Source organism: Plecotus auritus (assembly GCF_963455305.1).
Source record: "Plecotus auritus genome assembly, chromosome: 6".
Classification (NCBI taxonomy): domain Eukaryota; kingdom Metazoa; phylum Chordata; class Mammalia; order Chiroptera; family Vespertilionidae; genus Plecotus; species Plecotus auritus.
Window position 1 is genome coordinate 4060501 of NC_137773.1, and position 131314 is coordinate 4191814.

General features: G+C 51.0%; 1 protein-coding gene across 3 annotated transcripts; it reads right to left on the reverse strand.

Annotated features, from left to right (window-relative positions):
* Nucleotides 1-5524: 5524 nt before the first annotated feature.
* Nucleotides 5525-77971, reverse strand: CPLX2 (complexin 2). Of its 3 annotated transcripts, none has more exons than XM_080671743.1 (4): nt 77723-77971; nt 10792-10909; nt 10476-10651; nt 5525-9717 (listed from the first exon to the last, which is right to left on the reverse strand). In XM_080671743.1, the coding sequence occupies exons 2-4, from the start codon at nt 10820-10822 to the stop codon at nt 9520-9522; spliced, it is 405 nt and encodes a 134-aa protein (XP_080527869.1). In that variant the 5' UTR covers nt 10823-10909; nt 77723-77971; the 3' UTR covers nt 5525-9519. The 3 variants fall into 3 exon arrangements, with proteins under 3 accessions (XP_080527869.1, XP_080527868.1, XP_080527870.1); XM_080671742.1 differs by lacking the exon at nt 77723-77971 and adding an exon at nt 18687-18957; XM_080671744.1 differs by lacking the exon at nt 77723-77971 and adding an exon at nt 18407-18610.
* Nucleotides 77972-131314: the final 53343 nt, after the last annotated feature.

Genomic DNA, 131314 nt, shown 5'->3' on the forward strand with positions numbered 1-131314 from the left:
ACTAGCACGCCCCCAACTTTGCTGCTCATTTGAACCACGCAGAGAGCTTGTAAGAATACCGTCGTCCAGAGTACACCCCTAACCAATTGAATCAGAATGTCTGGGGGCCCAAAGCAGGCATCAGCATTTTTTAAAGGTCCCCAGGTTATTTTACTTGCTGCAAAGTTTGAGAGCCACTCACTGCCCCGGACCACTCGAAGCATGGGGCACATGCTGCTTGGTGAGGACACGCACAGCAGCCCACACACACAGGAGGAGCGAGCCGGCTGCAGCGAGGCCTGGCTCTGGGTGGTGGGATGGAGACTTTTTGTCCTAAGTCTCTATCACACTCTCCGGACACCTGCCAAGGAGGTGATTACTTTGCTCTCACAGAATGGATTTTGGCCATGAGCCAAGAAGAGCTCTTGCTTCTCAGCTAACCAATGGCAAATCAATTTGAGGTCTCTGCTGGAGCTGCTGATTAGGGCTGGTGGCCAGGGAGCCTCTGGCTGTCAGGGCCATGGTGTGGCTCTACTGGGCCTGTGGGAGGAAGTGGCAGCCTTGGACTCCAAGAGCCCAGCCTTCTCTTGGGGGGCAGAGGTGATGTAAGTGGGGCTGCTGTCCACGTGTGCGAGTACAATCTCTGTTTATTTAGAGTAGTAATATTAATAGTGTTATTCATCATTTATTGAGAATTTGCTGTGTACGGGGCACTTTAATACATTTATTGCAATAACTAGGCAGTACAGGTATTATTATCTCTGTCTGGGGACCCTGAGAGGTAAAATAATGTGCTCAAGGTCAAGTGGCTTTAACATAACAAGCCAGACTTGGGACCAGGTCTGTTTGGAAAAAATCCAGATGTTTGCTCATGATGCTCAGTGGTGTGTTGGTGTGCATATCTGGATCTGAGTTCCTGTGACCATGCCGCGTTCAGGTCTGAAAGGCAGTGCTAGCCAGTGTTTGGCCATGGGGAGGCCCCTGGAGAAGAGCTTGCTGAAGACACAAAGGAATGGATGAATGAAGGAGTGTAGTAGGGGCTGAACAAAGATCTGTAGGTGGGCTGAGCTATGCATTTTGAGGTAGGTGGCCTCCTAGATGGTCCCCACCCCGCAATGATCTTCCATGCTGGTGTTCATGCCCACTGTATTCTCCCACAGTGCACCAGAGCTGGTCTATGTGGACAACAGAATACTGTAGAAGTGATGGTGTGTGACTTCTGAGGCTAGGTCATGAAAGGCTTTGCAGCTTCCACCTTGCTCTCTTGCCAAAAATGTGACCAAACCATTGTCGAAGTGGATCCTCCAGCCCCAGACAAGCCTTCTGATGAGACTGTGGCCCCAGCTGACATCTTGATTGCAACTTCATGAGAGCCCCCAATCCAGAACTACTCCAGAATTCCTGACCCTCAGAAACTGGGAAATAAAGATTTATTAGATTAAGCCACTAAGTTTTAGGATTTTTATGCAGTGACAGATAACTAATACACATTTCTGAGTCTCTTTTGAGCTGAAGAGAGCTTCCTGGAAGAGACAGTTCCATCTCCTCCTCCTCATTTGTGACCCTTGCGGCCTTTTACAATGAGAAGACGAGACAGATCTGGTTTTAAATCCAGGCTTCCCAATTCACTGTTTGGATGACTTGAGGATTTTGATGGAAATGAATTCTTCTTCTTATCCTTTTCACGTCTTCTCCCGCCTTTCTTCTACTCATCTTATTTGTCTTCATCAGTCTTGCCATCGTAATTGTCGCACCTCATCGTGGTAGCTGTCATTTTTTAAGCACCTGCTGCATGCCAGGCACTGTAGGGGATCTACAGGTGTGATGAGGGATTTTAGTTAATTCCCTCACTGCCCCTGGTGGCGCTGGTGGAGTTAGGTATGGCTATACTCACTGTTTTTATTTATTTATTTATTTATTTATTTATTTATTTATTTATTTATTTATTTTTAAAGATAAGGAAACCGAGGTTCTGAGCAGTTGTGTCATCTGCCCAAGACAAGGCAGAGAGAATCTGGATTTAAGCTAGGTTTGTTAAAACACTGAAGCATATTCTCCTTCCTATGGTACACCTCTACTTCCGAGCCTCGGCGCGCTCACGTGTAAAATGGGCACAATGCTGACCTCACAGATGAGCAGAGGCAGTACCTTTAAAGCAACCAGCCCTGTGGATGGCATGTAACAGGGGCTTAGTAAGTGGAGACTCCCTTGCCTTCCCTCCTTGCCCTCTTCACCCCCCACCCTCCATGAACTTTAAGATGGGCTGTTTGACCCTCGTGCAGACAGGGTCATGCCAAGTGCCTCTCACTGTGAGAACACTGGGGAGTGGATGTGGCTGAGAGCTGGAGACCACTGGAGTTCAAGCTGATGGTAACACCGGCTCTGGCCCCGCCCACTGAACCTGTCTACTGTGCCATCTCTGTGCTTGGAGCGGGGAAGTGCCCTGCGGGAGCTCACGCAGAGAGGAAGGGCTGGAGCCGGTCTTCAGTCCCGGAGAAGCCTGTGTGTAGAGGTGGCTCCAGCTGGAGGATCCCAGCTGAGAAAACCTTGTCCTTGGGGGGTATCGAATCATGTCTCAGATCAGGCAAGAAGCCCCAATTAATTACAAGTGCTAAGTGAGTGGCTGGAAGCAGGATTTTGCAGTCAATTAAAGGTGTGCCGGAGGAGGCTTCTTTAACCGCCTGCCGCCTGGTAGCTTGTGGTGTAGGCCAGTGGTCGGCAAACTCATTAGTCAACGGAGCCAAATATCAATAGTACAACGATTGAAATTTCTTTGGAGAGCCACATTTTTTAAACTTAAACTATATAGGTAGGTACATTGTTATTAACTTAATTAGGGTACTCCTAAGCTGGCCTTTGCTAAAAACTCAAGGGGCCAAAGAGCCGCATGTGGCTCGCAAGCCGCAGTTTGCCGACCACTGTAGGAGAGAGCTGGGACCGGTTTAACTGTAACAAGCTCCCACCCTGTGGGGAATGCAAGCAGGGAGTGCTGTCTACCAGAGATGCACCGGAGGGGTTCCGGGGACATGGGAGGATGAATGTGACTTGGGAACTCCTTCCCGTCCCAGGCTTCTTGATGTCCAGTGCTTGGGACATGGTCAGGGCTGCGGGGGTGGGGGTAGGGGGGGGGAACATAAAGTATGGTTTGTGCTTCTCCTGTCCTCCAGCCTGGAGAGCATACTGCCCACTGCACTCTCCTCAGAAGCCCCAAACCCAGCTCATTGTTCCCCCCAGACCTGTCTCCCACTAGCACTCCAGGTCATGGAGAATGGAGCAACCACGATGGACACACAGGCATTGGCCTAGACCCCTATTGCTGTCCCCCACATCCAGTCCTCAAGTCCTGCCAATTTGCCCTCCTATGTCCCTCTAACCCAGCCTTGGGCAAACTACGGCCCGCGGGCCGGATCCGGCTGTTCTATCCGGTTCTCCCCTCCGCTCCTTTACTTTGAATTTATATTAGTTCACACAAACACTCCATCCATGCTTTTGTTCCGGCCCTCCGGTCCAGTTTAAGAACCCATTGTGGCCCTCGAGTCAAAAAGTTTGCCCACCCCTACACCTGCTTACTTCTCCCTGTCCCATTGCCACTGCCTGAGGTCAGGCCTCAACGTCTCCAACCTCGACTTTGTGCCAGCTCATCCCTGGGCTCCTGGTTTCCTCAGCTAACTCCCAGTTCATCTTCCTCAATCTGCACATCTGATCACGTCATACCTCTGCTCAAGATCCTTCACTGGCTCCCCATTGCCTGCAGGGCAAGTGCACGCTCCATGCGCTGGCCCCCTGGTTGACATCCCAGGCTTTCACCAAGAACTCACTGAGTCCCTGCAGTCAGCCCCTGCTTCTCCATTCACATTGGACCACCTTTGTCTCCTCCGGGCCTTTGTTCCTGCCAGCGCCTCTCTGCCTGGGCTGCCCTCCTTCTCCTCAGGTTGAATCTTCTCACTGCACACTGAACTCTCCCGACTCAGAGTCCAGGGGACCTGCTACGGAGACCACTCTCCCAGGGTCATGGGAAGACCTGGGAACAGGCAGGAGTGGTGATGTTAGGGCATAGAAGAGGGGGAGGGGTCAGGTTCTACCTCCACACCCCCACTGTCCAGTAGGTGCAGAGAGCTAAAGGCAAAGTGACTGGCCACCAAGTAAATGACACGGAGATTGATTGCTTGGGCCCCTAGTCAGCATTGGGGTTCTGGGATGTCAATCAGGGTGCCAGAGGATGTTGGACACTGTAGGATAGACTTCTGGTGGGTGCTGGGAGGCACTGGGGCACTAGCCAGTCCTCCCCTGATAGGACCCCCAAGTTAGCAAGAGAGACAGACATGTGCAGTGGCATAAGTTACAGTAGCATTTGCAAAGTGCCACTCCTTAAATGCTTGACACGCTGTGCTAAGAGTGTGGGTGCAGGACCCCATTTACCTCTCACAACTGTGGAAAGCAGAACAGTTACTGTTACCCCTTTTACTCATGAACAAACACCCAGAGGGGTTACGTGGCTTGTTCAAGACCACTCTGCCAGGGCACCCAGCCGCGATGCTCTGCACTGTGTGAGCACAGCAGCAGACTCCACGGTGGGCAGCTGGCCGGGGGCTGTGTCAGGGTGGGCCTCACTCAGGAGGTGACATCTGAGCTGGGTCTTGAGACTTTAGAGAAGTGCACCAGGGAGGGCAAGGGGAGCATTCATTCCAGGCAGAAGGGACGGAGTATGTAAACAGGAAACAGCATGGTATGTGTGGGCATGCTTGGAGCACAGAGTTGGGTATGGGTCTGACCTGGCAGGTTGGGGCCGTAGCACATCGGGCCATTTTGACAACCTTGATGTTATCCTATAGGCCATGATGGGTGTTGGGAAGAGGAGTGATGTGGTTATGTTTGTGTTGTTTTTGGTCAGTTTTCTAGGCCGGGCGGGTGGTGGGGATAGGAGGAGTGGGAGGGAAGAGGCAGTGTCTGGGAGACCAGTGTGTAGGAATGGGAGGTGCCCAGCCAGGAAGTGAAAAGATGAGGCCTGTAAGGCAGGGTGATGGTGGAGGGCTGCGAGGGTTAGAGGGGGTTCTGGTCTGGTCCTGATTCCTCAGCAAAGCCTGGGAAATGTCTGTGTCCAGGAGCAATGCTGAGTGACGTCCTTTCTGTGTCCCCAGCCTCCTGCTGCTGGCAGAGGGGGAACTCCATCCATGTTGGTGGGATGACCAATGACAGACCTGTTCATCCATGTGACTTGGCTCTGTGCCGGATGCCACACCCGAGGAGCTTGGAGTGGCCAGAGATGGGGTGTGGGTGTTGTGACCAGGCTGGACCACCAGCCCCTGAGGTTGTACAGTGGCTTTGAAGGGCAGGAGGTGAGTGGCTCTGAATCTCCGAGGCCATCCCTGACTGTGGTCTTGGTTGATTTCTGAGGTCATTTCCACAGTGTCTCAGCCAGAAGCGAGGCTAAAACTGATGTTTTTCTGTGGCCTCTTGAGCTCTATGGGTCAGCCCCCCTCATGCCAGCGGGTCCCCATGTAGCCTTATTGGTGCCGATGGACAGAAGAGATCAGACAGACCTAGAGCTGCTGTACAAGGTCTTTTCTTTGTTGTCATGGTTGGGTTGGTACATGTTAGCATCTGCGTCATACAAAGGGGGAGCAACAGCCATGGCTTTTGGTCAGGTTCAGGGGGGCATAAGGGGTGCCCCTCCCCTCCCCCAGGCACTGACACATTTAAAGGAAGCAGAGCAACAAAGACACAGCACAGATATGGGAAAAGGATACCCCCGCGCGAGCAGGATGGTCATCCTCACCAGGGCCTCATTAGGACCCCCAGGACCAGCACGAGCACCTCCCATCTCTTCACCATGAAGAGGAGTGGAGAGGGGAGCAGGGGACACGTGGTGGGAGGCAAATCGTTAGGCCTGGGAGACGTCTCCTCATCTGAGCCAATTGGACCCCAGCCCCCTTGTGCAGTCAAGGGCCTGTGGGATCCTAGAAGGATGGAGCAACTGGGTGGTGGGGACAGCAACCCTGCCAGCTGGGTGCCGGGGGCTCTTGGGGCTTGGGGTCTGTCTCATTGCACTCTGACCACCAACTTTTGGGTGGCTTCTTTGCCCACATGAGGGCCCTGGACTGAAATACTTTTGTTCTCTGTCTCTCTTGCCCCTTCTTTCCCCTTTTATCTGTCTGTCTGCCTGCCTGCCTGTCTATCCATCCATCCATGCATCAATCTATCTATCACACACACACCTGGGAGGGTCTCTTGACTTCCTGCTTGTGTTTGGAGGAGACCCCATATGGCTTTGCTGGTAAGAACACCCTCCAGGACCTTCTGGACTGGAGTGGAGGATGCCACGTCCTTGCCTGTCTCAGGTGCCTAACATGGCAAATCCAGAGAGGCCCGGTCCCTTCTCTCTGGCGGTGGCCTTCCTTGGGAAGTACCCGTACCCACCTCGGGCAGTGCGCACTCCCCTGCATCTTGTTCTGTTCTCACCATTTATAACGATTGCTCTTCCTATATCCCTAGCTGGGGGATGTCTGCTATGTATATTGTGTGTGTGCTGAATTCTGGGGCCTCTCCCTCCCCACCCGGCCTCCCAAGTCTGTCACATGCACGTTGCCCTATTTGTTGCGACACACTCATCCCCTCCCATCCTGTGGGACACACACGTCTCCTGCCCCAGGCACATCATGTGATTATCCCTGCCCTGCTACAGCCCTCCACACGTATTTTGTCTCCTCACGAGTGTGCTGCTCATTGGCTGCTCTCCAGAGTCAAGTCTGTCAGGAATGATAGTCATCCTGTTCTCCTGGACCTGAGAGTGGTCACCTGGCAGTCGGGAGAGCCAGGTGTGCCCCAGGCTGAAAGTCTTTCCTTGCTCCCACCTCCCAAAGACCTCCAGGCCTGCTGCTGGGACCAGGCTCTCGGAGTCTGGAGAGTCTAAGCCAGCCAGCCAGCCTGGAGGGCACTCTCCTGTGGGAAAAGCCCTGAGCCCACTCTGGGGGTGCAGAGGGCTTCAGGGACCACCAGGATGCCCTCTGAGGCTCTGGGGTCCCTCAGGCTCACCTGAAGCTCCCAGGCCTCGGTCTCCACTGTCCATTTAGCATGACCTGTGCCCTGGCCCCACCTTCAAGACCAGTGGGTCCCTGTCAAGGGGGAGACCTTTTTGAACACTTGGGATCCACCCTGTGTCCAGTGGGTCTCACACACAGGGTGTGTGGAGGCCTAGGGCTCCTGGACTGGGCCCTGCCTATCTCTGCTCCAGGACCCCAGGGCTCAGAGAATGACCATCCTGCCCAGGATAATAGACAAACTCAGACAAGCAGACAATAGGGGTGCAAGGTGGCTCCCCATCACAGACACAGGCACAGATACAGAGACAGGCCCCGTGGGGGGGCAGGACGTGGGCACAGGGAAGGGGCGGGGGTGAGGGAGAAGGGCAGATCCAGGGAGCTGGAGCTGCTGAGGCCCTGCTCCCCGAGAAGGGACAGACCAGGGTACTTTTCTGGTTCCCTAAACATATGGATTATTTTGTCTCATCTCTAAAGTATTGCAGTCTAACTGATATGGCTTTAACTATTGGAAACGGACAGAGAAGACACATGTCTCTCTCTGAAATAAAAGCATAAATCCACTAAAATGGAAAACCTGCAGAATGCAAACTGGGGCCAATGGGGCAGGGGCATCAGGGGCAGGCAAGTCGCCCCCTCCCTAGCCCCAGCTTTGGGGGTAGGCCCTGGCTGGGGCCCAGCATGGCTTCTTGGGGCACTGCCTGGATCTGTCCCAGTGGACTTGTGAAGACCTCAGGCAGGAACCCCCCAAGGGTGGAAGGACTCTAGGCCAAGGACAAGGTCTCCTGTTGGATGTGGCTATTTGTGACCAATGGTTTTGGGGCCAAGAGGAGGCGTCTTAAGCATATTTTTTCTCTCCAAGAGCTCGTTCTGCATACACCTGCCTTTTCAGAGCCACATACATGCATATAACAGTCTTAGCACATCTAACAACTCCCTTATACACATTTCTACAACATCTAACACATGCCCCTCATTCCTAACACACATGATGCTTTGAAAACACATGCAAATACAAGTTCACACATGCAAGCTTTCCCACACATGTAAGATGGCTAGTACACACACAGGGCACAATATCAACTCATACATACCACCTCAAATAAACACACATACACAGGCTGCCTAACATACACAATCTCTGACACAGGGACATGACTAACACACTCACAATCTCAAGACACACACACTCTCTCTCTCACTCTCTTTCTCCCTCTCTCTCTCTCTCTCTCTCTCTCTCTCTCTCTCTCTCTCTCTCACCATACACCTATATGTACAGTCTCTGGACACATAATTGCTGATGCAGTCTCTGCCACGCATACCGATGCATGCATGGACACACAATTTCCTCTCTCATTGCTCCATGGTCCTCAGTTCTCACAAAACTGACTGAGCAAGAGGCCTTGACCTTTGTGGTGGGAGGGATAAACACCAGTCTCCCACATCCCAGAGGAGAGTTTGTTCTTGGCCGATGAGATGAATGGACAGATGCCTTCTGTCAAGTGGGGACTGGCTTATCCCCAAAGGCTTGGGGCTTTAGCCAGGAGGGGTCCTCCAGGGGACCATGGGGTCCTGGAAGCACATAGACAGGACAGGGTGGTGGGAATGAGGGGTGAATAGGAATGGGGACAGCTTGGCTGCACCAATGGGGGGGTGTCCCATGGCATGGGCCATCGCTGCCCAATGGCTCCAAGTGTTTTCTGGGGGGCCTGGGCAGCCCCTTGTCTGGGCAAGCTGGGCCCAGACTGGCAGTGGGCCCCCCAGATCTAAGTGGAGGGTGGGGGGAATAAGGAGCTACCCTACCCTGGGCCCCTCCACAGATGAGTTAAAGTCCAAAGAGGATCCATTTGGAGGGACTGGCTTTGTAGGGGCTCTACCTTTTCAGGTGGCGGTTGGGGCAGGGGTACACCCAGGGGTACTCCTGGGTGTCACCAGGGGGAGTGAAGAAGGAGAGCCTCAGCCTCCTTCCCAGAATACAGAGGCCTCTTAGGCTGGGCCCTCACAGGGCAGGCTTACCCTGACTCCCTTCCTCAGAACGAGACAACCCAGAACCCCTGCCCTGACCTGGAGCCCACTGGGGGTCAGAGGCCAAAGGTCAGCATGCTGGGCAGGGCTGGAATGTGTCATTACTTTGGCTGGCTGGGGACAGTGGTCCTCCTGGCAGTGGGGTGCATGAAGGAATGTATGGGGGTTACCACACTAGCATGGACCTTAGGCTTCTAGAAGGGGGCCCCAGTGCCTCCCACACTGGATATAATGCCCCTGCTGGGGAATAGCTGTCTTCCCTTTTTCAAGAAACTTGGGTGTGAGGTGGGGGTTGGATACCCTGGGATGAAGGGTGTATGAGGGAGTGCTAAGGAGATGAGCCCCTAGCCAGGGACAGGTGGGCAGAGGCCAACTGAGGTTTTCCCTGTCAGAACTGAGACTTAACTGAATCAAAAGAAAAGAAAGAACCGAAAAAAAAAATAGTAACAAGTGGAGTGGGGATGGGCAGGAGGGCTGGTTACTTCTTGAACATGTCCTGCAGTGGCCCGGGCAGGTATTTGAGCACCGTGTCCAGGATGCTCTCCTCCTCCTCTTCCTCCTCGTCCCCGCAGCCCGCAGGGATGGCCTTCTTGGGCCGCGTCAGGCTCCCCTCGCAGGGCTGCTCCAGGGCTGCCTTCTCCTCAGCCTCCTTCTCTTCCTTCTTCTTCAGCCCGTACTGGGGGTAGGGGGAGGGCAGACATGAGCATGAACAGGGCAAGGAGAGAGCTGATCTCATGCAGACTCAGCTGGGGCAACTCATGAGAACTCCCCCAGCCTCAGTCTTCTCATCTATAAAATGGGGCTAAGGACACCTTCTTGTAGAATTATGTCTGTCCCCAGAAGTGGAGAGGCGGTGTGTGGGGTTTCCTTTAAAATCAATACCTGCTCATAATGCCTTCTCTGCTCTTTTGAAATCCCCCAAGATCTGAAATCTGAAAGTTCTCCCATATGTTTGGACCCGAATTTTGGTGACAAACCTTGACTTCAACTGATGGGAGGCTACTTATAATCTTGATTTATTGCAGTGGTGTGGCCAGACATGTATTAATCTGTTTGGCATAGGGTGGCAGCTGCAGACACACTGGGAGTGATACCTAAGAGTAACAGGTGCTCAGGGCACTATGGTACTTTCAAAAAATCCCCAAATTCTGGATTCTAAACATATTTGGTCTCAAGGGATTTGAATAGGAGATTGCAGACCCATAGCAGCAACATTAGGGAGCACTTCCTATGTGCATCATCATTTGTAATCACCATAGATCCTTGTTGGGGTGTTCCTGTAACACCCATTTTTCTGATGACAATATTGAAGCTCAGAGAGAACTAGGCCTAAGGTCAGAGCTGGGATTCGGGGGAACTTGAGGCCAGGGTTTGGGGACCCGTTGTTCCCCTGTGCCTCCTATACTCCAGGGTGGGCATGCGGATGGTGCTGACCTTGTCTCGGATCTGCTGCCGGACCTTCTCACGCTCCGCCTCCATGCGCGCATGCTTAGCCTTGCGCTCCTCCTCCTGCTGCCGCAGCGCCTCCTGCCGCTCCTCTTCCTTCTTCTGTGCATCTGGGTCCTTCTCCTCCTCGCCCCCCAGCATTTTCCCCATGTCCTTGGTGGCCCCTACAGGGGAGGGGTTGGGAAGGGAGAAGATGAGGTCAGGGGTGCTCAGAGCTGGGATAGCGGTGCCTGGTGCCCTGAGGGCCTCTCCCATCTGGGTTCAGACCCTGGTTGAGGGGGAGGGTACAGGGCTTGGGCCTCACCTCCGAGGGCCTGCTTCATGACGAAGTCCATGCCTGTGACTCCGGTTAGCGTGCCCTAGCCTACAGCTGAATTGGCATGCAGTGCTCCTGGCAGGCCGGGCTGGGGAGATTTGCCAACCTGCAAAAGAGGAGTTGGGAGTTAGATGGGAGAGACCTCTGCACAGGCAGGTTGCTGGAGTTAGACAGACGGTGGTCTCATCCAGGTTCATAGGCACCATGGACACCATCAATCTGAGGCCAAGACGCAATGTCCTTGAACCTTAGGGAAAGGTGCTATTTCTTGAGCACTTGCTATATACCAGGCACAGATATGCTGCCAAATGGCTCAGATCCCTATTTTATTATATATATAAAATTAATTTAAATTAATTTCAGAGAGGAAGGGAGAGGGAGAGAGATAGAAACATCAATGATGAGACAGAATCATTGATTGGCTGCCTCTTGCATGCCCCCCACTGGGGATCTAGCCCACAACCCAAGCATGTGCCCTTGACTGGAATCAAACCCAGGACCCTTCAGTCCATAGGCCAACGCTCTATCCACTGAGCCAAACCAGCAAGGGCAGTTTCAAAATATATTTTTATTGATTTCAGAGAGGAAGGGAAAGGGAGAGAGAGATAGAAACATCAATGATGAAAGAGAATCATTGATCATCTGCCTCCTGCACGCCCTGAACTGGGGATTGAGCCTGCAACCTGGGCCTGTGCCCTTGACCGGAATCGAACCTGGGACCCTTAAGTCCGCAGGCCGATACTCTTTCCACTGAACCAAACTGGTTAGGGCTAGATCCCTATTTTAAAACCATCTTGACTATATTGCTTGAATTTGATTGTAGTCAGGAGTCTTAGAAAGAGCCTCTTATTTGAATGCAGGCAGAGCAAGGTTCTAATGCCACCCTAATTGCTTATTTGCTATGTGTCTTTCAGGCAAGTTACGGAACCTCTTTGAGCCCGTTTCCTCCTCTATAAGATAGGAATGGCAGTGCCTTCTTTTCCAGAGCTACTGTGGAGACCAGAGAATTCCAGCCTGGGCCACTGGATTGACCCCTAGATGGAATGAGAGTGTGCTCAGGGCCCCACAAGTCAGGGCAGGCGAGGAAGTGAAAACAGCTAGCTTGAATGAACATATCCAGACTTCTGAAACTAGGCAGATGGAGAAATACATTATTTTTATTGTAGCATACATGCAAATTTGTTGTTTATAGCTTAATATTTATTTTTGGTTTGAATTACACATAGGGGGTTAGAGACATGGTACTCTTCTTGGGGCTTAGAGCCTTTAAAGTACCAAGCATGGGGCCTTATAAGCACTCAGCTTATGTTAGTCCTCCTTCCCTCTCCCTAAATCACTGACTTCCAGTTTTATTATATTTTTTAATTGTTATTATTTGGCCTCAGAAGATTTTCTTCAAATAAAAGCTTAATGAGAATCTCAATATGCAAAATATGTAAAAGTGGAACTATTCCAATGGTGGGGGCAGGGGTAGAGAGCCTGGAGCCCCCCTCCACCCTTGGCCTCCTTTGTACCCTGTTTCCTCCACATCCCTAAGAATTTGAACACCAGCGCTCTAACTCCTAGAGGTTTCCTTTTTATTATTTTACCCATTTAGTATCCCTGGTGCTTTCATAGGCAAAGCCACCAGAAATCCCCTTTTGGGTGTGGATGGGACATCCGTGAGCTGTCCAAAGTGTGATGTGGCTTGATGGTCAACTGAGGCCAGAATGACTCCCCAAGGCCTTTCATCCCACACAGCCCTGGAGTCTTTGTGTTTTGCTAGAGGGAAAAAGGGGTCCTGTGAAATGGTGGCAGAGACACCAGACCAGATACTGCAACCAGGTGGAGTTCAAGGTCACTTGGTTTTCGGTTGATGATGGATTTCCCTCATTTCTTTCAAAACGAGAAAACATATTGTCAGACTGAGATCTTTCCTATAAAATGGGGCCCGAGAGTCTATTTGAGATGTCTACACAATCAGACCACCTGATAAGTTGGTTGTTTTTGAGGAAGGGAAATCATGATGGAGCAGGAAAAATCCCCACGGGCTTTGGCATCAGACACACCGGCTCCAGTACTGACTGGATCCCCGGGAAAGCTTCACTGTGTTCCCTACAAAACAGGGTATATTAAGGCTACCCTTCCACTGTTTGAAGGAGAAGACAAGAAACTGGCCAAGTGCCTGGTGCGTAGGAACTCACTAACATTAGCCCTTGCTGACTGCATGTGGACGAGGACACACCCAGACGCACCAGCACTTGTAGGAAATGCAAGAGAACCCACCCTGACCCAACGTTCTGAGTTTGAAGATCGCTCAGCTCAGTCTATCACGGTGGTTTCATTTGGCTCAAAACATTGTAAAGAGACTGCATTTCTAAGAACAGGGAGAAACACACAACTTAAACATTGAGTGGTTCCAGGAACCATTGGGTTCCTCCTCCTGTGTTTACATGCTGCTCAAGGAATTGCAGGTGGTGGTGGAAGACACGGACGCTAATTCGAGATGTTTCAAATTGGTTGGCAGGGCACCTGGGCTTCAGTTCCAGCCTCCTCCATAAATGGCTGCGTTGGCACGTCTCTCGGGACCAGGTGATCCTTCTGAGCCCTTTCCCGGGCACTTCTGTTCTGAAGTATTTGCACTGCTGGCCACTCCACCGTATCCTTAAACCCCTCTCCTCTCTTGGTTCTGTTATTCTCTCCCCCCCACCCCCGCCATCTCCTACTGCTCTCTCTCCTCTACTTCTCTATTTCCCTTCCACTTCTGTCCCCTCTTCTCCATCTCTGTCCTTTGCTGTCTCCTCTTCTTCCTCTTGTGTCTTCAATGAAGATGTTCGCAGGACTCTGAATTTAGCCTTTTTCCTCTCTCACCTTCCCCTAAGGAAAAATGGTCCTTTCCGGGGGCTTTAATAATCTCTGATACTGATGCTACCTGGACGTTTTTTCTGGGCACTGCTCAGACTCAACATGCTATCTTTCTACACCAAACCATCTCCCTCTCCAGACTCCTCTGTTTCCATTCATTCATTCATTCATTCATTCATTCAGCAAACACTGATTACCACCCCTCACCCCCAGTATGCAGTGTGTTCACTCAAGGGCTGAGTCTTCTCCATGCTATGTCCATATTGCTCTAGGTGCACCCTTCTCCAGGACCGCTGGGAGTACTTAACCAGGCTCCTTGGGTCCTCCCCAGAACTCTGTTGCCCACTCCCAGTATGGTCCTCTCAGCTCTTTTTTAAAAAAATGTCTTTATTGATTAAGGTGTTACATACGTGTCCTTATTCCCCCATTACCCCCATCCCCCCCCCCCCCTCATGCCCTCACCCCCCTGTTGTCTATGTCCATTGTTTAGGCTTCTATGCATGCATACAAGTCTTTTGGTTGATCTCTCCCCCTTACCCCCACCCTCCCCTACCTTCCCTCTGAGGTTTGATGGTCTGATTGATGTTTCTTTGTCTCTGGATCTGTTTTTGTTCATCAGTTTCTGTTGTTCATTATATTCCACAAATGAGTGAGATCATGTGATATTTATCTTTCTCCAACTGACTTATTTCACTTAGCATAACGCTCTCCCAGCTCTTAAGCAGTGTCTTGTTCACCCTGTCAAGACTTTCCTAACCAATGTCTCAAGGCCCAATGTCCTCTTATTCCATCCTGCTCAGCAGGTGACCTTCCTCCACACTTCATGTAATGCAGGGGAAGGCTCTGTGAGCTCTGGGGTCAGGCATACCTGACAGGGATCCTCAATCTGCTACTTTTTAGCTGTGTGATAATGAGTAATTGACTTAACATCTCTGAGTCTCAGTCTTCGTTATAAAGTGAGGATTAGAATACCACTTTGAAAGGTTAGAACAAACCTAGGGAATGTGTTTGGCACATGACGGGGGCTCAGTAAATGGTGGCTGTTATCATTATCAAAATGATTAATGCCAGCTGGTGTGAGCTCCTGTGACGTCCCCTCCTCCTCGCTCCTGAGGAAGAGGACCGCTCCTTCCCTGGGAAGCCAGCCCATGGGCCTTCACTCCAAACTGCTCTCTTTGCACCTCCTCCTCGATGCATTCATCACTCCCTGTTCCTCACCTCTCTGGCCTCTCTCCTTAGGTCTTTATCCCCTCCTCCTCCAACTCTTGCCCTGACCCCATCTTTTTCTTAATCTCTGCCCTCTCACTTCATGGCGAGAGTCTTTACCTGGTGTCTCTGCTTCTTCACCTCCCAGTTAAGCCCTACAGCTCTGTGAGATAGGGGATTTGCTGCTTCTGCAGTGCCACCCAAACCGCCCTACTCAGATTCGCCGGAGGCTGCCTAACCGTCAGACCCAGGAGTGTTCTCACAGCCCTGGTCCTCCTCCGTCCCTGAGAAGCATCAGATGCTGGAGATGACCCCTACCTGCCCATGTCCCCCAGGTTTTTCCTGCCTTCTTGAACCTCCGGAGTTCCATGACACAGCACTCTGTGGTCTTCTTATCAGACAGGTCCTCTCTCTCTCCTTTCCTGGCTCATGTCCTTTAAAACAGCAATTTTCAACCCCTCACTTCCTGGCTACATAAACTAATTGCTAAAATTCTGGGCACTTCAAAAAAATATTTTGTTGCCAATCTGACAAAAAATAGGTATAATTTTGATTCACTCACATCAGATGGCTATTGTGTTGGCTGTTGTCATTTTTCGTTTCACAATCTAAGGGAAAAGAGGTCAGTGCCCCTGACTAAATAGGCAGGTATTGCATGTTTTAAAAATTCTTGCAGCTCACCAGTGTGCCGTGGCATGCTGGTTGAAAAAAGCCGCTTTAAAATGTAGCTGTTCATTAGGCAATCTCTCCTCCTTTCCCCTCCTACTGCCCCTCCCTCCCCCACGATTTCCTTTGGGAATCTCACCTACTTTTATTGGTGTATGTCCTTTTATAGCCACAGATTGATCCCCCCCGCCATCTCACCCTCCTCCCTTCACCCACTCTCCTCAAACCTGCACATTTCACTCTCAGCTGGATATTGTCACATGGATAATCTCAATTTATCCTGTCCAGGGAGCAATCTTATCCTTGCCTCCCCCACCCAACTATCTTCTCCTCCAGCACGCTTGGTTACACTTGCCTCAACGGAAAACTCCAGACTCAGCGACTTCTTCATTTATTCACTCACACACTCACTCACACTATAAATATTCTCTGAGCACCTGCTCTCTGCCAGGCATTGTTCTGGGTGCTGAGGCTGTGGCAGGGCACGAGGGAGTCCAGCCTTTGCTGTCACAGCATTCAGCTGGCTGGGGAGGCAGACACTGGACAAAGACCACACAAGGAATTGGTGAGTTACAAATGGGTGGGGTGCTGAGGGAGAAGTCTGGAGACTGTAGCTTACAATCTGTGTTCACACCCTCCTTTCTCCTGTGGCTGCTATAATGCCTTGGTTGGGGCCTCAAGACTCTGGATTTGCGCATACATTTAAACTGTCTCTCCTCCAGCTCTCATCCATCCTCCACATGGCCGTCCGATTAATCTTCCTAAAGGGCAGATCTGCTCATGCACACACACCCTGCCATGGCTCCACACGACCTTGTTAAACCGGTCAGAGTCCTTGTGCTGACCTTCAATTCCCGCACAACCTAGCACCTGCCAGCTTTGCCATTCGTTTCCCACACCTTGCATGTGGCTCTGCCTCAGCTGTGCCCCAACACAGACTATGCTTTCTAAACCCTGGGGCATTTGTGCATGCTGTTTCCACAGCCATGAAACCTCTTAACCGCATCTCTGCCAGTTCAAATCCTGGCTCCACTACTTATCAATGACCTTTAGCAAGTGATTGAATCTTTCCTCATCTGTAAAATGGAGACAATAACACCTATGCCCAAGGCATGTTGTGAACATTAAAGGAGACAATGCAGATAAAATGCTCAGCCCAGTGTTTGGCACGTAGTAGGTGTTCAGTGCATATTGGCTGTCATCACCATTATTATCACCACTGTCAGTAGCAGCAGCAGCAGCAGCAGCAGCATTAATTTTCAAAGATGCCTCTACCTGTCACTCCTTCCATGAAATTTCCTGGCTCTCCTCAATGAGATATGATGGTATCTTCCCCTGTACTTGCTAGGGCAGCCTTGACTACCTCCAGCTCGTGCTCTCTGTCCAGTTAGTGTCTTTCTCTTCCCGGTCCCTCTGGGCTCCTCCCTGTATCTTGTGCATTTTTCCAATCCCAGTGTCTGCAGCATCTCCTGGTTCGTGGTGGAGCCAGCTGGATTGAATTTAATGTTCTGTGTCAGCAAGTATGCGAGGATGTACGCGCTCGAGGTATGATCTGCATTCTGACTCTGAACTTAGGCAGCGTGTGTGTACGCGTGGGCGTGTGCAGGCGTGTGTGTGTAGAGATTTGCCATATGCCTGTAGGAGTGCTGAGGTCCAGCGGGTTGTGTGCAGTTGAGGATTTTGTCTAGACCGCCAGGAGGCGCTCCTCAGCGGTTCTGCGGGGAGCTTTGGTTTATCCCGCTGCTGGAAGGGTGGTTGTGGTGGGGATGCTGGCCGGGGGAGGGGAGGCAGAGCAGGGGATGGGGAAGGGCAGCTGCAGCACCCGGTTTCCTTGCCTTCAGCATGCCCTGGACCCAGGACACATCTTCAGCTTCTCCCTGACTCCCTCCCAGTGGGTCCCAGCCGGTCCCAGCCCATCCCAGCCCAGCCCAGCCTGAAGGCTGCTGAGGCACCTCCTCAGGCTCTGCCTTCTGAGCCCCGGCCCTGTTTAGGAACTGGGCTCCTGCCACCTGACCAGTAGATGCGAGGCACCTGCAGTGTGTGTCCTTGTAGTAGTTTTTCTGTTTTTTGTTTGTTTGTTTTTTAATGGCTCAAGTCTGGGCTATATTCACTGCAACTCAATCCAACACTCATTTGCTTTTTTGCCTCCCTCAGCTAACAGGGGTTGTCGGTCTATCCCCACCCCACCCCAAGCCCCAGGAAGGAAGCACTGGGGGAGGGGAAGGACAGTGGAGAATGGAGGGGGGTAGGGCATCTGCTCCGGGGGAAGAGTAGAAGTGGCTGGGGCTTTGAGCCCCCCAGAAGAGAGAACAGGAACCCTGGCGCCCCTCTCACAGACCAACATAGCCAGCACCTCTGCCCAGCTCTCCATAGGCCACTGAGAGCGCCCCTCCCCCAACACATAGCTCCAACCTCAAGACCCAGCCAGGTCTCAAACTTTGCCATGGGAGGGGGCAGAGTGGGGCAGGCGACAGCATAAAAGAGATTCTTCCTAATGACCCTAGGCGGCTTGCTGTGCTGCCCAAACCTGCGCGCCTCCTCTGAGAACAAATAGTCCCTTTGGTCCCCCACCCCCAAACGGTGTTTAGGCTCTCCCCTCCTCTTTGGTCTGTCTGCTCCCCTCCCGCCGCCCTCTGACTCACTCCGGGAGCCCGAACTGTACCCCACGGGGGCGGCTTCCTCTGGGGGGAAGAGGGCCTTGGCAGGCTCTCGGCTAAGTAGCTTGGATCGAGATCCCCACCCCCACCCCAGCTCGAAGTTGTTCTCTGGATTCAGACTTGAGTGAGTCTCCCATTGCCCTCGGGGCGGTCCTGACTCCCCAGGAGCTGGGCTGTTTGGAGCTTCTGCCCGGGGCGGGGGCTCCCGGGGTCGGGAAGGGGACCCATACCTTTTCCCAGTTTATGCCGCTTCACTCCCTTTCAGCCTGCTCGCTCCCCCCTCGCAGGGAGCTGTCCGTTCAGTACCACGGCCAGCGGCCAGCGTGCCCCGGGAAGGTGCTCGCTACTGCCGTGCAGCCTCCCAATCCTGCCCCCGAGCAGTCTTGGGGTGCTGTACCCCCAAAGCAATAATCCTCAGCCTCCCGGGTTGCCCTGCGGCCTCGAGAGGAGAGCCGGGACCCTGTTGCCCACAGCCCAGCTCCGCCCTCCCGGCCCATGGCCAGCACCGACCTGGCGGTCCCTGCTACCGTCTGAGCCACTGCAGGGCTCCGGCTGGACTCAGCGAGGCGGTTGCTTCTGCTATTCCAGCTCCCGCCGCTTCGCAGCCTCGTGCAACTCCGCCTGGCGAGCTGGGGCCGCTGCTGCTGCCAGAGACGCCCTCCAATCAGGCCCCTCAGCCAGGCCCTGACGTGCTACCGCTCCCCTTTCAGATGGGAAATTCAAATCTCTCTCCCTCTCTCTCCTCTCATCCTCTCTTTCTCTTTCCCTCCCCCCTCTCTTCTTCCTCCCTCTCCCTTTCCCATTTCCCCTGCTTTCCCCCTCTCTCTTCTCCCTCCACTCCCCTTTGTTCTCTACCTTTGCCTGCCCTCCTCTCCCTGCCAATCCCCCCACTGCCACCTGTCCTGGCCACATGTCTTAGGACCACAAACTGGCTGCTTCAATGCCCTGAGGGGCAGTGGACGCAAGGGGATGGAGGAAGGGTTCTTTATAGCAGCGCTCACAGGCCACCTGTGCAGGAAAGCCCTCCTTGACTCCGCCAGGTGGAATCGGGCACACTCTCCTCATGGTTCCCACCACCCTGAGATACACCCCGGTTTCAGGGGCCCCTGTTCCTCTGTTTGCATGCCTCTTTCCTACAGGACAGGGTTGCCACCAGATCATCCCTGCAGCCTCTCAGCATAGTGTCCCACTACATGGCACTCAATGAACATGGCTGAATACTGGCCAGGTCCCCTTAGGGCCGAGGAGCCCTCCACGTGGACCCTGAGGTTGAAGACAGCTGCAGCATTGCAGTTGACCTTGGGCAAGCCTAGGCCTTCTAGATCTGCTATCCTGTGAAGAATAAGGAATCCTCTGGGAAACTTTATCCTGGAAGGCCGTTTCCTTCTCTCCTACTCCCAGGAAAGAAAAGGGAACTCCGGGTGGCAGGGCAACATCTGCCCCACCCTTGGCCTTTCCTCCTCCTCTCCCACTCTTCGTTTGTTGGTTTGTTTTACTATGTCTCCTAATGAGCCTTTCCATTCCACCTGCCATCCTTTGGCTCTAAAATGAGTCCTTTAATCCAGCCGGATGTGTAGGAAAATGGCCTCGGAGAGGGGGCCTTGGCCCAGGACTTTAAAAGATTTGCAAGAGATTACACATCAGGCAGGGTCATGCCAGAGTGAGATGACTTCTGCTTCTGTAAGGGGATGGCTTCCTTCCAAGAAGGCAGCAGCAAGAGCTGCAGAGGATTGGACCTGGGAGAGGAAGGAGGCATGCTTTTGTTCCAGTGAGGGGGGGGGGACTGTTCCTCTGTATATGTTCACAGCAGAGGCCTCAAAGTAGGGAACCCCATCCCCACAAGTCAGAGGCCATTGGTAAACCCCCTTCCTCACCCGCAGGGTCTCTTCTGAAGCTCATCTCTGTTCTCCCCTTACAGGCTGTGGGCTGGTATAGGGCAGGTCCTTCCTTTAGGTTTGAGTGCCCTGTTTAGCACCATGTTGGGCCATTGGCAAACTCATTCTTGATTTTTCTTCCCTTTCCTGTGGCAGACACTAATGGAGGGGGGCTGAGGGGAGAGTGTTTGGTTAGAATAACTTAGATTTGGCACTAGTGCCCGAGGGGAGTTCTGGGCAGGGAGATCTGACATCCTGCCATTTCAGGAGCCACAGTCCTCCCTCCTTCCTTCTTTCTCTCTGTTCTTCTAGAATGGGATCTGGCTGGGAGCCTGTAGTTACAATTGGGGTTTTTCCACAACAAACATTGCCTTTGACATGGATGTCCACCAAGCTGGGCTAAAAACCCAACTTAACTTTCAGAAAAATAAGGAGCCCAGTTCTGGACACCGCAATTTAAGATAGAATTTGATAAGGTCAAGGCTGTTTAGAAGAGAAGGGGTGGTTTGGTGTGGGCATCTGGGCCGGTCCAAGGAGGGAAGGTTGAAAGATCTGAGGATGTCTCCCCTGAAGGAGAGCGTACTAAAGGGGGCGGGAGGGTTAGCCCTCCCAGGGCTGGCAGGTCTTGCTCCAGCACAAATGGTACCTGGCCAAGTAGGTGCTAAGGGTATGCTTGTTGGATGAACACGTGACCATTGAAAAGGAAGAAGAGTACTATTGTTTGTGCTGGTGCTGAAGACAGAATCGGGGCAATGGGGGAAAGGCAAAGGGAGCAGACAGACGCTCTAAGAGGAAGACCGGCTTCCAATTGTAGCTGTCCAGCCGTAGTACGAGGTGCCTCATGCGAGGTGGTGAGTTCCCCAGCCCTGGAAGATGGCAGCTGGGTGACAGGTGACAGCTAAAACCCCCTTTGAACCCAAGCTTCTATGAGTCTATTAAAACTGCATGAGCTGACATGAATCATATCTAGCTGCAGAAAATCTTACTGATGAATGGAAGGACAGCCAGTCAAGTTTTGCTGGCTTCATCCCTATTGAATGATTAGGGGGAAATCATGACACATTAGCTATTGGTGCTTCCTGTCAAGGAAAGATGGTGGAGAGATGAGTACTTGCTCCTTGTTCAGTGTTACCAGTTTGGACACCGTCCCCAAACGCTCTGTTATCACTGCAGGAAAGCTGCTAAATATTATAAGCAGTTCCTAGTGATTATAATACTACGAATCAGAGCAACCAGCTGGGCCCCCCATATATCTCAGGAATTCACTTTGGTGCTTTGCATAAATCACATCTCTCCTTTAGTTCACACAAACCCCTATTTTCAAGAAGGCCCAGGGTAATACAGTGAGTCTTGGGCAGAGCCAGGATGCCAGCCCGGGCCTGCCTGTCACCACACCCTGGGGTCCTTCCACCACACGGGGCTGCTTCTCTTCTGACACATCCCACAGCCTATGGAAATGTAACTTTTGCTCTGCAGATATTTTTTTACATTGACATTTACAGTCTTTCCTATCTCCAGTTTCTCACTAAAAAAAAAAAAAAAAGAAAGAAAGAAAAAAATTCACACCCAGATCAGGGTCCTCATGTCATGTGGGTTGTCAGCATTTTCTTCAATCTCCTGCATCTTTATCCAGCCAGCTGCCAGTCACCTCCCCCACTCTGGCCTCCGGTCCTTACAGAGCCTGCTCTCCGGACAGCTTCTAAGAGTCACCCGGTAAAATATGGATATGGCTCTGCTTAAGGTGGCTTACCCTGGCTGCTGCTGCTGCTGAATTTCTTCTTTTATTTATGAGCTCTCTGGGCTGGGGCAGGGGGCCAGATTTGAACAGATTTTTAAAATGATATGTACATGCCTTGAATGTTCACTAGGCAGCCAATCAAGAGAGCTAATGTCAGTACTTTGTGTGGGGATCGAGGAACAGTGTGTGACGAACGACAACTGTCACAGACCGTAAATGTGGTGATCAGTGAGAATGGCGCTCGTCCAAAGGTCGGCCGGTTTCTTCCTGCAACTGCTTCAGTCCAAAGGGCCCTCTGGATGCCACGCAGGAGGCCAGGAGGCATCTAGGAAGCGCTGGCTGCCAGCCCTGACCTGGAGCCTACTGGCTGGGCCCACCTCAGCTGGTGGGTGCAGGGAGACATCTGACAGCTCCCAGTGCCAGCTCCACATCCTGCTATTCTAGTGTGAGCCTGAAAGGGCAGAGTTGCTCTTGGTTTGATGGGTGGCCATGTGCCCCAGACAGAAACAGAGCTGTGGGGGTGGTGCACAGGGAAGGGCCCTAGGCCACCTGGCTTATCCGATGAGTGGCCCCCCCTCTTGTCACCGATAATGGCCAGAGTGCCATCATTGTCAGGGTGTGTGGTTAGGGTCCCAGTCATTCTCACAGCATGGAGGCAGTGGTGCACATGTGTGTGTGCCCACCAGGGTGGGACCATGCAGGGAGTGATGGAACCATGGGAGAGGGCACTAGGTGCCAGCAGGGCAGGTGTGGGCCTGCGCCATGTGAGTCAGCATGTGGTGGTGGCGTGTCCCTCCTGATGGGAATGACGCTGCTGGAAGTATATTGTCTGTGGTAGTGTGCAGCTAAGCAGGTCATTGTTACAGTGGACTATGTCAGTGGTGTTGGGCAATGGCTTGGGTGTAAGGCAAGGGTACCACATACAGTGTACACGCTGTGCAGTGTACAACCACAGAGGGTGGCATTTACATCGACTGTGCCAGACGCAAAGGCTCTGGGGACATGACACCATTTCTGTGTAATGGTGTATGTCTAACTGTTGCTGACAACCATAGATGACGCAGGTGATATAGGATGTTACCGTTAGTATGAAATGGTGACCCCACTGGGGTAAGTGTGCAGATGTGTGTCACAATGGGCTGGCACATATATCATTGCCATTATGTGGGGCAGCAGGGGTGTCTGTGTGCAGCCAGGAGTGTGTCATCACCTGTGTGTAGGCATGTAGGCTACGTGTGTCAGGGAGAGGGACTGACCCGTCCTCTTCCATTCTCCCCCTGCCACACAGGCCTATGACAACCCAACCTGCTAGCTCCTGCCCTACTTGGCAAGCTGCAGAAATCTTGGATTCTCTATTCTCTACTTTTGTTTCTCAGAAAAGGGTCCCAAGTTCCCATCTGAACCCTGACTCACAGGTGGCGCATGGGATGTGTGTGTGTGTGGGAACTTCCTGAGGAGCTTCTCTCAATCCCAGAGCCCTGCCGCAGCCGTAGCCGCCCACCAGTTCCTCAGAGGTCCCCTGCCACCCCTCATCCTGTCCTCAGGCTCCCAGATCCAGGCCCTCATTAGCATGTCAAAGCAGTCCTCTGCCAGCCTACTCAGAGTACCCCAGGATGTCCCCACACATTCAGCTCCCTCTTCTCCTGAGCTTTCCTGAACCATACACTTTCATGTCTGCCCCCCAGTTTGTAGTTCCTCTACCACCCAGCTCTACAAGGGTGTGTTGGTAATAAATCCTTCCCTCTTTGCCTCTGGTTCTTTTTCAAGAGCTCTCTGCTGTCTCCCTTCCTCTAACCTCAGCTCTTCCAACTCGCTGGGATGTGGTTGGACCTCCCTGTCCATCAGGAATTCTTCTTGATGACTCCAGATGCTCACGTCACCCCAGAGCCAGCCGGTGCACCCCGCCAAGCCATCTCATTTGAGTCTTAGTGCTGGATGTGCTCAGGCACAATGGATGCAGCATCAGAATTTGCTCTGTGCCCTCAGGAGGGTCCCCTTCCAGATGTCCCTTGACCCTGATGGCACTTGGTCCCTTTTCCTCTCTCCTTGTGAAACCCATGCTCAGAAAGAGGCTGTACACCTCAGCATCCTCTCCTTAGGCACCTGGAAACAGAATAACAGAGTTCCAGAACACTAGGATCTGAAGCAAAAGGCCATTTTATAATCACACGTAGAATCACAGAATTTACAACAACAGGCTTTCTAACCACTGTTTGTCCAAGAGCGGCCCACTCCTGCTCAGAACCACGGGGGTGGTGACTTGTTAGAGAAATGGCAGATTCTTGGGTCTCATTCCACATGGACTGAACCAAAATCTCTGAGATGGAGCCCAGGAATTTGCACCAGGCCCCCAGGTATTTCTGATGCACCCACTAGTTGAAAACCCTTGGGTCAATAGAATCTGAGAACCATATGGTTCTGGGCCCAAGTCTTATAGAAAAAAAAAAAAGCAAATCATGGAATCATAAACTATATTAGGATTAGTAGAAGCTTACATTCAATGACACACATTCACTCACAACTTTAGATTCTTAAATTCTGTGAATCTTCTCGTCCAGAATTGTAGAGCTGGAAGTGTCCCTGGAGGGTGATTTTGTTCCTGGTCTGGGAGAAATTTCCCTTTTTAGCCTTGCCGCTCCTGTGGGAATGGAAGACACTTTTCCCTGTCCCTTGCAGGGCTGCCTCCAAGGTATCACCCACATTTGTGAAGATAAATGTTCTTTCCATCTTGGTGCAAAGGCAGCTGGCAGAGCCCCTGTATTCATGGAGCAAGTGAGCCGGAAATGACTTCTCGTTTGCAGTTAGGGCCAGGACACACTGGCTCACAAGACCGATCTCCCTCTTTGATAAACTGAATATGAGGGGCATCATTGCTGTTCCACTAAAGCAGGCGTATCTGAGGAACACGGACAACAGAGGCTAATAAGCTCTGGAGCTTCTGCTCAAGGAAATGAAAGAGAGCGAGCGAGCGAGCGTGTGCCTAGGGACAGCAGAACTTGATCTTGAAGATTGATGGGTGGGCGTGTGTGTGTGTGTGTGTGTGTGTGTGTGTGTGTGTGTGTGTGTGTCGGTGTGGGGAGGAGTGGAGTGAAGGGAGGAGAGGAGAGATGCACAAAAAGTCAGCAAATGAAAAGGTACCTTTTTAGTCATCTAATCCAGTGCCCTCAATTTACAGATAGGAAAACAGAGGCACAGAAAGGGGACGGGACTTTCTCAACATGACACAAGTTAATGAAACTCCTAACTCCTGGGAAAATATCCCTTTCCAATTATAACACAGTTTACAGCGCCACACTCCTCAAAACACCTCCAGCAGCCCAAGCATTGTTACAGGTGTCAGCCCTTTCAGCTGCACGGCAGCCTGGTGGGGTAGGTGTTTTTCACTCAATTATTGATTTATCAGACGTGTGTGGAGGGCCTATGACACGCCAGACACTCTCCCAGGCAGACAGAGATGTACGAGAAGTTTCGAAGTTACTCGTTCCCCTCTTTATTCTGCAGCGAGAGATGCAAATACTCTATAGAGAGACAGCACATGGACCAGTTCAGACACTGAAGAAGATCCTTTCCCTTCAGAGCCTCTGTCTGGAAGCTCAGAAGGGGGCGGAGGAGAGATGCCCACAAACAGTGGACGATAATACAACACGCTAAGCGCTGTTTCGTGAGGACGCAGCTCTGAGGAGGGGAGGCAAATACACACAGCTTGCAAGACAGATGGGACTGGAAGCCCAAAGCAGGGGAGGGACAGGGTGGCTGGCTCCGGGGCTGCCCGAGTCATCTTAGAGGTGCCGTGGAGGAGGCCACAGAGAGACATGGGTTACATCTCAGCAGCCCTCTGCCCCTTCCAGATGGCACCACTCTTCTCCGAGACCCAGTTTCCTCCTCAGCAAAATGTGGGGGATGGCCCTGACCTCCCAGGGTGATTGTGAGGCTCAGATAAAGCAATGTTAGGGAGACAGCAGCACCGTCTCGGCGAATGTTAGTTCTCTTTCCCTCCCACACCTGAGCAAGGCGAGGATTTCTCTGGAGTCCGGGGCAGTGTGACTATTAGACAAAGCCTCTTTCTACGATCTTCTTGGTCAAAGGACTCTGCCTCGTGATTTTCCTGAGTTTCAGTTGGAATTAGAAAGAAAGGAATTTGAAGCTGAGAGGAAAATGGGGAGATGTTCCCTCTTCTCCTTCGCCCTTCCTTGGAAATGCAGGTACTGGGATATTGTGTTCCCAGGTGGAAACCGCCTGAGGAAGTCAGGAGGGGCTAGGACTTGAGGCTGAAGAACAGGAGCAATTTCCCAGCCAAGGTCTAAAAACAGCTGCTCTGTGCTCCAGTTGTTTCTTTCTGGCAGGAAAACAAAGTAAAAAGGCCCCACCTTTTATCTGGCAAACAAACAAGGGGTTGGCGGGGGCGAGGGAAGATGAAGCCAGGGGAAGGCTTGAAGGACTGAAGAGGAAGGACTTTTCATTTACCGAGCCTCTCACTGCTGTAGGGGATTCACAGTCTTTATTTGATTGATCCCCACACCAGGGGCTTCATTACCTTAAATGTCATCACTTCAACTTTATATTCAGACAGGGATAGTCAGACTCAGAGAGGTTAATTAAACACCTTGTTCAGGGTAACAGGTGAGAAACAGTGGTATCAGCATTTGAACATGGTGCTGTCTACAGGTGGCCACATTTTTAGAGGGGGATTTGGTGGGTTTCTGGAAGCTGATCCTGGGTCTGCAGCTTCTGGCAACTGGCCCCAGAGTTTGGGTGACTCTGCTAGGGGCACCTATAAGGGAACCTTGCCACAAGCTGATGCTTAACAGGGTTGGGTGGTCTAGGTCTGAAGGTGATCAAAAGTGATAGGGGCAGGCCCAGGCCAGTTGCTCAGTGGTTAGAGCGTTGGCCTGTGGACCAAAGGGTTGTGGGTTTGATTCCTGTTCAAGGGCACATACCTCGATTGCGGGTTAATTCCCCGGCCCAGGTCAGGGCATGTGTGGGAGGCAACCAATCGATGTGTCTCTCTCACATTGATGTTTCTCTATCTCTCCCCCCTCCTCCTCCCTCCTTTCCACTTTGTCTGAAAATCAGTGGAAAAAATACTTGGGTGAGGATTTAAAAAAAGTGATGGGGCAGTAGGTCAGGACTATGTCCTAAGGATTTAAATAAGAAGTCTCCTCTGTAGCAGCCCTGTGCTCACTTCTGCTCTGTTTGGCTCAGCCTGGCTTTTAACACCAACCATCTAACCATTGTTTCTGCTGCTCCTGCCTTTGGATTGGCTTCCAGAGCTGTAGGAGAATTACAGCTTTCTAAAACACGGTCTGATGTATCATCCCCTTCTTAAACCACGTGGTGGTCACAGCTTATTTTGCCAGCTAGCACTCACCTCTCCCTTGTGTGGCATCAACTTTAGAGAAACCAACCTTTGAATTTCCCTTGAACACATGGGTGGATCACATGACCTGGGCTAAGCCAATCAGCATGCGGTCCCCCTTGGCCCCTGGATTAGTTCAGGGAGAGGCACAGGACTCAAATCAGACCAGTCAGGGCCAGAGAGACTCAATTCTGGAACTTCTGCTTCAGCTAAGAGAAGTGGACTCTCCTTTTAGCACCACTGTGACGTGAAGTGGGGTTCCCAGGAGCTGCCACATGGAGCCTCAGAATGGAAACCAGCTCGAGCCTGCAGAGCCAAGAAGAGGAGCGAGAGAGCCCCCAGCCTGATGACATTGTTTATACCTTGGATCAAGCTGTGCCCACAGCTCTGCCAGGCCTTGTCATTCTTATGTGCCAATAACCAACCCTTCCCTTTTGTTCTTGTTAAAGCCGCTTTACATTTTTCCTTTTACTTGCAACCAAAGGATCTTAACTGACACAAAACCCTTTACTTGCCTCCTTTAAACCCTTTAATTGTCTCCCCGTCGCCTTCAGGGGAAAGTTCGGACCCTTTGAGCTGGCCTTAGGACCCTGCACAGTCAGACCCTGGCCACTCTCTCCAGTGCCTTCACTGGCCATCTGTGCTCCATGTTGCTCCAGGACACAGTGTCAACTGGCATTTCTGAGCCTTTGCCCATGCTGTTTGCTCCTGGAGGAATGGCCTTGTCTGCTCTGCTCACTTGACAAGCTTTTACTTTGACCACCAGCGTTCGGCTAAAGCAGGGGTGGGCAAACTTTTTGACTCGAGGGCCACAATGGGTTCTTAAACTGGACCAGAGGGCCGGAACAAAAGCATGGATGGAATGTTTGTGTGAACTAATATAAATTCAAAGTAAAGGAGCGGAGGGGAGAGCAAGAGAACCGGATAGAACAGCCGGACACGGCCCGCGGGCCGTAGTTTGCCCACGGCTGGAAAGGAACCTCTTCTGGGAAATAGGCTGAGCCAGGAGTGGCCTCTGTGCTCCCACCCGGACCTCGTCCTCAAAGCACCAAGGAGACCAAACTTGACACTTGTCTGACTTGCTCTCCAGATTTTGAGCTCTTCGAGGATGGGGACTCACTGAGGATGAGGCTGAGAGGCGTCCTTTACTCACATACGAACTGTGCATCTACTACATGCCGGGGACTCCTCTAGGTGCTGGGGTTACCACAGTGAAGAAAGAGACTAATTCCTGTCTGGTCTGGTAGGGGAAGCAGACGCTGCTCCAGTAAACACACCTGGGGCCGGGCCCTTTCAGAAGATGGCTGTGACATAAAACGAGGGGATGCCTGCTTCATGTCTCTGGGCTCCAGGCCTAGAGGAAGGCCAGGCTCCATGCAGGCCCACAGGAAGTGGCCTTTGAATGAATGAGCAGGAACATCCCTGGACACCCTGCTGCCCTCAGCCTTCCTTTATGAATGTCACTCTGGACTCTACCAGAACCTCTTTGTTAGCGACTTATCCCCCATGTCCAGCCTACACCCCTCTTGGGGGAGTCATAGTTATATAAATGACATTTGTGTGTGTGAGAGACTCACCTTTCCCGATGGGAACTGAACAAAACAGCATTCTCTTTGACTTCATGGGGCAGCTCTGTCCCCGTCTCGGTCCAGCACCAGGAAGCGGTGTGCTCTTTCGCCTGACTTTGATCAAGGCTCCCCTGGCCGTCATCTTTCCACTCCTCACTCTCTGTCTCCCTCCACAGGCCTGTTGTCAGCCCTTTGATCATCTCTGTGACTCTCCTCTGGGCTTTGTCTGGCTCCATTAAGACGATGAAGCTTCTTCCTGCTTGTGTCACTCCTCTGCTCAAAAGCCTTCAATGACTCACCATTGCCTATGGCATCAAGTCCAGACCCATAGGGGCCTCCCTAGATCCAGCTTTTGTCTCCTGTGCCAGCCTGTCCGGCAGGACCAACTCTTCTCTTACAGAGCACTCGCTGCTACAGAGCACTCGGCACCTTTGCTGTTCATTTTAGTCCTTTATTAATTTGCACCTTTTTAGTTCCTCCCACTGGATCGTAAGCTGCTTGAGGGCAAGGACTGTGTCTTGCTCAACCTTAAATCCCTAACATCAAACCGAGGGCCTTCCCCACTGTGAGTGCTCAACGAGTATTTCCAGAGGTAAAATCCATGCATGGCATTGCCTTACTTACTTGGGTTGAAATGGCTTGTCCTGGCCCATGGGCCTTAAGGTGCCCATCTCAGGGTGAGACTTGCAGACCTAGGCTCTTGCTGGGCCAAAGACCACATAATAGTGCTGCCATCTTTGTTTAAATCTTAACAAATCTTTTTTTTTGTATTCTTGGTCCATCCATATAACCCCATGATTTCCTTCCATGCTTTAGTCGCACCACTGTGGCATTTTGTCACTGGGATGTTTTTGGTGTCATTTGCTGTGGTGACATGCTTTTTTGGTATGTTTGGTATCTCTGGAGTCCCTGTCCTCCCCCTCTCCCAGGTTTTACGGTCTGGGTAGGGCTGACTTCACGCTCTATTTCTGTGGTGGGCATTGCCATAGCCAGCCAATTAGAGCACTATTAGCTTTGGCCCCTGTGATGGGCACAGGGAGGAAAAAAAAAACCGACACAAGCTAAGCCAATGAGAGTCAGCCCTGGGACTTAGCTGGAACCAATGGGAAAAGGCTTCCCATTTCTATGGGATTTGTCAGACTGGCAGAATGCGGGCCTGAGCAGCTGGACTGTTTTGCCACCACCCGGGGAGAGCCTGCCCCAGGATGATGCCATCACAGAGAAGAACAGAGTCAAGAGGAAAAAGGGAGACATTCATGATGGCAGCGTTCGAGTGCCTCAGTCTTAATGTGCCTTTAAGGCTCATCTGCCCATGTACCTTTCTGTTATGTGACCAATAAATGCCACCATTCCCCTTAAGTTGTTTTGAATGAGGTATCTGTGTCTGCTACCTGGAATCGGTATCTTTGGAGCTGCGTGTCCCCCTCCTTCAGAAAATGTCTAATCAAGCAGGCCCTGGCCCTGGAAGGACCCCCGGTTAATCATTTCTCATTCCAGGAAGTTGCTGATCACTGTTCTCTGTCTCTAGGCTGCCTCCTGTACTTCGTGGCCCCATGGTCACGTCGACTTGAGAGAAGGAGCTCACGCTGTGGATCCTTGCTCGAAGCTTTGCCAAAGCTCAAACTCCACACCCACAGATCCCAGTTCCTATATCCACATCCCCTCAAAACTGCACGTGTTTTTTGGCCAATAGCTCTGCAATTTCACCCTTGAGTGGCATCCCATTCTTGGGCTGGTGCCATCCGTGCCTGGCGATTTGTCTGCATCTCGTTTGTCAACTGGAGTTGGAACATTTGTCTGCCGGAGCAGTGCCTTTGGCGCCCCTACTTCCAAAGGACAATCTGGTAGCAGGAATTTCCCTGAGGAACTCCTCCATTAAAGCTGAGGCCGAGGCTTCCTCAGATGTTCCGGATCTCTCACTCTCCTCTCCGCTCTCTCACAGAGCTGTGATCATCAAGCATCTCGCCGGTCCTTCATCTCACCTCTTTCAATTCAATGGATTTGAAAGACCTCTGGTTTTTGGACCCACAGGCCTTCTCAAGGTGACTTTCAGAGTGTCTCTAGAGTGTATCATTTTAGGCCTCACTGCTTCAAATGGGCTTCCAGATTCTAACTCATCAGTTTTAAAAGATTTTCCAAAAGATGCCTTTTCCCTTACAACAGCTTCTCAGACATTCCTTTCGTTATGTTGTTTTGTTTCTCATGGTAATGTTCAGAACTGGGCTGTGGTTGGAAGAAGGAGGAGGTTCTGTGTTACCTTGTGAGGGCACCATCTCAGCATGACTTCCAGGTCACTGTGTAGGAAGAGAGAGCTGGAGTGTCACAGAGGTCCCCATAGCATCAGCTGGGAGGTGACCTTCTCGGCTAGCTTCATTTTGCTCCTCCAGATCCACACTCCCCTCCCCATCCTCCTTTGTGGCCAGGAGGCTGGCCCAGATGCCCAATCAACAGGCTCCCTTTGTCCTCAGGCTTCTGGTTGTGTTCTGTCAATGGGAGGTGCTAGCAGGGATTGGAGGCAGGAAGAGACCAAGATCAGAGTGCCCCTCAGCCAAAGGCCACCACTCCTATCCTGTGGTCCTTCCCAAACATCTGTCCTCTGCAGACTGGGCAGCCACTTCCTCCTTTTATTATGTTGTTAGGTTTATAGGTAGAAACGGCTCCCCACCAATGCTGACCCTCCACGATCAGAGAGGTGGGCGGTTCAGGGCCTATGAGTCCTTGTCAGAATGGTGAGAGGCCTGGATGTTACTGAACTGGGATGGGGGCCATCCATTGGGAGGTTTTATGTAGCAAGCCAGACCTGCAAAGAGTCCCTGGTTGAATTCTCCTGTCTCCAGTCCCAAGTTCTCTGACCTCATTTGCAAATTTCTTCAGCAAATTGCCATTTTTGGAGAACTGAGAGCCTTCATGAAGGATCCAAGCATGTTCCTCCTTCACTTCTGGGGAAACCGAGGCCCACAGTTCTTGAGGTCTGTCCCACCCATCTCCCTCTGAGGGAGACCACAGCCACCCTGCCTCCCACCCCAGAACCTGCTGTGCTGCAGGTGTGGTGTGGCCATGCGCACGAGCTGTTTCCACTGTTTCCGAGCTTGGGCTCCATCTCCTGGGAGGCTGGCATCCTCATCGCCATCTGTAGATGAGGAAACCGAGGTCCCAGCATCTCCCACTCCCTCTTCACCTCAGGATGTTTCCCGCTGTCATGCGACAACCCACACGGCATCCTGTAAATAACTGCATGTTCCCAACACCTCTCCTCCTCCTCCTTGGAAACCTGCTCTCTCGTTGGACTCGCTTCGGGTTGTTAAGTTCCCGGCTTGGCTCCGCGAGGAGCGTGGCAGGAGCTGCCGTGCGGCCCCAGCTCCGTGGTTCACTAACTGGGTGACCTTAGGTCACTTCACCTTTCTGAGGCTCAGGTCTCACCCAACTGCTCTCCTTGCTTCTACTCTCACCCCCTTTAATCCCCACACTTTGGGGAGATGCCTTCCCTGGCTATACCTTTAGACTAAGTCTGTTTCCCGGTAGGCATTTTATGGCACAACGTACTTTTTCTTCTTAGCTCGATTGAACTTCAACAATAATTTTTTCCAGGTTTATCTCCTCCTCTGGGTGGGAGTCCCACGGGGGCAGAGATGACGTCTGTTTGGCCACTGTTGCAGCGCCAATGTCTGGCACAGCGCCTGGCCCAGCTATGGGCAAACTACGGCCCACGGGCCAGATCCGGCCCGTTCGGCTGTTCTATCCGGTTCTCTTGCTCTCCCCTCCGCTCCTTTACTTTGAATTTATATTAGTTCACACAAACACTCCATCCATGCTTTTGTTCCGGCCCTCCGGTCCAGTTTAAGAACCCATTGTGGCCCTCGAGTCAAAAAGTTTGCCCACCCCTGGGCCCTGGCCTGTGGTGGGCACCTGGTGAATGTTTGCTGAATAAATGAATCGTGCCATTCTTTCGCTCCCCCTGTGGCCTGGATCTGTGCACACTTGCTTGACTGCAGGACTGTGGTATTCTGACACTGCACAGTTTGCTCCTACTCTGCTGTTGGTAGGGTGCCTGTGACCTTGGACACTTCCTTGTCTTTGTGTCCATATAGATGGTTTTCCTTACTAGACAGCGAGGTCTTTGAAGACAGAGGCAGTGTCTCCCACCATCATCTGCTGAGTCATAGCAATAGCAACAACAATACAAGGAATACTGCTAATAATGAGTCCTTCCTATCTGCCAGGCACAACTCTAAGGCTTGGCAGGCATTGCCTCATTGGGTCCTTAATCAACTATCAACTGCCTGTGCACGTACTGTTATGGCCCCATTACACTTAAGGACAAACTGAGGCTCAGAGAAGAGTATGGGGCTGTTTTGTCTCTCCAGTTTGACTGGGGGCTCTATCTCATGCAATCAGAGCAGAACCAGTTTTTCCCGGTGACTTGAGTGGGGGCGCTGTCAGGCTGGGTTGGAAGGCAGTAAATGAAGCAGGATGGCCGATGGGGAGCTAACAGGCTGACCCAGCAGAGGGAGGCCTGGTTGTGCTCTGTTGAAAGGAAAAGAGACTTCAATCTGACAATCAAAGGAGGGATGAGCAGTGAGGAGAAAGGAGGGAGCTTAGGGCAAGAGCGTGGGGTTGGGGGAGACCTCAGGGTGATGGAGAAAAGGTGCCAGGCATGAAACTGGAGAGCCTGGGTCCCTACCCTGGCCCCAGCTCTTCCTGGCTATGTGACCTGGGGTAAGGCACTGCACCTCTCTGAGCCCACTTTGCAGGGCTGATGATGCCAGCCTTGACACACCTAAAAATTGCTTAGCCAGTGTCTGACACAGCGTAACGGCACCGTGCACGGGGCACAGGCCAGTAGCCAGGGCTGCTGTAAGTTCTTCACCTGCATGAACTCAGGCGATGACCCTGGGAATGGGGCTCCATGATGACCCTGCTCTGCAGAGAGGGAAGTTGGGTTAGCCACTTGCTCAAGGTCATTTACGAGTTACCTGGGATCTGAGCCCTGGCTGCGTGGCACCAGAATCTCCGTGCTACCAACCTGACCTTCTCAAAAGGTTTGAACTTCGGTATCATTACCAGCGAGAGAAGGAGCCAGTGCGGACATTGGCTTACTTTGTACTATCGTCTTTTAGGATTCCAAATTTCTGTTTTCCTGGCTTACCCTTGAGGGACAATTCCCCCTTTCCCCAGCACATCTCAGGATTCTGGTCAGCAAACCTGTGGTGGCCTGTGCTGGCCGGGGGCCCAGAGATGAACAAAACCCCGGGGCCCAGCCATTCAGCAGGAGCGGGCATTGGAGCTGGGTTTCTCAGGTCCCCTCAGCGCCTTCTGGTGCTGCCGTGTGGGCTGGTGTCAGGCCTGGCCCAGGGGTAGGAGCCAGCACGTGCCACCCTCACTCTCTGCAGCAGCACCTCTGTGGGTTTGCCACATTTAATACCACCTCTGCTATTTACTTAACACTGTCCTCTAATTTCACTCACTTGCAAAAATAAAAGCATTGTGTTCATTTAAAAAAGGAACCTCATCGTACCACTTTACACCGTGAACCAGCGTCACTTGCTAAGAGAGGGTAACAATGCATAGAGATGCAGTGAAAAGGAAATGCTAGCTGATGTCCAGCTCTGTCCAGGCCGGCTCTGGCCCAGTCTGAGCCTAGCCCTGTCGTCCTGTCCGGGACCCACTGGCACCAGCTGGAGACGCTCTCATGGGCACCCCTGAAGCATTGGAAGAGAACCTAAAACGGGGAACACATTCCTCCGTGTTCGGCTTGCTATTGCTGAACCACCTACCGTCACTGAGCCCTGAGGCTCCCTCCCACTCTGGAAAAGCCAGCAGCCTCCTGACCCGCCCACCCTGCCTGCTCTGGGGCCAGCCTCACTCTCCCTCCCGCCTGGGCCCTCCTTGGCCTCAGCTCCTCCAGCACCAGGAAAGCCAGGGCCTTGGAGCGGAGCTGCCGAGTGCAGGACCCCAGGTTGAAATGGTTAACCTGGTAGCCAAAGGGAAGGTGCTTTGTCCTTCCGATCCTCAGTCTCCCCATCTAGGAAAGGGGAATGGCATTTCCTATTGCCAGGGCTGTGGGGAAGATGAAAATGCGATGCTCTGTCAGGGACTTTGCATGGTGCCTGCCTGGCACAGGGAGAAGGGACTTGGGGCACATGCCTTCCTGCCCTTGGATCCTGATCTGGTCAAAGTTAGAAACTGTGTGCCACCACCTGTGCTCCACTCCATGTCCTCTCTCAGGCTCTTTCTCTTCACCTGGACAGTCTGGCTTGGACGCAGACGTCTCTTCCATCCCCTCCAGGATCAACTAACCTGTCTGAGCCTCAGTTTGCTCATCTTTAAAATGGAAGCAATAGCAACTATCTCTCCACATTGCTGTATAGGTCAGAAAGTACTTTGGTAAAGTTTCGTACAGATTTTTTTTTTATGATGTGTAGCCCTCCATATGGAAGGGTTATTGGAGCCTTCCTGGGCTCAGGCTGCCCGCTCCCGGGGGAAATTATCTGAGTGCGAGGCCACGTGGGAGACTTCCTGAGTTCACGACAGGCTGCGTGCTGATGTCTGTGTGGCTGAGGGGAGCACCGTGGGCTCCAGCGGAGGCAGCTTCTGTGTACAGCTGGAGCCGTCGTCGCTCAGCCCCCTCGTGGGAAGGAGAAACGCCGTGCAGAAATAGCCCGTCCCAGGGGCTGCCCAAGAGAGGGCTTATTTTGACTCAGGATGTTGCAGAAGCTGTGGCAGGCTTGTCAAAATACATCTGCCTCCTCTCAGGCGGCCCACAGAGCCTCAGACTCATGCCAGGACCTGAGCTCGGCTGCCAGATGTGTACATCTGGGCCCTGGCCCCTGGGAGCTGAGTACAGTCCCAGCTCTGATGCCAGTAGTAACCGCCTCCCAAGCATCAGAGGGCAAAGACTAGGTACCCTATGCCGGGGGCATCAAGGAGCCCACCTTGGTGTCAAGGCTTATTTGTCTCTGTGGCCCCTCTGGCTGCACAGGGCGTGGCAAGGTCTGGCAGGGATGAGGGAGTGTCCACAGCCGTTTCTCCGTGGACCCTGCAGAGGAGGCAGCAGTGGGGGTCATTACACCCATTTACAGTGGGAAAAACGGAGGTCCAGGCCACGAGGGGACCTCTTGTGATGAGATCTTAGTTTTGCTGAACCCTCCTCTGCACTTTGAGTGGCTGTGGCCTCTGTCTGGATGCCCTTCCTCCTCTTACAACTGATCACGACCCAGGACACATGTCACCTCCCCCGGCTAGAGTCGTCCCTGCCTCCCTGGGACTTTGTGCAGGCTTCTTGAGGCCCTCATTCCCCTGCCGGTGACTTGGCATAGCTGCTTGTCTCTAAGAAGGCAGTTACTCTGAGGCGCTACCCAGGGGGGACCTGGCAGATGTTTACTGATGGCCTTGGGGTGCTTCATGGAGGGGCTCCCCAACTCAAACCACAAGGTCAGCTGAGTGCTCAGTCAGGGAAGAGAGGGTATGGGACCTCTCCCAGGCTCCTAACAGAGAGCATCCTCAGGAAGATGAGGATACAGGCTCACGGCTCCAGAGTGGTACAGCCGCCTGCCCAGCCCATGACATTCTGAACTGGCTTCTTTCATCTCCACTAGAACTGCCATAGGTGGTGGCTCTGCCATCTCCCTGGTTCCTCAAGCTTAAAGCCCTGGTCAGTGTGGATGTCACCCCATGCCATTCCCCCGCCCCTCCCTCCCTCCCTCCCTCCCTCCCTCCCTCCCTCCCTCCCTCCCTCCCTCCCTCCTTCCCTTCCTTCCTCCCTTCCTCCCTCCCTCCCTCCCTTCCTCCCTCCCTCCCTCCCTCCCTCCCTCCCTCCCTCCCTCCCTTCCTCCATCCCCAATGCTTGGGCTATACCAGCTCCTCCTTGCAGCAGCCTCCTCCTCCCACCTCCCCACGTCCACCTGTTCCCTTGGCCCTGTCTTCATTACATCCTTGCATGAGGCTGACTCAGATCCTCTGTGAGCTCAGATCGGACGATGCAACTCTGACCCTGCTCAAAACAGTCCCCTCCTTTCTCTGCTGGCATCTTTCAAAGTGCATGGTGCAGGCGTTCTGTGAATAAGGGGCCCTTGGTCAGTGAACGGGGATTGCTGGGATAAATGCAGTCAAACAGATTTTCCTCTGCAGGAATTTTTAGGGCCTTTAATGTGCTCTTGGGGGTTGTGAGTCTCAGAGAGGTGACACAGCGTGCGGCATTTCCAGAACTTACTCGATCATGGAACCTTTACGCGCGGAACACCAAGGGAAGGGGTGTTCTGAGGAACACACCGTGGGAAATGCCGGTGTGTTGGCCAGAGCCTAACCTCCTTATCCTGGAGGACAAGGTCCTGTACAGGGCGGCCCGAGCCAACCTTTCCAGCTGCTGCTCTGGCCATTCCACTAACGTCCAGAAAGTTCCAGCCAAAAAGAAACTCCAGCTGCTCCCTGTGCCCGCTGCGGCTCTCTGCCTCTGCCTGCCGCCCACTCACCCTCCTGCCAGACGCGCTGCCTTTGTGCATCCAAGGCCGCCTTCCTCAAGGCCCGGCCCAAATGTCACTCCTCCCCAAGCCTTTCTGAGTGATGATGGCATGGGGGGGGCCCCTCGGCCCCCTCCTGCCCCACAACCACAAATCTGGCAGACGTGAGGTCATTCTGAAGGTGACATCATTATAGGGAAGTTTTTGCATCCACTCTATTTTGCTAAAAAATAATCATTTGCAAACTTGAGTATTTCACTCGGCATCAGTGCCGCCCCTCCCTCATGGTGCATCGCTGACGTATCTGGACTCAGCGTTGGTGGCCCTGGCCCACCGCATAGACTGTTTCCCAAGGAGTTCCCATAGACAGCGCCCAGAGCCCGAATAGACAGACATGCTCAGAGTCACATGGGTGCTCCCACAAAAGGGATAGTCCATTAGGATTCAGGAGGGGACCGGTGTTTACTGGGAGCCCACCAGTAAACGCAGGGCACGGTACTTGGTGCTTTAGAAACGTCCTGTAACCTGATGGCCACAGCTCCGAGGAACTGAGCCTTGGAGCGCGGCGGGACCTGCTTGAACGCACCAAAGCTGGGAAGTGATAACGCCAGGCCTCAGCTGAGTCCAGGGTCAAACCTGGCTCCTCCTGTTAGGACCCCACTTAAGACTCAGAGGACTTCTGCTGGAGCCTCGCCCATCTCTGACAAGGGGCCTCCCATGCTCGGGTGAACCTCAGCTCGTGTCAGCTGCCCCTCCAGGCTGGGAGCCCCTCAAGGTCCAGTCTTACTTGTCTTTGCACCTCCGACATCTAGCCTGGGATTGGCTGCATGCATGAGGCTGTGTGCATGACGTGAGGGATAAGTGTCCCTTCCTAGGCCCGAGGAAGATTCTGAGCCTTTGCGGGAAGAGTCCCAGGGAGATAGGGACTGAGGTCCAGGGCTTTGAAACTACCATCCTGCCTCCCTGTGAATCAGCAGCTCCGTTCCTCTCTTCTCGCTCCAGGGTGGCTGGCCTGCCAGACAACTCAGAACATCACTTTGAGCTGCAGACCCTCCACGGGAGGTGGCTGGTGACAACGGACAGGTTGGCACTACCCAGACACGCAAACTGACTTGTTCTCTGCTGACACCCTCTGAAACGTGCATGGTGCTACAGCACCCACAGCAACACCAGTTGGCATTAAATCACACACCAACACAGAATCCCCGTGGCAGGGATTCTGCAGAAACACAAATTAGATCACGCACACCTCTGTTTAAAACCCTCTGTCAGCTTGGATAAAACCACTGCACTTAGAAGGAAATCCAAAGTCATTTCCTGAGTTCCCAAGTGCCACCTCTTTGTACCTGCTGTTCCCTCTGCCTAGAACGCTTTCCCCCGCATCCGTACTTGGCTGGCTCCACGCTGTATTCACTTTTGGGCTTGGCGGTCCCCTCTTCAAAGAAACCATCCCTCTTTTAATCTGTTTAAGTGACTATGCCAATTCCTTATCTCATTACTCTGGGTAATGGTCTTCACAGCACTTACCATGGTCTGAAATGATTTCTCTCTCTTTTTAAAAAAAATATATATTTTATTGATTTTTTACAGAGAGGAAGGGAGAGAGATAGAGAGTTAGAAACATCAATGAGAGAGAAACATCGATCAGCTGCCTCCTGCACACCTCCCACTGGGGATGTGCCCGCAACCCAGGTACATGCCCTTGACCGGAATCGAACCTGGGACCTTTCAGTCCGCAGGCCGACGCTCTATCCACTGAGCCAAACCGGTTAGGGCTGATGATTTCTCTTATTTGTTTATTTTTGTTTGTGTGCTTATTGCTTGTCTCTACATCGAGAATAAAATCTCTAGGAGCCTCGTACTTCCTGCTGTGTTCCTCCACCTCCACCCCTCACAATACCCACTGAGGCACAAAGAGGACAACCCAGAGACCTGCTTCCCGAGTAGAAAGACAGCAAAGTGGGTTCGAACGCAGGGGCCAAGGTCAGGTTCAAATCTCAGCCCTACCACTTACTGGCAGATGACACCCCCACTTTATAGATGAGGAAACTGAGGCAGGAGGAGGTTAAGTAACCTGCTCAAGGCACACAAAGTGCTCACTGTGGCCCTGGGGTAGGGTCATGGGCCCCAGTAGCTAAGGATTCAGTGGGGCGGGGGGCGGGGGTAGAAGCTGGTTAGTGTGAGGAGTTTGAAGCCAGTGTCCTTACCCTGTGGCTCTCCCCCCCCCACTTAGAGTCACCACCTCTGTCACCCACCAAACACCTTGTCACTAGGCCACCCCCATGACAGACCCTCTGCACCCAGCTGGACTTCCTGCTGTAGTTTGGTTTCACCTGTGGCACCCACTCCCCCCCCACCCCGCCCCAGATCTGAGCAGTGTCACCCCATTGAAAGAACACAGATAAAATCCTATTTCCTGACAGTGGCCAGGGTCCCTGCAGCCCTCCCAGGTCTTACTCCTCCTGTGCCTCCCTGCCCTCCGTTAGTCACGTTAGTCACGCTGAGCTGCCTGCAGTTTCCCGAAAACACCCCATTTGCTCCTGTCTCTGTGCTGGGTACCGCCCACTCCCTTTGCCTGGAGCACCTTTGCCTCCTCTTGTCCCTGGCAAGACTCAGCTCAGCACCACGTGGTCTGGGCTGCTTACTGTCCCCAGTGGGTGTATCAGTCCCATCCTGTTCTTGGCCCCTCGTTGTACCTCAGCCTGGGATACTCCTCCCTCTTTCCTGCTCACCCCAGTAGCCGGCCACCCTGTGCTCCCCACCCCCGGTCCGAGCAGGTACAGCGGCCTCTGGGAAGCCTTCCTGAGCTCCTCAAGTGTTTGCCTCCATCACAGCACTTCCTGAGCCGGCACCTTCCCGCCTTCACCGCCAGCCTGTGGGCTGCAGAGCCTGGCACAAAGCAAGCATCGGAGACTGTCTGTTCTGTGAATAAGCAGGGATTATCACCCCGGTGAGGCAGGTGCCAGGAGGGGTCTGGGAGCACCGGGGGCCAGAAAGCTCATGACAGCGAGAAGGCCGGAGCCTCCCAGGGCACTGCCAACCACAGGGATTGGGGGCCCAGGCAGGGCCGGCAGCACTCCTTCTCCAAAGTGATTGCCTGTGGCCTTCTCTTCACCCTGGTCACTTGCAGGCCTGGGAAGATGGGGTCAACCATCGCCATTGGTACCAAGTGATGGGCTTGTCTGTGATCTGGACAAATTGTGCTCCTGCCTCTCCCAGGCTAGAGGGGCTCGGCTGAGCCAGGCCCCCCACTCTCTCTAACCCTGAGCTGGACCAAGTGAAGCAGAGGATGTCCCTCTGAGGGATAGAGTTCTGGGGACTGTCCCATTTCCTCTGGAGCATTTGTGACTCTGCACAGAGGGGCCCTGGCCTCAATGTCCTATAGCCCTGGTCTGAGTCCACATCCCAGCTCCCCAGCCTTAGCTCCCGCTCTGAGCTGGACAGATGTGGCCAAGGGGCTGACGCAGCTCCCTGGAGCATGCTATTGGCCCTGGGGCCATGGACCCTTCTGGGTAGGGAAAGAGGAGGCCTGGGACCCAGTCCCTGCTTCTCAGATCGCCTCAGAGGAGGGCTGGGAGAGGGGGCCTCCTTTGTAAGCGTTTTCCAGGCATACATGCTGCTCACACTCCTCCACACAGCATCTCCAACCCAACCTGGACTGTGTTGCCAGAAGAATCTTCCCAAAATACTCCTCTCATCATATCACTCCCCTGCTCAGAAACTTCCTGCAGTGGCCTCATGTTGCCTGGAATGAGCCCAGCCTCTTCGCTGGCCCTGACGCCCTCCACAGCCCCTGTCTCTCTGTCTGTGTCCTTGGAGCCATCGCCTCAGTGATGCATCTTGATGCCCTCTGAGATAAGAGATACTCTCCCTCCGTTATATTTGGATCTCAGAGAGGTTGACCGGTTTGTTCAAGGTGTCCCAGCTGGGATCTAGCTGTGCCCGGACACCTCCCGGGCCTGAGCTCAGCTAGGTCTGCAGTGGCGCTATCCCTGCTGCTCCGAGACCTGCTGCTGGCAGGCGGCAGATCATCCCAGCAGCCCTGGAGGGAATCGGTGCAAAAGCAACCTTTTCAGACAGAGAGGCATGGGGTAGTGGGATCCAGAAAGGCTCGAGGCAGCAGAGGCTTTTAGAGCAGCCGGTAAAGAGCGTGGCAGACCTGGTGTAAGTCCCAGCTCTGCCACCTACCAGCTGTGAGGCAGGTCTCTATCCCTCTGAGTCCCTGAGTGTCTTGATGGGTTTGCTGGGAGAATACAGCAGGTTTCAATGAATATCCAGCATCTAAAAATCCCTTTCTTTCTCTTTGGAGCGGGAAGATTTCCTTTGCAGGTGAGGGAGCTGAGTCTTAGAGGAGGAAAGTGACTTGCCCAGCATCACACAGCCAGAGGGGAGTGGGGCGGGCTGGGGCCTGGGTCCCTCTGCTGCTCCTCACCCAGCCCTCGGCCTCTTTCCACCACCACAGGCTGAGCACGGTGTTCCGTCGCCCCGGGAACCCACAGGCATGGAGAACTGAGGTGCTCTGCTTGTCCTGTGGAGTGAGGACTGGGATTCTAGGGGCACCGAATTGCCAGTGTGGGGCTCTGTGCCCACCCTGGGGAGGCCTGGCCAGGCACCTGGCTGAAGTGTGCGTGTGCATGGCCCACAGTGTATGGCTGGCCGCAAGCCACGCTCCAAAGTGAAGGAAGGACAGAGCCTAGGGAGCCACAGGGGAGCTCACCCCCTGACCAAAGCCTGACCCCAGAGATTCCAGGAGGAAAAGCGGGGCAAGGAGGCCGGTCACCTGTGCTACTCAGACTGCTGAGGATGACGTCACAAATGACTCCCCTCTCCTGGGACCAGGACCACCCATCCCTGGTTCCCTCGCAGTCCAGGAGCCCCGAGATTTCTAGCCTTAGAAAACCAAAGGCTTGGGTGCAAGTCATGCCTCTCTTATCTGACAGCCAGGTTACCTCGGGCACATTGTCCCCATCAATCCCACAAATATCCCCAGGGCCAGGCCCTATGGACCACTACCAATGAGATCCCCCTCCCTTCGGAGACTCATAGTCGATGAGGGACAACAAACAATAACCTAAGCAAACAAAAGACAAGATGATCGTAGATGGTAAGACATGCACCGAGGTACATAACACAGGGTGAGGTTTTGGGGAGATGGGACATGGGGAGGGTTTACTCTAGAGCAGCCTTGGGCAAACTACGGGCCGCAGGCCGGATCCGGCTGTTCTATCCGGTTCTCTTGCTCTCCCCTCCGCTCCTTTTCTTTGAATTTATATTAGTTCACACAAACACTCCATCCATGCTTTTGTTCCGGCCCTCCGGTCCAGTTTAAGAACCCATTGTGGCCCTCGAGTCAAAAAGTTTGCCCACCCTGGTCTAGAGGGAGTAGTCCTTGTGAGGAGGCAACACTGCACGATGGGGTAATTTTCCAAGGAGGGGGAAGGAGGTGCAAAGGCCCTGGGGCAAGAAGGAACTTGGTGCTTCAGAGCACTAGGCAGAAGGCTAATATGGCTGGGGCTCGGGGAGCAGGAGGAGGGTTGGGGGAATGAGCCAGGAGAGGCCAGCAGCGGCCAGATCACATAGGGCCTTGGGGGTCCCAGAGAGGACTGGAGTTTTAGTCTGAGACCAGTGGGTCCTGTAGGATTGTAAACAGCAGAGAGACCGGTGGACAAGTTTGATGGCCTTTTAAGAAGACTCCTCTGGCGGCTGTGCGAGGACAGATTAGGGGAGGGGGCTGAAAGTGGGAAGGTGGTTAGAAGGCTCTTCCTGGCCCCTGTGAGAGACGATGGTGGTGTGGACTAGACAGCGGAGATACAGGGAAGTGTCCTGTCTCCTAACACCTCGGAGCCTGAGCTCTGTGGTCTGGAAAAGGGGTCTCCTGAATAGAGTGCAGCCCAGAGACTCACTCCCCAGCCCCTGCCGTTGACAGACACCCCATGTGGTCCTCCCCAGTGCCCCACACCAGCTGGCCCCTTCCTCCCTCTGCAGCTGCACTTTTCTGCTCTCTCACCCTTTTTAAGTCCTTCACTGGATTTCAGCCGCACCTGGTTTTGTTCTGTCCCTCCCTCCAGGTGTGACAAGTTCTTTCCAGCCTCAGGGCCCCTGCATTTGCTGTTCTCTCTGCCTGGGCGGCTCATTCAGATGGCAAGACAAATGCAGGCCCTCCCCACCCCCCCCCCCCCCCACCTCGGAGAGCCTAGCTCGGACTTCCTATCCAACAAGCTGCCCTCCTCGTCGCATTTGAACATTTCTCTATTTTTTCCATGGCACTTACTGTCCTTGGGCATCATTTGTCTCCTGGTTGACTGATTCCTCACCGGACAGAAGCCCTGTGAGAGCTGGCCTCTAGGACCCCAGGGCCTAGTCAGAGCTGCAGCTCAATGAAGGTTTATTGAACGAATGAATGACCAATTCTGTGAGATAGACACTCCATTTCCCGACGAAGAAACAGAAGCTTCTTGCCTCTCTGGGCACCCCCCATTTCTATCAGTGTCCCCTCCCAATTCAAAACTGTGACACAGCCATGGGCTAGTCCTCCTTGCCCCTCTGACCTCTGGCTGCTGTCAGTAACTGCCATTGGACAGAGCTTTCCGTCTGCCACATGCTCCCCAGATAGCATTTCGTATAACCCACACCTCCGTTTTAACAGGCTCATTCACTTTGTCCTACAGATAAGAAAACCGAGGTCAGGAGAGATGCTGGGTGTGCCCTAGGCCGGGAGGGTCCTTTTTGGAGTGGGTACACAGATCCTCTGTCCTCACATCTTCGCCACACCAGGCAAGCCCTCAAAAGATGCAGGGGAACAGAGAGGGCCATGGAGAGGTCTCAGGGGTGGAGGGTAGCTGGGGCCTCCTCAGAGCTTGCACTCAGACAAGCCCTCTTTATCACTGGTTGCCCAGCCCCAAGGCTTGGAGCAAGAGGGGCGATATGCATAATTTTGAAGGGTCACTGCTTAGCTCCCACAGAACTGACCCTGGATCCTACAGAGCCAGCCACCTGCTCCCTGCTCCCTCTTTAACCCTTTGCTGGTGAGGAGTGGCCGCCTCTCCCCTGAAGACTTCCCTAGTCCTTTAAGTGATGGAGTTAGGTGAGGACTTGGGTTCCCTTGCTCAGGAGCCCCTCTGCAGGGGAAAGTCTGAGCACCAGGGCGTAGTGAGTGTGCTGCAGTATGTGTGTGTATACGTGTGTGTGTGTGTGTGTGTGTGTGTGTGTGTGCGCGCGCGTGCGTACAAACACACTTGGATGTGCATGTATGGGTGTACATGACTCTATGAGAATGTGTGTAATATTACACAATATACATTTTACATGTATGCATGCATGTGTGTGTGTGTGTGTGAGAGAGGGGGGGGCAGGAAAGAGAGGGAGACAGAGGGCTCAAGTACACAGTGTGCTCCTGGGGCCACTGTGCACAGCTCTGGCCAATGCTTTGAGGAAGGTCTGGCAATCACAGTGATGCATCTGAGCTTGGCGTGTTTCCCTCTTCTTCCTCGCAGGAAGGCAGAGATGGAGAGGGAAGCTTGGAGGAGGCTGTGAGCCAGGGCCAGCCTGCTGTAATCTGACCAGCTGACCCTATCCAGCTGACTCAGAGCCTGCCAGTCTGACACTGGGTCGCTGATGCTGTCTGCCTGGCCAACTGACCCTCCCGGACGCTGGCTGGCTGACCCTGTGAGGCTGAGTGACTCATCTTGCTTCCTGGCCTATTCTCTGGGAAGCCGGCTTCAGTCAGAGCTCAGTCCTAGCTCAGCCCTGACTCCTGATTCCCCGGATGTGACAGCAGAAAGGGTCTTCGGACCTTTACACTCATCGCTTCCTTGGGGCCGTTGGCTCTCACTTCTGGGGCCTCTGCTCTTCCTTCACTCAGTTTTCTCCTCTGTGAAATGGTGTCACAAGTCAGAGGTGTAGTGAGAGCATCTTAGAAGGCAGAGCAGGCAGATGCAGCAACACCCAGCGGTACAGGCCTGCTCCGGGGCCATTGCAGAGCCATCGTGCACTGCCGGTGGGAAGGCAGGGCCTGTGAGGCAGGCCAGCAGGTGGGAGGGAGAAAGTAGGGGAATGGGGAGCACTGACCACAGGGCTATCCTCCCACAGGCGCTGTTTGAAGAGATGTCAGGTCAGGAGGATTCAGGGTGGCCTCCGTGAACTCAGGAGGAAGGCAGTCAGGATGTGGGGGCTGTTTGTTACAGCAGCTAGAGGGGAACATAGGGAAAGAGCATGGAGTTTGGAGTCAGGCTTGACTCAGATCTCTGTGACCTTGGGGAGGTCACGTTCCCTCTCTTGGTTTCCTTTCCTGTAAGATGAGATAATAATAGCTTCTTGGATGTATTGTTGGGAGCATTGACTCACTGAGTAGGAGCATGTGTTGGAAGGTGTCTAGCTGCAGCACATAGTAGGTGCTCAATAAATATGAACATTGCTAGTGGTAGAAAAATGGGATGACCTAGGGCTCTAGGAGACTTGCTGTCCTGATTGATATGTGGCCCTGTGGCCCCTCCTGCAAGGCAGCTCCAGCATCGCCCCCTCCGGGCAGCCTGCTCTGCCACTTCCTCCTGTGGGCTCCCGGTGCGCCCCTCCTCCGCTGCACTTTCTGTTGGATGGTTTCAATGTTTGTATTTCTGTCTCCTCCGAGTCCTGGAGGGGAGGGGCTCTGGGAGGAATGCTTGTGGCTGATTGAATGGTGCCAGCCTGTCTGCTGCACTGAGCCCTGAGCACTGGGAGGGTATGGTCAGGGGAAGATGGTCAACGTTTATTCCGTCTTTACCAGATGTTCTTTATATCATTTCTTACTGAAACCTTGTAAGATAGGTATCATGCCCCATTTTGCTGATGAGGAAATTGAGGCTGACAAGATGCTAGTTCAAAGTCACTCACAGCTGGGCAGGAGGAGCTGCGTTCCCACCCAATCACTGTGCCATTCTGGTTTGGGGCAGAGAAGGGAGACCCCTGCCCTGGTTCCCATGCCCACATGTCTGAAAGCCATTCAGAGGACGCCTCTGCAGCTGAGGCCTTGATCCTCTGGAGCCTACAGGCGGAGGAGGCTGGGGGGCCCTGGAATCGGGGGTCAGTGCTTTCCTTGGTTCTACCTTAAAACATATCTGGTACGGCCTTTCTGGTTAGAGAGTTTTCAGTTCAAATCCCAGCTCTGCCATCTGCTGTGAGGGAGGCTGCGGAAGTACCCGCTTTCCCCGGCCCTGGTCTCCTCTGTCAGAGTGTGGTGTCGACTGGAGATGCCCCCCGTGTGCCCAATGCAGAGGGGATTCTTTGAGCTGAATGTGCCCTGGCCGGTTTGGTTCAGTGGACAGAGCGTCAGCCTGTGGACTGAAGGGTCCTGGGTTTGATTCCTGATCAGGGCACATGCCCAGGTTGTGGGCTCAATCCCCAGTAGGGGGCATGCAGGCAGCAGCCGATCAGTGATTCTCTCTCATCATTGTTTCTATCTCTTTCTCTCTCTCTGAAATCAATAAAAAATATATTTAAAAAAGAAAGAAAGAAAGAAGTCTTGTCAAACCAAGGTGCGATCCCTCTTACCCGCATGTAACTAGGGGTATTTCCTGGACACCATTGCAAGAGTCTCCTGGCTTCCTGGCCAAGCTTGTCCTTTTCTCTGGCACCAACTAACGCAGAAGAGGTGAGACCCTCCAGGCCCGCTGCGTGACTCAGAACAACCACCCTCCTTGGCATGGGATAACATGGCTTGCATGGAATTTCTCGACTTTGCCCTGTGGTGAACTGGGCTGCTTTTTCATCCTCCGTGGATGGCTAGACATTAAGTTCTCAGACTAAAAAGAGAGGTATATGCTATTTTAAAATGAACGAGTTACACAGAATTTTTGCAGCCACAGTCTTGATAAACTATGGTGTGCCTTTGTTTGGCAGATCTTAGGACCTCAGGCAGGGTCCACCTGGCTAAAGTTGGATATTGCGACCCAGCTCTGGTCTGCCTTGTTAAATACCCAGGAGGAAAGGTTCAGATAAAAACAAATGCTTAGGAAGTGCCGCCACTGAGCCAGGAAGGCATTGTATTCGTCTCCATGTGGTCTCCTGTTCCCTGGTCAGATGGAAACCCCGTTTTATAGGTGAAGTGCCCGTCCCGTTCAGGGTCGCTTGCTATTAAACGATAGAACCAGGACTTAGGTCTTGGTCTCCTCCTCCAGTTGTCTCCACAAAGACAGTTATTTTGCAACCTCTTTTAAATAAACGGAGTCCTATTTTCAGATGAATTTGTTGTGGAAGCCAAACGGGTAAGAAGGTTAGAACGAGACAGCACTGTCTGAAGTGGTACTGGTGGGCCTGGAGACCCTGGAGTGGGGTCCCTCTCTTCCCTGAGGTGGGCCCCAAGCCCTGCTGTGGAATCTTGGGGCTTCAAAGAACAGCGCTGGAAAAGCACGCGGTCCCAGCCCAGATTTGCGGCTTTGGTTCGGGACAGCGTGTAAAGGTAACTGACAAAAGAGGGGCGATGTGAATGTGCTAGGAACAACGGACTCCTACCGGGGAATGGAAGGGTGGGAAGCTACTGGTGTCTCGGATTTGCCAGGATAGGTTTAGATGCCCTCACCGCAACAAGATTCCCGGACCCAAGGTTCTGTCCACGGAGGCCATTTCTTCCACTTTGGGACCATATCTCTGCTTTCTAGATGAACATTGCAAGAAACAGGAGCCACTTTATCAACCTGAAGCATTTTTGAAGTGTATCGTGTTTTAAAAAAGACGATTACAAATTGTTTCCCAACAACCTCTCTAATTAGCTGTAATTCTCTTGCTTATTTGTTCATTTTCTGAGTATTTCTGTCTCTCCAGTGTAGACTGTGAGGCATTAGGGAGCAGGAGCCTTGTCTGTCATGTTCAGTGTGGGCCTGGCCAGTGGCTGGCACGTGGTGTGCACTCAGTAAACATGGGTCAACGACCAGTCAAACCAACAGGGAAATTATTTCCACGGAAACCGAGGCTCAGAGAGGTTAAGGGGCTGCCACACTGAGGCAGCTGGTAGACAAGGCACAGTTTCGATCTAGCTTCCGGCTTTGTTGTTAGCTGTGGAGCAATATTGAATGGGATGAATTTACTGACTCCACCCCCATCCTGCTCATAAGAGATGGAGAGCGACCAGGTTCTTGCCCATTAAGTCCCGATTCCCCCCTCTAGCCTCCTAGCCCAGGTCCCATCTGTCTGTCTGTAGAATGGGACACAAAGACAGGATCTCTCCGGGGCCTGGGGAGGATTAACCAGCAATTAGTGTGCAAAACATTTTCCAGGCAATTGTTAAGTATTATTAGTATTTAAATTCGGTTTCATCTTGCCTTGCATCCTGACAAAAGGGAACAGATGGCCCTGGCTCCAGGTGGAGAGGGGTGGGGAGGGGAGCGGCCGCTCTGTGCCAGGCAGGAAGTTTTCAAGCTCCAGGCTTCCAATTAGCCCCTGCCTGATGTGGGGCCCAGCGTAGCAGGGAAGTCTCTCTCGTACAAGCTGAGTGAAGGTCACGGGAGAGCATGGCTTAGGGTCTGAACTCCCTTTCCCAGCTGGGTGACCTTGACCCGGTCTTGGCTCCTCTCAAAGCCTCAGATCAATGAGATCTGCCTTTCAGGGTTGGAGTGGGCAGTGAGTGAGACCCAACGTGAGCAAGCCCTGGCTCTGGTGCCCAGGCCATGGCAGGTGCTCAGTGAACCGGACTTTATTCTCTCTAAAGGAAACCCAAGCTCAGGTCTGGTTTCTTCTAGAGAGGTTTTCTGAGAATTGGAAATACCCTGGGACGTGAAACCTTGCAGGTCTGAACACAAGCTATGGCCCCACTACTGTGCGATCTCCTGAGTCTGGACTTCATGTTCCTTCCCTGCATGACACTGGCACCTGCTCAGAGACGATGGCTTTGCAAACTGTCAAGGGCGGTACCAACGGGAACGATAACTACCATTTCCCTCCTGTTTTCTGCCCCGGGTCTCTGTCATTTCATCTGTGGAAGAAGGACTTGGGCAAAGTCAGTGTATAACCCACCTGGCTGAACCCCAGTTCCGGGCTTCATCCTTGCCTCTCCTCCCGCCCCCCATTCGGTTAGGAGTCCAGAACTCAGAACGAGAGAAGTGCAGCCAACAAGGCTGCTCCATGTGCAGACCTGTGGGCAGTGAACTTTCTACCTCCACAGTGCCCCGTGCCAGACCTAATGCGGTGAGCCCTGCTCCCAGATCGTCTGTGGATTGTGGGCCAATCCTGGGGCAGGGAAATGATGCGGTGTGAGACGCCAATCAGGTGTGTGTGGGTGCATCCTGTCCCAGCAGCTGGTTTCCTCCCCCAGACCGCACTGTCTCCACCTGTCAGGTGGGGGAGGCATCCCCAAGGCTATGCGTCATAGTGTCTCTAGGAACAGAAGGTGCTTCACACCTGTGGGTTTTCTGGGCTGCTTGGCGCAGGCATTGGGAACCTCAGGATGTGCATGCGACAGAAATCGCCTGAGCGTGCAGAGGCTGGTGCGAATGTGTGAGGGGAGGCATTTAGAAGAGGAAGAAGCTACAGGGTTATCTAGGTCACCAAGGCTCAGAGAGGGGCAGGGCCTTATCCAATGCCACACAGTGAGTCTGAGCTAGAACTGCAGCCTAGCTCAGGAATCTCCTGGTGAGGAGGAGCTGAGGTCATCTGTCCAACTTCCACCCGAGAGTCCCTTCTTACACGCTGCCAGGGACAAAGAGCTGTTTGAATATGGGAACATGTTCATTTTGTAATAACTCTGGTCCTTAGGTATGTCTCTTTCACACTGAGCTAAAAATCTATTTCCAATTTTCAGTCTCTGCTCTCAGGACCAACATGTATTGCTTCCACAGGTAGACCCTTGACCTTAGAGATCACATACCTGGAGTCTTTTATTCTCCAGACTCCAATTTTGCAGTTCCTTGTCCTAATAGGACAGATCTCAGACTCTCACCCTCTTAGTTGGCGAATGGACCATCATACCTGCTCAGGACTTAGACCCATATTTCCCAAGAACAAATCATGAAAACTCCAGAGGCTGCCTCAATGTGAATGTTCAGTAAATGCAATAATCATGTATTTTTTAGTGAAGACAAAATGAACTCAGAAGTAAAGGGAATTTTAAAGTACTTTTCCTGTGAGTCAGCTAATCTGAAAGCAAATAAAAACATCGAAGTTCCAGGGGAAAAATGTAATGAAATGCATTTTTTGGAGGGTAAGTCTGACTCTACTAAGTTAACAGATAATTTATACCTAAAATAGGCTCTACTGACTGAAATCCTTGGCGTATTTCTGTCACTAATGGCAGGCAGAGCTGGCCAGAGCACACAGGAGGCCAATAAGTGCGTGAATTAATAGTTTCAGTTGGTGGTTATTTTGAATGTGCAAAAGGTCAAGTGCATCTCCCCACTTATTCATCTCTTGGACCTGGAGGTGTGGTGAGCAGGCCTGGTTATAAGACCATGATATGAATACTAGATGCGAGAAGGAATGATGGCCACTCTGGATAGCCCCAGGCTGCAGAGCAAAGGTGATCAAGAGGATAGCTGGTGGTTTTGCCTTCCAACCATCATTACCTTTTTTTTAATAATAGCACCCCAATTTCTTTTGTGGGACTCGCTCTTCCCACAATCTCCTTCCATGTGGTTTAGATGGGGCTGAGCCCTCAGCTTGGGGCTCCAGTAACAGGGCACATGACAGGGGTTGACCAAGTAGTGCAGTTCATCCCTCTGGCTACAGTGATTGGTTCAGGGACTCAAGACAAGGCAATGAGACTCAGTTCTGGGACTTTTGCTGGTGCTGTTGAGCAGCTGCTTTTGCGGTGGGTTGCTATGTTAGTGGGATCTAACTCTGGAGCTGCAGGAGCCCCCATGCGAATAGAACCTCCCTGAACATGAAACTAACAGGATAGCAGAGCCAAGACTTGGGAAACTGAGGTCTTCTTTCATCATTGAGCTTCCCTGACCCAGCTGTGCTGGAAACCAGTCACCCATTGAATGTCTCATCACATATGTGAATAAATTCCCCCTTTTGCTAAAGTTACTTTGAGCTGAGTTTCTTACACTTGCAACTGAAAGTGTGTTGACCAGTGTGGGAGTACAGGAGGTAAACTTCTTCTCCAGTCTTGAAGGAGATAGCTTCCCTGGGGACCTGGGTAAGCCTGGACATCAGTGGGTCTTCTCTCCCCACCCCAAGCCAGATAGAGGGACAGGTAGGGTCCCCAAACCAGGGTACCATCCTGAGCGATACCTACCTCTCTCATCCATACATCCAATCAACTACCAATTCTGATCCACTCACCCTCCATAAACCTCTCCCGCCTAGTTCCTGGCCCCTCTGATTTTTGCATGGACTATACTCCTGCTTCCGGACATCTGCCTCCAGTTCTGTCCTTGTGAATCTGTTTCTACAAACAGGGAGATCTTTCTTGAACCCTAGCCTGACCACAGACACTTGTGCCATAACTCCCTACGGCCAAAGCCTAAACTCCATTCCCCCTGGCAATGACATTCAAGACCTTTCACCATCTGACCCAATCTTGCCATCCCTTGCATTAGGACAAATCTAGAATCTTCCTTAAAATGCTTTCTCACAGTCCTATCTTTCCATCTGGACCTCTGTCTGAAATTGCCTTTTCTCCCAAGGCTTAGCATAAAGGTTCATCTTCTGTGAAGCCTCCCCACGCTTCCCTCTCCACTCAGTCAGCCCTCCCCTCCCACAGCACCCTGCACGTCCCTCTACCACAGTCCCCAAACCATCCCAGACTGGGAGCTCTTTGAGGGCAGGGCCAGGCCCTGGCCCCTATCCCCGAATCCTTAACACCCAGCCCAGCCTGGCACAGAGGTTTGCCTCACAGACCTCTGATAGGTCGCATTGTGCCAAAGGAACTGCTTAGTGCTCCTGCCCACATCCCAAGTTTGTTACACTTATTAAAAACCTCTGCCAGGGGAGGGTGGTGGTGGAAGAGAATCAATTATTCAGACCTCCACCTTGTTAGGGGAGCAGGCGTGGCAAGTCCACGAGGCCACCCTCTTTACCTTCTGGGAGCTGAGGTTCCCACCCCACCTTCCTTATGTGCCTTGGGAGATAAATGGGATTTCTCAGAGGGTGGTGGGAATTTTCAAGCTTTTTTTTTTTTTTTTTTTTTTTGACCCAGTGCCAACAAAAGCAGATGTGGAAGCACATGGTGATGACCAAGAGAGCATTCACGCTAGAGGGAGAGAGCCTCACCCACAAGAGAGCCCTTAGGATTACTGGACCGGGGGAAGATAGTCCCTTTAATTGATAACAGAGGGGAGCAGGGCAGTGCTTCCCCAATCCATAGCTCAGGAGCTCCCCAGAGACGTAAGCAGTCGGTTCTCTCACCTGGCTTCTGCCAGCTTGGATGGAGGATTTTTAACAAGGAAAGGGAAGAAGGGAGGAAGAGGACCCATCTCCAGCACCGTGCCCCCAGCTCTGTGCTGGGGGCTTGAATCTCATCATCTCTTCTTGCCCGTCTCGAACACTCAAGGAACAAGATGCTATCCTGGGTGAGGGGAGGGAAGCTCAGATGGGTAAAATCATGAGCCAGATCCACACAGCTGGTAAGTGGTGAGCAGAACTCGAAATCTGGTTTAGATGGCCCTCCTTGCCATCATCCCAGCCTGACCAGCGAGGTAGAAAAAGCATGAGTTTTACGGTTAGTGGCCAAACCTGCTGGAATCCTGATCATTCACTTTTCTGCCAAGTGGATTATGGAGCCCAGGGAGCCCTTTGATACTCATTTTGCTCATATGCATAAGGGGATGAAAGTCCCACCTCTGAGGGCTGGTGTGTGAGAACAAAGCGGGAGGAAGCATCTACTGGGTCTGGTGCAAGGTGGGAGTGCAAAGGCATTCCTGGCTACAATGACTTTTTTTTCCCTGCATTGATTTATTGATTTCGGAGAGGAAGGGAAAGGAAGAGGGGGAGATAGAAATATCAATGATGAGAGAGAATAGTTGATCGGCTGCCTCCTGCACACCCCACACTGGGGATTGAGCCTGCAACCTGGGCATGTGCCCTGACTGGAAATTGAACTGTGACCTCCTGGTTCATAGGTGACACTCAACCACTGATCCATGCTGGCCGAGCTCCTGCCTTGCTCTTGACTTTATGTCTCTCGGATGACCTATTTCATTGCCGAATTCTAAGTCAGTTGAAACTAGAGAGGATCCCACTGATCCTGTGACCTCGGGCAAGTCCATTCACCCTTCTGGGCCTCAGTTTTCCGCTCTGTGAGATGAGAGTGCTGGGCAGGGTCCCTGGTCCCCAGCCTGGGGTTCTTGTACCTGTGGGGTTTTCTAAGATAGTTACGGATGGGCGGGCTAGGAGAGGCAGCATCTTGGGCCTGGCTGACATTGTTGTCATATTTCTTCCCTTTGGACTGGCCTGGTATCACCTCATGTTTTATCTCTTGCCAGTGAAAGCTCTGACTGGCAGTTAAGTGTCTTTGATGAATAAAAATGGGGAAAATAAATGAATCATCATTTTAATGCAGTGTGTTTGGGAAACAGAATCTACAAAAACTCAAATCCACTGGGGCCCAGGGAGGAAAAAAGGTGTCCTTGACCGTGAAAGGTTGGGACCCCTCGGGTGTATGTCCAAGAGCCCTCCAGTTGTGGACAGAGGACCTGTGTGGCCGGGGGCCTCTGGGTGTTGCTGCTAGGGATGGGAGGCCTGGTCCCTTTTTTTTTTTTTTTTAAATATATTTTTATTGATTTTTTACAGAGAGGAAGGAAGAGGGACAGAGAGTTAGAAACATCGATGAGAGAGAAACATCGATCAGCTGCCTCCTGCACACCTCCCACTGGGGATGTGCCCGCAACCAAGTTACATGCCCTTGACCGGAATCGAACCCGGGACCTTCCAGTCCGCAGGCTGACGCTCTATCCACTGAGCCAAACCGGTTTTGGCGGCCTGGTCCCTTTAAGCCTCCTCTCCCCCTCACCAAGCCCCAGGCCTCTGCGGAGGAGGACATCCATTATTGAAAGCACATTTCAATACCTATTCACTTTCCTCCTCCTCCTGTGGGTGGCAATCACAGTTTACATAATCTGTCTCTCTGTCCTCCCAGGCAGATGCTCCCTTCTGGCTGAGTGGTTTGAGGAGTGGGAGGGAGGGGAGAAGGGACAGGCATTAACTCCATGCTGCCACCTCAAGCGGTGGCCAGGTTGCCTTGGGATGAGGGAATGAGGGCCGGCTTTGAGATCACCCAGCCCTGGGTTCAAGCGTCACGATGTGATGTGTGACTTGGGTGCTCCACTTTGCCCTTTCCCCGATGATCTTGATTATTGGTTCTGGGGCCTCCATTGTCATCTCCAAGCTAATAGCTCCCAAATCTCTGTTTCCAGCCCAGACCTCTCTGCTGAACTCCAGGCCCATCTGTCAGAGGCTTGAGGGACAGCTCTGTTCATAGATAGCCTAGACTTAGCATATCCCAAACTGACCTTTATCAGTTTTCTCTCTGTCTGTTTGTCCTTTCATTTATTTAGCATCCATCTATCCATCCAGCCAAACACCCATCCATCTAAACATCCAACCCTATACCCATTATTTACCCATCTAAGTGTTTACAAAGTGTTCAGCATTTGTCAGCATTGGAGGCACAGCAACACACAAGACAGTCACTGTGTTTGCCCTCCCAGTACAGCATCGTGCTGTGAAGGAGACAGGTCAATAGAAATCATAATACATGTGATGAGTGTGATGATAAGGGAAGTGTAAGGTGCTGCACTTCTTTCGGTAACAGCGTAACAGCACATCTTCAGGAGGACCTACTCCTTTCCCACGCATGGTCCTTATGGATTAGGTGGGAGGGTGACATCATCGCCAGCTCCAGGGGTGAGTGGGTGGCTCTAGGGAGAGGATAGGGATCAGTCCACTGAGATCCAATGCCAGACCCTTTCTGGAACCATTGGGAATGGGGTGTCCTATTTCCATTGGAGATGCTTAGCTGGGGGACAGGTGGCTGCTGCGTTGCCACTGCCAAGGGGGAGAGCCCACCTGACAGTGATGCCGACTAGAGGACAGCAGAGCGGAGCTGTGCAGAAGGAAAGTCCGCCATCATGTGGACTCCTGAGTCCGCATGTGTCTGACACCAGCCACGTCAGACTTTTCTTTTCTCCTTTAAGCCATTTAAGTTGGGTTTCTGTCACTTGCAGTCAAATTGCCCTCATTAACAGTAAAGAGTCTCATTAACAGTAGGAAAGCATTTTCCTATCCTTTGTCTTGTTTGATTTTCACAACCGCCCTAGGAGGCTGTTTACAGATGGTGAAATGAAAGCATGAAAGCTCAGAGAGCTGAGTCAGTGGGACTCAACACCAAAGTCCATGCTTTATTCAGAAGACGCTGGGGATTAAATAAGAAAGATGCTGGAGAGTAGGATTTAGATTTGGGAAGGGAGAGCACTGAGCAACTCACCCATGGAAGAGGACCTTCCTCCTCACAGTCAGCCCATATGCTGTTGCATGACCATGTTTCAAGGTCTGGCTAAAAAGTCACCTCCTCCAAGAAGCCCCTAAGAACCCCCCTCTTTTCTTGCTTTTCAGCCCCCATCAGTATGTACTTTGTAACATCGGTCACTTTTGGCCTCCCCACGTCACTTATTTAAGTGCATGACTCATTCCCTTCCAGGGAAGTCCAAGCTGTACTCATCATCGATTAGACCCACGCTCCTTGCCCCATGCCTGGCACCCAGTAGGAGCTCAATGCTCTTTTTTTAAAAAAAGGATTTGAAGTAAATTAATGTCCAGATAAAAAGTACGTTTCAGATGTGAATTAGACTGGCGGGAGATAGAGGGGGGAAATTGAGATGAAACACAGAGAAAGAGAGAATGAGTCAGCGAGGGGGTGACAGCCAGAGGAAGGGTGATGTCTGGGAAGGAGAAAGAGAAAGAGTCCTGGATGGGGATATCTGGGAAGGCCTGCCAGTCTTGACTGGGGTTCAGTTGACCTGAGTTGGTGTTTTATGTGGAAGCCATCTGGAAAATATTTGGTTTGCTTCAAATCCAGTAGAGTTGGAGAGAGAAACCTATGGCATGGGTGGGGAGAAGCTGCTAGAGATAGGAGAGGCAATTGGGAGGACTGGTAGACCTGAGGAGTTGGTAGATTTGGCAATGAAGAAAGAGGAGGGGACAAAAGAGCTGGGGTCATCCGTAGACAGGACCTCCTGGGACCAGATCCTGGGACCTCCGGTGGTGGATGCAGTACAACCCTTCCCCCAGGACCCAAGTTTGGAGCCCAGGACAGAGAAGGACACACCCTTGAAGCCAGTGAACCTGTGAGTTTTCCCACTCTGCTCTGGGGCTGGGTGTTGACCAGCTGCCCCTCTCCATTATAGCTTTGCCCAGCACTATCTCTATGACCCTGAGCACCATCCAAATGGATCCTATTTATTGTATCCATCTGCTTGTTTATTATTTATCTCGTCCCCAGGGGAATACAAGGCAGGGGAAACACCATGAGGACAGGGACCTTCTGGGTGTCCCAGTGCCTAGCACAGCCCCTAGCACGATGCCTTCAATGCTCATCAAATGCTGATTGGATTAATGAATGGAAAGACAGGCAGGATGGCAGTGCGTGGTGTGTGTGTGTGGTGGGGGCGGGGGCATTGCTTGGAGATGGCATTGACAAAGCACTTTACCAAGCAAGGCTCCCAAAATAAAGGCATCTGGGCTCTGAGATGAGAGCCCTTGAGAAGAGAAAGGCCTTTCTGGGCTGATTGTGTGGCTGTCAGCCTGAGTGCAGCAGCTGCAGCGAGAGGGGGTGCCTGGGGGAGGGATGCTCTTCTTGCCCCCCTCCTCCCCCCCCCCATCCCCCCCTCCCCGCGGCACACCTGCTCTTGCAGTGAGGAAACCCCGCTAGGGGGCTTTTGTAGCTGCATGAGCCAAAAGGATGCTGCCTCGCTACATTGGGAGGAGGGAGCCAAAGGTCTGGGCTCTGAGCAATTCAGGGAGCCCCACAGTTCTATTTTTGAAATGATGACACTGAAACTCAGGCATATGAAGGTCTTTCTATAAATTTGACATATTAGGAAAGAGCTAGAATTTGAACCCAGGTCTTGAGCGGCTGATGCACTGTCAGCCAAGTTTATGGCCAAGGCTGACAACAAGGGTCAGGATCCCTGAGTGCATTGGCATTTGATCACAGAAGAGAGACCCTTTGAGCAGCTGCAGTCACTCCCAGGTCATCATGGACCTCACATGAGATGCCAGATGGCCAGGTGACAATGTCATTCTAAATGGTTTGCTCATTGGCATTTGAACTCTGTTTTCTATCAACTTGATTTTCATTTCCTAGTTTTTACTGACTGGAAAAATGAGGAAAAGTAGAAAGCTCAGGCTAATGAAATTCTCTCCCCATTCCTTTCCCACTTCTCTGGATGTCTTGAGTAAAATGTGCAAATTAAGGGGTGCTTCCATGCACTGACCATGAAGGGTCCCATTATTATCCTTGAAGGCTGGCCCTGGCTGCCTCTGCCCTACCAGCATCCTGAGTCCATCTGTTGGACCCCTGAGCTCCCCAGCACCTGCAGCTGCAGGCCAGGCTCTGTCCCCATGCGCCCCACTCATATTTCTAGGCCTTCCTATTGAGACAGGTTATGGGACTAGTGCTGGCCAGTGGCTGTACATACTACCTCTATGCTGTGGTATTTAAGAGTGGGTGTGAGTTCTTTAATCGCCTTTCCCCCTTGTTTCCTAACGGTGGGGCCAGCCTGCATCCCTGAGTCACATTTTGGGAGGAAGCTGCCTGGAGAGTTCCCAGCCCCACAGCAGACTTCCTACAAGCAAGAAACAAACCTTCGTTATATTGAGCCACAGAGATTCCAGGATTAATTTGTTACCATTGTATAGCCTCACCATCTTGACAAATGCTGTCCCTACAGCCCCTCTTTCATCATGCCACCGTGCCTGGTGTCAGGTGCCATTCTGAGCATGGACATAATAAGACGTGGTGGGCACCTATGAGGAGGCACAGTTAAGGAGCAGCAGATGAAAACCACTGAGCTTTTATAATGTAGAGTATCAGTGCTGTGATAGGAGGAAATACGGGGTCTGTGAGAGTCCAAAGAAAGGATGGCAAGATAGAGGGAGGGGCTCTTTCCTAATGTGTCAAGGCTTCCTGGAGGAAGAGACTTCTCCGTTGGGTTGTGGTAGGTGAATAGAAGTCTGCTGGCTATAAACTGGTAGTATGCATTGTTTGGTCAGCCCAGTATTTAAATTTTTTTCTGGTCGTTGACAATATTTAAAAATTAGAAGTTTCACATAAAAATCTAGATTTGGGACTTCACTGAAAATAGAATTAGGATATTGATCAACACCAGGTCTACGTGCCTGTAGGGCAGCACTTGGCTGCAGCTGGCAGGGGCTGCCCCTTTAGACAGGCATGCGTTTTCCAGGTCACCACTGTTCCCTTCGTGCATTCGCTCCCCGCGAGCCCTGCAGACTTTCGGGTTTGCAACCTTTGAGTGAGTCAGTTCTCATTAGACTTTCTCATCCCAGCAGATTCTTTTCAACCACGGGGCCAAGGAAATGTCTAGCCATTTCCCTCCCCCAGCCCATCAGAGGCTCCAGGGCCCCTCTCACTGGAAGCCTGCCTCGGATATCTCTGACTACTGGCCCAAGACTGGGACGATGGCCCTGGTCCCGCCAGGGTGGCAGAAAGGAACCCTCAGGGACAATCCCAAAGAATCGGGCCCAGGGGACCACATTGCCTGGGTCTCCCTGGGCTCCCCAGAGTGGACATTTGATGGTTTTGGCTGCCCAGAGTCCATTCCTCCCTCTTTTAGTATCAGCCCCTTGATTTTCTTCTTGAAAACCACTCCTTCCTCCATGTTCATTCTTGGAGGAAGTATAATCAAGCCCCTGTACCTCTGCCAGCCAAGAGGAGGACATGGGACCCAAGCCAGACTAGCTGGTATCCATCCTGGGGCTGTGTATCATGAGCAGAGTGGTGCAAGGAGGGAAGAACAGTTGTGGCTGATGCATCTCAGAGGGGAACCTTGAAAAACCTGGCCTCCATCCCTGCTCCCAGCGCCCTGGTTGGCTCTGGTTCCTGAGCCTGAGCGCCTGCCTGCCCCTTGATTCTGGGTGCTTTCTGATAACCTCCCCGTCACCCCCACTTCTGTTTGAGCGGGGCAGATTTGATTTCTGTTGCTTGCTACCGACTCATCTCATCTCATACACAGCCCCTCTCAAAGGCTGGCGTGAGCGGTTTCGGTTCACACTGGGTTCCTCTGAACACGCAGCTGGCCCAGGCTGCCGAGTCCGGCCTTGCCTGTTTCTTACCCTCCGCTCCTTCTGCACCTGTGCTGGGTCATCCTGTGCAGGCCCCGCCTCACCAGAAACCAGACACCTGGGATCTCTTCCAGACTCATCCTCTGAGCAGCCCCGACCATACTGACTGCTGCTGGGCCACGCCCCTGGTCCCTGGACGCCCGGCTCAGTCTGGAGGCTCTGGGTCACCTGCCCAGCAATCTGGGTTCTCCTTTGTGCTCCCCAGGACAAGACTTGCCTCAAAGCCTGTGGCTGAGCCTAGGGGCATCCTGCTTGGGAGCCCGGCAAGGGCTCTGGAGCCACAGACTCCTCTGGCACTGGGGTTTCCCTGGTCTTTGTCCGTGTGTACCCCCTGCTTGTACAGTGATTCTCTTCATACTGAGCAAAAGTCACAGACCCTCTTTTTAACCTTTAATATATATATTTGAAAGAGAACATAAGGTTATTCTCATACACAGGAAACCTGTTTCATGGTCTACAACTAGAAAGTAAGAGTAAAAATAAATACCTGGAAAATACAATGTTATTATTTAATTACAGCTAGATGCTGCTGCCACTGAGGGCTGAGCCTCTGTTGAAAAAGAAGACCAACATGTGCTAGAGAGGCATTAAGGAGATGCTCACTTCCAGCGGAGGCTTTCTCCTTGATGCAATCAACGGAAAAGGAAGTAACTCGCACCCAGTGGTGTTTAACTTGAGCCTGAATAACTCTGAAAGTGGCCTGGTGGACCACTGATGGTTGCTCCCACTCTTTGGAAAACGCTGCCTCAGCCGCCTCTACCTGCTCTGAGATCATGTGGCCAGCTGCCTGCCCAGACTTGACCACTACTACTCGCCTGGGCTTGACCACGGCTGCACGCCTGGACTTGACCACTGCTATCGTCTTGGGTTTGAATCTGTTGCCCATTCTCACTGTGGTCCATAGACCAGGCCTGGGCAGCTGCTTTGTCCCCATGGATGAGCTTGGTCCCATCTCAGGGACTTAAAATCAAGAGAAGGATGCAAGAACTAACCCTTTTGCTCTTCCTAAGAGACAGATGCTGTGATAAGTGTTTTACACAGATTATCTCATCCCCGCCCCCATTTCAGACATGATTTCTGCCATATCCGCACTATTTACTTAGTATTTTTATTTAAATTGATTTGCCCTTTAAGAAGGACATAATTTTATTTAAAAGAAAATGCTATATTATTTCCATAAATCATAGAATTTGGTGTGCTGCTTATGTTTTTCTAACATGCATCAATTGTGAGCTAGTAAAATAACTGTTCATCCACAGACCACCTGAAATCATTGGGCACACCATCAATCACACATGTGCCAGCCTTTGGGGAATACTGTAGCATCTCAGGTAATTCTCACGCATCCCTAGAAAGATGTCTATAGACAAAAATACAGAGGCTCAAAGGGTTACCTGCCTGAAGTCCCACCCGTTGAAAGGCTTGGACAGAGATTTGAATCCAGACAGTCCTACTAACATGCCTAGGCTCTTCCAACAAAAGTGCTTTCCAAATATCTTTTTTTTTTTTTAATTCAAAGAATTCTTTAAAAATGAAAATGTGTGTGGAAATCCAGTATTTACAACAGATCAAATTGGAGCTTTAAAAATTTAAATGGATTTGTTGGGTCCAGAGATTCTTTTTTGGGGAACTTCCCTTGCCCAGACCTACAATGGCCCTTGAGAGCCTGTCTCCCAAGCCTGGGACTCCGAGGAACATCATTTTACACCCACAGCACCCCACCCTGTCTCTTGACTCCATTTAGTCTGATTTTTCCTGTTAGGCAAACTCCTGAGGGGCAACTGCTGGGTCTTTGCTGTCTTTCCTGGCTGGGCATCTCTACTTTGGACCTTTGCTCTGTTGAAATCTTGAAAATTTCCTTCTTGCCATCTTGAAGTCTTCCATTGGTGCTATAAGCCTTCCTCAGACCTAACTATTCACTCATCCAACACTGATATCTAACCTACACCCAGGTTTTCAGGGGACAGGAGAGGGGTAGATGTAGTGCCTCTGATGGGTTCCCAATCCAGCGTGTAAGACAGACGCACACAGACACAGCCAAATACAGTTAGGGTTTGAGCAGGTGCTGCTCACTGAATCTCACTGTTTCCTCAGTCCCTGCCTCTCTCAGGTGCCTGGTTGCATCCTGTGATGCGTAGTGCCTGAGATGGAACCAGCCAAGGGACCACCATGATGGCAGCCCTCCATATTGAGATGCCAGAAGTCTTGTCTGATTCCCCACTATGGTTCCCCACAACGAATGCCTGATGTAAATCTGGAGTTAGAATCATACCTATTCAGAGACTCCCAAACTCTCACTCCAACAGGAGGACCAATTTATAACTGTGCCAGCATCTACAATAGGAAACTGCCTGGCTCCTAGCCTCAGTCTGCCGTCTCCTCTCACGGCGGAGTCTGTGGACACCCTTCCTCCCCCAACCTGGAGACCATATCCCACTGATGTGGGTATTCTCAAAGGACCCTTCTCTGTTGTGAGGAGAAGACTCTGTCACTCTAAAACTATGGAAAGAACCTGGCAGAATTCCAATAAGTTTTTAAGATTCCTAAAGGACATTCAGCCTTTTGGTGACCCCTGACCACGCCAAGATGGCTCTCTTCTTCAGTCTTCTCTGAGATGCCTCCATCTTTGGAAGACCCCACTAGTCCCCAAGAAATCACCCTTTGGGTCTCCCCTGTGTTGTGGGATCAGGTTTAAGCTAAGCTTGAAATCCAGGAAACTTCTTTTTAGGTAGACCCTAGAGTTGGGTCCATTAACAAACTCAACACAAAAGTCCATTCAGGCCAAGTCAACTCACTCAAGTCAACTCAACTAAAGTCAACTCAACTCCACTTAATGCATACTTACTGTGTATCTCTCTTTGCCTATTCCATACTCAGCCAGGCTCTAGTTTGGGGAAGGTAGAATTGTACAGTTAACAAGACCCAGTCTGTACTCTCAAAGAGTTGTCCTTTTGGAACATAGATTCCAGACTCAGACTTTTCCTTGAGCTGAGGAACTCCTTGCACAAGGGGCTGGAGAAAGAACTTTCTTCTCTAGCCTGGAGATAGCCCCACCAGCAGCCTAATTCCTGGGGTTCATTCCCCAAGACTTCTCAAACTACCCTCATGGGGTTGTGTGACTTCAAGACTTCAGACTGCAGAGTCAATTGGTGCTTCACCCATATGGGTCCTAAGTCATTCATTCATTTATTCCACCCATCCATTCATTCACAAACCTGCATTGAGCACTTACTATGTGCCAGATACCTTACAGACATTATCATTTAATTCTCAGCAATGAATGTGGACACAGAACCAGAATGCAGCCGGCTAAAATTTAACTCAGCCCTAGTTTCAAAGCCTGTGCTCTTTCCACCTCATCCCACGGTCTCTTAGGATAATTAAATAGATTTTATAATAAAGGATGGACATCATTGAATGCTTAAATAAGCACATTCTATATGGAGGGAAAGAGGGCAGTAATGAATATTTTATATAAGGTGAAATCCCACCTGACCAGTTTATTAGAATTCTTTGGGAAATGAACTATATAGGGAGATAAAGGGTGACTTTTACAAAAAGCCTTTGTCAAGTTTCTACCCCAAAGCCTATTAATAAAATTGATTCATTGTAGAATTGGTCAGAGGTGGGTGGTGAGTGGGAGGGAGTCTATTTTTGCATGGTTAGAGAACTGGCTTAGAGACAAGAAAGAGAGGGTGGAAATAAATGGGTGCTTGTTCAAATGGAGAACGAGTGTTCCCCAGGAATTGGTACTGTTTGGTCTTATATAATACACAGGGTGCATGCATTGAGCACCCAGTGTGTGCAGGTCATGCATTAAGCATGGGGGGGAGGTGATACCCAAATAAGCCAGCCTCATCTCCCCTCCTGGAGGAGCCCAAGTAAGGAAGTGCTCAGTGATATCTCCAAGTTGCCAGAGGACAGGAAGCACCTCCGTGGAGTGACATGGCAGGACACTGGAGATAAAACTGAAGAAGGTGGCCAGGGAAAGGGAAGGAGCCCCAGGCAGCAATCGGAAGAGGTGAGCTCTGGGTCCAGCAGCGTCACTGACTTGCTGTATGACACTAGGCACGTCCTTCCCCTCTCTGGGTCTCAGTTTTCTCTCCTGTACAATGAAGGGATTTGCCTAGATCAGTGGTCGGCAAACTGCGGCTCGCGAGCCGCGGTTTGCCACTCTGTTGACTAATGAGTTTGCCGACCACTGGCCTAGATGATCTACGAGGATGTGGTGCTTTGGATGGAGAACAGTGACTTGAAATAGGACCTGGTGATGAGAAAGTCTCCATTTGCTGTGGCCAAAATGTCCCCTTCTGTCCCTGCACCATGATGGGGACCACTCTTTCTCATTCATGAGCAATGAGGAGGGGGCAGGGAGCCATGGGGTCTGTGATGCTGGGGCTTGGAGCCCAGCCTGGAATCCCTCAGTGGCATTAGCTACGAGTGACTCAGCGTCATAAATAGCTCCCATCTGGGTGAGCAACGATAGCTACAGCGATCGAGCGATCTCTGTATCCACACACACTCCCTCTGTGCAAATATGCGGCTCTCTGTATGCTAAATATGAGGTGGCCTGGACACGTTCCTCCTCTTAAAAGACTATCTGGTATGAAACTCAAGACTGTTTATTTAAAGAAACAAGTTTACAACTCTGCACGTTGAATTGCTGGTAGTGGGTGGTGGAGAAGAGGCGATGTGCATGAAGGGACGCTGGATGTGATCTGAGCTTGGGGGCCCTGGAAGTGGGGCTGAGGCCGCCTGCTCCACCTTCATCCTCTGTCCGCAGCTGGAGGGGGTGACGGACACCACCCACAGATGCCTGAGATGTGGAGTGGGTGTGTGTGTGGCGGGGGGAGTGTTGAGCCATAGTTCAGCAGAAATTGCATAGGAACTGGGAGTGACGGGAGAGCTAGGTTCCAGCGTGGTTGTGTGCTGCTGTTGATCTTGGGCAGTTCATTAATTCACTCATTCATTCATCGAGCATGGACCAAGCACCTACAAGGTGCAGAGGCCGCTTGCGGACACCGACAAGAAAAAGTAAGTCTAGACTCAGGCTTAGTCAACTACCAGCTGTATGTCTTTGGACAAGTCCTTGCCCTTCTCTGAGCTTCAGTTTCCCATCTCTGAAGTGGGGAGTAATAAAGCCACCTAAGGTTTTTTTGGGGAGCATCACTGAATAAGACAACACACAAGGAAGTGCTTCTTGGTTGCAAACAGCTCTAAAAAAGGCACACTAACGCTCTTCCACCACCCTGTCCAGTTGACCCATCTCATTCCTACTTAGGAGTGTTCTTGGTGATTGTGGAGAGGAAACATCATCATGGCCCCTGTACCAGGAGTAGGGGGGCACTGGGCACCACCCATGGGTGGCCCTGCATGTTCCCTTTCCTTTGCTTCTTGGCCGAGCTAGGATGCAGGGACCTTCAGTCAGTGAGCAGAGCAGACAGCATGCCAGGGACGCACAGCTTCCTGGGGGAGGGGAGAGGGTGTTGGGGGTGATGGAGAGAGCTTTTGGGGAGCTGGCTTTCTGAATGACACTGAACCCCAGGCCCCACCAAAGGTATGCCCTTGCCTCTCCTGAGGCCACCACTGACGCTGTCAGTTCCAGCAAGGGGCTGGGCAGGATGGGGACCTGCCGGGCATCAGGTCCAACCCCTGGCCCCACCTCACCTGCTCTCCTGACAGCAGTTGTCTGTGTTGGTCAGTGGTTCAGCAATGCTTATATTATACCACTGACAGCATTGCTTTCTGGCTTAAATGTGATTTCTGACTGGTGACAGTGGATGCAATTTATTGTCAGCCATATCTGGATTAGAATTCTGGCTTGAAGGAAACCTATTGCATCTCTGGGATCCTCAGTGTCCTTGTGTGTAAAATGGGACTACTGATAGCACCAGTCTCATACATTAGGTGCCATGTAAGTGCATGTTGTTGTTGGTGGTAAACAGGTAATGTTTGTGAAGATGTCTACCAAATTGTAGCCCCTCACATTTTAGTTACCATCCTCTGCACTTTTCTTTTTTTTTTTTAAATATATTTCTTTATTGATTTCAGAGAGGAAGGGAGAGGGATAGAGAGATAGAAACATCAATGATGAGAGAGAATCATTGATCGGCTGCCTCCTGCACGCCCCCTGTTGGGGATCGAGCCCACAACCCGGATATGTGCCCTTGGCCGGAATCGAACCTGGGATCCTTCAGTCTGCAGGCCGACGCTCTATCCATTGAGCCAAACCGGCTAGGGCTTCTCTGCACTTTTCTAGGAGGCACCCATAATTCCCAAAGGCACGGGTTGGGCCTTACATGACTGTTTCCACAGCCTTGCACGAGGCCTGGCACAGAGCGGGCACGCAGGGCTATCTGCTGACTGCACGGTGCCTGACAAGTGTGCTTGCACATCATCGTTAGGGTTGGTGAGGCCCTTGTCCCTCTCTGTTCTATAGACAAGGACGCAGGTGCGGAGAGGGGAAATGTCTGCTCAGTCGCCCACAGGGTGAGCGGGGAGCCGAGCAGAGCCCCCACTCCCCGATCTTTCCACCCCTCTGCAGTCAGAGCGTTTCTTGGGTGGACGCCAAGGCTCTGGCCAGTGCAGAGGCCTGAGATGTGTGCTTGGGGGCCCGAGGATAGCCTGTTGCTGCCTCCTCGATGGTTTCCCCTCCTTTCATACAGTACTGCTCATTGTGCCTCAAGAAGTGGAGATTCTTGTCTGGTCTATAGAGTTGGGACAGAGGACTTGGCCCAGCCCACAGACGTGGTCCAGGAAGCAGGGGTCCAGCAAATCAGCTGACCCAGGGCCATGGATGTTGCCGGCAGCCTTCCAGAAGCACCCTGCATCCCACATCTAACCCCTGAGTCTCAACAAAACAAAAAACAAAAAGACAGAAAAGGAAAAAAACCCACAATGACCCCTGGGTCTCAGCTCCTCCACAGTACTATTACTTCCTAACCCAATCTCCTCCAGCCCCATCCCACTGCTAGGGCAGGAGCGTGGTGAGGCAGGGCCCCGCTGTTCCCCAGGGCCTGGCACTTAGCAGGACTTGATAATTATCTGCAGAGTGCATGAATGAATAAGTAATGAGTGGCTGAACGACTGGGCCCGGCCACGTTCTAAATGCTGGTGACTCCACAGTGAAAAGGGCAGGCCTGTTCCCTGCTGTCAGGGAGCTGACAATATTTGAATTTAAAACTAGCTACTGGATCGCAAACAGGGCAGATGTTACTGTTTTCTGGCCGGCAAGGTGGGGAAGTGAGGAAAGAGTGTGTGTGGGCAGAGCCTGCTGACTGCCCAGGGAGTGGGCACTGGGGAACAGCGGGGCCTCAGAGGGCCACCTGCGTGCTGGGTCCTGCGGCTGGCCTTTAAGAAGGCGAGGAAAGAAAGGCGGAAAGGCATTAGGTGTTTAACGTCTACCACCTGCTGAGTCCCGAACAGCCTGCACATAGTTAGTATTAAATACATTTTGTTCAGCGAATGCAGGGTGGGCAGAAAGAATGTCAGGATGCTTCAGGTCTAGAGGCTTGTGAGAATCAAGTGTTAACGATCAGAATTGTTACGACTTATCCTTGAATGGGGTTTTACTGTTTACAGACCCCTTTCAGACAACAGCTATTATTCTCACGGGTGAGGAGGACAGTCAGTGCTCCTTGATGACCGAGCACTCGTGTGGGGCGCTAGTGGTGTCAACATAAACCACAGGGCAGCGGCAGCACTTGTCACGTATGGGCCATGTGCCAAGCCCTTTACATCCACAGCCTCTAAGACTCGCATTAGCCTGCAAGGCCAAGGCCATAATCCCCATCTCACAGAGGAGAGCCTGGAGGTCAGAGCAGTCTTGATCTGGCACAACTGGAACCTGGTCTTACTCTAGGAGCGAGACGTAAGGAGCTCACAGCCTCATGGGGACACAACAGGAAAACGGACAGTTAAAACATGGTGTGGCAGCCACGCAAATGCAGGCTTGTCAGCGGTGCCGCACCGCCAGGAGGCCGTGGGCAGGGCCTCCCGGGGAAGCGGAGGCTGAGAGGACAGTGGAGCAAGAAGGGCATTCCAGACAGAAGGAACAGCATCTACAGAGACATGGAGGAAGCCCGGAATTCCCAGGCACGCGGAGGAATGTGGTTTGGCCTTGGGGAGAAAGAGGAGGCTCGGAGGTTGTTGGAGCCAGTTATGAGGGGCCTTGGTGGGGTGTGGGCTTTTAACAGGACCCTTGCTTAGAGCTCTGGAGCGCTCCTTCTGGGGGCAGGAGAGAGGGTGGGGGTGGGGCATGGGAGGAGCAGGTAGCAGGACTTGTGTTTGCTGAGCGGTGGGGTAGAGAGAGAATGGACACAGCTTCCAGGCGGGGGTGGTGCGTGGAGTGTGGAGATGCTGGTCTGTGAGCACCAACCCTCCCATTGGTTGACCCACCATGTGGAGTTGGAGGTCCTCGCCCAGCTCCTGAGAAGATCACAGTGGCAAGTCCTGGTCTCTGTCCCAGCCCCAGCCCCAGCTCTAGCTCTAGCCAAGGCCTCTTTTGCCACCTGACTGCTCCCAAACTGTGTCCTAGCAACCTTGCAGCCCTCACCTTGGCAACGCGGGCTTCTGCACACTCATATTCTGATTGGGCTGCAAGGGAAGGTGGAGCTGGAATGCCTTGTGTCCACCAGGCGTGCCCAGGGAACCAGCCCTGGCCGGCTGTAGGCTGCACTCCTGGGCTCAGCAGGCAGAGGCTGGCCAAACAGATGAGGGAGGTGGGTCTGGCCACTGGACAAGACTCTGGACTGGGAGCCTTTCAAGCTGGATTCTGACCTCGGGGATGGTCTGTCTGCGTGACCTTGGACTAGTCTCTTCCCCTCCCTGGACCTTAGTTTTCCCTTCTGTAAAATAAGGAGGCTGGATACCACCATCTCTAGAGTCAAATATTATCTTCTCCCATTTTTTAAAAATCTTTTCCATGGTTATTGCTTGGATGTTCTATTGCTGGCATGAATTTTAGTGTCAGACTCCAGGGATTTAAATCCTGGTATACTTGGACAAGTCACCTCACCTCTCTGAGCCTGAATTTTTTCCTCTGTGAAATGAATGTATCTCATGCTATCTCACCCAAAGTGTTATGAGAATCAGTTGAAATGGTATAAACAATGGTGCTTTATACGTGACAAAGAGCTGTACAGATGCTACCCATTTCATTACATGAGCTGTGCTCAGTAAGGATTTATTGATCTCCCTTCCACCCTCACCTCACCAGCAACAACAGCGTGTATTATTGAACACTTAGTGTGTGCCAAGCATTGTGCTGAGGGTCTTACTCATGTGGTTTCATTTTATCTTCACAACAACCATAGAAGGCACTTGCTAGCACTGTTCCCATCTTCCAGATGAACAAATAGAGGGCCTAGAAGGTTATGTATAGAAGGAGCTCAGCCAGGCTCTCTGGCTACAAAACATAACCATGTAACATGTTGTGAGGTGGCCATCTCAGGGTCTTCTTTCCAGCTTGGGTTTTCCTCTTCCTGAAGTCAGGATCTACCTCAGCATTAGGTAGGCAGGGGCACTGTCATTTGCCGAGCATCCCTCCTCTATGTGCACGAACTGGCCAGTGCCTTAGACTTTTCCGTGCACACCAGGAGTGTCGTTACAATGAAGATTTTGATTGAGGGTCTGGGGTGCAGCTGAGGTTCTGCATTTCTAATAAGCTCTCTGGAGATGCTGATGGTGCTGGTCTGTGGACCACACTCTGAATAGCTAGGTACTAGAGGATTTAAAATAACATCTTATTGAATCCTGGAGACTTGGTCTTACTAGCCCCAGGGTCACAGATGGGAAACTGAGGCTGGGAAGGCAATACACCTTACTCAGGGTCCTACAGCATATAAGAGGTCAATTCAAACGTAAGCCCCTGTCAACCTCTCTGCCCTCATCTCTACCACCCCCTCTCTCGCTCACTTAGTTATTCTTCTAACTTGACATTAACAGTGTCTGGGGCAGCAGGCCCTGCATCACCTCCTGGCTGTGTGGTCCCTGCTCAGGCCTTGCCTCCATGGCCGAGGGGAGCAGTGGTCCCTGAGGCCGCCACTAGGAATCCTATCTTACTTTCAGTTCATCCTGAGCAGACCAGCTCCAATCTTGGCTCCCAGGATTAGATCCTGTGCATGTATGACTCATTCCATTTGCCTCACCCTCAACCTAGTTTTTTTAGAATCCTGGCTTTATGTGAAAATGTTGATATTGTATCCATCATGGATATCTTGCATTAATCTTGTGTTAGTTGCCCCAGATGTTTACCTTGATGGCTGAGTTTTTAGCACCCCTTACATTTTGTACCCGAGGCAGGTGCCTCTTCCCTACCTCACCCAGCCACAGCCGGCCCTGTGTCTTCTCCCTCCCCGTCCTGCCTCATGGCATCAGGATGCTGCCTGCACTGTGGTGCCCACCGGACAGCCAGCCAGCCCACGGATTTACTTCCCAGCAGGGGAACCCATTACTTTGTTTGCCCTTTGGCTGACCTACTCTAGAGATGGCAGGAGGGGCTGTGGGCCTGAAGTGGGGGGGGGGGGGGGGGCGGTCCAGGCAATCACTCTGACCTGGGCTTTGCCTCTCAAGCCCCTTACCAGTGGGGTGACAAGGGAGTGACTCAGCCACAGTTTAGATTAGGCCAGCCTCTGCTTCCCCCAGCCCTCAGGCCTTCCTGCTCTGGCCCCTGCTAACCTCCAGCCCTCATCTCCACCACTCTCTCTCTCGCTCACTTAGTTTCTATCCTGCAACCTGGCCGGCTTCCTTCTACCCCAGGGCCTTTGTATTTTCCGCCCGGACACTTGTCCCATAGCCAGCTGCTTCTTCCCATCCAGATGTCAGCTTCAATGCCTCTTTCTTCAAGTTTCCCCTTCCTGCCTTAGGTGGACAGCCGCCACTTTCCTTAGCACACCCCTCTTTTAGCTCCTTCCTAGCACTTACATAACTTGGTGAAATTAGTTGTTCACTCACTATTTTCTCTCTCCCCATTAGAATGTGAGCTCAGTGAGAACACAGACCCGGTCTTATTCTTCGTTTTCTCTCCAGCTCCTAAAATAGTCACTGGCCCATCAGAGGTGCTCAGCGCGCGTTCAGAAATTAATGAGCCATTCTCGGGGCTTCAGGTTCCACATTTGTGAAATGGGATGACAACCCTAACCCCACACTGTCAGAGTCAACAGCAAAATGGCCCAGTGGGGACTGCAGTGCTGTCCCCATTTTATAGATGATGAACTTGAAGTTCAGAGAAGTGATGGGACTTCCCCAAGACCACCCAGCCAGGAGTGCCAGGGTTGGCGTCTCTGCAGTTTGGACGAGCACCTGGCTCCATGCCCTGCTCCAAGTGGGCATTCAGCACCCTGGAAGCTGGATCTGACTTCCTCCGAGTCTCCCTCCATCTGCTGGGTGAACTGCAGGACCCTACTTGCCCGCTTGGCTGTCACAGCTTCCTGACGAGTCACAGACGGGAATCCTAATGGCTGGTTTTTGTGCAACACAAAGGCCTGCCTCTTGCAAATGTGGAGAGAGATTTTCTCTGCGTTGGCAATTACTGCGCTGAATGTCTGGGGAACGGTTTTCATCTTTCAGGCACTTTCCCAAGATTAGCTTCTGAACCCTGTGCCGCAATGCTTGTTGCAACTTGAGGGGGTGTCAGGGGGAGCGTGAGTGGCAGTGTTATTTGTCACAGAAGCTGGGGTCCAGAAGGGCTTGAGCCCCCCAAGGCACCATCTCTAAGGGTTTGATTTATGTTCCTGTGAGAGGTTTCACCACTGTCCAAAATGCACGGACTTTCTTGAGGATTCAAGGTTTTTGACTTTTCCTGCTCTCTCTGGTCATCAATTCCGCAATGTATTCCACAAATATTTACTGAGAATATCCTAGGTATTCTTTTAACCCTGAGGATGCAGTGGGGGAACGAAATATATCCTGCCCTTGTCCTCTGCACTATTGGATCAGTAGGGGGGACAGATGTGTGTCCTGACAGTAACTGTCTATGTGACTGGGATAGGCCCCTTTTCCTCTCTGGGTCTTTGGGTTTTACCTTCCTCTCCTCCCACATCCCCCTGCTTGAGAGCCTTTGATGGCCCCTCGTTGCTTACAGAACAAGATGGGCATTTTGGCTTGATCTCCACCCCTCAGAGTCCAGCCCTAGTCAACTAGTTGACTTTTTACAGCACACGTTCTCTGCTCCCCTACCCCCCTTTCACTCATTTTTATTTAACCAATATGTCACGTTGCAAATGCTAGGCACTAAGTGCTTCACAAATTTTAACTTATTTTAAACATTAAATATAATTTTGTATTAGTTTCAGGTATACAGCATAGAGGTTAGACAATCATATACTTTACAAAGCGATCCTTCCAATATTTCAAGTGCCCACCTGGTGTTATCCATAGAATTTTAAGTTGTCTAATTGTCACAGGAACCCCGTGAAATAAGTAGTATTGTGATCCTCATAATCTCCATCTTAAAGATGAGGGCCCTGAGACACACAGAGGTCAGGAACTTGCCTGCGTTCACACAGCGGCGAAGTGGCATGGCTGGCTTTGAACCCAGGCAGCCTGACTCCCCGTCCACACACTCCCCTGCTGCCCTGTTGCCTCTTTGCCTGTTCTGAGTACTGGCCCTCCTCTCTCCTTTTCTAGGTCCAATTCAACAGCCATGCCCACTTCCATGAAGGCTTCCAAGATGCCTCCCAAGTGGAATAAATTCTTCTTGTCTGTGTTCCCACAATGCCTTGCACGTTCCTCCCCACGGCAGCCCTTCCCATGGGGTAATGCTATCCTGTTTGTGTATTGTCTCCTCTGCTGAGCACCCGGGTGGGTGGGGGGCAGGCTGTGTCATACCCTCTCTGCCACTCTGTGCCCAGCCCAGCATCCCATATCATCCATTCTTTATGGAGCGACCAGAAGCATCTTCTAAAGTTTTTATCACTCCCCAGCTTAAAACCATCCAGTGACAATCCATTGGACTTAGAATAAAATCTCAATTACTAGCCATGGCCTAGAAGGTGCTGCATGGTCTGTCCTTGCCTCCTCCCACCCTCATCTGTTGCCACGCTCCCTCTCGCTCACTTTGCTCCAGCCACATGGCCTCATGCCAGTTCCCACCTTGGGGCCTCTGCCAGAGCTATTTCCTCTGCCTGGGATGTTCTGCCCCACACCCTCTCATGATTGACTTCTTGTCATTTGAGCCTCAGGTACATGTCACCGTTTCAGACAGACCTCCCCTATCTGTCTGTCTGTCTGTGTAAATGGTTTCATATTTACTTTTTAATTGTTATTAATGCCTGTGTCTACTGCCAGTCTGTAAGTTCCATGGGAGCAGGGATCTGGGGTGTCTTGTTCAGCACCTGGAACAGTACCTGACACAGAATAGCCACTTAGTGAGTTAGTGTTGGAGGAAGATAGATATTCCAAGGTCCCTTTGGGATACTACCTATTACTTTTCACCTGGGTCCAGATACTGTACTATACTATATATACTATACTATACTATACTATACTATACTATACTATACTATACTAATATATAATATATCTAAATTGGTCTCATCTCAGGCTGAAAGCTGGGGTAATTTCATAAGCTGAAATTTACTGTCTTTATCACCTTCTTATTTCTTGCCTGCAGTCGTACTCCCAGAAGTAAGGCGATTGTATTGATTGTCCTCTGCTGATTTCCCTTCATCAGGGATGCTTAGAACTCTTTACATGTGTTTTAATATGTCCACCTAAGACTCAAGGAAACTTGTGAGACACTGCCTTCCACATTTTGCAAGCAGGGACATCCTTGAAAAGTGAAAATGCTGCCTTGCAAAGTGTCCAAAGCCCAGTGGGAGCACACACCCCTGTCAGGGCGGACATGTTTCATCGGTAACAGGAGATACTTCATGCTCCAGAAAGGTACAAGAGTCCTGAGGGCCTAGGCCAACCATGACTCATGTAACCCTTCCAAGGAGGGCCCTCGTCTGTAGCTGAGAGGGATGTGCAGCCAAATTCAGGGCAAATGGGAAAAGGGAGGCTTCTCATGCATCTGTTAAGACAAGCAGGTTGGGCAAAAATCCACAGAAATGAGGTCTGGATGTCAGACTGCTGAGCCTTTGCTCATGAGAACCCAGGGGCCAGCCAGGAGATTTGCTCAGCTGCCAGAATACAGGTATCACCACCATCAACTTTCTTCCAAAGGATATGGGAGGGAAATGTATTAAGGTGTCTCCAGGTCCAACTGCCATTCGTCGTCACCTTCTTGACAACCAGGAAGGACCTCACTGCCCCACTGCCCCCTCCTTCTTCCAGGGAAAGATAGAGCATTCCAAGTTTATGGGCTGAGAAACTCTGAAGTTTAGTCTTCCATGCAAAATGGTAAACTGGAAGGAACTCTAGATTATGAGTTCAAAGGTCTTGGCTCTGGTCTTAGCATTGTAGAACTTTGGGCAACAACCCCTGTCTCCTCATCTGTAAAATGTGGCCATTGGGTTTGATGGTTTCCAAATCAATGATTTCCATGACTTCAGGCCTTCTATTTTTTTAAAAAATTTTTTAAAAATATATTTTATTGATTTTTACAGAGAGGAAGGGAGAGGGATAGAGAGCCAGAAACATCAATGAGAGAGAAACATGGATCAGCTGCCTCCTGCACACCCCCCACTGGGGATGTGCCCGCAACCAAGGTACATGCCCTTGACCGGAATTGAACCTGGGACCCCTCAGTCCGCAGGCCGACACTCTATCCAGTGAGCCAAACCGGTTAGGGCAGGCCTTCTATTCTTATGAGCTTATGGCTCAGATTACTTTTAAAGGGAAGCTCTCACGTTTTTTTATGGGGCTCAATTTGTCTTTTGGTCAGCCTTGCAAATAGTTACTGGCCTCTGGCCCTGGTGTAGGTAGGAGAGATAAACAATTTTGGCGTGGTCGTACCTGTTGAGGGTTAATGTACCCCCCTTTTTTTTTTCTGAAATAGTTTCTCTCATGCACGTGGTTCATCTCCATAGTGTGGCCTCTCAAAACTTGCTAAGAACAGGAATGTTCAGAGTAGATCAAGGAGGGAAAGTCATGTTAGTGGAACAACAACATTCGAATGGCAAAAGTTGTTGTTGTTGATGTTAAAAATCCTTCTGCACTGAATGATGTAATGTCTTGTGTTTGCTTTAATATAAGTCTCTCTGTGTATATGATGAAACTGGGTGTGGGTATGGATGAAACAAAATTAGCCAATTGTTGAAGCTGGATGATGGATAAGTGGGGCTTTCTTATACTATTCTTTCTATTTTAAAAAATATGTTTGAGCCCTGACTAGTTTGGCTCAGTGGATAGAGCATCAGCCTGTGGACTGAAGGGTCCCAGGTTCGATTCCGGTCAAGGGCATGTACCTTGGTTGCGGGCACATCCCCAGTAGGGGGTGTGCAGGAGGCAGCTGATTGGTGTTTCTCTCATCAATGTTTCTAACTCTCTCTCCCTCTCCCTTCCTCTCTGTAAAAAATCAATAAAATATATTTTAAAAAATATGTTTGAAATATTTAATCACAAAAGACCCTTTGGAGACTGGCTCCAGCCTTTCTGTCCATTCCCATTTCACAGTTCCCATCTCGAGGCCCCTCTGGCACAGTGACATCACCCTGGTGGCTGTGATTTCACGCCTTTAGGCCTCTCCACACAGTTCCATCTGTCCGAGGTGCTCTCCCCCCCTCCCCGCCCCAGTTCATTGCTCCTGCCTGGGAGAGCCCACACCCTGCAATACTCGATTAAAGCACTCACCACAGTGCAGCTGTTTTCTTTTTGGCTTCCTCGGTTGGTCTGTGTCCTCCTCAGGACACTTCTCTGACTCCCTAGTCCCAGCCAGTGGCCCAACACAGAGCATGTTTACAAGGGAATAATAACAGGCATGGTAGCTACCATGTTTTTTGAGCACTTACTATGTGCCAGGTACCACCCTAATCTCATTATGCAAATTCATTAAATCCTCATAAGTGGTACTATTAACTGGTCTTCTCAGAAGGGTACTTGCCAAAGGTCACGTGCCAGTGACAGAGCTGAGATTTGGACTCAGAATGAAAACCACTCAGCTCGGGGCAGGAAGGAATCAAATACGTACGGCGAAGTTAAAGTTTTTAAATTCTTTAAATATACAGTGGAAATTCAACAAAGGATCTCCCCACCTCTCCTCCCCAGAACATCCAGTGGGGCTAGCGTTCCAGGACTGACAGCTCAGTGGGAAAAATACAGAGTCTAAACCTGCATCATCCAATATGAAAGCCATTTACCTACCACCTGGGGCTTTTGCGCGCTGGCAACGAGGCTAGTCTTTGGAAGAAGTGCTGTAATTGCCAAGTACACACGGATTTCCGAGATCTTGGTATGAACAAAAGAATGTGAGCTGCCTCATTGGTGATATTTCATATTGTTTTGGATGTGTGGCATTTAAAAAAGCATTACGAAAATTAATTTCACCAGTTTCTTTGTACATTTTTTAAAGTGTGGCTACTAGGAAATGTTAAATTATATGTGCGGCCGTCATTTCTGCTGAACAGCACTGCCTGGAGACAGACCTATATTTGATTCTCACGTCTTCTACTTACTTCTTACCCTCTTGTCACCAAGGTGGCCTTGCTTAAGGACCCAAGAGCAGACCTGTCCTTAAAAGTTTGAAAATCTGAGGTCCAGAGAAATCAATAAAATATTAAGGCTGTCGTCTTAAAACTTGCTCATAAAGATGGCAATGGTGATGGGCTTTTTGAATTCAAGAATGGGAACTCTTGAGCGCAGGGCTGTTCTCTGCCTGGCATCTCAGCGGAAAGGAGAGATGGACATTGGTCTGCAGCTGCTCCACACCACTTGGGTTTCAGCCTTCCACAGACTGACGCAGCTAGGCAGCACAAATGAGGAATATTTGTAATGTTGCTTGCTCAAGACAATTAAAAGGAACTATATTTGCAGATAGAGTTACGGTGGATTTTAAAGAAAAACAAAACAAAAGAATAACCACTCAGCTCTTCTCCCTGCGTCTGGGATTTTAAAAGACTTCTGTTTGAATGTTATACAACAGACCCAGGATTTTGGGAGCCGGGGCTTTAGGCCCAGTTCTGCTACTAAATTGCTGCCTGACCTTGGGCAAATCACTTCTGCCCCCTAGGCGGGGTCTCCCAGCGAGACCATCCGTGAGCGGAGGGATCACATGATCCAAGGGACCTCCCAGCCTCAGCTCACAGGCAAGAGGTTTCCACTTCCCCATTTGGTTTTCTGCCGCTGAACCGGCTTTTTCTATTTGGGAACCTCTCAGCTTCTCATACTTCTTCAACCGCTTTTCTTGCGAATTGCAAACTCCCAGAGCCAAACCTATTCACAACCCGCTGCCTGCTCCCCTCCCTGCCCCTCCCCTCCCCTCCTTGTGGCTTCACTCGGGAGGCATGGAGAGGAACCCTGGGCAGGAGGGAAGAAGAGCATGTAGCTGCCCGATTTGTGAGGCTTCTCCGTGGTTTCTTGGTCCCCCTCCCCCACGGAAACTCAGCCTCATACTTTCTAGGGATGTTCTGGGGACAGCCCGAGTCAGTGACTGCAGCTGCCAGCCTGGGGCATCTGTGTTAGGCTCCTGGAAGGAAGCCCGTGGTCTTGAGCTAGAGTGGAGGTAGGGGCCTGGGGTAGAAGAGGGGGCGGCACCCTCCTTCCCCAGCTCACCCAGCTGGAGCTCAGGACCGTCTGTACCTCTCTCTCCTCCCACCCTTTTCCTGACTTCCAGCTGGAACCCGCCATTGTACTGCCAGGCCTTGGTGAACTGTAGACCAAAGAGCGATCGCGACTAGGCCCCCTCTCCTCAGCTCGCCCCTGACACTGCTGGGGAGGGTGCGAAATCCCCCTAGCGATGCCAACACCCACCCCCCTGGAACGCGGAGGCCCCAGCCCCTCGGCTTTGTTTGGGGCTGGCGGGAGCTGTCCACTGCCGCGGTGCTGACGCGCCGAGCTGACGAGGAGCGGAGCCTGCGGGGGTGAGGGACTATCCTCGGCGGCCCTGGTGCTGAACCAGGACCGAACCGGGAGAGGAGCCCGCGGGTGGGGCGGCTGCTGTCCGCCCGAGCAGTGCTGACCCGGGCCGAGGACCCTCACAGTGCACGGGAACTGTCCCCGAGGTGGTGCTGAGCCCCAGGCGCTCCCCGCCTTGCCCCGGAAGAGCCGGCGGCGGTGAGAGCTACGGGGAAGGAAGGAGAGCCGAGGAAGCCGCCCGCGGGAGCTCTGCGGCGCGGGCCTGTGACTAGGGTCTCTGGGGCGGAGGAGGTGGCGGCTCAGCAACAGAGAGCGAGCGCGCGTTCTACGAACCTGTTGGAGGCTGCAGCTCCGCTGTGGCCGACCTGGAGCCCGGACCGAGATTCTGGCACGCCTCTCCCTCCCTCTTTTTGGACTCCTCCGCGGAAGCGCTCCCACCTGCCTGGGCTAGCACGTGTGCATGCAGGGTGGGTGGGGTGGGGGCGCCGAACCCCTCTTCCGTCGCCTGAATGTCAGCCGCTGAGCAGCAAGGCACAGAGCGAGAGGCTTCCCCCAAGGGCAGACCTGCTCCCGGGGAGACCCAAGCTTCCTGAGAAAGGAGGCGGGGGCTGGTGACGGGGAGGAGAGAGGGCGCCAGCAGAGTTGTCTGTGAAAGCGAGAGGGAGACATGGAGGAGTTCCCCATACAGGCAGTTCTGCCCTGAAGTTTGAGGACTTAGGGTCCTGTTACTTAGGGGACAAAGAACATCCCGCCTTGAAAATATCACTCCCCCTCTCCATTTCTGTGTCCAATAACCAAGTACAGGTCTTGTACCTGCTCTGCTGCAAATTTGACTCACTGGTCTAACTGCCTGTCATACATCATTCCTGTCAATCATCTACCATGCCTTAGAGCTTTCTCACCGTTCCATGTATATAGTGCATCTGTAGTAAGATGCAGTCTTCATTCCTTCACCAGGAAGACCCAGGACCTCCTCTCCAGCTGTGTTCTTATCAGGACAAATGATCTGACCACTCATCTGAACAGGTACCTGCTGCTCCTTTTGGCTGGACTGTTCTTCCAGCCTTACTACTATGCTTTATCTTCAAGTTAAAGCATGCTCATTCAAATATTTTATTTTTCTCTGCATCTCCATCTACTAGCGTGGTGACTGACACACAACTGATGTTGAATTACATCTGCGGAATGAATGTACATGTGTGAAGCAGAGGGCAAAGTAACTTCTTTTCCTTCATGTGATCATTTTATATATATATATATATATTAAAAACATAACATGTTAATTAGACGGGATGTCCTTCCGGATGAAGCCGGGGCTGCGGGGTCCCAGGTTCCAGAGGGAAGTTGGTACTGGCAGCCGGGGGAAGGAAGGCCTACTCCTGCACACATTTCGTGCATCGGGCCTCTAGTACGTGTGTGTGTGTGTGTGTGTGTGTGTGTGTGTGTGTGTGTATTTCTATAGCCTGCAAAGCCCCACACGGCAGCATCCTGGCAGCATCCTGGCCTAACCTTTCTGCCTATCACCACCAACTCTCTCTTGACTCAGTAATTCTACCTCCAGTGGCTTCCATTTTGTAACAAGCTGCTTTTAAAAAATAATTTTTTTTTTTTTGCTGTTTGTTATTTTGGGGACCCTTTTAACCTTGATCTGTACATAGCTGAATCCTTCTTGTCCTTTGAATTTTGGCTCAAACATCACCTTCTAAAGACGCCTTCTGTGGCCACTCTAATATTTGCTTTCCTAATTAGTCTCTACCATTGCCTGTATCATTTTTTCTTAGTAATTATTATTCTTTGAAATTATTTGACTGACATGTTTACTTGTTTATCATTGGGTTTCCCTCAACCAGATTGAAACTCTCCAGGGGCAAGGATCATGTCTGTCTTGCTCACCGTAGTGTTCCCAGGGGATAGCGTTCTGAGAGGAACTTGCCTCACACCAATGCATTCAGAGTCCCTTTCTCCCTGGAAAGGCGTGAGTGATTGTGCACGTCACTGCGGAACCTTCTGTTGGGTATAAATCAACCAAGAATGTTTTTAAAAAGAGGAGCACACCAATATTGCATGGGGTATGGGGAGAAGAGGAGGGCGGAGGGCCACAGGTCTGAGGCTGAAGGATGCCAGGCCTAAATCACAGCTCCCTTTCACCGTAGATGGCAAAACCATGGCAACAGCTCACTTCACAATCTCATTTTGATATTCGTGACAAACTTATCTGGTCGGTATTGTTCTCTCCAACACTGAAAACATCTGAGGCTGAGAGAGGCAGACTGACCTGACCAAGATCAAACAACTTGTGAGAGATGATGCTCTTCCCGGTGCTGGCTGCAGGCCGGGGATCTAGGACTAAGAGACACAGGCACAGAACAATGGATCGTAATACAGTTTGATGAATGCTCAGTGATCTCAACCTGGGGATGGGTGGGGTGAGCAAGAAACGGATAAGCTGCAGGTTCAGAATAAACCACACTTTTTTCCATAATAATTGCCATTTGTTCATCGCTTCCCAGATGCCAGATACTATACTGAGTGTTTTGCTCACTGTATCTCAGCTAATCATTCCTGCCCATTTCTATTCCCATTTTATAGAGTTAACAGTACCTTAGGGAGGTTAAGTAACTTGGTCAAGGTCATGAGGCTGGTAAATAGCTGAGCTGAGACTTAACCTGACTTTTTTTTTTACTCAAAGCCTGGGATCTTAACCATTATGTACCCCAGCCCTACTGAATTTGAGTATCTGGTAAGCAGGGAGGGGACTGGGATTTGAAGGTGATTTTTAGATCATTCTGTTATATTTTTTTAAAAAATATATTTTATTGATATTTTACAGAGAGGAAGGGAGAGGGATAGAGAGCTAGAAACATCAATGAGAGAGAAACATCGATCAGCTGCCTCCTGCACACCCCCCACTGGGGATGTGCCCGCAACCAAGGTACATGCCCTTGACCGGAATCGAACCCGGGACCCTTCAGTCCGCAGGCCGATGCTCCATCCACTGAGCCAAACCGGTTTCGGCCATTCTGTTATATTTTAACCCCTACTGAGAAAAACTCAAGTCCAGAGCGCTGTGAATGGAGAGGAAGGAAGGATGAACTTACCTGCGGGGAGGAGTTACCAAAGGTTGAAATTAGATCTCGAAGAATGAAGTGGGAGTTTCCAGGCAGACAGGTAGGGAGAGTATTTCAGACAGAAAACAGAATAATCAGGGACCTTGGCATATAGAAAGGAAGGGACTGTTAGTGGTTTCGTGTGGATGGAGTATAAGGCTGATGTAAGGGCTAGGGGATGGGGAGTGAGGCTGGAATTCAGTTTAAACTTGGCTGTGTGCCTTTATCCTGCAGGCAGTGGAGAGCCACTGAAAAGCAACAACAGTTGTGCATTAAAACGGCCATTGTCATCTTGATCACCCACAGCAGCAACATGGGGTCAGTCCTTTACCGTTGACAAAGTGCTTTCTACCAGCAGAATGTCACCATGGAGTGATGTGGACCTGAGGCTCCACGAGGGTATCACGCCTGGGGGTTGTTCTAGCAGAGAACCAGGAACAATATAGGTACTCAGCGTTTGTCCGAGGGGAGGAAATTGGAGGAGTCCAGCGTAGAGGCTGCTGTAACAACTCAAGTCAGAGAGAAGTGATGAGAAGCATCACTTAATCAGAGTTCTTTGAATTACTGACTCCAGAAAGTAAAAACCTCTGGCCCCTCCCTCTGAGCACCCGAGGGAGACTGGGATTTAGCTGTCCAAATGGTTGCTGAATAATTTCCATAATTTTCCTTTCCAACATACAGAAGAGCATGTTGTCACCCAGTTGGCCAACACCCCACCAAACCAGGATTGCCTCTGTTCTATGCACTTTATGTCTTTTGGCACCTGGATTTCGGTCCTGATGGTCTCTATTATGTGGCAGTAACATATGCCACCCTTGGTTTCAGTGTTTTAAAGGGCAATCACTATGCTTATGAAACTCAGTCTTGGCTCAAGAACTAAAATCTACCTTCTGTTTCTCCACGCCTGTGTGAAAGGCCACATGGGCCCTAATAATGGCTAACTTACAGACAGATGACTTGTATCTTGTATCAGACCCCTTTAAAACTTACCACGTGCCGGATGTTGGGCGTGATTTAACACTGGTGGTCTTGATCCGGCATCTAGATGGGTTCTGGAATCTGGAGAAGGGCCGTGCATAGATTAAATAAGAGTCCAGAGATGAAAGATAATTTTGAAAGGCATTGGGGGGGGGGGTGGGTCAGAGGAGCCTAGCTAAAGGAGCTAAGTTCTCTCTGTCTCAGGACCCCTTGCTTTTTATTAACACAAATTGTCCTAAGGCAAGGTGGAGATATACACTTCAAAGGGTAGGGTTTCATCTACAGAGTCCATTGTCAGAATGGGGAATAGCCTATGGCTGTTCAGGTGTTTGGCCTGTAGGAGGCAATAACATGTAGATTAAGGTGCTCTGAGCTGTCTGGCAGCCAACAATCATCCTTTTCAGGTTTGGGGAAATGCCTTCAGCCATTCTCAACAGGTGACAACATATGTGACTCAGCCCTTGTTGAGTCCCCAAGTTCCATCAACCTTTTGATGAAACTTGCAATTATGACATGCTGGAACTGGCTTCTGGCAACCACGTACATTAACCCTATGGAGGTAGATATGATTCTTATCCACACTTTACAGATGAAGAATAAAGAAGTCAAGAGACTTGCCCAAGATGGTATCCTTACAGAGGCAGGCTTCAAACCCTGGCCGTAGACCCGACTGCCTCCCAGAGAAAATCTTTCCATTCTGTTTCCTCCGAGGCCTTATAAAACTGGACAAATAATTTCATCTCTGAGAGTCTCAGTTTCCTCTCTGTAAAGTGGGGATAGAAAATAGCTAACAAGGAAGGCTGTTGGAGGAAATAAGTGAGGTAACATATGAAGGCATCTGAATAGTGCTGGTTCCTTTCCTGTCTTCCTCATCTGGGCCATTGGTTCGGCATCTACCCAGCTGCGTGGGTCATAAACCCATGGGCCACTGTTGAATTCTTCTGTTTCCTCAGCACCCAATCTATCAGCAAGTCAAGTAAGCTCTTCCACTAAAATATATCCTAAATTAGTCTACTTCAGTCTCTCTCCACCACACCCCCCTCATCCACACCATCACAATCTCCTGCCTGGGTTACCACAATAGCTTCCTGACTGGTCTCTCTGGTTCCACTCTTGCTTCCCAGAGTGATTTTTAGTATATATATATATACAAAAAAGAGCACCAATTATGTGTACAGTTTAATTATCGCAAAGTGATCACAGCTGTGCAGCCAGCACCCAGGTAGTGAAAAGGAAGATGACGAGTCTCCATCATGGCACCCAGTTATTATTGCCCCATTACTCCTCCTCAGAGGTAACCACAATTCTGCCTTCTGACACTATAGGTTAATGTTGCTGATTTATGAAATCATGCAGTATGTATTATTTTGTGTTTGGCTTCTTTTGCTCAATGTCATGTTTGTGCGATTCATTTATGTGTGTCCTTTGTCAGCAATGTTTTACTTTTCATTGCTGTGTAGTATTCCATGATATGACTATTTCTTAATTGTTGATGCATTTTTGGGTTGTTTCCACAATTTGTATAGATCTTTTGATAAATATATGTAAGGTTTCTGTTGGTTATATTTCCAGGAGTGAAATAAATGGGTATGGTGTGCATACATTCAACTTCAGTAGATAGTTTAAAAAATATAAATACCAATTTATACTCCCGTAAGCTGTGTACTAGTATAGTAGTTGCTCCATATTTTCACCAACACTTGCTATTGTCAATACGTTTTTACTTTTAGCCATTCTCTGTATGTAATGAATATGTAGTGGTTTTAATTTGAATTTAACTGATGACTAATGAAGTACTTTTCCACATGTTTAATGACTATTTGGAAAACTTGTGAATTCCTTGTTCATTTTTGGGGGTCAGTTTTTCTATTGTTCTATCTGTTGTTTTCTTATTGATTTGTGGGAATCCTATATGTATTCTGGCTAGGAATCCTTTGATGCGATAGGAATAGGTATAGATATCATCTACACTAATAAAAGAGAAAGATGCAAATTGACCATACATTCGCAACGCCCACCAGCCAATCAGGAGTGAGTATGCAAATTAACCCAACAAAGATGGCGGGTTAATTGGCATACACAGGCACCGAGTGGCCAGGGGTGGGGTGGGCGTTCTGCAATGCCCCAGCTGCTCCAGGCCTCTGAGCAGCATGGGAAGGTGGAAAGGCTGCTCCAGGCCGGAGCGAAGGTGGTGCTGGCAGCCAAGGGAAGGAAGGCCATTCTTGCATGAATCTTCATGCATCGGGCCTCTAATATATACATATAGGCCTCTAATATATATATATATATATATATATATTAATATATATAAATATTCTCCCAGCTTGTGGCTTGTCCTTTTCCTCTGTTGATGATGTCTTTTGATAAACCAAAGTTGCTATCCTATCTAATAAAGAGGGAATATGCTAATTGACCATCACTCGTCACAAAGATGGTTGCACCCACAGCTGAGGGCAAGTTCCCATAAGGAGCCTTAATGAACAATCAGCAGGGACCTGAGGCTATGCCCTTCCCCACCCCCGTGGGGCTTGACAGGGGATCTTAGGCTGCGCCCCCCACCTGGCAGGGCTTGACAGGGGACCTCAAGGTGCTCTTCCTGTACTGGTGCTGGGCTAGGGGACCTCAGGTTGCTCCCCCTGCCCCAGCACAAGGCCGGGGGACCTCAGGCCGCGCCCCCCACCAGGTGGGGCTTGACAGAGGACTTCAGGCCGTGCCCCCACCTGGCAGGTCTTGACAGGGGACCTCAGGCTGTTCCCCCCACCCGGCAGGGCTTGACAGGGGACCTCAGGCCGCACCCCCCACCTGGCAGGGCTTGACGGGGGACCTCAAGGTGCACTTCCCATCCTGGTGCTGGGCTAGGGGACCTCAGGCTGCTGCCCCCGCCCCAGCACCAGGCCAGGGGACCTCAGGCTGCACCCCCCCACCAGGTGGGGCTTGACAGGGGACCTCAGGCACCACCCCCCACCCCAGCACCAGTCCAGGGGACCTGAGGCTATGCCCCCCTGCCTGGCTAGGCTTGACAGGGGACCTCAGGCCATGCCCCCCACCCAGCGGGGCTTGACGAGGGACCTCAAGGTGCACCCCCAGTGCTGGGTCGGGGGAACTCAGGCCGTGCCCCCACCCAGTGGGGCTTGATGGGGGACCTGAGGCTGCGCCCTCCTCCCAGTGCTGGGCCAGGGGACCTGAGACTGTGCCCCCCCGCCTGGTGGGGCTTGATGGGGGACCTCAGGCCATTCCCCATCACCCAGCAGGGCTTGACAGAGGATCTCAGGCAGTGTCCACCACCTGGCGGGGCTTGATGGAGGACCTCAAGGCACGCCCCCTGCCCTGGTCTGGGCTGGGGAACCTCAGGCCACGCCACCCGGCCTGGCGCCAGGCCAGGGGACCTGAGGCTACGCCCCCTGCCAGGCAGGGCTTGACAAGGGTGGGACTGGCTGGGTCTGGATCTAGCCCAATTGGGGGCAGGGGGCAGCCGGGTCTGGGTCTCATGTGATTTTGAGGTGCATATCAGTGGGCGGGGATTTGACTCTGGGTCCCATGGTGTGCCCCAGACTCTGACAGGAGGAAGGTTTTCATATACATTTTACTAATTTTCTTTCATCTCTGACACTTCTATTATAGAGAAAGGGCAAATAGCAATATTAAATTATTTCCTCTAATCCCCTTGTAATGTGCATGAATTTCGTGCACCGGGTCACTAGTTCTATAATAGTTATCGATTTTTTCTTCATGGTTAGGGCTGTTTGTACTCTGTTTAAGAAATTTCTGTCTCTCCAACATCATGAATACATTCTCCTTGTTATCTTTTGGAATCTGTATTGTCTTACTTTCTATATTTATATTTACAATCCACATAGAATTGATTGTAGTGTATAGTATAAAATGGGGATTAAGATTTCTTTTTTTGACCAGATGGCTTCCCTGTTGACACTGCATCATTTATTGAAAGAAACCATTTTCTCTGCACTGCGCTGTATGTTATTTTTGTTATGAATCAAGTGTCCATAATTGTTTGGGTCCAATGTGGCTTTTAAAAGTATGAAAGTTATTAGCCTCCTAAAATTTTAAAGGCATTATTTCTGTTGAACTCTGAATAAAATCCAGACTTCTTATCATGACCTATAAGGTTTCACATGGTCTGATCCCACCTGTCCTTTCAGTCTTATTATTATTCACTTCACACCAGCCAGAGTTCTTTTTCACTTCTTGAGTATACATCTCTCATTCCCAGATCGGGGCCTCAGCTCTTTCCATGGCTGACTATTCCTCAGTATTCAAGCCTTTGTACAAATGTCTTCTCTAAGAAGGTTTACCTGCCCACATTCTCCAAAATAGTCCCTTCTCCTCCCAAGTTACCCTTTATATGGTCACCTGTTTCATTTTTGGTAACACCTGTTGCTCTCCAAAAAATTTATGTTTGTTACTTTCTGTTTTTCTCACCAGAATGTAATCTTCATGAGAGCAAGGACATGTCAGTTGTGTTTATTTCTGAACCCACAGTGCTGGGAAAAGTGACTCAATGAATGGGTGTTGAATCAGTGGGAAGACAACTTTCCCGCTATTCTCCATGTCATCTGGTCTAGTGTTAGTGCTGTGCATCACATCTCAAAAGTTGTAGCATTGTGTGACACGTTGAATAGGTTGGTAGACAATTTCCAACATTATCAATTTCACACTTGACTTATTTTCCTGTATTTTATTGGTGTTCCTAAATCCCAGTTGTCATCATTTCAGCAAATCAATTTGTATTAATTTTTGAGGAGAAAAGAAGGAAAATGATATTTCTTGAGTAGTTATTATATCTCATTCGGTCCTGAAGGGACATGTGTTCAGCCCCAGTTTTCAGATGAATAAACAGGACTCGGAGAGGCAAGTCCAGGAAGTGCTTGCAGAAGTTGTTCAATCACATTGCCTAAAGATTACTCTAGTGAAGCCAGTTCAAACTGTATCAGAATATTTCACAGAAATCATGGCACACGCAGTGGAGGCATTTAGCAGAGGGTCACATGGGGCCTTGGAGAATAGAACTTGGGTTCTTGGCCAGTTCTTACCTCTCACTGACTTTGTGACATTGTACAAACCACATGAAGCCAAATATTCTCAGATGTAAAATGAGAATAAAACAATCAATTTGGGGGGATTATTGAGAGGATTAAATGTTAATGGTGCCTGTAAAATGCTTGCATATAGAGAGAGCTCGGTAAGTGTTGGGTGATATTATTATTGTTGTTTTATGTGGTGCTTCTCCAAGCTGTTGCTGAGGAGTTGCAGTAGGAGGTAAGAAGTGTAGAGGCAGTGAATTCAGAGCTTTACAGTTGTGTGTGAAATCTTCAAACCAGAATTTGGGAGTGTTCCTCTTCTGATTCAAAGAACATATCTTAGCATGTCTCCACTTCCTTGTGCAGAGAAAGGTGACAGGCTCAGAGAGGTGCAGTGACTTGTCCGAAGTCACAGAGCTGGGATTCAAATCCAAATCCATTTGATTTTCAAGCTTTGGTAGAATTTAAGTCTTGAAGGCGCTGGTCCCCACTCTCCTAGGATCTAAAGCCATAGCCTGTGCCTTCTCCATTGTGTCTGCCACAGGGCTAGAGAAAATCCACAGATAATCTTGAAACCTCATTTAAGGCTAATAATCGCATGCATTTATATCACCACCAAGCTGCTTATAGCAGTGATCAGGGCCAGCAGCTTCTCTGGGTGCTGCCTGGCTGAGGGTTGAGAATGTTCGAATGAATGGGTGGAAGGCAGAGTCCCACAGAGAAAACAGCAGGTAACCGGACCCCAACTCACTGTCTAGGGGAGGCTGCCAGGTGCCAAGGACAGCAATACTCACAGCTCTTTGGGGCAGCTGAGAGACAGGTAATTTGTCAGCATTTATCCAGTCTCAGAGACTAGAGGGGAAGGACTTTCTGAGCCTCAGTTTCCCTACCTGCAAAATGGAGACACAGACATCTGTGTTGCAGAGGGTCCTTCTGAACATTCAGTGACATGATGTATGTGTAACAGGGTGTTAAAATAGACTGCTTCTATCTCAGTGTCAGCTGAGGCCACAGAGGCAGAAATCTATAAATATAAAACCCTAAAATGCAAATAGACGGAACAGCGGAACAACCGAACAACCGGTTGCTGTGACGTGTGCGGACCACCAGTGGGTGCGTGTGGAACATGGTGGGCGTTGGCCTCGACGGGATGGTGGAGCAGGTGAATGGGGGCACCAGACGGAGGCAGGGCGCCGGTCGCTGTCATCAGGGCGAATCTCTGGTGGTTACTGAAAATTCTTTGCTCCCACGCGCCATGGTCCCACCGGGCACTCACACCTGCTGCCGGTGCCTGCACCTGCTGCTGGCGCCAGCCCTGCTCGCATCCGCAGCCAGCGCTGGAGCCGCTGCTTGCACCTGCTACCAGTGCCTGGTGCCGGCCCCGATCACTTGGCACTGTCAGCGGGTGCGAGCGGCAGCTGCCAGCCATGATCGCCCCTCAGGGCTTCTCCACCTCCTCCTGCTCCTGAGGGGCTATCGGGCAGCAGCTCGCACCTGCTGCTGGGGCCAGCCCCAGTCGCTCCACACCGTCAGCAGTTGCAAGTGGGGCCCGCATCAGCGCGTGGGAGCGGCAGCAGCGGGAGCAGGGCTGCCGGCAGACAGGGGACAGGGGAAGGGGGGCGGGGGAGAGGGTCTGCAGTGGGAGGGGCTGGGCAGGGGGCACAGAGGATGAGCCAAGACCTGCCCCTGTGCCCACCACAGCCTCATGGCCCACAGTTCCTTTCAAGGTGCACGAATTCATGCACTGGGCTCCTAGTAAAATATAGGTGCTAAGCACCCTCAGGCAAAGAGAGGTGCCAGTCCCCCCAGGAAGGATACACTAGTTGATTTTCAAGCAAGTTTGTGCAGCCTTGCGGGCATAAAAGAGTGAAGTGAAAGAGAGAAGGAGAGAGGTTTTTTTTTGGAGTCCGTGGCATTCTGGGTACCATTTGAACCCCGCCCCTCCCCCCCCACTGTCATGGGGATGGGGAGGAGCACCTCAAGAGAGAAAGGGGCTCTAACAAGGGTCTCCTGACATGGGGGGCACTTAGGCTGGTGTCACCAATGTCTAGAAAACCCTAAAAACAAGAGAGTATGTATTAATAGCATTCACTAATTCCACAAATATTTATTGAACACCTACTATGTGCTAAGAACAGTTACAGATACTTAGAATTAATGAACAAAACAGACGAAGGCCCTGCCTTCAGGTGCTACCTTCTCATGGGCAGGGAGACACACAATAAACATATAAAGGTGTGCAGACATTTGTCGTGATATTTGTCACGGAAGAAAATATAACAGGGATGGGGCTGGGATGTGTACATTTGTTCTGATGGGTCAAGAAGACCTCACTGACAAGGTGGTGTTTAAGAAGAAACTCGAAGGAAGCAAGGGAATGAGCCATGTGGGTAGAGAACAGGGACTGCAGAGCCCTCTGGTGGGACTGTGCCCCGCATGTCTGAGGCGAAGCCAGCTGGCCGGTGTGGCGTGAGCGAGGGGAAGTGGTTGCAGGGGAGGTCAGAGAAGTAGAGGTGGGAGGGCTTGGTTACTCTGGTGCGGGCATTCGGTTTTAGTAGATATTTGATAAACATGAGATGAAGAAGACAAGAACAGGGTGGAGCTGGTTCGGAGACAACCAGGGATCTGACCAATGGGAGACAATAGTAAGATGTCAAGGAGCGGGAGGGTGGGCGTGTCAGCCCCTGGACTCACAGGTGGTGGCGCTCAGAGTGTCTAGATACAGGGGTGGGCAAACTTTTTGACTCGAGGGCCACAATGGGTTCTTAAACTGGACCGGAGGGCCGGAACAAAAGCATGGATGGAGTGTTTGTGTGAACTAATATACATTCAAAGTAAAGGAGCGGAGGGGAGAGCAAGAGAACCGGATAGAACAGCCGGATCCGGCCCGCGGGCCGTAGTTTGCCCACGGCTGGCTAGAACCATGGAGGTCATAAAACAGGCTGTCGGGCGTATTTCTGTGCCGAGTGGGGGACCAAGACCTTGTGCTCAGACCACATTTTGCCATTTGGGGCAGCTTTGAATTTGTTTTTCTAGCACCTCATCTCCTAAGAAGCAAGTGGCTTCGTTATGAACACGTCATGGACTTGCGGAGTTTAGTCCCATCTCTGCCACTGACCAGTCATGGGCTCTTGGCCTGGATCTCAGTTTGCTCATCTGGACGTCGGGGCTACCAGTGTTTTTCTGTCTGAGAAAATGTCAGGCTCCAAGGCGGTAATGGATGGAAAGGAAAAAGTGCCAAGGTGTGCAGTTGAGTAAGATTTCATGAGCGTCAGCCCATGACACAGGCCAGGTTGATAGAATCGATTTGATTTGGTCAAGAGTTAAAATAGGAAATAAAATTAATGATACCTTATGTTTAACAGCACGTCAGTCATAATTGAAAGCACGTGCTGATTTTAAGGACAAATAAGAATCGATTTAAAGTATTGGATTTTTCGAGGGTACGTATATTTTTTCAGTAAAACTTGACAGCTCATTACAGAATTCTTTATTTTTCCTTTGACTTTGGCAATACACTTCTCAAGAGGCTCATTTCTGCACAAATATCGTGAACTAAAAACATTTTCCCGAGGGTGTCTCTTAATACTTTCATATCAAAATCCTTGAAAGCGCCTTCTCCTCTCTTTGCATGGCGTTCCAGTTGCTCTTGCTGCACCGTAAACTGCTCCAAACGCAGTGACTTGAAAAACCACACTCATCTGTGTAAGTTGCGAAAGTCACCTAGAGCCAGTTTAAGGCGGTTGGGATAGAAGCACTCTCTCTCGGTTAGTAGAACGTAAGTCTGGGGCTCCTTCAAGGGAAGATCTGTGTAAAAACAAAGCAATCCTGGAGGACACGGGAACTGAGGGGAGGTGATTTCCGATGATGTTATTTGAGCATCTGCTTTCTGAAGTCAGATCTACTATTAAACTTTTCAGTTACACATTGAGCCGATAAATGTTTTTCTTAAGTTGGCATTCGATGAATGCCTGTCATTTCCGATCAGAGAGCCCTGACGGAGCTTCTCCTACACAATCCTTACAGTAATCCTCTGAGGTAGATTTCCTGTCCCTCTTTTATGGGTAAGGAGACCGAAGCCTGGAGTGGACAGTGACTGCTGCAGCCCACACAGCTGGAAAAGGGCCAAAGCTCGATAGAAATCAAGCCTTTTTCTGGCTCCAGGTTTACTGAGTTGCACATTCCTCGCCCTGGATGAGGGCCATGCTCCCTCCCAGCTCTTGGGTTCTCTCTCTCTGTCCTCAGAGTTGGCCGGGTGCCAGGTCGGGGGCAGCAGGTAGTGGACCAGCTGCTGCCTGGGTCAGGAGCCCAGCATGCTCTCAAGGACACAGATGGCTGGCAGCCTTGTGCATGGGCAGGGAGCCCGAGGTGGGGGTGGACATGGTTCCTGGAGAAAAAGCTCATTCAAGACTCACTGATGCTCAGCCTGGGCTCTAAGCCCCCAGGGCGCAGGTTCGGCATGACTCTTCTCTACGTGCCCAGAGCCCAGCGTGGAATGTCTGTTTAACTCAGCTCTCGAGAGCTCCTGTGCAATTGGGGACAGCCCCCCTTGGTGATCTTGACTGTCCGCTTGGATGTGTGTGTGTGTGTGTGAGACAGGGAGAAGCATGGCACCTATCACAGGCCGCACCCAGGGGAGCCAGGAAAGTCTTGTTGAAATGAGATGAATAAATATCTGTTTCTCATGTCCCTTGGAATCGCTCAACACCCCCCCCCCACTCCAGAATGACGACTCTTTGACTGCTGTAGGGTTAAAATAATAGATGACATTTTATAGATTACAAATAAAATACTATTGCTGGTTACTAGTTAGCATCATTTATTGAACATCTACTATGTTCCAGGCATAAGCTTGGTGCTTTATATCTATTTTCTCATTTGATTCTGAATATAGTCCATGAATGTATTTTTTACTTCTTTCCATGTCATAGATGAAGAAACAGAGGCTCAGAGGCATGAAATCATATGTCCAAAGCCACATCAGCAGAGCTAGGAATTTCTACCCGGATCGGGATGATCTCAGAGCTGTGGCTTTTTCCACGCTGGCTCCTGCTGGGAGGTATTGAATGGAGCCAGGCCATTAGATACTGTCCACTCAGGGGGTGGTTTTCACCTGATTCAAGCAGCTAGAAGAGCTCCTTTTCTAAAATGCCATCTCCTCAGTAGGCCTGAATGTTTCTGGAATTCTCCTTCTGTCTGCCTCTCAAGCTTATTAAATGGCCAACACAGAAGCCTTCATCTTCTTGACCCCAAAGCTGCTTTCACTCTCATCTTCCCCATCGCACTTGGTGGATGGGACCAGTTGGTCAAGAAGTCTCTGGGCACCATCAGAGACTTGCTTTTTCATTCCTGGTGTCTCATCCATTTTTTGGACCTGGTATCATCTCCCCATCCCCACCTTACTCCCTGTCTTAGCTTAAGCGTCATCATCCTGTGCCCACGTGACTGCGCAGTCTTCTCAGCCCTCTCTCTTCCATTCTCTTCCAACTAATTCTTCATGTCAGCTCCCTGGGTGACCTTTGTTAGCACAGATCCAACCTCAGTCACTCCTCATTGCCTATAGCCGTGGTCGGCAAACTGCGGCTCGCAAGCCACATGAGTGCGGCTCTTCCACAAAATACCATGGCCTGGGTGACTCTATTTTGAAGAAGTGGCGTTAGAAGAAGTTTAAGTTTAAAAAATTTGGCTCTCAAAAGAAATTTCAATCGTTGTCCTGTTGATATTTGGCTCTGTTGACTAATGAGTTTGCCAACCCCTGGCCTATAGGATCAAGTCCAGATGCCTCAGCCTGCTACCCAAGATCTTTGCAAACCTATGCCTGCCCACTCCCAGCCTCATCTTCTACCAGGTCCTCCTGTCTTGCCATCCCCTCACCACATGTGCCCCTTACCACTTCCTGTCACCAGTATGAGACAGGAACCACGAGCTGAGAGCTCTGAAAGTGAGAGGCATGGCTGGGGCACGAGCTGTCCCTCCTGGCACAGTGACCCTGCCCACTAGTAAAGATGGTCTGTTCCATGTTGTAGGATCTTGCTGGTTAGTTCACGCCTTCCTCTTGGGAGAACAAAAAGGGAGATGAGGAGCACCCGGAGCACGGTCAGGTCCCCACCCCAAGTGGATGCCGTCGGGGACGGGGCTCTGAATAGAAAATGTTGTCTCTGGCCTCCACGCGGCTGTCTGCTCTGATAAACGACTCTTTCCCCTGTTCCCTGATGCCGGTGGCAGGCTGAAAACAAGGCCAGGAGGTCACTCTCCAGCCGAGTTGACACAGTCTGTACGCCCTGCCAGCCGAGTCGCAGTTTAGCATGAATCAGTTCTATTTGTTACCTTACAATAACTCATTTTTATGGAGTGCTTCCAAACGTTCAACTTCACTTTCATCGGAACAATGACCTGTTTTGTGTGTGCTCGTATTTCATCAGTTCACATCACATTCAGGAAAATAAGCATAAAAATCGGGAAAGATTCTGCACTCGGGTTGCTTTATCTTGTTCCATGTTGAGGACACCTAAGTGTTTGACTCCAGGTTGGGGCACGTATGGGAGGCAACCGATCGATGTTTCTCTTTCACATTGATGTTTCTCTCCTCTATCTCTAAAAGTCAATAAAAGCATATCCTCGGGTGAGGATTAAAAAAAAAAAAAAAAAAAAAAGAGAGAGAGACCGCATAGAGCTCCCTTACCCCTCCCACTATGGGAGGGTATAGCAAGAAGGCGCCGGCTGTGATCCAGGAAGAGGGCTCTCACCAGAATGTGACCATGCTGGCCCCCTGACCCTGGACTTCCCAGCCCCCAGAGCTGTGGGAAATAAATTTCTGTATTTTATAGGTCACCCAGTTTGTGGTATTTTATTATAACAGCCAGAACAGAATAAGACAAGTAGCATATAGTTCATTATTCAAAGTATTTCCTACTTCAATTGACTTTCTTGATTAACTAGTCAGCTCCCAGCCCCAACGGTGTAAATTCAATTATGATCGCCATATGCAGTGCAGAATGGGGTGACTGGTTTGTTCAGGCGACGGGAGACCATATTACAGAGATAGGGAAGTAGAAATACAGCTATAGTTATATACGTAGTCGCCATCCTGCCATAGTCAACTCGTGAAAATTGCCCGTGAAGTTTTTCTTGCCCCTTCCCCCGGTAAGTCATTCACTCTGTCATCGGTGCCCTTTTATTTCACTCTTCACACCGCATGGTAACTATTCCTTTTACATTTGGGACATTCCCAGTAGAGATAAACTTGGTGAGGTGAAAGGAGCCTGGGTTATGAAATCAGGTCGATGTGGGTTTGGAGCCAGTTGTGTGAGCTTGGACAAGACTCATGGCCTCTCTGAACCCGAGCTATGACCTTCAACAGGAGCACATATAAGGCTCCAAATAAAGAAGTGGTCGCTGTTATAATTTTTATTTATTACTAGAGGCCCGGTGCATGAAAATTCATGCACTGGAGGGGGGTCCCTCAGCCCGGCTGCCCCCCTCTCACAGTCCGGGAGCCCTCAGCTGCAGAGGCGACCCGGTGATCAGGGGAAGGCGATGCCCCATCACACCTCTGCTGCTGCCACTGCCGGCAGCGCAAGCCTCAGCTGGCCCTGGTTACCTGAGCCTCAGGCGACCCTGGGCGACTGGGCAGCCTCCATCTGAGGCTTGCCTGTGCCTTGGGCCGGCCCTGGGTGGCTGGGGGGCTGAGGGTGGGTCCAGCTGCACCGTGCGCCTGCTGCCCACCCCCTGCCCCCCGTCTGGGCTGAAAGGACTGTGGGACTCCGGTGGGGCTGAGGGGACTGGGTGCTGCCATCTTGTGGCTATGGGTGCCGCCATCTTTGTGATGGCATGACAGTCGACTTGCATATTCCCTCTTTATTAGATAGGATGGGATACTTTATTGTTTTGTACATTTCTGATGCTGTATCATTTTTCTCTGGAGATCTCCAAGGGCAGGACTGTATCATATTCCACTTTGTATCTCAATGCCCCTAGATCAGGGTAAGGATGCACTGAGGATTTGTAGAATTAAATCATCTTGTATTTTTTGGTGTTAGTAATTTTTGTATCATCCTCAGAGGACTTGGCACTGCTTCCTTGAAAGTTTCGGGGGAAGGGAGTATGAGGGAAAGGTGGGAGAAGGAGTCTGAGTTGGAGAAGGGCGGTGGGGGGTGGGAGGGGAAGAGAGAGAGAGAGAGAGAGAGAGAGAGAGAGAGAGAGAGAGAGAGGACCTGGAGGATCCGGGCTGGACCTGTTCCAGTCCCTCATGGCCTCATTAATTCTTGGTATCCAGGTGGAAGGAAGTTGCTGTGACCAGGGCCTGGGAGGCTGGGCAAGCTGATGGAGACGAAGCTGTTCTGTCAGCCAGAATGTCAGGTCCCGTCAGTCACTTGGGTCCCTCTGGCTGGGAATAAAGCTGGTGCCAGGAGCCCCAGGGGAGGCAATGATAGATGCACTGAGGGGGGCCGGGGAGAACAGTGGCATTTTCTGAGGACTCACTGTGTGTTTGGAACTTTTACACCCATTCGCATTTCCTGCTCCCATCAACCCCGAGTCCTGAGGACTGAGGCAGTAATTATACTGCCAACTTATATGTGGGGAACGGAGGCCTGGAGGGGTTAAATGTTCCAACCAAGATCACACAGCTAGCAAGGCAGTTTGAAACTAGATCAACCTGAGACTGTGGACTAGGCTTTCCTCACAGATATCTCCTAGTCCGTTCTATTCAGGCAGACCTGACCCAGACATCAGGGTCCTGTTGAGTGAACATCCTCAGGATGCTTGTGATGGAAAGGGCACTGACCTGGAGTTAGGAGCTCAGTACAGAGGTCCCACCCCTGTGACCTTCATCTTTCCCCTCCCTTGGCCTCGCCTCCATCATCTGTAAGATGGGGGCAGTGATACGCATCCTTGACTACCAAGTAGGCGTTTGGGAAGATGGAACATATTAGTAACAGTTATGGAGCACTTGTCCTGTGTCTGGTACTGTGATATGCCTTGCTCATATTATCCCGTTTAAACTTCACACAAGCCTAGGGTAGGGGTTACTGTTGGCCCCAACTAAAAGACATGGAAACTAATCTGGTATATGCATATATGCATGACCCATGGACACAAATAATAGTACAGTGAAGGCCTGGGTGGGGGTGTGAGCGGGGTGGAGGGAGTCAATGGGGAAGTAAGGGGACATCTGTAATACTGTCAACAATAAAGATAAATTTAAAAAGGAAAATAAAAGACATGGAAATGTTATATAACTCTCTCCCGTCAGTCAGAGTTGGAGCCGAGATACATCTCAAGACAGCCTGCTCCAGAGCCTGAATACTCACCTGACTCTCAAATGTACACAAAGGCTTTTTAGAACAGACTATGCTTATTAGGGCTATAAAGTGCCAGCTGTGCCTGACCCCAGTGGTGGCTTCATCTGCATCATTCCACATACTCCCCAGCTGCCCTGGGAACCAGGCCAAGAGTCATCTGCTTTTTTATTTTTTTATTTTATTTTTATTTGAAGGGAGAGGAGAGAGAGAGAAACATCAATGATGAGAGTCATCAATTGGCTGCCTCCTGCATACCCCCCACTGAGGATCGAGCCGGCAACCCAGGCATGTTCCCTGCCTGGGAATTGACTGTGACCTCCTGGTTCATAGATTGATGCTCAGTCAACCACCGAGCCATGCCGGCTGGGTGTCACTGATCTGATTTTAAGCTGTCTTTCTACTTGTGTCATCTTGGTTGGAACATTTGCCCTCTCTGGGCTCAGAGAGGTTAGTTTAGCTGCCCAAGGTCACACAGCTAGAACTGGCAGAGCTGGGATATAAACCTGGGGTGCCTAACCCCAAAACACAAGGGATGCCAAGAGACATATGAAAACCTGCTCAAAGTCACTAATCATCCGAGAGATGCAATCAAAACGACAATGCGGTACCATCTCACACCTGTCAGAATGGCTATCATCAACAAATCAACAAATGACATGCTGGGGAGGATGTGGAGAAAAGGAACCCTCGTGCCCTGCTGGTGGGAATGCAGACTCGTGCAGCCACTGTGGAGAACAGTATGGAGTTTCCTCAAAAAACTAAAAATGGAACTCCCATTTGACCCACTGATCCCACTTCTAGGAATATATCCCAAGAAACTAGAAACATGAATCAGAAAGGATATATGTACCCCTATGTTCATAGCAGCACAATTCACCATAGCTAAGATTTGGAAACAGCCTAAGTGCCCATCAGCAGATGAGTGGATTAAAAAACTGTGGTACATCTACACAATGGAATACTACGCTGCGGTAAAAAAGGAGATCTTACCATTTGCAACAACATGGGTGGACCTGGAGAGCATTATGCTAAGTGAAATAAGCCAGGCAGAGAAAGATAAATATCACATGATCTCACTCATTTATGGAATATAATGAACAACATAAACTGATGAACAAAAACAGATCTAGAGACAGAGAAACATCGATCAGAACATCAAACCTCAGGGAAGGTAGGGGTGGGTGGGGGTAAGGGGGAGAGATCAACCAAAAGACTTATATGCATGCATATAAGCCTAATCAATGGACACAGACAACAGGGGGGTAAGGGCATGAATGGGGGGGGTTGGGGGGTAATGGGGGAATAAGGACACATATGTAATACCACAATCAATAAAGAAATTTAAGAAAAACACAACACAAGGGATGATGCGACTGCAGTTGACAATGATGGTGACCATTGGCCTGGTCCTGGGGTGACTGACATCCAGAAGGCCGGCCCAAGGTCGCCTCCTGAGCTCCTGGGATGAGGTCAGGTCCTTAGCGGCACTCCTGCACTCCCGCCTGGGGTTGTCCCTGTCGATGCTGTTGTTTTGTTTTCCTTTTTGTTTTTGCACGAATGTTTTAGCTGGGCTTTTCTGTCCCGAGGCGCTTTAATCACCAAGGGCCCTGTTCCAAACGTGCTGTGCATAAATACCGAGGGAAATAAATAGTGCCTGCTGCTTCCACAACAAAGCCAAGCAGGGCTGTGCGGTGGGAGGCTGGGGGCTGGGGGCTTGAGCCCAGCTCTGCCTCTGTCCTGCTGCATGGCCTCCGACAGGCCTCTTAAGCTCTCTGTGCTTCCATTTCCTAATTGGCCAAATGGGGAGAAAAGCTTTTTGGCAGTCCTCCCAGAGATGGTCAAATCAAATAGTTCTGCAGAAATGTCTGGGGAAATGTGAGCTGGTGAACAAGGCAGGCCGAGGGAGGGATGGTGGCGATGACTGCTCACTGCCCTGCGGCTGAGTTCCTTGCCATTCCATCTGCTCTTTGCCATCATCCAGCAAGGAAGCACCAGGAGTCCTGGTTTCCCAGGCTCTGAGGGGAAGTGTCCAGTGCTGCCTCCCGGAACTGGGGTCGAGGGCCACACCTCGTGTCCCCAGAGCTGTGCTCTTCACCACCCGGGGACCCTGTGGAGAGCAGGGGCCCAGGCTGTTCTTCACAAGCCCAGAAATTCTCCCGGGAAAGAGGTCTCCCTTGAGCAGAAACCTGCAGACCTGCCCAGCTCCTGCCAGGATATACACAAGGGTTTGCTGACTTGGACTAGGAAGGGCTTGGTGCCTCCCTGGGCCCCATACTTGCAGATCAGACATCCTCAGAGATGCTTGGGGTGAGTGGGGGGTGAGGGATGGTCTTGGAGGGAAGTGTGCTGGAGCTGGGCCCACTGTGAAAAGAACAAGGACTGCCCAGAGTCTGGGGGTGGGGGACGGGTGTGGGACAGGAGAGCATCCCCATGGGCAACGTTGGACCTTGAGGTCCTGGAACCATCCAGCTCCCCTCCCCCCACGTTATCAGGAGTGCAGGCTCTGGAGGCCCTGGGATTGCGTACTGGCATTGTCACTTCCTAGCTGTGATCTTAAGCAAGTGACCTAACCCTTCCAAGCTTCTCTTTCTTCATGATGCTTCACAGACAGTGTTTAGAGGTTGGGTGAATACTTATGCAGACCTGACAGGTGTGAGCATTCAAGGAATTCTAGCTGTTATTAATGTTTGCAGAAGCAGCATCTGTATGTCTACCCAGCCATCTACCCATCCGCACGTTTGTCCATCTGCCCACCTGTCCATCTGTTAGTCCATTTGTTCTTCTAATCTTCATTCAGTCATCCCATTGTTAGGGAGCTGTCACAGGGCCCTGCCCATGTGTAGGTCTTCCCAGTGCCGACCACTGGAGTTCTGAGATTAAAAACAAAATGAAAACACCCTGCTCTTGTGCCCAAGGAGCGCAGATGTGAGCTGGGGATTGATGTGTGTATCAGATCAGGGCTGTGTCAGGACCATTTGAGAAGGGCAAGTGGAGAGAGCTCAGTGAAGGGGCATTTCCAAGGTGGGGACCAGGTGAAGGCGCTAACAGGAGATGGTGTAGCACCGGGGAAGCTGCTGCCACCCTCAGGGGCCAAAGGACAAGCGGAGGAGGACTTACAGAGCCCTGCCAGGGTGGTGCCTGAGGAGAGGCCCTGCCACACAGAAGCTGTGGCCTTAGGAAGAAGAAGTCATGCTCTGCCAAGAGGGCCTGCCAGGGGCAGCCGGTGGGGACTCAACACTGACCTTGCTCTCTTTCCCACTCCATCCTTGCTGGTGTCTGACATTGCTGAGCCAACCGGATTCAGAGGGCCAACGGGCCCAGCTGAGAGCTAGGTGGAGAGGCATGGATGGGGAGGGGCCCTGTGGAACACCCACCGTGCTCTGTAAATAGACAGGTGTGGTGTGCACTGTTTCATGGAGGGACATCCCAGCGTCTGTGGAATCACAGAGGAGGTTCCTTTAAATGCTGGTGGGAGGTCACGAGGGTTTCCTGGAGGAGGGGACATCCGAGTCCAGAGACGAGTAAGACTTTTCCAGGCAGAGGAGAGCTGCATGAGCTTGGGGTGAAACCTGGAGAATGGAGGGATGGCGGAGAGTGTCAGCATCGTGGTGTGTGCGCAAGAGAATGGGAAAAATAGGGCGTCACTGAGTTGGGGGGAGAGGGCTGGCTGGTGGTCCTAGAGCAAGCAGGGGAAGGGCTGGGGTCAGATCCAAGTCTCAGGGGCCTGCCAGGTCCCTTCCCACCTTCAGGATTGCATTCCCAGCTAGAGCAATTTTTGAAAAATTAATTTTTAATGACACAAATAAGCCCTGAATATATCCTATTTGTCAAAAGGAAAGCACTCTGGATCCATCACTTCTGCTGTACCGCCTGCCCCACACCTGGCGTTTGGGGTGTGACTTTCAATCCTTTGTCTAGTGATTCTCAGCTGGGGGTGATTGTACCTTGCAGGGACATTTGGCAATTTCTGGAGACATTTTTGATTGTCACACTGGGCTTTGGTGCTATTGGCATAACCTAATGGGTCTCAAGCCAGGGTTGCCGCTAAAAATCCTACAAGGTATAGGACAGCCCCCCACAATGAAGAATTATCTAGAACAAAATGTCAACAGCACAGAGGTTGAGAACTTCTGGTCTAGGCTAGGAGTTCTTAACAGTTTTTTTCTCTATCACTCTCCTAGAATCTTTTGAGACATTTTCCCCCTAAACCAAGTGAAGTATTTTAATACTCTAGATCCGTGGTCGGCAAACTGCGGCTCGCGAGCCACATGCGGCTCTTTGGCCCCTTGAGTGTGGCTCTTCCACAAAATACCACGGCCTGGGCGAGTCTATTTTGAAGAAGTGGCGTTAGGAGAAGTTTAAGTTTAAAAAATTTGGCTCTCAAAAGAAATTTCAGTCGTTGTACTGTTGATATTTGGCTCTGTTGACTAATGAGTTTGCCAACCACTGCTCTAGATGTATCATTTATCTGTTTATGCACTCTGTATCTGTGCTTTATATACAAAAAGGGTAAGATTTCTTAGGCCCCCCCCCCCCAAGAATCTATTGTCAACCTGTTTGTGGCAATATCACCACCCTTGAGAGGCAGGGTGAGGACATTTATACAGGAACCAGACTATATGTGTGCATTTTAATAAAAAAAAATGGCATCATGCTGTATGAACAGTTCTGCAGTGCAGCTTTTCAGGCCAGAGATGCTTCTTTTTTCTTTTGGTTCTGCACAGTATTCTATTTTATGGGGCTGACATTATAATCAACAATTTCCCTATTTAACATTTAGGCTTAACATTTAGGCTGTTCTGATTTTTTTCCCTCTGAATATAAGCAATGCTGCAAAAAGTTATTTTTTAATTAAATTATTTATTTTGACACAATTGTAGATTCACATACATTTATAAGAAACAATACAGAGAGATCTCATATAACCTTTATTCAGTTAACCCAATAATAAGATTTTGCAAAATTATAGTACAATATCAAAACCAGGATGATATAGTGGAGATACAGAACATTCTATCACCATAGTCCCTCAATTGAACTCGCTTATTAGGTTTATTTATATTTTTTGTAGATTTGTTGGCATTTTCTACATACACAATCACGTCATATGTAAATACTGTCAGTATCATTTCTTTCTGATCTATATACCTGTCATTTCTTTTTCTTGCCTTATTGCACTGGCTAGAACTTCCAGCACTGTATTGAATAAGAGGGGATGAGGTCAGACATCCTTGTCTTGTTCCAGATCTTAGGGGGCGGGGGCGGGGAACATGCAATGGCCTTTCACCATTAAGCATATTGTTAGCTGTAGGTTTTGTGAAGATGCTTTTATGAAGCTGAGGAAGTTCCCCATTCTTATTTTTCTGGGAGTTCTGATCATGAATGGGTGTTGGATTTTGTCAAATATCTTTTTGCATTAATTGACATATTATGTGATTTTTCTTCTTTAGTTGGTTACTATGGTGGGTTACATTAGTTGACTTTTCAAATATTGAACCAATATTTTGTCATGGTGGACAATGTAATAATAATTTTCACATATTGAAAATTCTACTTGCTAATATTTTGTTAATGATTTTATACCTATATTCATGAGGGATATTAGTCTATAGTTTTTGTTGTTGTTTTTTTTTGTTTGTTTGTTTGTTTTTTGGTGTTGCCATAATACTAGCTTCAGAAAATGAATTGAGAAGTCTTTACTTTTCTGTTTTCTGGAAGAGATTGTGTAGGGTTGATATTAATTCTTTTAAAAAATATATATACATATTATATGTTTTTTTGTTGATTTCAGAGAGGAAGGGAGAGGGAGAGAGAGATAGAAACATCAATGATGACAGAGAATCCTGCCTCCTGCACACCCCCTACTGGAGATTGAGCCTGCAACCCAGGCATGTGCCCTGACTGGGAATCGAACTGTGACCTCCTGGTTCATAGGTCAACGCTCAACCACAGAGCCACACGGGCTGGGTGATACTAATTCTTCTTTAAACATTTGGTAGAATTCTCTAATGAAGCCATTTGTGCCTAGAGATTTTTTTTTTTTTTTGGAAGTTTCAAAATTATGGGTTAAATGTCCTTAATAGTTTTAGGGCTACTCAGATGATCTGTTTCACAATTCAGTGAGTTGGGGGTAGTTTGTGTTTTTCAAGACTTGATTTGTTGCATCTAACTTGTCAAATTTATGTGTGCAGTTATTGTAGTATTCTCTCGTTATCCTTTTGTTGTCTGTAGGGTCTGTAGTATTTCTCTACTCTCATTCCTGATATTAGTAATTTGTGTCCTCTCTCTCTCTCTCTCTCTCTCTCGGTTAGTCTTACCAGGGGGTTTGTCAATGTTATTGATATTTTCAAGGAATCTGTTCTTTGTTTCATTAGTTTTTATTTGATTTACTGTTTTCAGTTTTATTAACTTCTGCTCTTATGTTGTTGTTTTTTCTTTCCTTGATTTGGGTTTAAGTTCTCCAGGTGGGAGCTTTGATTATTAACCTGAGAGTCTTCTTTTCTCCTAATGTATGTATTTAATGCTATACATTTCTCTCTCAGCATTGCTTTAGTTGTGCCTCAAATTTTGATATATTCTATTTTCATTTTTGATGGGCTCAGTGTATTTTTGGGTATCTCTTGAGACTACCTCTTTGACCCCTGGATTATATAAAAGTGTGCTGCTTAGTTTCCAAGTATTTGGAGATTTTTCTATTGCTGATTTCTAGTTTTACTCCGTTGTCTTTAGAGAGCATACTCTGCGTGTGTTCAATTGTTTAAAAACTATTGAGTCTTTTTTTTTTTAATGGCCCAGGATGTGGTCTGCCTTAGTATGTGTTCTGTGGGCACTTGAGTGTGTATTCTGCTGAATACATTGAGTAGACTGTTCTATAAATGTTGATTAGATCTTGTTTGTTGTTGGTGGTGTGATTTAATATCCTTACTGATTTCCTGTCCAGTGTTTTATCAGTTACTGAGAGGGTGTGTTAAGGTCTCTAAATGTAATTGTGGATTTGTCTTTTTCTCCCTTTAGTTCTATCAGGGTTTGCTTCATATTTTTTGGTGCATACACATTTACTAGTAAAACTGCTCTCTTCTTGGTGGACTCTTTTTATCATGATATAACGTTTTCTCTGTCTCTGGTAATTTTCATTGTTCTGAAGCCACTTTATCTGATACGGATATCACCACTCTTGCTTAATTTAGAAACTCTATTGTATTTTCTCATATTGCTTTCCTGTTCTCCCTTTCTGACATTGCAGGATTTGTTTGATCATTTCTTATCTGTTGAGAGAACCATCTTGAGCCATTCTTCCAGTGCTTTTGCTGGTGGCAATTTCTCTTAGTGTTCCTTTCTCTGAGAATGTCGATTGTCCTTTCATTCCGGAAGAATATTTTCAGTGTATACAGTTCTTTCCTTTCAGCACTTGAAAACTGTTGTGTCACCTCTTTCTGGCATTCATGGTTTCTGACCACAAATCGCATGTCGTTAAAGTAGTCAAACTGATGGTTGCCAGAGAGGAGGGGGGTTGAGGGGCCGGGTGAAAAGGGGAAGGGATTAATAAGTACACATTGGCAGTTACAAAACAGTCATGGGAATGTGAAGTACAGCACAGGGAATAGAGCCAATAATACTGTAATAACTATATGTGGTGCCAGGTTGGTACTAGACCTATCAGGGGGATCACTTCGTAAGTTCTATAAATGTCTAACTATGATGCTGTACACCTGAAACTAATACAATATTGAATGTCAACTGTAATTGAAAAGTAGAAAGCATATGAGAAAGTAAAATGAAATAGTTCTTTTTTTTTTTCTCTAGGGGTAAAGTGGTTTTCCTTATTCCATTCTTGTGTCTTATGCAGGGTTTGGTCAGCTTCTGTATGTTCATGTCTCTTGCCAAGTCTGGGCAGCTTTTAGCCATTATTTCTTCTAGTGCCTTTACAATCCTGCCCTCTTTTTCTCCTCCTCTGGGACATCGATGACATGAATGTTGGATCTTTGTTACAATCCCATATGTCCCTGAGGTTCCGTTAATTATTTTTCTATCTATTTTCTTGCTGTTGTTCAGATAGGGTCATTTCTATTCTATTTTCAAGTCCTCTGATTCTTTCCTCTGTCCTCTACATTCTACTGTTGAGCCATTCATTGAGTTTTATTTTTTAATTTCAGTTATTGTATTTTTTAGTTCTAAGTTTTCCATTTGATTCTGGTGTGAGAGTGTGTGTGTGCTTTTCTGTCTCTCTGCCGAGGCTTTCTGTTTCTGAGCTCAGCTTTCCATGTCTTCGTTTGCTTCCAGCATGTTCATGATAGCTTGTTAAAGCATTTTTAGGATGGCTGCTTTAAAATCCTTGTCACGTAGCACTAACATCCATGTCATGTTCGTGTTGGCATCTGTTGATGCCTTTTCTCCTGAGATCTTCGTGGTTTTCGGTATGGCAAATAATGTGATTGAAACACGGACATGTTGGGTGTTAGGTCATGAGACTCTGCATCTTATTTCACCTTCTATTTTAACTGGCTTTCTCTGAAGCTTCCCTGGCACGGGAAGTGGGTGCTGCCTTTTACTGTCAGATGGAGATGAAGTCCAGACTCCTCATCCAGCCTCCTTTGACACCTGAACTGGGGAACTCCTTGTGACTGCTGTGTGGGTGTGGGAGTTCCGACTCTTCACGTGGTGTCCACCGACACCGTGTATACAGGTGGGGCTCATTTCTGCCCCCTGCTTGGATTTAACATCCCCTGGGGGGATGGGGTGGAGACATGGGCACCTTCTTTTAGTCTGGTGAGGATGGAGGCCTAGGTTCTCCCTGCCTTTGAGGGTGGGGATAGTGATTGTCTAAAAGTTCCCTGTCTTGCCGAAACCAGTTTGGCTCAGTGGATAGAGCGTCGGCCTGTGGACTGAAGGGTCCCAGGTTCGATTCCGGTCAAGGGCATGTACCTTGGTTGTGGGCACGTCCCCAGTGGGAGGTGTGCAGGAGGCAGCTGATCGATGTTTCTCCCTCATCGATGTTTCTAGCTCTCTATCCCTCTCCCTTCCTCTCTGTAAAAAATCAATAAAAAAAATATATTTTAAAAATAAAAGTTCCCTGTCTTTCTAGGAGACCCATTTCCCGAACCTTTGGCTGAGAAAGCAGGCTTCTTTTTTTTTTTTTAATCTATGCTTGTTGGCATTTCTTTGTTGCTGGCTTCTTCAGCTCCACGTCTGGGATGAAGAAGGCGAAAAGGAGCCCCAGGAACTCACCCAGGCTGCGCTGTTCCTTGGGTTCTGAGTTTCCTCTCCAGTCTGCCTTCTCTCCCTTTCCGAGTCTTTCAATGTTTGTTTTCTATGTAATGTAGAGGGTTTAGTTGCACCTAGCAGAAAGAATAGAGAAAATTTATACATCGACCCCACCTTCCTGGAAGTTCAAGTTCAAGTCCTCTTTGATTGGTTGATTTTTTTTTTTAAACATTCCTCCTTGTACAGACATGAGGATGTGTTTTAGGATAGAGCTGAGTAGAATTGCTTGGTCATAGGCTCTATGTGTTTTACGTTGGACTTGCCTTCTAAGATGCTGTGAGAGTGTACACGCCCACTAGCAGGGCATGAGTGTACCCCTTCCCCTTCAAACTCTTGCAATATATACCATTGCCAAACTTTTAGAATCTTACCAACTTGGGCGAAAAAAAAATCACACCTCATTGTTTCACTCTGCAATTTCTTTAATTACTAGTGAGGGCAAACATTCTTTTCATAGACGTATTGACTGAAATCGTGGATTTTATATTCTAATGAGGGAGAGAGTCAAAGAGCGTGCAAAGAGAGCAGCCAGGCACTTCAGAGGGTGAGAAGTATTGTGAAGAAGGTAAAACGGGGTGGCGGATAAGAGCATCAGGGATTCACGGGTGTTAGGGCCCATCCAGGGAAGAGATGACCACAACAAGTAGTAACACACAGCGAGCTTTGTAGGGTTGCATGAGAGAAGTCCCTCAGAGCAGGAGTCTGTCCCTAGGCTTATGGTGAGGTGGCTACATTCAGAAGGGGGGTGGGAAGAGGGGCCAGAGGTGAGGCTGTTATATTGTAAATCAGAAGACGCCTTAATCAATAAGCCAAATTAATTTGGAGCCTTTTATTATTACACTAGCGCTAGCGGGCTCAGAGTAGAATGTCTCTGTCAAATTCTGGGCCCCAACATGGTGGAAGCCTTCCCTATTTATACTTTTTTTTCAGCTCTTTGTCTCCCAAATTTGGAACGAGACTTCCGGACCTTCTGAGAAAAAGTCCTGTGTGCTGGGTCAGGGCCGTGAGACCATATCTCAAGGCCTGGCCTGGCGCCAGCACAGACAACTCTGTCTGGGGCATAGTTTATGGCCTCTCTGGAATGGGAGTTGTCTTACTTTCCCCTATTATTTAAGCAAGCAAGCATTTACAGAAGCCAAAATAGCAGGGTTAAAATTTCAAACAGCAGTTTTTACACAAGATGGAGGTTACTATGCTTCAAGGCTTAGATGTCCAGGGTCGGGGTGTCACCCAGCAGCACAGCGGGAGCCTCTGGGTCAGAAGCTTGGGTCTTATAACCACAGGCTGTCTCTTGTCAATGGTCAGCAGATGTTGGGTGTAGTTTTGTGGAGTACGCAAAGCATCAGGCCCTAAGCAAGTAGAAGTCTTCTTGCTTGGACTATTTTTAAAGGGCATTGCTGTGTAACACTTGAGTTTGGTACTGGATGGACTCTGTGCTAACAGGTCCCAGCCTGCTGTGAAGAGAGGACCAGGGCCCTAACCGGTTTGGCTCAGTGGATAGAGCATCAGCCTGCGGACTGAAGGGTCCCAGGTTCGATTCCAGTCAGGGGCATGTACCTTGGTTGCGGGCACATCCCCAGTGGGGGGTGTGCAGGAGGCAGATGATCGATGTTTCTCTCTCATCGATGTTTCTAGCTCTCTATCCCTCTCCCTTCCTCTCTGTAAAAAATCAATAAAATATATTTTTTTAAAAAAAGAAAAAAAAGAAAGGACCAGGGCCCAGGGTGCAGGGGTGTGGCTTTGGCTCATTTACATAACAACCAGTTGTGGGGGTGTGAGGACTGCTTTAGGTGAGCTGGTCAGGAGAGCCTCTCTGAAGAGGTGACATTTGAGCTGACACCTGAAGAGAGAGGAGGAGGCAGCTGTGGGAAGATACAAAGGCCTTGGGAGCAGGAAAAAAACTCGGCGTGTGTGTTCAAGAGACGGAAAGAGGCCCCGGGGAATGGGGGCTGAGTGAGGGGAGGTGGGACTGTGGTCAATGAGATGAGCGGGGAGGGGCCCGCGAGGCTGGTGTGCCAGGAAGGGGCGTGGACTTCTATTCTAAGCTTAGCACAAAGCCATCCGAGGCTTCCGATGAATATTTTAAACATTCTGGTTTATATTTAGAAAAGCTCCGGCTTTCGTGTGGAGGAAGGAGGAGGGGGCAAAGGGAAGCAGGTCTACCCAGGAGGATGGCCTCGTGAGCTGGGAGGTAGCCAGGGAGATAAGTGGGCAGAAGGCGGGGGCAGGATGGAGCCTGCAGCCCAGGTGATGGGCGGGGTGTGAGGTGTGAGGAGTGGAGGCAATCCAGGATGGGTCCAGGGGGATGGGGTTCTATTTACTGAGGAGGAGCAGCGCAGGAGAGGATGCGTTTGGAGGAAATGGAGACCGTCAGTGTGAATTTCATCCTTTCTGCAGGGTGGGGCCGGGGGGCATGAAGAGCCTGAACTGGGCTGTCAGCTCCAGAGGTGACTGGTTCTTGTTTGTAGCTTTAACGGGGGCTGCCTCACCACGTGTGCGAGACTCCAGGGGACAATGTGTAGCCAACCAAGGAAATGAGAAACCAAACTTTAAACTGTCATTTAATCAAGCAGCAAAAATAAATTCTTAATTGGCCTCTGCTCACTGCATATCAATTGCAGTTCCATTTAACTGGCTTCTTCCTAAATGGAAGCGGGGGTGAGGTGGGGAGAGGGAGGAGGTAGGAAGCCTGCACTCTGCAGGGTGCTCCCCGCCCTTCTTCTCCATCCTCCCAGCCCTCACGTGGCTTCTGTCACCTCAGCTTGCACTGGGAGAAGGACCTCGGGATCTGAAGTGATTGTGAGGGTCCCGCATCTTGGAGCAGCAGAACTGGGATCAGTAAATCCTGCTGTTTGGACTCCCGAGCCTCCTGCTTTGTTTTCCCTTCCCTATCCCGTGCCCATCACGATGTATGTCCTCATTTTCTTTACATCGGCTGAGGTCCAAACCCCGTCCCACCTGACAGATCCGCGGTCAGTGTCAGCCGTTAGGGGAGTAGTCTTGCCGCCCCCCACCAAACCCCGTCCCCTCCCCCCGTCCCCCCCGCTGGTTTAAGGCGAAGTCCACGCACGCTAAGGCTTTACCACAGCCTCCAGGAGGTCCCCTGGGCCCCGGGCCTCGGCAGTGCCCGGTGCTCACCACGGAGACGTTCCAGGCCTGACTCCAGCAGCACTGGTTGTTCTGTGCTCTCCGTGCTGCTCTTGGGACTCAAGGGGCTTTGCCAAGGTGGGGCCCCGCGCAGGCGTGGGGAAGCCCCTCTGACGTCTCTCTCCCCAACTGAAGACACAGTATTCCGCCTTCCTGCCCTGCCCTGCCCCAGCCTCCCTGCGAGTCAGGGAGCACAGGGTCTGCCAACCTGTTTGAGATGCAGGGGGAGAAAAACACAGGACGCACAAAGCTCCGTGGGTCGCCTACCTGGGACACTCCTTCCACCTCCTCCAGGCCGCTCCCCCCCACCCCCCCCCCCCCCGCAGGGCTCTGGGTGGAGCTGCTGGAACCGGCCAGAGCAGCCCCACGGGCACAGGCCAGGCGGCTGATTTTTCTAGCCTCGTATTATGGACATTTCAAACCTCTCCTCTGCACAGAAAGTAGAGGAACAGTACAGAAAACCCTCAGGGATCTATCACTGCAGTTTTAAGAGCTCCTGGCCAATCTTGTTTAATTCAGATCTCAACCTGCTCTCTCCTCCATATTCTCTCAAGGCAAACCCCAGGCACCATTGTATCATTTCATCCTTAGACACTATTTCAGCTTGTGTCTTTAGGAAGTAAGGACAGATTATCTATGTATCTATCTATCTATCTATCTATCTATCATCTATCATCTATCTATCTATCTATATCTATCTATCTACATTTAATTGATAGATATACATTAAAAATTTTTTTTATTGATTTCAGAGAGGAAGGGAGAGGGAGAGAGAGATAGAAACATCAATGATGAGAGAGAATCATTGACCGGCTGCCTCCTGCACACCCCCTACTGGGGATTGAGCCTGCAACCCAGACATGTGCCCTTGTCCAGAATCGAACCAGGGACCCTCCAGTCCACAGGCTGATACTCTATCCACTGAGCCAGACCAGCTAGGGCGACAGATATATTTTTAAAGGAAGCAAGATTTCTCAATTTCTCAGCTAAAGCCTTTGCTTATTGGAAAATGGAAGACTGTGACCCCCAGTGAGGGAAGAGAGAGTCCAGCTCTTCCCAGTGCAGGCCCCCCTCACGGCTGCCCTTTTCTCACCAATGAAAGACAGAGCCCCCCCTTTACGGACAAGGAAACTGAGGCGCAGAGAGGGAACGGGATTTATCCACAGTTGCCAGAGTCAGGCTAGCTGGAGACAAGTGGGTCACTTAAGCAGACTAATATTTTGGTTGCCTTCAAATCGGTATTTTCTAAATACTTGGTGGACATTTAGAGAGGAGGCTGGGTGCCGCTCAGGGAAGGCTGGAGAAGGGGACTGATGGCCACTTGTCCTGGTCCCACAGCCCTGCCGTTAACCAGCCCACCTTCCTTTGATGGTGGTTTAGCAACCACTTGTTACTCAGCTTGCACTGCGTCTCACGCTTACCCCAAGCAGCTTCTTCCATGACTCCTCCCAATTCTGCAGAGTTGTCTCTCTGAGGTGAGTTGAGGGTGAACCAACCAGGACTCTGTCAGGTATAAGAGACAGAAAACCTAACTCTGACCTCAGCAAAAAGAGAAGTGTATTGGTTGATGTAAGCCCAGTAGATTTTTCTTCAGGATCGGTTGGACTCAGGGGCAGTCTGTTGTTCTCCCCTTGCTAGCCTCGTTGTCCTCGATGTTGGCTTTCTTTTCAGGCAGGTTCTGCCCTCGTGGTACAAGACGATGGCCTAGTCTGGCCCACTGTGTCTCTTTATCAGCCCAGCAGAAGGGCGAGACTCTTTCCTGACTGCCATTGGCTCATTTTGGGTCATGTGCCTGTGCCTGAGCCAACTCCATGGCCTGAGTTGGGATGTGCTTCTTGGCTTAGATCCAGGTCATCTGGGTGTGGGTCAGCCTCTGCCCAACCCCAGTCGAGTGAGACAAGAGGAGTCTGGGTTCCCCGAGGAGAATCCGAAGGCTGTTACTGAAGAAGGGGGAGTGGATGCTGAGTGGGCAAGTCCCAGATTTCCACTCGGATTGTATTTCCAGGGATCTTGCATGTCTCTTAGTTGTGCCCTGGGCAGCCAGCAGCTGCTCTGTCCCTCACGGCAGCTTGCTTGTGTCAGAGCTGTCATTAGAACCCAGGCCGCCTGGCTCTCAGCCCAGGGGCCCCCAGGTCCCTTCCCTCTAGCTTCTGCAGGTGTGGACAATGGCGACTGCTCTGCGCCCTTGGGCCGGGCCCCCCGGGCCTCTCATCTCGGCTCAAAGTCTCTCTCGGTCTGAGGATCCTTTTCCTACAAACTGCCACCCAGTTTGTCTATGACCCTGAGCAGGCCCTTCACGTTTCCGAGCCTCAGTTTTATGCTTGGGAACGTCTGTAAAATGGAGCTAGTGTGCGCTCACCTCCCAGGTCTGCGGGAGGCGGAAGTGAGCTTGTGCCCTGGAAGTGATGGCAAACATGGAAAGAATAACACCAACCATTCCCATTGCTACCTGTTTCTTCCTCTCCGGACGCGTTTTCCTCTCGGCCACCCCTCCTCCCCCGCTCTCCCCAGGAGAGCAGCGACTTGCTCCGGGCTTTGATCAAAATGAGTTTTGATGGCTTGGAAGCTTTCAGGGCCGCCCACTCTTCCTCCCCCCATCCCGCTGAGCCGACAGTTTCGCATGACATCAATTCCTCTGACAGCCGTGTAAACAGATGGTGGTCCCTGCTGCCCGGGGTGCTGGGGAGCGATACCATGGTAACACGTTAAACTGTGACAGGTGCCAGGACGGTGGGAAATCCAGGGCCTTCAGACGTGGACGCACATGGCTCAGGCAGCAGGCCCTGGTAGGGGATTTACCTCGGACGCTGGCCGGAGAGCAGACCCTGCCCCTTCTCAGCCATGTGACCTTGGCTCGATTGCTTCTTCTCTCCCAGTCCATGGAGGGGTGTGTGTGTGTGTGTGTGTGTGTGTGTGTGTGTGTGAAAGTGTGTGTGTGAGTGTCATTGTGGTTAGCCCAATCCCCACCCCTGAGTACGAAGAGTATGGATCTAAAAGTTCCTGGCTCCAGGAGGGGCACGCACGCTGCTGATGCCCGGTAAACATTTGGTGAATGAACAAACAAATGGCTGAAGGGACACAGAGTCTCGCCTCCCTGGATGCTGCTTGGAAACTGGGCTCCTGACAGGTCCTGATTGGGAGATGGCAACGTGTGCAGATGGGGTCTGAGATGCAGGGGGCGGAGACTGCAGCTTTCAAGGATCACCCAGCTCCTTCTGTGAAGAGTTGAGACCTAATGCTTTGCAGGTGGTGGGACCGCCATTCCCCAGTGCCCCCACCCCTGCCTGCTCGTGGCAGGGAGGGTAATTAGCACACTCAGCTGGGAAACCGCCACGTGGGCCTGGGAACATCTGGGCTGGCTCTGCCTGCTTGCCTCAGTTTCCCCAACTGTCCTCTCATCCTGGCTGGGCTTATCTCAAGCTCAGAGAGGGGCGGTGACTTGACTACACAGCCAGCCGTACAAACCACCTGAGCATGAGGCAACCAGACCCTTTTACTACAAGGGTCCTCCTCAGCCTCCCGTCCGCTCTGTGAGGTCTGCTCTCGCACACGGCTGCCTCGGACCATCCCCGCACTCTCCTCTCCCTCAGTGTCCTCCTCTGGTCCCGCAGGCCTCGAGGCTGGGTTTTCTCCTGCCTGAACAGAGGGTGTCACCGTCAGGCTCTCTGCCACTGACCAGCTGTGGCCTTGGCCAGGTGACTTCAGCTTTAGAGGTCAGTTCCTTCAGACATCAAAGGGGAAAGATGAATCCGATGGATTAACTTAGGCAATATATGCAAAGTGCATGGAGAAGTGCCTGGTGTGCAGCAGACTTTCAACAGACAGAGGTGATTTTTGATCTTAGGAAGACGAGATTCCCCTCTTTGTTATGCAAAGATTGCTTTCCAAAAAGGGATCTACTTCGAGTAGGATGCAGAGTGGCAAAAAGCGCAGGGGTGGGAGAGCTGGATGTGCGTCTAGCTCTGTGGCCTTGGACAAGCCACTTGTCTTCTTGGAACATCTGGAAAACGGGCTGACGACACCAGCTGCAGAGCTGTTGGGTCCGGGCGGGCTCCTGGAGCAGGGCTGACAGAGCAGGTGCTCGGCACGTGCTGCTGGGCTGCTGGCTGTGATACGTTCTCCCGGAACAAGGGTTGTTTCGGAGCCACCGAGTGCCAGGGCCACCCAAGCCTGGGATGGTGCTTATCCTGCATCCCTGGAAGGTGCCCGTTGGCCTCTGCTTGCACACCTCTAGTGACAGGAAGCTTGTGGGACAGCTCTGCTAGAAGTCAATCTTCTGAAGAGTTCAGACTCACCTCCATCCGGGGTTCCTAGTTCTGCCCTTGGGGGCCACCAGGACCCGTGTCCCTTCCGCTCTCTCGGGCGTGGCACCTGCTCCTCTCCGTCAGTGAAAACTAGAACAGAGGAGGTGGGCCAAGCAGCTGCCTCATGGCATCCCCTCCCCCGGCCCCTGCCCCCCTGAAGAGCTTTCTGACCTTGTTGGCCAGGCTGGGAGGCTTGATGGTCTGGCAGGCAAGCACGAGAGATTATCCCGGGGCAGGCTAAGTGGGCCATCTGTCCTGGCTGAGCCTCAGGGCTGGACCCGCAGTGGAGGACCAGAACATGGCTGCGCCTGCGTGGAGACAGGCGTGTGAGCTACACAGTCTCGCGGGCCCAGGTGTGGGTCCAGCTCCTTGAGTTATTGCTGGGTTGGGGGCCAGGTGACAACAATTCTTGCCTCACAGGTTCTCCTAAGAGTTAAATGGTCTGAGATACTTTAATGTCTAACATGGCTTTCGGAATCTGCTAATAATCGTTTCTTTAGAACCTGTAACCAGTGAATGGGTTAATCCGCTTCAGAGAGAAGCTTCAAATGAGCCAAGCTTTTAAACATTCATTACTCTTTCAGCTTCCAGGTTTTTTTAAAAAAATTATTTTATGCTTCTTTTAACATTCATCAGCTTAGGGAAAGCTGGCTGCCTTAATAATAGCACAAAGAAAATGTTGATAAGGTTCTGCTAATAACAGATATTTCTCTGGCAGGGAAGCAGCATCCAAACAGTTTCTGGAGATTTCCAGTCTTCCCTTTTGGTCTTGGAGCAAGGTCAGACACTCTAGACCAGCCGTGGGCAAACTACGGCCCGCGGGCCGGATCCGGCCCGTTCGGCTGTTCTATCCGGCCCGTGGAGCCGAAAGAGCGGAGGGTTCTCTTGCTCTCCCCTCCGCTCCTTTACTTTGAATTTATATTAGTTCACACAAACACTCCATCCATGTTTTTGTTCCGGCCCTCGGTCCAGTTTAAGAACCCATTGTGGCCCTCGAGTCAAAAAGTTTGCCCACCCCTGCTCTAGACCCTCTTCCGGGGCTGTGTTAGCCACCCTGATGTCATATGGCCCCCACGGTCCCCACAGGGGACAGGGCAATTGGAGGGAGGGCAAGCACAGACTCGGAGAAAGAAGGAAGTAGGCTGTAAACCCACCCTATTTGTGTGCTAGGTTTGGATAAAATTCGGGGGCTTAGACAATAGTTCCTTTCCCCACTTTTGCTCTCATTTACGTCCTACCTTATTATACTCACAGGAACAGGGGGCGCGCAGATGCGAGAGCCCAGGCCGCCCCGTCCTTCCCTTCCCAGAACAAGGTACAGGGTCCTGAACTCGGAAGCGCACCGCGAGGTCGTGCAGCTAAGCTGGCTGCCGAGGAGAGGGCTGTGATGGTCTGAGTGTTCGCGCCTCCCACCCCCAGATACAGATGCTGAGATCCTCATCCCCAGGTGACGGTTTCAGGAAGTGGGGCCTTTGGGATTAGTGCCCTTATGAAAGAGGCCCCACAAGATCTCTCATCCTCTTCTGCCGGGTGAGGACACAGCCAGCACGCTGGGACCCGGAAGCAGCCCTCGTCCCGATCTCAGACTTCCAGCCTCCAGCATCGTGAGAAACCAAGTTCTGTTGCTTATAAGCCACCTCGTCTGTGGTATTTTTGTCATAGCAACCAGAATGCAGTCAGACAAAGATCACTGCCAGAGGGTCTCTGCAAATGTTCTGGAACCTCCCCTGGTGGAGCCCATTACCTTACAGAAGGCTGAAGCAAGGAGAAATGGGAGCCGTGGTCTTGCTTGCACTGCCGAGTGGCTACGTGACTTTGGACAGGTGCTCCCCTCTCCGGACCTCTGCTTCTTCACCTGTCAGATAAAAGGGGTGGCCTAGCTGATGGTAATCATCTAGAAGCCATTATTGCTTGGGCGCTTTATACGCTCTAAAGCGTATCACATACACGATCCATTTTGGCTCTCCCCAATACTCTGTTTCTTTGGAGAATCCAAGTGTCAATAAAGATAATATTAAATCTGAGGTCTTTTGTGAATCTGAAAGTTATTGTAGCCACATATATTTGCAGACATAACACTCTTGATAAAGAACAGGGATTTGCAATTGCATACAGTATCCAGTAGGATTAGGTGTTGCTGTATGTAACCGAAATCCCAAACTAACAAGGGCTTAAACCCACAAGGGTTTTATTGCATTTAAGTCACCAGGAAGTCAGCAGTGCAGGGCTGGTATGGAAGCTTCAGGAATTCATCAAAGACCCAGGCTCCTTCCATCTCTATGCTCTGCTGTCTGAAGCTGGCCTCCTCAGAGTCACCACATAGTCCGAGAAGACCCCTGGAAGTCCAACCATCACAGCTCCACTGCGGACAGAAGAAGAGGAAGAGAGGGAAGGGCTGGGAGATCTGTCCTCTTGTGTTGGTTTTGGTTTCATCAGAGGCAGCTGGCTACACCAGTCCCAGATCCAACAATATCCAGTCCAAGACAGGAGAGCATTATTTTTAACAACTCTTGGGAGCTCCAAAGTGTTCTCAGAGGTCTCTCGTGTCTCAGTGGCCAGCAATGGATGATAATGTACTCCTGGGCAAGTCACTGGCAAAGGGCAGGGAATGTAGGCCACCTATGGAGCTGAGGTCAGCTTCCCTGAAGCATGTGACTACTTGGGGGAGTTCTAAATACCTGTAGAAGATTAGGGGCCAAAAGAGGGAGCATGCTGGTAGGCAGCCAGTAGTGGTTTCTGCCGTCTGGAGGCAGGTGCGTTCATCTCCATTTTGCAGCAAGGGGATGGAGGCTCCGAGAGGTGCAGTAACTTGTTCAAGGGTACCCAGCCAGTGAATGGCAAAGATAGAGCCTGAACCAGGGAGGGTCACTCCAGGTCCGACATGCTTAGCATCACACTCTGCACCCAGAGAAAGGAGAGGCCTCATAAGTCATCTCATTGATGCTCCCCAAACTTCAGCCATTTATCCACCACCTGGGCGATTTTTTTTTTTGTATTTACTTATATTTAGATAACATTACCTTTATAGTTTTTGTTGACATAAGCTCACAATTTTTGCATAAACAATTGCATTTAAAAAGAAACGAAAACACTGACATGAGTGGAAAAGTAGTATTGCTTGCCAGGCATAGAAGGTAAATAAAAAGCAATACAATGATAACAAGCACTCTTACCGTTCTGGAGCGGTGCGTTACCTAGTGGAGGTCCTGAGCACCAGGCCAGCTCTCTCTGTTATGAAGAATGGCCAGGAGGGAAGAAAGCATTAGAGACGTAGCAGCACCCGGCCAAGGCCTCCTCGGTGATGAGATCAGAGAATGGAAAACAGCAGTGCTTTCGCCTGATGCAACTCAGCACCGTGTGAGGCTTCCCCACGTCCCTCTGAAATCATCCCACATACCGTTCTTTGAGAAACCTTAACTTAGATGGAAACCTGATAGGTTAGAGTCCCTGCATTCTCTTTTTGCAGTGAGACCTGCAAATTGCACAGCCACTCAGCCCTGGCCTCTGCCTCTAAGATGTGTAGCGACATGGGGAATTATTCCCCAGCAGCGGTCTGGCCGGCGCAGGCTCGCCTGTGGTGATGCGATGGCAGACGTTCACGAAGTTAGGTGTAAGCACCTGGGTCTCTTAAGGCTCATTGTCACTTCTTCTGCCTTCTGTTAGCCAAAGCAACTCATATGGCCGATGCCAAAGTCAAGGAAAGGTGAAATATACCCTCTTATTATTATTTATAACGCAAAAACAGATTTATCTGTACACACACCAGTGAAGGAAAGCCGTCTCCATCAAGTGAAGAAGATCAAGATTCTTAAGTAGCTGATTTTGGGACCTACTACAATGGGAAGACTTGCTTTGTTGCCTTCAGATGTTGGGTCTAGGTATTTACCTAACGCTTCAGCGGGCTTTTTAAATGGGTCTGATTTTCTGATTCTCTGATCCCTTACGATATCCTCGCTGGAATTGCTGGTCGTTTGTGTCATCATTCTGTTCATCCAGGAACTTCCCCAAGAAGCATAAGACACCATACTCATTTTGGGAGAAGCTGTGGTCTTCAGGTCTAGCAGGAGCTTGGTTCATTGGTTCTCCGTTCCAGGGCAGACTCCAGAGCTTTTATACCCATTTGCCGGTTCTCTGTCTCAGGCCTTTTGTTGTCTCTGTGGTTGTCCCAAAGAGGCCTTCTTCATCAGGCTGGGGTCCTGGTTTGCCCTCTGATTTCCGGGAGGCCCCAGGTGTCTTTCAGACCCAGGCATAGATGAATAAGCATCGCTGGTGTGCAGCTCATAAGATGCCTAGTGATTAATAGCAACACTACACTCTTCAGAGAGCAGGAACTTGGCTGCCATCTCAGCTTTAGAGAAAACCAGGCGTAAACAGTGCTGTCACCCTATTATTTTTTAATGAGCGGGACTCTAACATCACATGACAAAGGGCTTGGATACAAAGAGAGGGGAAGAATGAGGGCCAATAATGCCATCTACCAATCCTCTAAGAGTGGGCTAATCATTCTGGCTGTTTGTACATCCCCAGTATCAAACAGCTTGTTACTTGTCCTATTAGTCTCCTGCTCCATCACCCCAGGCGGAGGCAAGACAGAAGATGTGTGTGTGTGTGTGTGTGTGTGTGTGTGTGTGTGTGTGTGTGTATGTGTGTGTGTGTGTACGCGTGTGCGCGCGCACCAGGCTGCTGTGACTCAGTGGTCGAGTGTCAACCCATGAACCAAGAGGTCCCTGGTTTGATTCCAGTCAGGGCACACCCCCGGGTTGCAGGCTCAATCCCCAGTAGGAGGCATCTGATCCATGATGTTTTTCTCTCCATCCCTCTTCCTTCCTCTCTCTCTAAAAATCAATAAAAACATTAAAAAAAAATGACTTATGTGTGTCCTGAGGTTGATTTCAGGGGGCAGCAATTCACATATAGTCTTTCTTCCCCCTCAACGGGAGCAGAGAGGCTGACAGCACTGATTCCATTCGCACAGAAGGAAGGGACTGGAGCAGGCTGGCATTTGGAATGTCTGAGACAGTATGCCAATCTCCTCCCACAAGATCCAGGCAGCTCCCTTTCCTGAAGAGTCCTTTTGGGGATCTCAGTACCTTGGATAGCACCTTCATGCTGCAAAACGAGAAAATGTCTGGCTCGCATTCTACTTGCGGAATTCTTTCTAGGTTTTAAACACATTTGAATAAATAGAGTGAGTCCACAAACATGTGTCTGACACGACCATTCCCCCACTTAAAATCCTTTTCGGGGTCCTACAGCCCATGCTTGGCTTCCCACCACGGCTCTCTGTGACCTGGTCACCACCTACCTGCACGTGTGACCACATCTTCTGCTACTGTGAGCGTGCTTTCTGCGAGCATCCTACCCCTCTCGGACACACCGCCCAACTTCCCTCCACAGGCCTTGCCACTGTCCCAACCCTGGAGGTCTCCGATAAGCCATTTCAGGAATTTTTAAACAGAGAAGGGAAATTATAACTGCATACCCAGTGGTGTTGGGAGCTTCAGCCACGCGGGGAGTGCTTAGATCATGCCTTTAAGACCATGCGGCCAGGTGTCTTTTGGGGCCACCTGCTTGTGGAAGGTGTTGGTGAACATGGCCAAAACACCCCAGTTCCAGAGCCTGTGCCAGTTCTGCCCTTCCTGGTTTCCGCGTGCCCCCGGCTTTCCTCCCATGCGATCCTCAGTTCTGCATCTGTGCATCACTCGGGCTGGCTGCTGTGTGCACTCCTTGGTGCCCTTCCCGTCTCCAGACCGACAAAAAACATTGCACTTGTGATTTTGTGAGGTTGATAGCTTGACTGGAGACCTGACAGAGAGAGTGCACGGCTCACAGCAGAATCTGGTAGACTGGCTCACCGTCTACTCCTGCCCCCTTCCAAGAACACCCTTCTCCTCAGGATTTTCCCCCTCCCCCACTCATGGGCCCGCATTGATTTCTTCCCCCTCGCCAGGTGCAGATCTGCCAGTCCAGTCTGCACACACCCTTCCCTTCTTCCCTGCACCCCTCCTCCTAATTCTGGTGGAAATTTACATGGTGGCAGTTCTCATGGTCTGTGGGTCTCTCCCCTCTGAGCAGTGTCTGAGCTTGGTGAGGGCAGGGGCGTGTCCAGGTCATCTCTGCATCTCCAGCGTCTACCACGGCATGGCACCGAGTAGATGCTGAGTGGAAGCCAAATCCAAAAACTAGTTCCCACTAAAGGCTGAATTTATTAAAAATCTGCAAGAACCCCTTTGGCTCTGCAGGAAGCACAGAGAGTATGAGTGAGTGATGATTTCAGCAGAAATGCCACGGGACGCACGGGTTCTCCATTATTTATGGGGCTAAGGAGACGTGTTCCCAGAGAACCACGATATATCCTGAGGATGTCAGGGCAGAGTGTGAGGGACTTTATTCCTTAGAGGCCCTGCAGCCCTGCTCTGCAGCTACCAGGGAGGGGAGGGGGCAGGCCTTACAGCTTTCTTTTGCAGCAGAACTGACTATTTGGGAGCTCAGTTCTGCTCCTGGCTGGATAGTTTCTCGGTGTGATGGCTAGAAGGGTGGTGAGGCCAGAGTAAGACAGCCTCTGGAAGCACAGGGGTCTGCTCAAGTCCTGCTCTGCCCTGAGTCACTCTAGCTTCCCCCTATGGTTGAGCATTGACCTATGAGGCAAGAGGTCATGGTTCGATTCCCGGTCAGGGCACATGCCCAGGTTGCAGGCTCGATCCCCCGTGGGGGATGTGCAGGAGGCAGCCGATCCATGGTTGTCTCTCATCATTGATGTTGGTATCTCTCTCTCCCTCTCCCTTCCTCTCTGAAATCAGTACAAACATTTTTTTTTAAGAAAAGATTTACAAAGAATTTGCTTTTCATTTGCACCAGTAGAGGTTGTATAATTACTTGCAAGGGATTTCTTCTCGTTTATGTGAGGAAGAGTCAAAGGTTTTAGGAAAGACTGTTAGTGCTTTTCTCAAGAACAGAGGGCGTGTCACCTCCCAGGACAGGAGTTGTGCTGGTCCCGGAACATGCCCAGGCTCTCCCGCCAGACCGTCCAGGACTTTGCCTTGTGCATGGAGACCCCGAAATGGGTGGGGCTGGAGGCAGACTCTGGAGGCCTGTCCCATTGGCCCTTATTTTCCCCGTGGATTCCACTTTTGGAGACCTTCTATGATGTCCTATGATGGCCAACAGACTGATCACAGAGCCATCCCAGGGTCTGGTGTTCCATAGGTGCTTATAAATGACTAGAGGCCCAGTGCATGAAATTCGTGCACGGGGGGGGGGGGGTGTCCCTCAGCCCAGCCTGCACCCTCTCCAATCTGGGACCCCTCAAGGGATGTCCAACTGCCCATTTAGGCCTGGTCCCACCCAAATGCCCTCCCCTGCTGGCCATCTTGTGGTGGCCATCTTATGCCCACATGGAGGAAGCCATCTTTGACCACATGGGGGCAGCCATCTTGTGTGTTGGAGTGACAGTCAATTTGCATATTACTCTTTTATTAGATAGGATAGAGGCCTGGTACATGGGTGGGGGCCAGCTGGTTTGCCCTGACGGGTGTCCCGGATCAGGGTGGGGGTTCCCTTAGGGTGTGGGGCGGCCTGGGCGAGGGGCCTGTGGTGGTTTGCAGGCTGGCCATGCCCCCTGGTGACCCAAGTGGAGGCCCTGGTATCTGGGATTTATTTATCTTCTATAATTGAAACTTTGTAGCCTTGAGCAGAGGCCAGGGCCAGCCAGGAAGCTTGGCTTCCTCCATTGCCAGGGGCAACCCAAGCCTCCTGCTCTCTTCAGCTCTGTGGCTGCTGCCATTTTTGTTGGGATTTATTTATCTTCTATAATTGAAACTATGTAGCCTTGAGCGGAGGCCAGGGCCGGTCAGAGTGGGCAGGAAGCTTGGCTTACTCCATTGCCAGGGAAATCTGAATCTCCTGCATGCTCCATGGCCATAGCCATCTTGGTTGGGTTAATTTGCATACTCGCTCCTGATTGGCTGGTGGGCGTGGCTTGTGGATATAGTGGAGGTATGGTTAATTTGCATGTTTCTCTTTTATTAGTGTAGATTGCTGAATGAATTATTTGATGGGCAAATAGCCTTGAACTTAGAATGAAATGAAGCTCAGTGCAGATTTTAAGTGTGCTTGGCTAAGGGTCTCTTTCCCCTGAACATGTTTCTTCATTTGTGAAACCCCGCTGTGCAGGGTGTTTGAGGATGGAACGCAGTCACAGTCATAGAAGCACCTGGTGCATAGTTAGCACTTATCCATGATGGCTTCTGACCCGAGTGCCCAGCTGCCTTCTTCAGGATTGCAGGAGGCTCCATACATTTCCCCTTATTCTTCCCTAAACAAATAATTTCCCCTTAAGTACTGCCTTCTAGATAAGCAAAACTCTTACTTAATGTGATTGTTTTCCTGTTTGTTTAATTACTACTATTAGAACGCTAATGCTTTCTTGTATCTTTTTCACAGAAAATGTGATAGCTCCACTCTGGGTTACTGGATTTGTCAAGTTCTGCTGTTGCAAGTGTCAGACACCTGATTCGGAGGAAGAGGCTTAAGGAGCGTGTGGCGTGCTGGGCTTAGTGATTCAGTATTCTCAGGGGCTGCTTTAGCGAGGGAGCGGCTATATGTAGTGTCCGGCGGTGGGCCGGGATGCAGCGTCTGCGTCTTGGCTCCTCTCCCCTGTGTTGTCTTCACTCTTGGGCAGAGCGGCCATTTGCCTCCATCCTCTCCTCTCAATGGCTCCATTGAAAGAGCCCTCCCCTCCCCCAGAGACACCAAGAGTGCTGGGACTTGGGCCCAAATCCTGCACTGGTCACTGTGATATGCTGGCCCAACTTCACAGACCATGGTCACGGAGGTGTGGGGCCAGTCCCAGGGAGAAACCGGGGTGGGGGGGTGGGGGGCTCTGCTCCCTGAGGCAGGGGAGTGCTCCTATTTCCTAGTTTACAGGTGGAGGAGCAACCTCTGTCCACTCCTGTCCCATTAACAGCTAACGTAGCCCCTCTGATAAGCTGGTTTCCGCCAAAATATGGGACCCAGGTATCACATAGTCCACTTACAGAGCCCCTTGGGGACCAGGTGACTTGTGACAATTTTTGTCCAAGGCCCTATATGGAACCTGGTGGCAGAGGTGCTCAGACAGGGAGTCCCCAAGAAGCTTAAGATGGGCCCTTGTCACAGCCTTATCAAGGGGGCCCTGGACGATCTCGTGCAGGTCCCCATCCTCGGTCTCATTCCAGTATCTGTGAAATGGAAGCAAGTAACTGTCCTCTGGGCTATTGGGAGGGTTTGCTGAGGGGAGGAGCCCAGAGTAAGCCCTGGGGTTGCAGAGTTGACTCTGAAGCCGTGTGACCCGAGGCAAGTTCCTTCAGCAGCTTGAGCCCAAGCATCTTCGTCTGTATGAGCTCATGGTAGTCCTGCGTCCAGGCCGGGGATGCAGGAGGTGCTCCACAAGCGTTTCCAGGGGTGGGCAAACTTTCTGACTCGAGGGCTACAATGGGTTCTTAAACTGGACCGGAGGGCCGGAACAAAAGCATGGATGGAGTGTTTGTGGGAACTAATATAAATTCAAAGGAAAGGAGCGGAGGGGAGAGCAAGAGAACCGGATAGAACAGCCAGATCCGGCCCGCGGGCCGTAGTTTGCCCACGGCTGGTTTAGACACTGAGAGGAGAGAGGGCTCTGTCAACCAGAATTTCCTACCCGGTGCCAGGTGCTCTCACCAACACAATCTCACTGTTACCACGTCCCCGCTGTATAGATGAGTAAACTGAGGCTCCAAGAGGCAGTTGAGTGCACAGCTGGGGGCAGAGCCAGGCTTTGAGCCCCTGTCCTTACCCCGGATCCAGGTGCTTCCCTGAGGAATGTGGAGGCTGATTCAATATCCAGCCTCATCCCTGAAGGCTGGCTAAGAGGGCACTGCTCCTGAGGTCTCCCCAGGGCTCCTGGGCTGGGTTGGGACTCGCCACAATTCCCTACGGCTCCCTAGGTCCTCTATCCATCACAACACCTACTCCTGGAATTGTAACCGTCCATGTGTCTTTCTCCCTCCACTGGACTGCGGGTCAAGCCTGGTGCGCCTCAGAGCCCCTGGCCCCTGGCAGGCTGGTGGGAGTGAGCATGGAGCTCAAGAAATACAGACACATGTATGGTAAAGAGAGAGCTCCGGTGTCACCCCCAGTTCTGCCCACTGGACCTTGAGTACAGTCCTACACCTCCCTGAGCCTCAGTTTCCTCATCTATGAAATGGGAATAGCAGTACCTTCTTGCCATGCTGTTGTCAGGAAGTAGTGTACTAAGAGTAGCGAATGTTATTTGGAGACTTAGTCATTCCCTTTATGTCTTCCAACAGTCTTTTAAGGCAGACACTAGAATCGTGCATTTTCCAGATAAGAAACAGGCTGAGAGAAGAGAATTGATTTGCACAGCTGGAACTTACCACATGCCTGGTGGGAACTCGATAAGCGGCGTGTGTAATAATAATAAATGTTCATAAAATAACTGAGTGGGCTGTTCCTGACCACCCTCCTCCCTGCCCCTTGTTAAATACCACGCCTGGCCAGGCCGTGCACGGGCAGGTTGTAGGGCTCTGACTGGCTGGGGAGGAGGGCGGGGTGGCTCCTGGAAGAGAGGGTGTGTGGGGCAAACTGGAGGCCTTGCCCAGCCCGCTTGGAGGAGTGACTGGGCTCAAAAATTCTCATGCTGTGATCTGGAGGAATCGCTGCGCCCCCTCTCCCACCCCCAAATTTTCATTGCATCTTCCTCTTGGCAGTAACCTCTTCCTTCTGCAGGAAGAGCCGGAGCAGCCGCCAGCATCGCTGGGACATGTATCGTGTGCGCTCCTATCGGGGAAGGGAGGGCTGAGAGGCGCAGCGTGGAGTGGCTTGGGGCCATACATCCTCTCTGAGGACAGGGGCAATCGCCATCCTGTTTTGATGGGTGAAGTGTCAGTAAGAGGCCCTGGCACCCAGCAGGTGCTCAGAAACCGTTTCTCCCTCTTCCCATTGCGCTTCCTTCCTGAGACATTTCCTGAGAGCCCGTCAGGGGCCCAATGGAGCAGGGAGATCAGGCGTTCCTTGGGAGCCTGGAAGACCTGTGGTGTTGTTTGGAGTTGGATACTCATGTCAGTGCTGAATCCAATATGAGGTCACCTCTCCCAGGCTCCATGTCCTTGTCGGGGCGTACTAATAGGCCCCTCACCTGGGAGTGCACTATTCTGGCCACCCCCAGCCTGGATGCCCCGGGTGAGAGACCCATGGGAGAGGAGTGGGTGCCTGACCTGACTCCATGACCCACATGACCCCTCCATCTGCCTCCTTGGTCCCCTGGATGAGGATCTCTTAGGACTCAAGGAAAGGAGCGGGTCTGAGGATGGGGACTCTTTGTACGTCTTCCTACCCAGGCTTGGCTGGGGTCTTGCATGTAGCCAGGGTGAGGTTGGGTTCTCAGGGGGTTCTGGAACCTTGCTATCTAGCAAGAGAATGATTTGCCAGCGAAGTGGTCAGCTCCCTGTCGCTGAAGGCATTTAAGTAGATACTCACGACCACCAGGCAGAGGCATGCTAGGGCACCAGGAATCTCAAGGACCCTTCCTGATCCTCTGTGTCTGGGGGATACGACAGACGACTTGACTGCTCCTCTGTTGGGAGCGACCTTGACCTTGCAAAAAGGACACCAGGGTGAGAAGCCCCGAGCTGACTTCTGGAGTCCTGTCAAGAATAGGACAGCAACCCTTGGTGAAGAGCCAATCAAGCTGCTCTTTCCCTGGCAGCTGTTGACTCTCCTGCAGCTTAGCATCTGGTTCTGACGGATTCATGGGCGGGCATGTGCTAGCGACGGCAGGTGGCCCGGGGGCAGCTCATCCCCTAAGGGTGGAAGGACGGGGAAGGGCAAGGGGTCCATGGGAAGGTACCTGGGTGGGGTGGCCACCGGGAGAGGTTGAGGTCCTATGAGAAGCATTTCAGGCAGGACCAGGTGAGCTGGGAGTATGGAGACTCAGGACGACTACTCGGAAAGGTGGATGGGGAAGACTGGGGAGACGGGGAGGCACTGCAGGCAACCCCTCAACCTGAGACCAAAGGCTGGATTTGCCCACACTCATTCGGTTGCAACTGCTAGAGGTGGGATTGAGCCCCAAACGGATCTTCTTGTTGTTCACGTAACTGAGAAGCCCGTGTTGGCTTGCGGTATAGCTAGATCCAGACACTCCAACACTGTCCTCATCTCTCTTCATTATTCAAGTCTGCTTTTCCCCATGGATGGTCTCAGAGGGGTTCCCCAAAGATGGCCACCCGCAGCTCTTCTGCCCAGTAGCTCCAGAGTCAGTGTCAAGTAAGCTCTCATCAGCCTGGGCCCAGCCCTGAACAGCACGGAAGGTTCTGGTTGATCTCAACTACATTGGATTATGTCATGGACCTTTGCTGGTCTCTGGTCACCCAGCCTCCCTGCCCCCTTCACTGGGAGACTTGTGCTCTGTGTGGGGTTGTCCTGGGGCTGTCCAGGGGGTGGCCTTATTCCAGAGGTTTCACATCATAGGCAGAGACCAGCAGAGGTCATTCCTCACCTCTTGCCATTCATCGTGGTGGCAAGCTGGCAGAGAGCAGAAGGGCGCTCCGCTCTGGCCAGCATTCGCCAGCCCAGCCCTCCCACTTGCCCTTCGTTTCTGTGAGCTACTGACACCTTCCAGTGGACCCACCTCCCCCACCTCAGGGTTCAGGGTGCACAGCCATGGACCCCTGATGTCTCAGCACCCCTAAGGTTGGCGGGTGACAAAGGATTGCCCAAAATCTTCCTCAGAGCCATACCCTGCACATTAATTGAGCACCAGCTGTGTGCTAGCCCCTGTGCTCGGCACGGGTCCAGAGAGGCATCAGTGTCCTCGCAGCCTGGAGGACTCACAGCCTGTGGTCAGGGGAAGGAGGAGGCACAGGGGCAGGGACCAGTGTTGTTGCTCTGCCGGGCCTTACAATCTCCCAACTGCTAATTCAATCGGCGCCCAGAAAGGTTTGCTCCTGTGTCCTCTCATTTCTCTTAAAAAAAAAAAATCAATGAACTGCTCATGATGTCTTTAATAGAGACAAAATCAGAGCTTTTTATAACCTTGTTATGGGTTTGGCCTTTTCATCATTTCCCCCCAAAGCTAAAGTCGGGTTAATGTGTCATCATGTGGGAATCAGACAGTGGACGGAGACAATTGGTTAATTGGGAATTAACCAATAATCAGCGTGCTCTCGGCAGTTTCCCATGTCCAGAGACTCCCTCGGGCGTCACAGCAGCCCTGCCGGGTAGAAGACGGTGGCTCAGAGACAGAAAGGAACTTGCCTACATTCACACAGCCAGGGTGGAAGTGGTAGAGCGGGGGTTTGATCCTGCATCTGCCTGACTCCCCAGCCCTGGTTTTCTTCTGTGAAACACCGGGAGCTGGGTGGTGGGGCTGGGAGGAGATGCCTTCTGCAGGGAGAAGCTTAGTTAGGGCTGGGCAGTCCCTTGCCAGTGGAGGAGTGTCCATGTGTCTGCACTGCCCCCTGGTGGCCTCCCTGCGCCTGGTCTCCAGGTGTGGGCGTGAGGAGCTGGGAACTGCAGGCTGGTTGGTAGCTGTGGGGGGGCTGGAGGACTGTCCTGGTGGAGCAGCCCCTGTGTTGGGGCAGGTGGAGCTTTCAGCCGTCTGTAGCCCAGGTTCATGTGGTTGCTTTCTTCTTGGGAAAATGTTCACGTGTGAATTGACTCAGCATGTCTCCCCAGACACCTGTGCGCCCCAGGCCCAAATGCTGATGACTCAGCACAGTGCTTGCCCGAGGGAGCCTCCGGCTTGAAGGTAGACACCCACCGTGCAGGGAGATGTGGGCGCCGTGAGGCCACGTCTAGGGCATCCTGGGAGCCCTAACCGGGCAGGAATGGGGAGTGGTGGGAGGGGCCAAGGAAGGGCTGGTCCAGAAAGGTAAAGGGGGGTGGTGAGTGTCGGGGTGGGGAGCTGGGACATCTGGGCAGAAGGGCGAGTCCGCCGTGAAGCTGATGGTCCAAAGCTCAGGGGCCCTTGCTTTCCAGCGCTCTGTGCTTCGTGTTGCAGTCATCATTTTGTGGTCTTTCCTTCGGGCGACCCACCCCAAATTGTGTAAGCTGCCGGGGCTCCACCAAACCTGGCTCAGCCCCCACAAAGGAAGAGCCATGGGCGGGGGGAGGTAACATGACAGAGGCAGAGCGGCAGGTTGGCCCAGCTGAGAAATGTGGTTTCTATCCTGAGGGCAGTGCGGCCGCATTAAAGGTTTTGCCCAGGAGAGTGGCCCGCTCACTCCTGAGTTAGAAAATTGTCTATGGAACAAGGAGTTCTTCCAGGGGAACCCCCAGACCCAGGCAGAGGGTCCCCATGCTTTGGAAGACCCTGCCCTGGCCCTCCAGCTGCGCTGCTCCCCCTGAGCAAGGAGTCCATGGGCCCAGGACCGTGTGCCCACCTGGAGTCACCCCAACTCCCTTCCCATCACACCCTGGGGATTGGGACCTGATTCCGGAGTCTGGGCAAGCCTCGCCCCAGCTCCAGCCTTCAGGGAGTCCACACCGAGTGTGTGCATGGCCAGGCCCGAGGACAGCTAGTTTGGGGTGAGGAGAGGGAGTTGGAGGATGTCATGGGGGCAGCAGGCAGCTGAAGCTGCTGTCAGGTAGGGGAGGGCGGCCGCCGTGGGGGTCTCCCTTCCTTGACTTTCATTCTCTCCACAGTGATTTATGAGACCTGCTGTGCCGTGCGCTGGGCGCCCCCAGGGCCAGGCCGGGATGGGCTTCCTGGGCCACCTGTGCTCTGCAGGCCTGGGTGCCGTGGCAGGAAGTACCAGGGACAGTTCCTGCAGGCGGGTTGTGGAACACAGCCCTGGGGCTGCATACAGGCTGGAGGGGTGTTCTGAGAGGAGACAGAGCCCCAGGGCCGGTCTAGCCTGGTGTAGAGACACGTGAGGGAGGAAAGCGCAGCGGAGAGGGCCAAGACCCGGATGCTGGCGCAAGGAGCCCACTGCTCATATTTCTTGGTGTTTGGTGTGTAGCACAGGAGTTTGTCAGAGTCCAGAGCTGGGCAGAAATGCAAGGGAGAGGTCACTCTCAGGCTGGGAGCCTTATCTGGGTGGGGAGGGTGGGGGGGCTGTCTCTAACCATCTGGTCTCTGGGACACAGGCCAGATCTGTTCCCTCAAGAAGGGGATTCCCGCCGTGTCTGCAGCCCCCAGGAGGCAGCAGGAGGCTCCCCAAAGGCAGGGAGAAGGCGCTTCTCTGGCCCAGCCTGGTAATTAGGCCCTTCAATTGCAATTACTTTTGCAATTAGCTCAGCTGGTAATTGGAACTGGAGGTGGTAATTTCTGTCCTTCACAGACGCTCCCTCTGGATTGGGCTTTGCGCATCTGTCCAGGGTGCAGGGTGGTGCCCTGGGGAGGCTGAGCGCTTGGGTCGAGTGATGCACGCACGGCCCTGAGCTTGGCTCACAGTGAAGCGTTTGGGTTCTGCTGCAGCCTTAGGGTGGGACATTTGGGGCGTGGCAAGGGGTGCTTTGTGCTCTCCCCTTGAGTGTGGCCTGGCCTAGTGACTTGCTTCTAACCGATAGGATATGACAAGGGCGATGGGTGTCGCTTTCACAATAGGGTACAAAGGACGGTGACTGGTTTGCTAGTGGACACTCTGGCTTGCACGCTTTGATGGAGTCAACTGCCAGGCGGGGGAGGCCCACATGGCAAGGAACAGCCTGCGAGTAGCAGAACGCTGCCCACAGGCCAGTCCCTCCCTAGTCGAGCATTCGGATGAGACCGTGGACCTGGACCACAGCCTCCTGAGACTGCGAAGCAGAAAAGCCAGCTAAGCGGGTCCCGGCTTCCCGCCCCTAGGTACTGTCAGGTAGTTCATGTGTGTTTAGGCCTTTGAAGCTGCTAAGTGGTGGGGAAATTCCTTACACACCAATAGGTAACCCGTACACAGACAAACTACTAAATTACATCTGCTCTACCCATTGACCTCGACAAAGCATATGTTCAAAACTACCTGGAATACCAGGTTCAAATCTGGAATCTTTGGTCTCCTTTGAGTTCTGCATCAGAGCACGTGGGAGGGAGAGGGGGAACTTGCATGGGGCCACCCCTGCTCTCCCTTCACGTTCCCTTCTTCCCCGGGATCTATCCCATGCACCCCAGGTCTTGTACATGCTCAAGGGTTAAAACTCCAGACATATCCCTCCCGTGCACATCGCCACCCCTGGGCGCAGCCGTGCACACATCATCAGCACCGTCTGCTCCTGTGAGGTTGGGTCTGGGGGAAAGGTCCCCGCAGGCCTGGAATTGGGCTTTCGCATCATCGGGCCAAGGAGATCCCGGGTCCTAAGCGGAGTTTAGAAGGGAGGGCGGACTCCTAGTGGGTACTTCCTCTTGGCCCTGTGGACTCCTGAGGCTATGAGGTACAGCGGTGGGGCCAGGGCAGGACTCTCCAAGACCCAGGAACCACAGTGGGGCCCCTTGCCTGGGCCTGAGGGTGGTCCTGGGAGAGCCCTTGTTCCAACCTTCTCAGATGGGTGAGCCCCACTCCCCAGGGATATGCCTGAACGAAAAAGCAACCCCGGAGAGCCAGGAAGGTTCCAGGGGATTAAATAATACCGTCCAGGGTTCACTGGGCCCACGCTGGGCCAAGTGCTTGCCAGGCCCTGGCAGCCAAGGGTTTGGAGGACACAGCCCCTGCCTTCCCAGTTCGTAGAGGAAGACATACCTCAAAGCAGACAGTTCTCTCCAAGCAGACGGGTTCCTGAAACCCTGTACACAGCAGAGTTTTCGGTTCAACAGGCCCTCAATTCAATTAGAATTCACGGAGTACCTATTACTTGCCAGAAGCTGGATTTTAAGCAGGAAGGGATATATTAGCTCAGGGGTTGTTAGGGAGCTTACAGATTCGTGGCCGAGCTGTGTGGCCGGGATCTGTGGCTGCGGCCGCCCACCAGGCGGATGCACAGCTGAGACATACCAGCGCTTTCTGCCCGGAGCTCATTTTTAAATCAAAGGTGCTTGCTACCTTTGATGGGGCAGATCTGGTCACATGTCTGCACCCAGGGCCAAGGAGGCTCAGGAATGCAGATGTTTGCACTTCACACGGGGCTCCGCAACAGAGGAAGCCAGGAGAGAGCGAGAGAGCGTGCTCCCTGATGCAGGCAGCCATGATGGACAGCTGCCTGCCAGGGCAATAAGCACACGGGACAAGGAGGTTAGCAGGACTAGCGCCAGCAGTCAGCTCAGCGGTGTGCGGAAGTCAAGTACCTTTTCTTCTAATGACATGTCACTTTTGTTTTCGGGGACCACTGGTTTGAGGAAGAAGGATGGATCTGATCTTGCCAGATACAGGATTTTCAGTCTCTTCCGATTTTTTGCAAGTCACATTCTATTTAATGTGGGTTAAATATTTAAACAGCCCCACGAATGCTCGTGCTGGGGGAGATGTTGCAGTTTATAACTTCCAGCTCAGGCCTTCCTTTGCTTCTCGCTGGCTTGTCACCCTCCCCTTGTCTAGGTTTTGCCTGCATTTTACAAAAAGAAAAAGAAAAAGAAAAAGAAGTTGATTTCAGAATATAAAAAGGCTTCAAAATCAAAACCAATCACTATTTACACTGAGTGGCCAGATTATCATGATCTCTGAACACATAATAATCTGGCCACTCAGTGTATATCCTATATAATAAAAGGCTCATATGCAAATTGTCCCCTCGACCAGGAGTTCGACCAGCAGGCAGACCGGCCAACCGCCCATGTCCTCCTCCCCGAGGCCAGGGTGTGCACCAGGCCATATATATATATATATATATATATATATATATAGCCAGATTATTATGCATATATATATATACTGAGTGGCCAGATTATTATGCGTTCAGAGATCATAATAATATGGCCACTCAGTGTATATTTAAAAGTATTCTGCAAGCAGTAATATGCCAGCTGGGGAGCTGCAAAGAGTTCAACACTAATAGGCTCACTTAGGCGGGGTCTGAAACGTAATATGCTGAGGTGGCCCCTACATCTTCCCAGGGTAGCATATCTGTACAGGAAGGACCCCAGCAAACATCAAGTCATGTTTTCTTAAAAACCTGGAAACCTTTACTCTCTCTCTTTTTTTTTTTTTTTTTGGTGACATGTGAAGTAGTTATTGACTTTAAAATTATGGGGCTTTTTAGAGCAAATGTTTACCAGGCACTCAATAGGTATTGGACACTTCAGATGCATTATCTCATTCCATCCTGACTTGATCCTTACACTAATGGCCAGGCCCATTTTACAGATGGGGAAACTGAGGCACAAATGAATAAGTAACAGGCCCCGAAGTTCCCTTAGAACTTGAACTATAGCTAGAATTCTGATCTTAGGGTTTTGAGGCCGAGAGCAGGTGAGAGTCTTTCTCAGTAAAAACCTTGAGGCCCACAGTTTATGTATTTGCTTTCTTCTTCTGTTTTGGGTCAAAGTAGAACTTGGCTTTGTATGCAGTGATACGGGCCTGACCACAGTTTCAGAGAAGTGAGGACCGGAGCCTTAATGCCCACCCTGTGTCTGGAAGAGTGATTTTGGTTTGGTTCAGAGTTTCTTGTGCTTGAAACAGGTGATGCTTTTATACTTCACTTGCTGTCGATGGGGGACCACAATGGATACTTCTAGATCTTTAAAAAAATAATCTGTGACCTTGTTAACATGCAGATTGGAAATCCCCGTGGGGCCCCTTCTTTTTTGCCGGAAGGGTTACCATGGATACCAGCCAGTGAAGGATTACCTGGAAGGTGCTCAAAACCAGGACGCCCTTAGTATTTCTTAATGCCAGGTCCT

What these genes read in the sequence shown, in the direction of transcription:
- CPLX2 (XM_080671743.1), bottom strand. Translation starts at nt 10,822, where the DNA reads ATGGACTTCGTCATGAAGCAGGCCCTCGGAG. An exon ending in CATGAAGCAGGCCCTCGGAG is followed by an intron (nt 10,652 to 10,791) that starts GTGAGGCCCAAG and finishes CCTCCCCTGTAG; the next exon opens with GGGCCACCAAGGACATGGGG. An exon ending in GGCAGCAGATCCGAGACAAG is followed by an intron (nt 9,718 to 10,475) that starts GTCAGCACCATC and finishes CCCTACCCCCAG; the next exon opens with TACGGGCTGAAGAAGAAGGA.